This window comes from Eubalaena glacialis, chromosome X (genome assembly GCF_028564815.1).
Source record: "Eubalaena glacialis isolate mEubGla1 chromosome X, mEubGla1.1.hap2.+ XY, whole genome shotgun sequence".
NCBI classification, from domain to species: domain Eukaryota; kingdom Metazoa; phylum Chordata; class Mammalia; order Artiodactyla; family Balaenidae; genus Eubalaena; species Eubalaena glacialis.
The window spans coordinates 805,324-949,502 of NC_083736.1; the positions used below are offsets into that span (position 1 = coordinate 805,324).

The window sequence follows — 144,179 nt, forward strand, 5'->3', positions numbered from 1 at the left end:
TGGGGAGGCAAGACCATTCGAGCCACAGAGCTCTAAGTGCATGGACCGGTTTTAGAGACATCCCCGGGTTGCCTGCATTAATATCCCGCTCCTCTTGCCTGTTCCATAAACACAGGGACAGCCGCAGCACAAATTAAGGCGTCAGTAAATTCTGCTTCTACGATTTGTTGAATAAACAGGGTTGAAGCTGTTGCATAAATGAATCAACGCGAGCTCTCAAAACCACAGCTGAAGCCGCCCCATTAGTGTCGATTTGCAGAAGTGGGTAAGCCGTGGAAGACCCAGCCAGAGTCTGAGAACGCTGGAACGGAGGAAGAAACTGTGAGGACACCACCCCGCTGTGTGTTCTTCCTGTTTGGGAGCATGCTTTGGCTTTTAAAGTCGCTGTCACACCGTGGGTTGGGCCACTCGGATTCATTTTGAGCTGGGGTGGCCCAGCATGACTTAAGCGGGGGAGGGCTGAGCAAGCTGGTGACAAAGAGTTCCTCCTCGGTTTAGAAGCATATGATCCCTTCCAACCATGACCTGCAGCCTCCTTGCACCGGGGCCATTGGCTGAGCGCCAGCCATGTTCCCGGTGGCGCTGAGAGCAGAGCATCTCCCCATTTGATCTTCATTCTGGCCTCACGAGGTAGGGGGTGCCACCTCCTTTTTACAGATCAGGGCACCCAGGGCTGTGGGTGCTGCATGGAAGCTTGTCAGGATTGGGAGGGTGGCGGCTGACAAGACTGGAACCAGGTTTGGCTGATGCCGGGGACATCTGGTAGCTGCTGGCTTCGAGAGAGTGGCTGGGGAGGTCACAGGGTGTACCTGGGTTATCCACACACTACAGGGAAATAGAGGGCCACCAACCTGCCCGGAGTGAGGGGGCAGTGCAAGGGACACCACCCTGTGGACAGAGACACCTTTGTCCTTAGAGGCGGCTTCCTTTTCAAACGGAAGCATGAAAGTAACAGGCACCCAGCCCAGAACGCAGGACCCTGTAGATGATGTGTGCCTGCTGAGGGCTCTCTTTAGACAACAAAAATCTCAATTTCCTTCTGTGGGAAATAAACCTGATCTGGGTACACACAGAGGAGATGCCTATTTCAATGTTTCCGAAGGGCTGTCTTCGCCAGCCCCAGCTGGAAGGCTGCCAGGGTGTCCCATAGGGCAGCAGGGCAGGCAACGGCAGCGGGCAGCCCCGAGTGCGTGCTGGCAGGTTGACCTGCCCCAGGAGGGGGCTGCTGACAAAGGAGGGCCCTGGGAGAGTTGAGACACTTCTGAGGGTCCAGGGAAAGAGGCATGTGTGGCTGTGTGCATACGTGTGTGTGTGTGTGCCTGCGTGCATGTGCTATTTTCTCCTCCATTATGGAGAGAAGGGGGAGAGGTTAGATTAGAAAACTTCAATTAAGCCTTTAAAAAGACCATCTGCTGAACGGTGACTGGGGTTTCATGTAAACAAAATGCCTGTGCTGGTTACAAACAAATGATCTTATCTATTGTATTGTGTTACAAATTAAAATTAAATTAAGCCACCTACATGGTACCTTGGCTGCATCTTCAATTTCTGGCGGATCTGAGCTGTGCTCCGCACATATTCAAACCGGCCTGATGAGCCCTCATTATCTCTGTAGGAGCATTACTTACTGTGCACAGCATAATCAAAGCCTGGGGGTACGTATTAATTATCCTTTTGAATAGTGATGAAATTTTAAAAAGATCTCCTTTAGGCTCACATCATCAGCAGATGAAACAAAGGCGGACACAGCTTGTGTGCAGAGACTCACATGTGTTTTTACATCTGTTCGGGATATTTCAATTTGAAGCTCAACAAGCGAAGACTGGGATTAAAGAAGAAGATGGGGGGTGGGGGGGAGAGAAAGAATAAAGTATAAAAATCCTGCAATAACAAATAGACTCCTCGTTAGTTCATCAACCAGGGAGGAAAATGAGTTTCCTCCCCGGAAAATGCACCGTTGCTTTATGAAGTGTCCATAATGACTGTGATACAAATGCAAGAGTCGTGCATGCACGTGGAGGCAAGGGGGCAAGGAGTCCACCTGTTACCTCCAGACACCGGCTTAGCTCTTGAGCCTGCAAATCAGGGCAGCTCCCGACGCTTTCCGAAGGTGAGGTACCAGACTGGCAGGCTCCGTCGGCGGACTTTGTAATCTAACCTGAAGTAGCATGCAACTAGTGTACAGCAGCAGAAACGAACACAACGTTGTAAAAAAGAATGCAACTATGAGGGCGCAGAAAGAGAAGGGTCCCCCCTGCGTGAGGCAGTTTGGGTGATGAGGGCGGGGTCTTTGCAAGTTGAGAGGATATTTCACGGAGTTCTCTCCATTGGGGTAGAGGTTGGCAGAGATGCAACCAGATGCCCTGCAGACCGAACTTGACAGCGTTGGGTTGAAATGTAGGGCCTTGCATGAAACTCTTGACGCTTACAAGTACCAATTTGCTTTCCATACCCTGTTTAAAGTCGTACAGAGGGTGTCGTGAAACACCCACACCAGGAGGGTTTTTTGGAAAGATCTTCCAGAAACTGAAACGTAATCAAAAACCATTTGAGCTGTGCAACAGCTGTATGACTGAAAGCATCTTTGAAAAGGCATTTGACGCACAATGCCCCCTTACCTCCCTAGGCATGATGACAGCTTAACCCCAAAACATAGTTTAAAAAAAAATCAGTGTCATTTTTTAAAAATCTCTGTACCTGTTTTTCTGGACAATTGGAGATGAAATAGTTCCCCCATTGATAGGGTAACCATGAATTAAATTAGAATCAAAATAGTGTGAAAAGAATTTAATGAAAATAATATTGTTCGGATGTGGGATGTAAATCCTACTGATTTGGCAAAATTACATGCTCCTGTGAGCAGAATGGCCGAGTTCAGAACAGCGAGGTAAGCCCTGTTACACACCTCCACCGTGTGCTGGCTGTCCAGTGGCATTTTTGCCCGCTCTGGGTAAAATCCAACTGGGATGTCTTCATGGAGGAATCGGGGGGGACATGGCCCATGTCCATGGCTAAGTGAGGGAGAGACGGGAGGGACGCGGCCACAAGCCCAGGGACGCCTGGAGCCCCCAGAAGCTGGAAGAGGCAGGAAGGACCCTCCCCTGGAGCCTCTGGAGGGAACGTGGCCCTGGGACACCTTGACGTCAGAACAGGACCTTATTTGGACAAAAGGTCTTTGCAGACGTGATGAAGGGAAGGGTCTGAGATGAGGTTCCCCTGGATGAGGGTGGCCCTACATCCAATGACAGGGTCCTTACAAGACACAGAAAAGGAGAGGCCCAGACACAGAGGAGAAGCCCCGTGAAGACGGAGGCAGAGACGGAAGGGAGGCGGCCACGAGCCCGGGGACGCCTGGAGCCCCCAGAAGCTGGAAGAGGCGGGAAGGACCCTCCCCTGGAGCCTCTGGAGGGAGCTCAGCCCCACCAACAAATTGACTCCCAAGTGTTGGTCTCCAGAAATGGGAAAGAACACATTACTGTTGTCCTAAGACCTCCAGTTGTGGTCGCTTGTTATGGTCACCCCAGGAAACTCATGGTCTCCAAACAGACTTTGGGAGGAGCAGGGGGGATAGATCAACTCGAGGTGGTTTGACCCCTGAAAACTTTCAGCACAGGGAATGCTTTACCCACCCAAGTGCACATGTCTCCTGGCCACCCACCCCACCTGACAAATAACCAATGCAACAGGACCTTCTCAGGACCCAAGGCTACCACATGGGACTATCACCTGCCATCCACCCAGAATCAGAAGAGCAAAGATTAGGACCTGGGAGATCTGCAGAATCTTCTCTGAACCCCAGTCTGAACTTGTGGTTGGAGAACCATGGGTCAGAGTTCTTGTGCCTTCAAATCTGGGACGTTCATTTGCTTTACCTAGAGAAACACTGGTTCTAACCCGTCACTTTGTAGATGAGGAAAACCGGGAGGGAAGCATGGGGATTCAGTAGGGAGAAATGGATTCTTGGTTATCCTAGGCGTTCTCAAAACTGACCCAGGTTATAAGGCTTACGTTGTAAGTCCCCTGTGTTCTAACCAGCTTATTTTACTCTGTGCAACCCAGTAGATGGCACCAAAAAATAGAATAACATGACTCAGTGTTGGATTCCTCTGTTGAAAACACTCACATTTATTTATCTTTGGGTATGTCCCTGATTTAGAATTTTTCTGTTTGCTGGTTCACATACCAATAAGTATAGCTTTATTGTCTTTTCAAGCATCAGTACATACGATCTCTTTCTTCTCTTTTTCCTCCAAGGATCAAGACTCTGCCCCACTGGATGGTATGAATATTCTATATCATCTTCTGTTTATTTATCATTGTTTCCACCTTCACCACTCAGTGGTAGCCTCCACCAGAGCTGGGACCACGACCGAGTTTGCTTACAGATGCATCCCCGAATCGAGCAGTCAGCTGGTGAATCCATGGATGGTCCCGTCATCGTTGCATTGGGAAGACTGAGGGTAGAGAGGCAAATCTATCTTCTGCAGCACCGTTCATCTGAGATGCTCCAAGGCATCCTGAGGCTGAAGAGTCAAGATTGATTGTGGTGGGGCAGCAGGGGAGGATGGAGTTGGGAGGAAACAAGCAGATCTCGGCGAAGGACGAACCATCAGTCTAACAGTGATGGTCAATCCCTATACCTTAGGTTCAAAATAGCCCTGGACAAAATAGTCCTGAAGTAGATGTGAATTCATCTAGGGCCTAGATCCTAAGCTAAGAACGTCAAATGCATGGGGCATCAAGGTAAGGCTGCCCTACTTTACCTCATCAAGTGAATAGAGGTCTCACAGTGTTCCAGGGTGACCCCAGAACTGATCCCAGTCAGGAGCACAGAGAAGACACAACCTCACAGCTGACCCTATTGAAGTAGACCCAATGGGCACATCTCCTTGGCGGGGGTGGTCCCACAGCTGACCCCAACTATGTGGACCCACTGAGCACATCTCAGCAGGGTGGTCCCACATCTGACCCCACTCCCAACGTGTCATTAGCTGGAAAGCTTCATGGGTAGGGAATCTTGTCAAAGGAATGCCCTAAACTTGGGGTCTTCACCTGGGTCCAGAGATGCCCAGAAACATCAGGGGTATCCTGATGTTCCAGGGGAATTTTTATGTGTGTCTTTCTAAGAGGAGATCCGTACTTTCTTATGATTCTCACAAGGTCTTTATCTAAAGAAGGTTTAGATTTCCTGCCATTGGAAGTTAAGAGAATTTAGAAATGGGGCCTCCCCATGATGAAGAACGGAGGGGACATTGCTTCTAAACCCATCCTTTGGCTGATCCAGCAAGACAGCGGTCTGGCCATACTGGTGCCTCAATGGCCATGTCCACGGGCCTGCAGTCACATGGTGTTCTTACCGAATGACCCAGGAGACAGAATTCCAGACAATGGTACCCTGTTCGTTTGTACAAAATGGCAGACCCATGGGAAAACGCACCCAGGCCCCAGACTGTGTTCATCCACTCCTCCCGGTTGAAACGTCGTTGAAATTCACTCTGATGATCTCTTGAAATGACCAGATTTATTTTTTTTATACTGCCTTGATTTTTTTTAAATTGTTTCTTTTGCTTCCAGGCTGAAATTTTATGCCTTATTTCAGCCTACAGCGGATTTTAACAGCTGAGTTATAAGCCCCTAAAAATAGGGTTCTTCAGCCAAAGTGCTGACACCACTTTATCTCCTAAGGAATGAAGGTGGCACAGCTATAATTAAAAGGACCCAGAGTACTCTGTCTTTGACTAACCTAAATAGCTATCAGGTTAACTTAAAATAAAGTTTCTCTGCATTACGGAAGGCTGCAGGACATAGAAACCGTGTTCTTCCCTGCAACCAAAACGGATTACCCAATTCCGATGATAGGTGAAGAAAAGCAAGGTTGTCTGTGGGTTTCAAAATGACACTAATAAAATATTCTTTGAAAATGCACGGAGACTGGACAGCAGATGGGGAAACGGGCTCTGCAGAACCCATGCAGAGACGGCTAAGATGATTCTCTCTGCGTCATCCAAAGGCATTTGTCTTGAAAGAGCTTTCAGCCGTGCCGTTTGATGGCAAGTGTAGCTGTTAATGCTTAAATTGGATATTAGGTAATAAAAATAAACATTTCCCCTCCTGTATCGCTTTCTTTTTTTTCAAGCCCCGTGGCTATTTTTTTCTCTCTCTCCTCTGGATCCGATCTTGCGTTGATTTCTTCAGCCTGTGAGAATGAGAGCATCTGGGATGATTTTTCATGTTCATTTTTGCTTAATAATATTTTCTTCTTAAATTTCGTTGGATGCCTTGATAAAAGCCCTCCTGCATTATAACTTAGGTTTTATGACTTCCCTTCGCCATTGTTCCCACGTTCACTCTGAGTTTTTCTTTCTTTTTTCTTTCTTTCTTTTCTTTTTTCTTTCTCTCTTTCTTCCTTCCTTCCTTCCCTCCTTCCTTTCTCTCTCTCTGTCTCTCCCTCTCCCTCTCCCTCTCCCTCTCTCTCTCTCTCTCTCTCTCTCTTTCCCCTGATTTGGGCTTGCTTCTCTCTTAGCTCCTGATTTCCAATACACTGTTAGGAAAAGAGGTTTTCCGAAGCTGGTAAAATAAGACACGCCTTGTTTTTTATTTCATGTGGATAAATTGATCTCTGGGATGTTCTCTGTGGATATTTTTCTTCTGAATATGAAGGATGGGTGAGCCCTAAGATGGGGTGCTGAAAAAAAAGAAAGGGAGAAAGATGGAAATTTCATCCTTAGCCCAGAGGAAGCAGAAGTAGGAGAAACAATAAAATCAATGCGACTGTTCTTGGAGATGTAAAGGTTTCCACCCCACCAACATCATCATCATCAACATCATAATCATCATCATCATCACCATCGTCATCATCACCCTCATCACCATCATCACCACCATCACTACCGTCACCATCACCAACATCATCACCACCATCATCACCATTATCATCTTCACCATCATCACCATCACCACCAACATCACTACCATCACCATCACCAACGTCATCACCACCATCATCACCATTATCATCTTCACCATCATCACCATCACCACCAACATCATTACCATCACCATCACCAACGTCATCACCACCATCATCACCATTATCATCTTCACCATCATCACCATCACCACCAACATCATTACCATCACCATCACCAACATCATCACCACCATCATCACCATTATCATCTTCACCATCATCACCATCACCACCAACATCATTACCATCACCATCACCAACATCATCACCACCATCATCACCATTATCATCTTCACCATCATCACCATCACCACCAACATCACTACCATCACCATCACCAACGTCATCACCACCATCATCACCATCATCATCTTCACCATCATCACCATCACCACCAACATCATTACCATCACCATCACCAACGTCATCACCACCATCATCATTATCATCTTCACCATCATCACCATCACCACCAACATCATTACCATCACCATCACCAACGTCATCACCACCATCATCACCATTATCATCTTCACCATCATCACCATCACCACCAACATCATTACCATCACCATCACCAACATCATCACCACCATCATCACCATTATCATCTTCACCATCATCACCATCACCACCAACATCATTACCATCACCATCACCAACGTCATCACCACCATCATCACCATTATCATCTTCACCATCATCACCATCACCACCAACATCATTACCATCACCATCACCAACATCATCACCACCATCATCACCATTATCATCTTCACCATCATCACCATCACCACCAACATCACTACCATCACCATCACCAACATCATCACCACCATCATCACCATTATCATCTTCACCATCATCACCATCACCACCAACATCACTACCATCACCATCACCAACATCATCACCACCATCATCACCATTATCATCTTCACCATCATCACCATCACCACCAACATCATTACCATCACCATCACCAACGTCATCACCACCATCATCATTATCATCTTCACCATCATCACCATCACCACCAACATCATCACCATCATCACCACCATCACTACCATCACCATTATCATCTTCACCATCATCACCACCATCACTACCATCACCATCACCAACGTCATCACCACCATCATCACCATTATCATCTTCACCATCATCACCATCACCACCAACATCATTACCATCACCATCACCAACGTCATCACCACCATCACCATTATCATCTTCACCATCATCACCACCGTCACCATCATCACCACCGTCACCATCATCATCACCACTACAACAACAATATAATGACCATCTACATGAATTTGGAGCAGATTCTTCAGTTCCTGTGTGGCTTTCCAGGTTTCAAAGCTGAGTGTTCTGAGACCCCCCTTCTGAGAAACCCTGTAGTTCTGGATACCTCTCATCCCAATTTCTGGTGCTAGTCATCATTCAGAACTGCCCCTGGCTGCTGCCTTCTGAACCTGGGGTGGGTCCTGGTTCCGTCTTTCCTACAGGATGATGGAAATTTAACAGGCTTTGGTGGGTTTTGACTTTTTATTGTTTTTGCACACTGTGTCTCAGAATTTTGGGAAGTTGATGACCTGGCAGGTTGTGAACCTTGGAGATGGAGAAATGCCTTCATGCTTTTTATTTCAATAGAGGGTGTGGTTTTGTCCTTGAGCTCAGAGCCAGGCTCCCAGACCATGGAAGCGGTTGCATGTTCAGGCAGAGTCAGCCTCTGCAGGACGGCCAGGAAACCGGGATGTGTGTTCGTCGGATGCCCTCTGCTGGGGGAATCTGAAGCTTCTCTCTTGCTTTCACATCCCTATATCCTGGGGCCTTTGGAAGGGATGGTTGCAAAGATCCAGTTGCATTCCTTAAGAGAGGCTGGAGGAGGGGAAAAACCCAGGTGTGGATTGACCCTGAAATTCTACTTGCGGTCAGGACCCACTGAGAATGCAAAGGTAAAGTACAGGGGCTGTTGGTGGTGGTACTGGGAAATTACTTACCCTAAAGGGCACCAAGAGAGAAGGGGTCCGTGCAGGGAGAGATGGTGGTGCTCACACCTAACTCCACATACCAGCAGACCCCATACCTGCTAGCCACCGAGCCCCTCACCCCAGTCATCCCAGCCCCCATGAATAAGTGGATGGGCTTTACGTTGCTTTCCTAGGGTTGGTGCAAGAACTACTCCAGACACAGTAGCTTAAACACCACACATTTATCACCTTGCAGTTCTAGGGGTGAGAAGTCTCAAAGGGCTAAAGACAAGGTGTAGGCAGGGCTGGTTCCTTCTAGAGGCTCCAGGGGAGAACCCGTTTCCTTCCCTTTCCAGCATTCCCTGGCTCGTGGCCCATTCCTCCATCTTCAAAGGGCATCACTGCACCCTTCTTCCTATCTTCCCATCTCCTCTGACTCTGACCCTCCTGCCTCCCTCATATGAGGATGCTTGGGAGGACACTTGGTGGATCCAGGATCATCTCCCATCTCAGGGTCCTTAATGACATCCGTAAAGTTGCGTTTGCCCCATAAAGTAACACTCAGAAATTCTAGGGGATTAGGATGTGGACATCCTTGTGGACGTTACTCTGTCCACCACACAGGGACCCAGGCGTGGACGTCTCTGGGGATATTATTCTGTCCACCACACAGGGACCCGGGCGTGGACGTCTCTGGGGACATTATTCTGTCCACCACACAGGGACCCGGGCGTGGACGTCTCTGGGGACATTATTCTGTCCACCCTATGGGGGTCAGGACGTGGATGTCTTTGGGGACATTATTCTGTCCACCCTACGGGGACCAGGACGTGGATGTCTCTGGGGACATTATTCTGTCCACCCTACGGGACCAGGACGTGGATGTCTTTGGGGACATTATTCTGTCCACCACACAGGGACCTGGGTGTGGACGTCTCTGGGGACATTATTCTGTCCACCACACAGGGACCCGGGCGTGGACGTCTCTGGGGACATTATTCTGTCCACCACACAGGGACCTGGGTGTGGACGTCTCTGGGGACATTATTCTGTCCACCACACGGGACCAGGACGTGGATGTCTTTGGGGACATTATTCTGTCCACCACACAGGGACCCAGGCGTGGATGTCTTTGGGGACATTATTCTGTCCACCCTACGGGGACCAGGACGTGGATGTCTCTGGGGACATCATTCTGTCCACCACACAGGGACCCGGGCGTGGACGTCTCTGGGGACATTATTCTGTCCACCACACAGGGACCTGGGTGTGGACGTCTCTGGGGACATTATTCTGTCCACCACACGGGACCAGGACGTGGACGTCTTTGGGGACATTATTCTGTCCACCACACAGGGACCCGGGCGTGGATGTCTTTGGGGACATTATTCTGTCCACCCTATGGGGGTCAGGATGTGGATGTCTTTGGGGACATTATTCTGTCCACCACACGGGGGTCAGGACGGGGACGTCGTTGGTGGACATTATGCTGGTCACCACACACATCTCTGAACTGAATGCACCATCCTCGTTGCCAGGTTGACCCAAGGGGACTTTTCTGTCACCCAGGACTCACCATCAGGGGGCTTCGAGACATCAGACAGTGGACATCAACCCACCCAAGAAGGGGCTGAACCAAAGCGGTCAGTGTAGGAAGAGCCGGAGGGCACAGTCGAGGTGGGAACAGGGCTGAGCTGGCATGGACACCAATCTGCTCCTGGATCACTGCTCCCACCAGAGCCAGAGCCAGTGTCCGGAAGGTTCCAAGCTTTCACGTCCTTCCCTCAGCGGTTTCCCTACCGCCCCCCCGCTCCTCCAAGACCACAGCATTAACCTCCCCAGACATCACGGACGTGGGCCATCCGTGCACGCGCACACGTGTACAAATGCATGTTGAAACCAACATGGGAGCAGACCCTTACAGGAAAATCTCCGTGCCAGGCAGAGTGGCAGGTGCAACCCAAGGAGAACCAAGCCCCCTCCTGAACCAGGCACATTCATCTCTGGGAACCCACAAAACACCCCCGGATTTCGGAGAGCCCTAACAAGCAAGCAGGGGTGCTTCTGGCGGCGGGGGGGCCAGGGCCACAGTGCTCGGGGGTAGAAGCCTCCCCTCAAGCTGCAGGCCACCCGAATTCTACTGGGACAGAGGGACAGCTGAATGGCAGGGACACACCAGAATGCCACCCCGAATAACCAGCAGAGGTAATTCCACTGTGAGTGGAAAACCCTTCTCTTGGCGTATAGGGTTAGCCCTGGAAGGCTTGAGACCCTGGGAAGAAACGTCCTTGTTTCTGATTCGGATCATTTTTATGAGTTTCAGTAGAGTTAATGCTCTGGGCTGTAGGGTTAGGGTTAGGGTTTAATTTCCTTTTCTTTTGTGCATTTGTAATTAAAAATCTGGAGTTAGCAAAAAGGACAAAGGAAAGAAACCTCATACAGCCCCTGTTCACGAGGACCCTGAGGAAGGGCATTTTTCCTCTTCTGCGACGGATCAAGTTTAAGTGATATCCACACTTAACCAATAGCCCAGGGGACCCCATCTTCCCTGCAAACGCAGGGCTCTGCCCAGCCTCAGACACACATGGCGAGCACACGCCAGAGACCATCTGAAACGGAGGGCCCGGCTTCTGGGGCCCCGTTTCCCTCTGTGGTACCACACCATCGACTTAGAGTGTTTGACCACTGGCAAGAGAGGAGAAAATAAAAAACACTGTTCTGATCTCATATTATATATCACATACAGGTCTTCATGTTTTAAAAGGTAACAAAAATATCCGTAATGTCATACAGGCCAAGCTCTCCAGAGAGTTTCACCCCTCGAAATTGACAATGCTGGTGTTCTCTTGTAATAGCAGAAAACCACAGCAGTGTGGAAAATACCTGTTCTCAGATGGCAGAAGACACAGGGTCCTTTGTGGACGGGGGCATCCAAGGAGAATTTGGCCAAGCTGTTGGATGATCTGTTCACAGGTCACGGTGGACACACACAGCTAACACTGGCCAAAGAGACTTGGATGGTGGTTCTGTCATTTGGGATTTATTTAAACCTTTGGGAGTGGATGTATAGATAGAAGAAGATTGAATGGATGGATGGATGGATGGATGGATGGACAAGAGAGATGATAGATTATTGATAGATAATTGATGATAGACAGATATACATATATCTACATATACATGCATATGATAGATATGTGCATATTGTATACATTATATATCATGTATATTTTAAAGTTTAGTACATATACATACATATACATAGATACATATGCATATATACATATATATACTAAACTTTATAATGTTCAAGTTCAATATGTGTGTGTGTATATATATACAGATAGATAGAAGGATAGATAGATAGATAGGTAGATAGATGATAGACAGGTAGCTTGATAGATGTCAGATAGATAGATACATAGAGATAGAGATATATAGTATTAGTCAGGGTTCTCCAGAGAAACCGAACCAATAGGCTATATCACATATGTATAGAAAGTGATTTATTATAAGAAATTGACTCACATGATTAGAGGCTGAGAAGTCCCACCATCCACCACTGGGAAGCTGGAGACCCAGGAAAGTGGATGGTGTACGTCCCAGTCGAAGGGCAGGAGAAAACCCAATGTTCCAACTCACACAGTCCGGCAGAGAAAACAAATTCTCCCTTCCTTTACCTTTTTGTTCTATACAGGCCTTCGACTGATTAGACGGGGCCCACCTACCCTTGGGAGAGCAATCTGCTTTCCTCAGTCCATTGATTTAAAGGCTTATCTCACCCAGAGACACCATAACAAACACACCCAGAGATCATGTTTAACAAGATACCTGGGCACCCTGTGGCCCAGTCATGTTGACACACAAAATTAACCATCACCCTCCCACCCCGTGTCCCCCAGTCCATTTTCTATGTCTACCTCTTTATTCCTGCCCTGCAACTAGGTTCATCAGTACCTTTTTTTTTTAGATTGGAAAAGGTAGGGAAGCTTCTGAGGCCCCGCAGCTCTTGCCTTCCCTCTGCTGCTTGTTCTGTGGAGGTCGTCTGGGAAATAAATCTTTACTGATGCGGTGGGAAGAGAACACAGGGAAACTATCCAAATCTAATAGGAACATGGGTAGACGTTTCTTTCTTCTCCTTCAGAGGATAGGAAAATCTGGGGGACCCCATGATTCAGAGATAGAATAATGTCCCCAAATGTCCACGTCCTGATCCCTGTGTGGTGGACAGAATAATGTTCCCAAAGACATCCAGGTCCTGAACCCTGTGTGATGGACAGAATAATATCCCCAAAGATGTTTATCCTCTCCCAGTCCTGGAGGCTGGAGTCTGAGATCCAGGTGTGGGCAGGGCTGGTTCCTCCCGAGGCCTCTCTCCTGCACGTGTAGACAGCCGTCTTCTCCCTGTGTCCCCACATGGTCATCCCTCTGTGTGTGTCTGTGCCCTGATCTCCTCTTCTTATAAGGACTCCAGCCCTATGGGATCAGGACCCACCCTAGTGACCTCATTGTACCTTCATCCCCTCTTTAAAGACCCCTCCAAATACAGTCACATTCTGAGGTCCTAGGGGTCAGGACTTCAATATAGGAATTTGCGGGGGGGACACAATTCACCCGCTAACAACCAGCATCCATCGCATCTTTGTGACTTGAATCCTTTGTTTCATCAGCACCTGTGATCTCGCCAGTGCACCAGTGCGGGGTCCCCAGTGAACAATTTCTAAACTCCGCTAGAACCTTCCCTCCGCTGCTCCAAACACAACCTCACCTCCCTCACCCCTTTGTTGTCTGTCTGAAATCGTGGGCTCATGCAAACCCCCGCCTCACCTGTCCCTCTCTCCCCTTTGGCAAAACTTCAGTCACTTACATCTGACCCACTCACGCATCAGCGCAGCCAACAGCATCTGGAGAAGGGCACTCGTCCCCAGCAACCGTTCTCCCTCGGGATTTGTGACTGTGAGCCTGACGGGGTCCTCGCTGGGCATCTCTGTTCTTAACCCACCCCGCCTCTCCATCCCCCCAGTGACATCCCCCCGCTTCATTCTGGTTGATGCCCTTGCTTCCTTTGCTCTGAGAAATCTGAAGGTATCAGAGGGAAGCCCCCCTTGCGCCCACCCACGAATGAGCTTCTGGCCTCACCCACGCTCTGCACGTGGGTGGACCACCGACACTCCTGTCCACACCCGCACTCCCTGGGGCAGCAAGCTCTTCTCTCTCCCGATTTGAAGCAAGACCCTGTATTAGTCTCGGTTCTCTAGGGGAAAGAATCAATAGGCGCTAGATATATAGAGATATCAATATAGATGTCAGTAGATATAGATAGCAATAAATAGCTGTAGATAGAGATGTAGATAGATATCAACACATAGATGTAGATGTAGATGATGTAAATATACATCTAGACAGATGTAGATGACATGGAGATGTACATGCTGATGTAGATGTAAATATAGATATACATTTGGATATAGCTATAGATGCAGATGGAGACATAGATGTACATGTATCTATAGATGTAGATATAAATAGATATACAGATACATAGAGATAGAAGGAGATGGAGACATAGAAGGAGACAGATATGGATGGAGACGGAGATGTAAATAGCCATAGGTACACTATAGATAGATGTAGATGAAAAAAGATACACATATAGATATAGATAGATATACATGTAGATGTAGATGTAAATAGATATACATATACATATATAATAGATATAGATGCAGCTGAGGATATAGATGGAGATGTACATGCAGAAGTAGACGTAGATATAAATAGATATACAGATACGTATATATAGATATACATGCAGATGTAGATATAGATGGAAATAGATGTGGATGGAGATGGAGATGTAACTAGATATAAATACACTATATATGTAAACAGAAATAGATGGAGATGGAGATGAAAAAAGATACAGATATAGATATAGATAGACATACATGTAGACGTAGATGTAAATAGATATACATATACATATAGATATAGATACAGATGTAGAAGTAGATAGATATACATATAGATATAGGTAGATATAGATGTAGATGTAGAAGTAGATAGATGTAGATGTAGATGTAAATAGATATATATGTAGATTTAGATAGATATAGGTGGAGATGTACATGTAGGTGTAGTTGTAGATATAAATAGACATACAGATACATATAGATAGATATAGATGTAGATGTAGATATAGATGGAGGTAGATATGGAGGGAGATGGAGATGTAAATAAACATAGATACACTATAGATAGATGTAGATGTAGATGAAAAAAGATATAGATATAGATAGATATACATGTAGACATATATGTAAATAGACACAGATATAGATGGAGATAGATGGAGATGTAGTTGTAGAAGTAGATGGATTTAGAGATCTCCTATGTATTATAAGGATTGGTGCATGTGATTATGGAGGCTAAGTCCAAAATCTGAATTCGGCAAGCTGGAGAGCCGGTGGTGTAAATGCCAGTCCAAGGGCAGGAGAAGACAATGTTCCAGGTCAAAGACCATCAGGCACAGAGATCGAATAATTCTCCCCTCTTCTGAATTTTGTTCTAGCCAGGCCTTCAACTGATTAGATGAGGCCCACCCTGGGGAAAGGCAGTCTGCTTTTTTCAGTCCACTGATTCAAAGGCTCATCTCACCCAGAAACACCCAGAATCATGTCTGACCCGGTATCTGGGCCCCCCATGGCCCCGCCAATTTGACACCTGCAATGAACCCTCACACGCCCTCTCTGTCCGTCTCTGCTCTTGACTGCATCCTTCCCACCAGCAGAGAAACGGGCTTCTATTTTTCACTTGAAACCAAACTTCTGATCGCTTTCCCCACCAACCACTTCCCTGGGTCTTGGTTCTTCCTTCCAGCAAAGGGGGCTCCCTGTTAAGTAGCTCTCACCCCACCAGCTCCAGCTCCCCCATCCCGTTCTCTGTCACCCCCATTCCTACACACACACACACACACACACACACACACACAGAGTCTCACAGCTCTTCTCAAGACCCCTGATAATACCTTGGGACTGTGGAGAAGGATGTCGCCTGCCATATCAGTAAACAAAGGATGCTGCAGCCAACAAGCCCTCAGCCACTGCAGCTGCCCCCAGCTGTGCCCCCTGAGGGGACTCAGGATGGAGAAAAACAGGAAACTGGCCCCAGATAGCTGAGGTGCAGATCAAAGGAGTGATTTCAATGAGCCCAGACTCTTGCATCTTCCCATACATAGAAAAGCACTAAAATCATTAACTTGAGATGCCTGGTTTTCTTTCATTAACAGTCATGTTTTGATGTTCAGACCACCTGGTCTTTGTTGCAAAAACCCCTAGATATTCTGGCCCCTCCCTGACCTCTTTGGAGCCGTCCCTCAGAGCTTTCTGAGTGGCTGTCTCCAGGACTTGAGTCCTCAGAAGTTCTGCCCAATAAAACAACATTCTTCCGCGGAGCAACTAAGCCCGTGCGCCACAACTACTGAAGCCCGCGTGCCACAACTACTGAGCCCGTGTGCCACAACTACTGAGCCCGTGTGCCACAACTACTGAAGCCCGCGTGCCACAACTACTGAGCCTGCGCTCTAGAGCCCGCGAGCAACAACTACTGAGCCCGTGTGCCACAACTACGGAAGCCCGCGTGCCACAACTACTGAGCCTGCGCTCTAGAGCCCGCGAGCAACAACTACTGAGCCCGTGTGCCACAACTACGGAAGCCCGCGTGCCACAACTACTGAGCCTGCGCTCTAGAGCCCGCGAGCAACAACTACTGAGCCCGTGCGCCACAACTACTGAAGCCCGCGTGCCACAACTACTGAGCCCGTGTGCCACAACTACTGAAGCCCGCGTGCCACAACTACTGAGCCCGTGTGCCACAACTACTGAAGCCCGCGTGCCACAACTACTGAGCCCGTGCGCCACAACTACTGAAGCCCGCGTGCCACAACTACTGAGCCCGTGTGCCACAACTACTGAAGCCCGCGTGCCACAACTACTGAGCCTGCGCTCTAGAGCCCGCGAGCAACAACTACTGAGCCCGTGTGCCACAACTACGGAAGCCCGCGTGCCACAACTACTGAGCCTGCGCTCTAGAGCCTGCGAGCAACAACTACTGAGCCCGTGTGCCACAACTACTGAAGCCCGTGTGCCACAACTACTGAAGCCCGCGAGCAACAACTACTGAGCCCGCGAGCAACAACTACTGAGCCCGTGTGCCACAACTACTGAAGCCCGTGTGCCACAACTACTGAAGCCCGCGAGCAACAACTACTGAGCCCGCGTGCCACAACTACTGAGCCCGTGTGCCACAACTACTGAAGCCCGTGTGCCACAACTACTGAAGCCCGCGTGCCACAACTACTGAGCCCGTGTGCCACAACTACTGAGCCCGTGTGCCACAACTACTGAAGCCCGCGTGCCACAACTACTGAGCCTGCGCTCTAGAGCCCGCGAGCAACAACTACTGAGCCCGTGTGCCACAACTACGGAAGCCCGCGTGCCACAACTACTGAGCCTGCGCTCTAGAGCCCGCGAGCAACAACTACTGAGCCCGTGCGCCACAACTACTGAAGCCCGCGTGCCACAACTACTGAGCCCGTGTGCCACAACTACTGAAGCCCGCGTGCCACAACTACTGAGCCCGTGTGCCACAACTACTGAAGCCCGCGTGCCACAACTACTGAGCCCGTGCGCCACAACTACTGAAGCCCGCGTGCCACAACTACTGAGCCCGTGTGCCACAACTACTGAAGCCCGCGTGCCACAACTACTGAGCCTGCGCTCTAGAGCCCGCGAGCAACAACTACTGAGCCCGTGTGCCACAACTACGGAAGCCCGCGTGCCACAACTACTGAGCCTGCGCTCTAGAGCCTGCGAGCAACAACTACTGAGCCCGTGTGCCACAACTACTGAAGCCCGTGTGCCACAACTACTGAAGCCCGCGAGCAACAACTACTGAGCCCGCGAGCAACAACTACTGAGCCCGTGTGCCACAACTACTGAAGCCCGTGTGCCACAACTACTGAAGCCCGCGAGCAACAACTACTGAGCCCGCGTGCCACAACTACTGAGCCCGTGTGCCACAACTACTGAAGCCCGCGTGCCACAACTACTGAGCCTGCGCTCTAGAGCCCGCGAGCCACAACTACTGAGCCCGTGTGCCACAACTACGGAAGCCCGCGTGCCACAACTACTGAGCCTGCGCTCTAGAGCCCGCGAGCAACAACTACTGAGCCCGTGTGCCACAACTACTGAGCCTGCGCTCTAGAGCCCGCGAGCAACAACTACTGAGCCCGTGTGCCACAACTACTGAAGCCCGCGTGCCACAACTACTGAGCCCGTGTGCCACAACTACTGAAGCCCGCGTGCCACAACTACTGAGCCCGTGTGCCACAACTACTGAAGCCCGCGCGCCTAGAGCCTGTGCTCCGCAGCAAGAGAAGCCACCGCAAGGAGAAGCCCGCGCACCGCAACGAAGAGTAGCCCCCGCTCGCCGCAACTAGAGAAAAAGCCCGCGCAGCAACAAAGACCCAACACGGCCAAAAATAAATAAATAAAATAAGTAAGTTTAAATAAAAGTAAAAATTTTTAAAAAATTCTTAACTTCTAGGTTGTGCTTTTTTTTCAGTCGCCAGGACCATTCCTTCCTGGACCCAGCAGCAAAGTGGACCCTTGGCTTCCAGAAATCTCCCACCCAACTCTGTTTACGTCTTCCTCCTATCCCTCTGCCTGCACCTGCTCTCTCTTCCGGAATATTCTTCCCCAGGAATCCAGGCACTTTCCAACTCACCCCTTTTCCCAGAGGCCCCCCTATTTCACGAGCAAACAGCTTACACACACCCACCCCCCATCCTTCCAAACCGTATTTCCATAGCCTTTACACCGGTTTTAACACACCATATAATTTCCTTATTTATTATAGAGGGTGCTTATCCCCCCTACAACGGTATCAGTTTCACGAGGAGAGTCTTTGTTCTGTTGACTCCAAGCCGCCGGGCCCACGATGAGGACCCAACGCCCGCGGACGGAGCGGAGTGAGTGGGGAAGCGAGTGAGTGGGTCCTTCCACGCTGCGGGGCACCCTCTTTTGAGCCCTTCGGAGCTGACGACCTCAACCGTGTTTGGTGGGGCATGGCCAGCCTCCCGCTCTAAACCTGCTGTCCCAGACCGCCTTTGCTTTCGATGAAGGTGATATATTAGCCCGGTCCTATGCTTTGCCTCTTTCAACCTATTCAACTGCATTTGTTCCTAATGGGAGACAGAGAGGTCCGCGGACGACCCGGCCCTCTGCGCGCTTGTTAGCATCTGTTGGCAGATCGAGGCCTGATGAAGTGCTAATCGGATACAGTGCAGGCAGAAGGGGCCTCCGACATTTCTGGGTCACGTCTGTGTAATGTACGGCCCTGATCTGCGGGGCTTTCATGTGGCGCTCTGCAGGAATGCGTGTCACCCCGCCGGCCTCTGCCCCGACCCTGGCCGGACCCTTGGAACGTCTGAGGCTGATTTCCTCAATACGGAGCACCTTGGGGCTGCCCACGCTCCCTGCCCGGAGAGGAAAGCCGCTGGGCTGTGGGTGCATTTGAAGTGCTTCATCGTCTGCCTTCCTGATTGTCTTGCCCTTTCTCCCAGGTTTGCACAGAAAGAGAAGCTACAGGAAGTTTCTGGGAAGCTCGGGTGCCCGCGTGTGCCTACATCCAGGCCAGGCATCCCACCCATCCCTCGTGGGGAGGGGACCAGAAACCGTGCTCTTTGCAGGATGGTGGTGCCACCTGCTTCTTCCAGATTATCCCGGAAATGGGAAGGGAAGAAGGGTTGGGCTCAAGATCTGAAGGCCGGGCTCCCTGTCCGCATCACGTTTGTTCACGCGTGAGCTCCTGTGGGGCTTCCCCTGTGTCCCTGAGAAGTTAACGGTCGTGGAAGCCGAGGGGCAGGACAGATTGCAACGGCCCCCTTGGAAACCGATTTTACTCCCCCAAGGTTGTCAAACCCTCTGTGCATGAAATATCAGGCTGCTCAAGGGTGAAATGGGTGTAGGAGTATCCAACCTGCTCCTGCAGTAGGTGCGTTCTGGGATGTTTAATTTTAATAAAATTGGTTTTTTTCAAGTGCACTTCTTTTTGTAAAATCGTGGTAAGATATTTATAGCATCGATTTTACCATCTTTGCTATGTTTAAGTGCACAGCTCAGTGGCATTAAGTACATTCACCTGGTTGTACAACCGTCCAAATCATCCAGCCCTATAACTCTTTCATCTTCCCAAACTGAGACTCTGTCCCCATGAAACACTCACTCCCCGTCCCCCTCCCCAGCCCCTGGCCCCCGTCTTCTACTTTCTGTCTTTATGAATCTGACTATTCCAGGGACTTCCTACAAGTGGAATTATAGTGTTTCTCCTTCTGTGTCAGGCTTCCCTCACTGAGCATCGTGTGTTCAAGGTCCGTCCACATTGTAGCCTGTGTCAGAGCTTCACTCCTTTTCATGGCTGAGTCATATTCCACTGTATGGGTGGACCCCATGCTGTTCATCCATCCATCCATCCATCCATCCACCCATCCATCCATCCATCCATCCACGCATCCATCCATCCATCCATCCACCCACCCATCCACCCATCCACCCATCCATCCATCCACCCACCCACCCATCCACCCATCCACCCATCCATCCATCCACCCATCCACCCATCCATCCATCCATCCATCCACCCACCCACCCATCCATCCACCCACCCATCCATCCATCCATCCATCCATCCACCCATCCATCCATCCATCCATCCATCCACCCATCCATCCATCCATCCATCCATCCATCCATCCACCCACCCACCCATCCATCCATCCATCCACCCACCCACCCATCCACCCACCCATCCATCCACCACCCATCCATCCATCCACCCACCCATCCATCCATCCATCCATCCATTCATCCATCCACCCATGGACACTTGGGTTGCTTCCTCATTTTAGCTATTGTGAATAACATTGCTATAGACACAGGTGTACAGATATCTGCTTCAAAGTGTGTTTCGGATTCTTTTGAATATAAAAAAAGAGGAAGTGGTGAAGCATAGGGTCATTCTGTTTAATTCTTTTGCAGGAATTACCATACTCTTTTCCACAGCACTTTCTGGCCTGACTGTGTTTTATTAGATTTCTTCCTTGGCACCCCTAAGATCAAACACTTGGATGAAACAAAGAGGAGACAGCAGGGGGTCGGGGCACGACAAATACTACATGACATTCTCACATTTACGAAACAGAAAACCAAAGGCAGGGACTCCGCCAAAGTGGATTATGGTTATTTGTTTAAAGATCAAAAGGGGAAGAAAGACAAGTAGAAGAGTTCAGTCTGAGGAGAAGAATTCAGGCGGTCCAGTGCTTTCACTGCCGAGGGCGCGGGTTTGATCCCTGGTCGGGGAACTAAGATCCCACAAGCCACGAGGTGTGGCCAAAAAAAAAAAAAAAAAAACCCACACACACACACACAAGAATTCAGTCTGAGAATAAAATTGCATATCCATCCCTGCGTGGTTATCTTTTGAGAAGAAAGGGTTTCAAATGTGGCATTTTTACATAACTCCATCATTCAGGGATAGACAGAGTTCTGGGGAAGGCAGGGCTATGCGACTTAGTACCTGAGTGAAGTTCCTTTCTTTGAGGCAACAAGGAGTCAGGGAATTGACCACCCAATTCAAGCCATTCTCCTGCTGTCCTCATGCACTGGGGGCCTGCCCATGAGAGCGAGATGGACCCCAAGGAGAAAGTAACATTCTCTAATAAACGTTTACCATCTCTGGGCACCAAGGAGAATCAGTGTTTGCAGAAAAGCTCTGACACTTTAGCCAGGAACACAGGCGGCAGTGATGTTTGTCAGCTGGTTAGTGGCCTATACTGTTTTCAAGGGGGTCCTTGGCCAAATTCCATGCTGCGTCTGAATTGGTAGAATCAGTCTCTGAGGAACGGCCCGTGGCTGCAGCTTCCTGGGGCGGCCATGACAAACGGCCACAAACTGGGGCTTCAATCCAAAGACGTCCATCCTCCCCCATCCTGGAGACCAGACGTCTGAGGTCAAGGTGTCCCAGGGCTGAGTTCCCTCTGGAGGCTCCAGGGGAGGGTCCTTCCCGCCTCTTCCAGCTTCTGGGGGCTCCAGGCGTCCCTGGGCTTGGGGCCACCTCCCTCCCGTCTCTGCCTCTGTCTTCCCGGGGCTTCTCCTCTGTGTCTGGGTCTCTCTTCTTCTGTCTCTTAGAAGGACCCTGTCGTTGGATGTAGGGCCACCCTCATCCAGGAGGACCTCATCTCAGACCCTTCACTGCATCACATCTGCAGAGACCCTGTTTCCAAATAAAGTCCCGTTCCCAGGTTCTGCGGGGTCATACCTCTCCCCAGGGCAGTGGAGGGGTGCTGGGGGGCATTGTTCCACCCGCAGCACATGCCTTGCTCTTAAATGATGGAAGTAGCTACCACCTGGTCCTTGAAAAGGTTCTCATCTCTTGAGCACAGATGGCTCAGACCAGGGTGGGGTAACCGCTTTATGTGACCAATGGGGACACTCCTGGCCCCAGCCAGAGATCCTTGCAGACCTCCAGGCCGTGTGTCCTTGTGACAGCGAGGGTGCCCACTGCCTTCCTGGAGGAAGAAGCTCCCTGGAAACCCACAACTGGAAGGCATTTGAGAAACAGGGGTTAGAGCGATGAACAGGTGTGGAAGAGATTTTCATTCAAACCACAGGAACTTCCCCAGTTTTGAAGTACCATAAACATATGCAAGACACAGGAAATTCGTCTTTGGGGGCCCTTCAGGTCCACGGCAACGCAGATAGCTGAGATAGTAATAATCGAAATACAGGATCACAGCACCGAGTTACCATCTTCCCGGAAGTGGGTTATGCCTGCTCGAACACCTATTTATAGCCTGGCGCTCTCTCTATAATAAATGGTTCATAATTGACAAAATGTATAAAGGCAGTTCATGGAAGATTTCAGCCACGCAACTCTTCCCAAGAGAACCCCAAAGGAGGGACCCCTATGAAGTCATTAATAAAATTAAGATGGAAATCTTAATAGAGGGTCCAAATGAAATTATTTCAAAACGGAAGTAGAGTCACAGATGTAGAAAACAAACTTATGGTTACCAGGGGGAAAGGAGGGAGGGAGGGATAAACTAGGAGATTGGGGTTGAAATATATACACTACTATATATAAAATAGATAACTAATAAGGACCTACTGTACAGCACAGGGAACTCTACTCAGTGCTCTGTAATGGCCTATATGGGAAAAGAATCTAAAAAAGAGTGAATATATGTATAGGTACAACTGACTCACTGTGCTATACACCTGAAACTAACACAACGTTGTAAATCAACTATACTCCGAGAAAAATTTTTTTAATAAAATTAAGACAGAAGAGGGAAGCTCACATTCATTCTGACAAGTGAAGAGGGTGGGAATTGGCCCAGAGTTCAATTACTTGACACAACTGTGTGTTGCCTGGTCTGGTGACCCCTGCATGTGCTGGAGAGATGGGCCCACAGGTGGATGGGCCCCACGATGGTCTCTCTTTAAGGCGTGTCCCCACTTGGTCACATAGAACAGTTATCCCCACCTTGGTCTGAGCCCCAGGTCCCATCTGTCCTCAAGGGATGTGGACTTTTTCAAGGACCAGGTGGCAGCCACATCCATCTTTTAAGAGCAAGGCCACTGCTGTGCATGAAACAATGTCCCCCCCCCGCCCCCCCTCCCCCAGCAAGAAAGATATGTCCACCCAGAACCTGGGAACGGGACTTTATTTGGAAATAAAGTCTTTGCAGATGTGATGAAGTGAAGGGTCTGAGATGAGGTCCTCCTGGATGAGGGTGGCCCTACATCCAATGACAGGGTCCTTCTAAGAGACAGAAGAGGAGAGACCCAGACACAGAGAGGAAGCCACGTGAAGACGGAGGCAGAGATGGGAGGGATGGGGCCACAGCCCAGGGACGCCTGGAGCCCCCAGAAGCTGGAAGAGGCAGGAGGGACCCTCCTCTGGAGCCTCTAGAGGGAACTCAGCCCTGGGACACCTTGACCTCAGAACAGGACCTCATTTGGAAGTAGGGTCTTTGCAGATGTGATGAAGTGAAGGGTCTGAGATGAGGTCCTCCTGGATGAGGGTGGCCCTAGATCCAATGACAGGGTCCTTCTAAGACAAGACAAGCAGGGCTTGTCTGGGACAAGTGTGGGCTGGTTGTGAACGAGGTGCCCACACCTGGCACTGTAGTACCTTTCTTCTTCATAAGCAAAGTGTGGGGCTGTTCTATTCTGACACAAGTGTTCACGGACGTGGGTGCACATGTTACAACCTTAGGGAGAGACTAATCAGAGGATGGAAATTCTGTCATCAATGCCCTTGGCTGGGACCAATGTCGCCTGTGAAAGCCATCACCTCTCCAGAGCACTCAGGAGCGATCTGACCACAACCAATAAGCAAAGGCTCACGTCCAGGCCACCAGCTCCCTTGGGAAAATGTTGACAGTTGGGCCCAATGTTTGGATCAATCCCAGTTTGGGGCTCACACTCAGGTTGACTTGGACTGAGCAAATTTTTCAAGGATGCCTGGCGTCTCATGGGCCACCATCACGACAGAAGGTTCCGGGACCAGGAAGAGGAAAGGCACATTGGCCATCAGTTGCTGCAGCAAATGTTCGTACATTCACATGGACGGATTCCTACCATTCCTGCCAAGGGACCACGTGGAATCTCCCACGTGACTTGCTCCCGAAAAGGAAGATGTGCTTCCAAGCGGCAGAGCAGGGAAAGCCTTCAGAAGGTACGTCCCAGTATCCCACAGCTGGACCCCGTATCCAAGTGGCCAGAAAGTATGATGTTCCCGTGAGAGTTGAATGCGCTCCCGTTGCTTCGACGATGCCAAAGCTCCAGGTGCCTGGTGAGTCACGTCCACTTTTGTGTTCCTCCAATTTCCACTAGGAAGCTTTGCCAAATGTACAGTCGGTGTGCCTTCTGAACTTCTGAGAGCATGAGGTGATACCCAATGCCCCTGCTCGGAAGCCCACAGGTCCAGAGCCTTCCATACCTTCCAGATACCTTATCTATGCACCTTCTCCTAATTTCTCTACATTTTTGAGGACATTCCTCCATCTGTTTCGTTTATACTTCACTGATGTGAAAGTCTTGAGATTTGGAGAAGATGCGATGCAGAAGAGGTGGGGTCGGGCTGCTGTGAATGAACACAGCATATTTTCCTCCCTTAAGAAAACGGGGGGCTTCCCTGGTGGCACAGTGGTTGAGAATCTGCCTGCCAATGCAGGGGACACGGGTTCGAGCCCTGGTCTGGGAGGATCCCACATGCCGCGGAGCAACTAGGCCCGTGAGCCACAATTACTGAGCCTGCGCGTCTGGAGCCTGTGCTCCGCAACAAGAGAGGCCGCGATAGTGAGAGGCCCGCGCACCGCGATGAAGAGTGGCCCCCACTTGCTGCAACTAGAGAAAGCCCTTGCACAGAAACAAAGACCCAACACAGCCAAAAATAAATTAATTAATTAATTTAAAAAAAAAAAAGAAAACGGGGTTTATGGGGGCTTCCCTGGTGGGGCAGTGGTTAAGAATCCACCTGCCAATGCAGGGGACACGGGTTCGAGCCCTGGTCCGGGAAGATCCCACATGCCGCGGAGCAGCTAAGCCCCTGCACCACTACTACTGAGCCTGTGCTCTAGAGCCCACGAGCCACAACTACTGAAACCTGCGTGCCACAACTACAGAAAGCCGTGCGCCTAGAGCCCATGCTCTGCAACAAGAGAAGCCACTGCAATGAGAAGCCTGTGCACCGCAAGGAAGAGTAGCCCCTGCTCGCCGCAACTAGAGAAGGTCTGCACGCAGCAACGAAGACACAACACAGCCAAAAATAAATAAATTAAATAAATAAATTATTTTTAAAAGCAGGGTTTATGTTCTTCCCTGATGCCATACAAATGGCAACTGTTTTCCAAACTCGTGAGGGGGAGTGAGTGATTTCTTTCACTTTTAACCTACTCACACTTTTTCTCCGTTCATCTGCCCCTACTGCTGTCTGTGAAGGATTTATTTCATGGGAGGTGAATGGAAAGGCCAGTGCAGTGGGATATTTTACTGGGGTCCACGTGGCCATGGGAATAATTGATTCCATATAGAATCCACGTGTGACAATTGTGGAGAGCTGAGGAAAGTGGACCTTGATTCTAACACTAGTAGAGAGGCTTCTATTCTAAAGCAAAAGTCTCTAAAGACTGGGTGCATGGCTGACTACACAGAGACAGACCCCCCTTCACACAGGACTGATTATTACTCAGACACACTCAAGCCAAATACACTGGACCAGGGTGTGTCCACCTCAGTACTACTGACACTTGGGGCTAGATGGTGCTCTGATGTGGGGCGTCCTGGGCCCTGTGGGGTGTGGACAGCATCCCTGGTCTCCACCCACCACATGGCAGCCAGATCCCCTTCCAGTTGGGGCAGGAAAAATATCCCCAGACATTGCCCAATGGGGGTAGAGTCTTTCCCAACTGCAAACCACTGGATAGATAGATAGATAGATAGATAGACAAATGGATGGATGGATGGTTAGATGGATAGATAGATAAATAGATAGAGGATTGTTAGAGATAAATACATAAATAATACATAGATGATAGATGAGATAGATAGATAGAAAAATGGATGGATGGATGGCTAGATAAATAGACAGATGATTGTTACAGATATATACATAAATAGATACTAGATAGATAGACAAATGGATGGATGGCTAGATAGATAGATAAATAGACAGATGATTGTTACAGATATATACATAAATAGATAATAGATAGATAGATAGATAGAGTAGATAGGTAGATAGAAATAGTAAGAGAGAGAATCTCTTGTGAATTGGCCAAAGGTTCTCAGCCTCACACTACTGACATCTGGGGCTGCGCTGTGAGGCGTCCCGGGCCCTGCGGGGTGTGGAGCAGCTCCCCTGGTCTCCACCCACCACGTGCCAGGAGCACCCCCTCCACCAGCCATGACAACTGAAAATGTCTTCAGACTTTGCTAGGTTTCCCCAGGAGGTGAGTGTTTCCCCATTCGAGAACCCCTGTTGTAGAGAATTGTCTGTTGTGGGTGTGTGGAAGGCACTCCACCCCTGGTGCCTCCTCGGTGCCGTAAAATGCTTGACCAGTGGGTCACAATTGCAGCCCCGAATACCCTGTAGCATTTAGAGCCCAAGAAAGGGAAGGGCTCAGCTCTTTCTCCCTGCTTCTGGGTCCAAAATTAAATTTTTGCACCGAGAAAACACGACATGGTGGTTGGCCTCTTAACCACAGTGAGACTCAGTCCATCTTTGCCTCCCGATGTCCATCTGGGAAATAATTCTTCTCTCCCCAACACGATCCACATGCCCAGGGCGAATTTCCCACTTAACAGATCACCATCTATCAGGATTTGTAGAAAAGTCAAGTCTGACCAAAGCCTCGTGAAAGAAAGCTTCCCTTTCACTAATAGCCTCCAACTTTGGCTTTTTTTTAAGGGGGGAAAAAAAGCTAACCATAGAACACTTCCTTTATTTATTTTCTCCCCCAAACAATAAACTATTTAGCCAATGCCGTCCCTGGCTTCTTACCTTGGTGGTCAACTCGTTAATTATGAAGCCTGGCTGGCTGCTATAAGTCTCTGCTGGCCACTCCTGCTGGGGATGCAGAGAGCGGTAACAGTGGCGGTTTGTCTGGCCTGGGGGAGGGCAGGGGGGCCCTAAAAGGGCTACTGTGGCTGCAAGGAGAGGGAGGGAAGACAGGCAGCCGGCCATGCATGACTGTGTTCTCTTTCTGCGCCGCTGCAGGAGGGAGGTGGTGGGGCTCAAGGAGGGCATGGATTTTCTGCAAACTCACGCTGAATTGAATCAGTGCCCCACCGTGACTTTTCACCGGTACAGGACTTGGAGCTTCACGGTCTGGAGCAGGAGGGTCGTGCCTTGCGGAGTGACCCCTGCCTCTAGCTCTTCCCCATCAGAGCCAGCCAATGAATACACAACGGAAATCAGCGAATAGGAATTGCAGCCCCACAGGCAACTTGGCCTCCCTCCCATCCATCGGCATGTTTTGAATCTCTCTGGGTGATTCTCACCTACAGCCTGGATTCAGAGCCCCCTCCAGCTGAGGTGTCAAGGTTTCTTCTTTCTCCCCCATCTCTGTTCCCTCCCCCCTGCTCCCCCCCCACCAGGACCTTCCATCCTGCAAAATGGAAGTGAACCCTGGTCACACTCCACTCCTAGGAGTTGACCATGGGCAAGCACACTACATGCCCCTCCTGGTCCACAACATGGGATGCCACGCAGCTCCCTGCAGAAAGAGGGGGCACTACATTTCTTGGGGGGATCAGCTCACGCTCAATGGCTCAGCGATGCCTTTGGTCCTAAGGAACAAGGTACACAGGTTCCAAGAGGCACATGAAATAGCATCACCGTCGTCCTGGGTGAGCCTCAGCAGACACGCCAGGTACGTGACAAAACATGGCAGGAGGCCGTTCTTCACGGTGAAGTTAAGATTCTGAGTCACTGGCCAGTTTGTAGGCTGTGAACTTTTTTCATCTCTGCCCCCTCCCACAGTTAAGTGTCCATCTTGACTTCCACGACTTACAAGTCACATATCACCTTCAGCCACTCCCACACCTACCCAAGCATTTGCTGTTTTCATCTTGACATCATGTATGACTGAGTCTCTACCCATGAGAATCTAAAAGCCCCTTTAGCTGCTTTATAGAGATGATTTATAGTATCCAAGGGAATAAAATGTGAGTGTTTTTATTAGAAAGCTAAATAGAAAGCCAATTCTATTGACCTGAGTTTATTCTTCATAGTGAGGTATTTAATTCATTGAAAGCTCTAATCTCACCCTGAATGCTTCTTACCCATGAAGGCTGCATTCCTCCAAGAATCTTTCATGACAATATGTTGGACATATTTTAAACTCCACCAGCCACTAAGATCTCATGGAAATTTTTCCTTCCTGGATACAGTTCTTCATGATTTAAAAAAAAAAAAAAAAAAAAGATTAAAAAACTGTTAATGGGGACAGAGTTTCAGTTTGGGATGATGAAAATGTTCTAGAGATGATTGTGGTGATGGTTGCACAGCAAAGTAAAGGTCCTTAATGCCACAGAACTGTGCACTTAACAGTGATTAAGATGGTAAATTTTATGCTATATATATTTTATCACAACAAAAGAAGACTGTTACATTCAAAAATTCATTTGAGGGCTTCCCTGGTGGCGCAGTGGTTAAGAATCCGCCTGCCAATGCCTGGGACACAGGTTTGAGCCCTGGTCCGGGAGGATCCCACATGCCACAGAGCAACTAAGCCCGTGCACCACAACTACTGAGCCCATGCGCCACAACTACTGAGCCCACGCGCCACAACTACTGAAGCCCGTGCGCCTAGAGCCCGTGCTCTGCAACAAGAGAAGCCACCGCAATGAGAAGCCTGCGCACCGCAACGAAGAACAGCCCCCGCTCGCCGCAACTAGAGAAAGCCCGTGCGCAGCAACAAAGACCCAACGCAGCCAATAATAAATAAATAAATAAACAAATTATTTTTTTTTAAATATTCACTTGATTCTTTTATTTTTCATTGACTTTCATTGTATATCCTTGGCTATAAAATGAACAAACACTTAAATACGTGTTGCCCTCAGGATGTAATAAAATCCCACTTAAGAATAATATAAACCATCCTTTTTCCTGTGAGAATTAGGCCTTGTGAAGAATTTAGGCTGGAGTCGTCAACTCAAGCATTGTTTAGATTGAAAACCTTGACGTCTGTAGCTAATCTTTAGGAATTCAGCTTGTTCTGTTTTGAGTTTTCACAAAGCCCTATTATCTAGAGAAAAAAAAAGTCCTGACTCCAGCCCTGGCATCACCCCGACCCAAGCACTCACCCAGATCCTGCCACGGCCCCAAGCACTCACCCAGATCCTGCCACGGCATCACACCTGCTCCGCACGTCCCCTCTGTATGTCCTGGCAATGTCTGGCTGGCTCAGATGCCGCTTCTTCCTATGCTAAGAAAATAGGACATTTTCAGAAACAAACGGGCTGAAAGGGAAACTTGTAGACATTAGAAATGTAATCACATCATTTTCACCAGACCCATCAACTCAAAAATACCAGGAGAAAATCTGCAGCATTTTAACTGGAAATAGTTTGGGCGTTAAGAAATTATATAATCATAAATCCCACCTATAGAGTTTGACCATTAATGAGTTTCACCTGCATTGGGTAAATCACACCACACCCCGAATTTCAGAACTTGGGCAATGAAATCTAAAACTCACCCTTGACTGTTGGGTTACATGACACGTAATTGTGCATTGCGTTTTTTGAAACAGAAAAAAAAAAAAATCGAGAAGACTTTGAATTATTTAAGTATACAGAAAAGATGACATTTCATTTTACGTGGTTTTTAATAATATTTTTTAAGAGGCTTAATCCAGTTGCAAATGTTCTCCTTCTTGGAAAATTCTTCACAAGGACCATTTTGCTTGGATTATCGAAAGCCCAAACGTGCAGAGTCAGCATAGGGACAGACCCTGCTGGAGCATCTCACCTGTGGCCTCCTACGGGCTCCGGATCCAGTGTGTAAGGACAGCCGTCAATTCTGGGTTTTGCTTCAGCCTGGAAGAAAAACATCGGGGATGGCCCCTGAGGGTCAGGGACCTGGACAAACACCCTGGTGAAGGTTCTGGACTCTTGGTGGCTTTTTTCGCCCCTGAGCTGACCGTGGTCCCAAACAAAGGTGCCCAGTTTGAATCAAGCTAACAAAACCGTTTACACCCTAATGCATGCCTGGGGCCAGCTAGACACACTGACCTGTAAAATCAAACCTCTCCTAATTGCAGCGCCCGCCTGCCCATCAGAGGTGGTGGTGCCTTTGCCCCAGAAGCTCTCCTGGCCAAGGGCACTTGGAAGGGAGGGGGGAGAGGTCACCAGGGCACAGGTCAGAATTAGAAAGTGTCCACCTGCCCAGGTGCACATGGCTGCCCTCCACGCTCTGGAGCTCTCTGCAGATTTGGGATCCTTCCACACTCTGGGGCTGCCTGCTGGATAGGGACCTCTCCATGCCCTGGGTCTGTCTGTAAGATTGGGGGACCCTCCATGCCCTGGATCTGTCTGCAGGATTGGGGACCCTCCAGGCCCTGGGTCTGTCTGCAGGATTGGGAGACCCTCCAGGCCCTGGGTATGTCTGCAGGATTGGGGGACCCTCCATGCCCTGGATCTGTCTGCAGGATTGGGGGACCCTCCATGCCCTGGATCTGTCTGCAGGATTGGGGACCTTCCAGGCCCTGGGTCTGTCTACAGGATTGGGGACCCTACATGTCCTGGGGCTGTCTGCAGGACTGGGGACCCTACATGTCCTGGGGCTGTCTGCAGGATTGGGGACCCTACTGTCCTGGGTCTGTCTGCAGGATTGGGGACCCTACATGTCCTGGGTCTGTCTGCAGGATTGGGGACCCTACATGTCCTGGGGCTGTCTGCAGGATTGGGGGACCTTCCATGCCCTGGATCTGTCTGCAGGATTGGGGACCTTCCAGGCCCTGGGTCTGTCTACAGGATTGGGGACCCTACATGTCCTGGGGCTGTCTGCAGGACTGGGGACCCTACATGTCCTGGGGCTGTCTGCAGGACTGGGGACCCTACTGTCCTGGGTCTGTCTGCAGGACAGGGGGACCCTCCATGCTCCGGGGCTGCCTGGGGCTCGGGAGACAAAATAACATGCCTCCACCTCTTCAAACTTCATCTTCCTGAAAACAAGCTAACTCCAATGCTGTACCCGTTGAGACCTGGATAATCCATCACTCGAGCAAACCCGGGGGGGTGAACAGCAAACGCTCTCCCAACTGTGAAGGGTCCCCAACCCCCGTCCCTTTTTCTTCTCCAGATGCAGCCCCTCCTTAGCCCCACAATGATTTCTAAACTACTTATTTAGACAGAAACAGGAAGGTCCCTGGCTCTCTGCTTCTCTTCAATCCCACTTTTAACCCGACGCTGCGGCGTTCCAAGTGCTCCAGGACATCTTTTGAGCCGATTGCCAAATGCCAGCTACCTGAGAGCCACGGACAAACCACCGTTTTCCCTTCGATGACATTGAGCTGAACCAGGAACGCCCAATTTGGACATCTTTGCCCCGGTCCGGTGTCCCTGGGCTGTCGACTGCTACAACGGTCCCATCCTAACGGGGTCGATTTTGAGAAAGAGATTGGGTTCGTTTGGGATGACTTGATTACCCATGGTGGGGGGAGGGTCCATCTTTCACACCCGCCTTGAAGTTTGGGGGCGTGAGATGTGTACAGTGGGCTCTCAGCAGACCTTGCACTTTTCTTAGATCTTTTTACCCACGTAAGGCTGTTTTGAGAAGCCGCGGACATCTGCTGCCCCCCAGTGGCACTTGGGGAGTGTGGTCCAAGGATTCGGTCTGAGAAGAAACACCTCCCACCTCCATCTTGCCTGTGGAGTCGACCCTGAAACTCAAGGAAAAACGGGAGGTATTTCTAGAGGGGTCCAGGTGGGTATTCCAGACAAATGCAAGGAAACTCCCAGAGTTTCTGCATTTTTGCATATTCTCCCCTTGTCTTGGTCTCCGGCAGAGGGCTGAGCATCTTTTGTAGACCCTTAGTTTGCAGCTTTCTCTGTCAGAGATGAAAAGGAAATGATTCATTCATCTCCCCAGCCCAGCTTTCGGGGATAAAGAGGCTCGGCAATAGGAAGTTGAATTTCCCTGACATCCTGAGGAAGAGTTGCTCGTCTGCAGGGACAGAACTGTGTTGATGGCCACCCATGAGTGTCCCTCTTCGTGAGAAGGCAAAGGGGGCTTCGTGCCCCTCAGAGGGGATGCTTATAAATACTGGTCCCCAGTGACCCGTCCCCCGTGGGCTCATCACTGCCTTCGGAGATGCAGTCACCTCAACCCTCATCCTTCATAACTTGGATCAAATCTGTAAGCAGCCCTCACCTGCCCAGACCGTAGGGTGGTAAATGCACCAGGACGCATTCATGTCTGTGATAAGGCCATGTGGGAAACTGAGGCCACAAGCTGGATTTCTTTTTTCTTTTCTTTTTTTTTTTACATATACATGTATCTAAGTGTTTTCCATGTATTAACTTACTTTTTTTAATTTTTATTTTATATTGGAGTATACTTGATTTACAATGTTGTGTTACTTTCAGGTGTACAGCAAGGTGATTCAGTTATACATATACATGTATCTGTTCTTTTTCAAATTCTTTTCCCATTTAGGTTGTTACAGAATATTGAGTAGAGTTCCCTGTGCTATCCAGTAGGTCCTTATTGGTTATCCATTTTAAATATAACAGTGTGTACCTGTCAATCCCAAACTCCTAATTTATCCCTCCCACCCACCTCCCCCCCACCCCATAACCATAAGTTCAAGTTCTCTAAGTCTGTGAGTCTGTTTCTGTTTTGTAAGTAAGTTCATTTGTATCCGTTTTTTTTTTAGATTCCACATATAAATGATATCACATGATGTTTGTCTTTCTCTGTCTGACTTACTTCACGTAGTATGACCATCTCTAGGTCCATCCATGTTGCTGCAAATGGCATTATTTCATTCTTTTTCATGGCTGAGTAATATTCCATTGTATATATGTACCACATTTCCTTTATCCATTCATCTGTCCTTGGACACTTAGGTGGCTTCCATGTCTTGGCTATTGTGAATACTGCTGCTGTGAACATAGGGGTATATGTATCCCTCTCATTCTTTAGATTCCACATATAAGTGATATCATATGATATTTGTCTTTCTCTGTCTGACTTGCTTCACTTAGTATAATCATTTCCAGGTCCTGGAAAAACCGGACTCTCTCTTAGCATCCCTCCTTTTCCAGGAAGGAGGTGGGGAAATGAATTATCCTGTAAAGGTAGCCAGCACCTAGCTCTGCCTCCGCCACAAGCAGGGACTCCCTCCAAGGCTGCCGGTGAGAGTGGAAAATGATGGGTACCGAGCGCGTGGAAGCAACTCAGAAACGGTTTCCGTTTTTCACCGGATCTTAAGTTTGACACCACCACCTGAGCATCCTGCATTTTACCCACCGCTGGATCACCACACCCCAGTTTAGAGTATCCTTCAAACTAAGTCTCTGAAGTTGTATCCACGGTTCCACGGACGTGACCCATGGTTAAAACCTCATACAAATGATTGTCCTGAGTTTATGAATCTTGGCAGGGGTGTTTTGTAAGACCTGCAATGGCCGGGCAAAGGCATGAGAAGGCACACAGTTCTTTTCATTTTTTTTCGTGCAGTTCTTCTTAGGACGCTTCCTTAATCCCACACCATCATATGTATGTGTGCTGCCCTGTGGCGAATGGTCCCAGGAAACCAGAAAACGGTCCCCTCTAGTAGAAGACTTGCTTTTGTTCTGCAACCAGACCCAGGGTGATTTAGGGCCAGAGGCGGCCATTGGCCCCCTGTCGCTTCCCAAAGAGCAGGCAGGTGGCTGCAGGAATGTCTCACACGTCCCCAGACTTAAAAGACACTCACAAATGCCACTGTAGTCCTTCAGGGTTGCCCTGGAATAGGCATCATTTCTCCAAGCCTGGGGGAGATGCCAAGTCCCAATGCATTCAACCTGTTTACTGTCTAGATGAATTTAATTACCAGTCGGGACCCTGCGCGCGCAGGGCTGGGAACACCACCAGATGAAGCCGAATCTTGAGTCCTTGTGAGAGCTCTTCCAGGCCTCGCTGTGATTCCTTTGTCCCTGTCTCTCCAGAAACGAGGGAATCCTGCCATCTGGCTCTGCTCTTGGAGCTGGACGTGCCTTAAGGCCGGTGAGAGTTCAGCTTGCTTACGAAGGGCTGGGCACAGAATTATGGGTCACGCTGCCGTGATAAGTGGAACTTCCCACACCTGCCGTTTCCCAGAAGCAGAAAAGTGCTTTTTTTTTTTTTAAGAAAAATTTATTTCAAAGACAGAGGGGACAGCTGGAATCATATCCATAAAACACTAGCAAAAAAAAATATTACTCAGCCATAAAAAAGAATGAAATAATGCAATTTGCAGCAACATGAATGGACCTAGAGATGATCATACTAAGTGAAATAAGTCAGACAGAGAAAGACAAATACCGTATGATATCACTTATATGTGGAATCTAAAAAAAATTATACAAATGAACTTACTTACAAAATAGAAACAGACTCACAGACTTAGAGAACGAACTTATGGTTACCAAAGGGGAAAAGTTGGTCAGGGGGATACACTGGGAGTTTGGGATTAGCAGATACACACTGCTATATATATAATAGATAAGGACCTACTATATAGCACAGGGAACCCTACTCAATATTCTGTGATAACCTATATGGGAAAGGAATCTGAAAAAGAATAGATCTATGTGTATATATAACTGAATCACTTTGCTGTACACCTAAAACTAACACAACATCGTAAATCAACTGTACTTCAATTAAAAAAAAAAAAATCAGTGCATGTCTGTTCTAGGAAGGGCCATAATATTTGTGAATGGGTTTGTTTTGATTTTGCATGGGGTGAAGCAGCAAATATGGTATTATTCTTGCTAGCAAAGACTGTGTCATCGAAAGGTAATGTTTTTCTATTTTGGGGACCAGTTTACCTGCTGGAGGCTGCTTTAGGAGAGCACATGCATTTCTTTGGAAAGCAGGTCTCATTAGACATAGAACTAAGTACGTGGGTGAACTCAGGACCCAGTGTAGGATCACAGAGCGGGGTTCTGCAGAGAAAGGGCTCACACTCTCCCAAGTGTGGGTCTGCAGACAGAGGGGAAGGTGAGGGCCAGTGCCCCCTTCACTATGTGATCAGAGCTCAGCCACCCAAACTGAGCTTGTGAGCATCTGTGCCTCAGGCATCGCTCTGCCACCTCAAGGCCCACGACATCAGCAAGACACATTGGTACCAGCAAGGCCTACTTCCGGGGGCTGTGCTAGCCGGGCAGAAGTGACCTGATGACAGTTTTGCACCAGACACTTCACAGCCGCCTTTTGCAGGATTACGGACATAACTGTAGAAATAGAAAGTAGCATAGGCTGTATGGAACCTTATGCATTTAGGCAGAAATAAATAGCAGAATAAACAATATCAAATTTTATGCATTTAGGCAGAAATAGATGGTAGAATAAACTATATCTAATCTTATGCATTTGGGCAGAAATAAATAGAATAAACTGTATGGAAACTTATGCATTTAGGCAGAAATAAATAGCAGAATAAATAATACCTAATTTTATGCATTTAGGCAGAAATGGATAGTAGAATAAACTATCTAACTTATGCATTTAGGTAGAAATAAATAGTAGAATAAACTCTATGTAACCTTATGCATCTAGACAGAAATAGTGTAATAAACTATATCTAATCTTGTGTATTTAGGCAAAAATGAATTGTAGAATTAAAACTATCTAATTCTATGCATTCAGGTAGCAATGAAGCGTGGACAAAATATATCTAATCTTATGGGTTTTGGGGGTGGTTTTTTTGCCTAAATAAATACCAGGTGAATGGCCCGGCTCCCAAGAGGAGGCTTTTTGTGTAAACAAATGATAATCAGAAAAACGAAGCTTTTACATCACATCTGACACCTTCCTTCTCACCCCCAGAAGCAGGCTCCCTAACAAATGAGGCTATTGGCTCTTTATAAACAGATATCTCAAACCTCGGCTGCCGTCTTTGGGTGTCCTGTCCACATTTCCCACCTCGGGAATGCTGGGAAATTCAGCATTTGAGATGCTGTGCAGGGCACCAGGGTCTGCAGGGGAGCGGGGGGGGAGCATGTGTGTTCAGATCACAAAACATCGGTTTGCAAATTCCCCTTCATCATTTTTGAAAATGGACAGAAAAATAAAAGGGGGGCGGAGTGGCGCCTGCTGCCATCAACAGCATATTTTCCATCATGAAGACACGTGATTCTCATCAAGCAGGTCAGAGGAAGCAACACGTCAGGGTGGAACTTGGGGAGATGCTGACCTTCTGGGGAGATGAGGAGGAAGTGAAGGCAGGTACATGCCAGGGCATGAAGAGCCAGGTGCATTCCTTTCAGAAAAGGAATTTATTCACACTATTTACCATGCTCATGGAACACAAAGCAGGAGCACAGAAGTCAGGGATATTCGCCCCCGGCCCTGGAAGGAACTTTGAAAGCAAAGCAGTACCCAGATGCTGCAAGGAGGGGCTGGATTTGCAGCTACATCCAAAAGCCAGCTTCCGGCGAGGAATCTGGCGGAATGGAGAAAATGAGCATTGGCAACGGTTGGGGACAGAAAAAAAAAAATGTTTTGCACATGTGGCGACCCGCCCCCGGGGACAGAGGGCTAAGGAAACAAGGGCTGTGCTCCCAGGCGCCCACAGGATCAGGGGTCACCGTGGAAGGCTGGTACCCAGAGCCACATCTGGAACCAGGATGGAGAAACGGTCCCTCCCCTCCAAGGGGAGAGGGCTGCAGGTGGGGAGCGGGGCGGGCTCCGGGTCAGGAAGCAAGGAAATGTGCCCCCCAGGAGAATAAATTAGAAGCGGTTAGGATGCACTCGGCATGGCTTCACCCAATGGACCATCACCTGTCCAGCTGGGTCACCGGAACTTGGAATCTAACACAGGTGTGATCTCATGTGCAAATTCTGCAGATTTGGTGCGCATTTGTGGTAACATGAAACGTTCCCTTTTCCCCTTCGTCCGCAGGGAAAGAGGACGTCTCTCTAACGTGGAGCTGGCTGGTGACCGTACACGCTAGTTCAGTTCTGTGCAGACGCATCTCTTCCTGGGGAGGGCAACCGTGTAGGTGAGGGTGAGAGTGTCCAAGGTGAGCTGTTAGAACCATCTTTTGAAAGCTGTGGGTTGCAGGTAAAATCGAACAATTGATGTGAATATTCATGCAATGAAAATGTATTGATTACTGCATAGTAGGGGTTACTGTGTTGATAGGGAAGGGGTCCAGGATTAGCCACTGTGGCATAAAATTATTTTGAGCCGAAAGCATTTGAGCTCCTGAAATTCTTTATCTGTCTGAAAGCAAAGCCTCTGCCAAAACCCAATTGTCATAAACCCACTCTGTGGAAGCAACTGTAATCTTGTTTCCTCGGCAATGAGGTTGGTACCATACCCAGACAGACGTTATTACACAAATATTGTATCTCCCATCTGTTCTCCTAAGGGCACATTTATCTTCCCAAAGAGTCATTTGTTTTTCCATAAGTGCCCTTTCTCTCCCCATTTCCAAGAAGCCATTTGTTCTCCCAGAAACACTCTCTTTTTCTCCTCATTCCCTATTAATATGGTATAGAAAGCCTGAAATTCTAACCACCTCCATGAGTCAGATTTCTCTGTGAACTTCTGTGCATATATGCATCATGTAATGTTTTATTCTCTTGCTAATCCGTCTTTTGTCGGTTTAATTTGCACACCCCAAGGACATAACGTAAGAGGGTAGAGGAAAAGTTTTTCCTCCCTGACAGTATTAATAGAGGGAAAGATGATACAGAGTGGCTGGATCCAACATTGCCTCACTTTCTCTCCTACCCCATACTCACCTTTGCTCTTTTTTTCTTCCTTTTTCCCCTCTTCAAATTTCTGCCTCCCCAAATACAAAGGAAAGCTAAGCTTTGAGCTTCCTTGAAATCACTACTCTTGTGACCCTGAAGTTGGCCCACAGTGAAGGGCTCCCCTTTGCATGTATCTGGGAAAGGATCCCTGGGATGTTGGTGATGGGCAGCACTGCAGGAAGGGACTCCAGGGGTGAGAATCCAGGTGGCCCTAACAGGTAAGTTGAGAAGCCATATCCAGACCCTTGAACAAGGACCTCTCAGATCCTTAAATCTTAGTGCCAAACTTCTCAGAGGACTTTGGTTATTGTTTGGGCTTCTCTGTTGCCCAGCGTCTGGAGGGTGAAGACTCTTCCATGCCAGAGGCTGAGCTACTGTCTCTGTAAACCAGTAGATGACCACAAGGGCATCTGCTTCAAGTCTGTGTGAGTTGAGCTAATGTGAGTCGGGCCTTAAGAGAACAGGCTGGCTTTGGGAATTCTGGTGAAATCAGATTTCTGAGTCTGTAAGGTTTGAGGGGGCAGTTCCACTACTGGGGTAAATCCAGCTAAGGAAACCCACCCTTTAGGTCCTGGGCTGCCATCCAGAGGACTTTTTTTTTTTGGCTGCACCACATGGCATACAGGATCTTAGTTCCCTGAGCAGGGATGGAACCTGTGCCCCCTGCAGTGGAAGCACAAAGTCCTAACCACTGCACCACCAGGAAAGTCCCCTAGAGGACTTTAGTTATAAAGACCTGGCCACCCTGCACAAGGACCTTCCACCCTTTCTGGTCTCCTGAGAAGCCCCATCCAGCAGTTGAGACATACCCACACTGCAATCAATCAGAACCACCTTTGCCATCTTGAGATCAATGAGAAACCCCGGTGTCCTGTCCTGACCTGCCGTTAAAGCAGGTTTTCCCAGGTCTGCAGCCCTGAGATTGATTTGCAGACCAGGAACTGAGGCTGTTGCCTTCATCTCTATTAAGTTCTCGCTTGTTCTCTGCCAGTGGCTTCAGGCTGGCCAGGGGCTGTCCCTGAAGCCTTTAGCTGACCCTCCCTGACCTGGCCACCTACATTCATGACCCACTGCGGCATCCAGGTCAAGACCTCCCAGGGCTGAAAACGGGGGACCTTTTGTGTTGGCCATTGTCTTAAGAACTCCCAACACCTTTAGAATGTACATTCTCTTCCAGGACACGGAAGAATGTATGATGATTGACCATGAAGGAGGTTAGGACACATGACCCAAAACTGTGTCGCTTTGGTATATTGATTATTTTGAGTGGACGTCACTAGAAAACCGGCAGATGCCGGGAGGGTCTTTCTCTGAATGTAGCTACTTAAATGTTCTTCCAAAAGGAACCCGGTTGTCATCAATCCCCTCCAGGGAGTGTCATCAATCAGGAATATTGACTCTTGTCCCGGGAAAGGAGGTTCAACTTCAGCTCCACATCCAGAGGGACATTGTCACAAATGGTCATACCTGCCATCTGTTCTTTTTTTTAAATTAATGTTTATTAGAGTATAGTTGATTTACAATGTTGTCTTAGTTTCTGCTGTACAGCAAAGTGAACCAGTTATATATATATACATATACCCACTCTTTTTTAGATTCTTTTCCCATTTAGGTCACTACAGAGTACTGAGTCGAGTTCCCTGTGCTATACAGCAGGTTCTTACTAGTTATCTATTTTACATGCAGTAGTGTATATATGTCAATCCCAATCCCCCAATTTATCCCTCCCCCCCCCTTATCCCCTGGTAACCATAAGTTTGTTTTCTACATCTGTGAGTCTGTTTTGTAAATAGGTTTATTTGCACCCTTTTATTAGGTTCCACATATAAGCGATATCATATGGTATTTGTCTTTCCCTGTCTGACTTACTTCACTTAGTATGATAATCTCTAGGTCCATCCATGTAGCTGCAAATGGCATTATTTCATTCTTTTTTATGGCTGAGTAATATTTCATTGCATACATGTACCACATCTTCTTTATCCATTCATCTGTCTATGGACATTTAGGTTGTTTCCATGTCCTGGCTATTGTAAATAGAACTGCAATGAACATTGTGGTACATGACTCTTTTTGAATTATGGTTTTCTCAGGGTATATGCCCAGTAGTGGGATGGCTGGGTCGTATGGTAGTTCTATTTTTAGTTTTTTAAGGAACCTCCATACTGTTCTCCATAGTGGCTGCACCAATTTACATTCCCACCAACAGTGCAAGAGGGTTCCCTTTTCTCCACACCCTCTCCATCATTTATTGTTTGTAGATTTTTCGATGATAGCTATTCGGACCGTCTGTTCTTTTACGGGCTGAGCCATCTTTCCTAAGAACGTTTTAGTCTGCCTGAGAGGCCCACACCGCCTCCCTTCCCCTATTAAGATGGTCTGTAACCTCTCAAATCTCACCACTTTTTTGGGTGTTCGCCTCTTCTCCTGTGAGGCCCTCGTGCATGTAATGTAATGTTAAACTTCAATAGGTTTGTGTACCTTTTCTCCCGCTAGTATGCCTGTTGTCAGTTTATTTCGTAGGCCCAGCTATCGCACTTAAGAGGGCAGAGGTAAACGCTTTTTTCTCTGACAACCCATACACCAAGTCATAAAGTGAATCTCAAGAAGGCTTAAAAAAGCTAAAACCCAATAAAGTGTATTCTCTGAAAACAAATTATACTAGAGACCAATGACAAAAAGATAACACAGGAGTTAAAAGGAAAAAACGCAGTAAAATAAATTCAAAGAAAGTATTGGAAAGAAAATTATAAAGATTTTTTAAATGGGGGGGGGGGGGGGGCTTCCCTGGTGGCGCAGTGGTTAAGAATCCGCCTGCCAATGCAGGGGACACGGGTTCGATCCCTGGTTTGGGAAGATCCCAAATGCCCCAGAGCAACCAAGCCCATGCGTCACAACTACTGAGCCTGCACTCTAGAGCCCGTGAGCCACAACTACTGAGCTCGTGTGCCACAGCTACTGAAGCCCGTGCGCCTAGAGCCCATGCTCCGCAACAAGAGTAGCCCCCGCTCGCCGCAACTAGAGAAAGCCCGTGCACAGCAACGAAGACCCAACGCAGCCAATAAATAAATAAATAATAAAATAGGGGGGAAATAACAACCAAAGCGAAAACGTGGTTTTACAACAAAACTGACAAAGTTGATAAACCCCCGGTGAGGCCAACAGAGAGAAAGAATGAACAAACAGCAGATAGCAAAAACATAACCAGGAGAAGAAATAGAAATCGTGGTGTCAGCATTAGAACAGAAGAAATAGGGACTTCCCTGGCTGTCCAGTTGCTAGGACTCTGCGCTTCCACTGCACGGGGCAAGGGTTCAATCCCTGGTTAGGGAAAAAAGATCCCACAAGTCGCAGGAGTGGCCCCCCCCCAAAAAAAGAAAGAAAGAAAGAACAGAAGAAATAAAATAATTATCTGCAGATAAATAATTATGTACCTAGAAAATTCAAAATAATCTAAAGATGAATGAATGCCTACGAGAGTTTATCTGGCAAGAGCCGAACACACAATCAATATACAAAAATCACTTGTTTCTACCTAGTAGCAAAAAAAAAATTTTTTTTAACATTAAAGAAAAGATGCCATTTAGGAGAGCATAAAATCTAGGAGTTTAGAAAAAATTCCAACCAAAGATGTAAAACACTTCTGATCGGAAAAATTTCCAAAACGTTACTGAAAATGGAATCGGGTGATAATACATCGTACTTAGGTTACCAACCGGGATTCTTGGCCCCCTCAATCAACAGAAATTGATCAGAGGGCAGACAAAAAATTCAGGCCAGGCTTTATTTTGGCCCCTGATGCAGCAGGGTGAGCGCGAGGGCGGCGAGCTGGTTCCTTATACGGGGTGAGGGTAGGGGTGGGTCCAGGGGTCGGGCTGGAGGGGAGGCTTAGGTGGTCTGCCCACCCGTTAGGTGGTGCTGAGCGCAGGGGGCATGCGCAGGACCCTGCTTTCGCTCCACGGTCTTCAAAAGTGGCAACCGGGTTTTTTGGTCTCTTTGTATCTTTTAGGCGCAGGATTTGTCCCGACTGCGCATGCACGCAGTTATTTTTGGTCCCATAGAGTTTATTTGTATTTTGTTGTGTCCAGGTGCAAGCATCGCCGCCCTGCAGCAAAGAGTACCAGGTCCCAGCAGAGGGTCCCAGGTCCCAGCCTGTCTCCCTTACAGGTTAAGATGCTCTGTATTTTCAAGAGACTGATTGTCTGCCCAGCATCATCTGGAGATCCCACCCAAGTCCAATTAGAATTTCAACAAGTTTTTTTTCCGTTGTTATTGACAAGCTGTTTATAAAGGGTGTGTGGGAATTCAAAAGGGCTCAGATTCGCCAAACAGAGGGGATTGGGGGGCGGGGCAGACGGAGAGAAAACCAAGAAACACACAGTGTACCAGACAGCCAGATGCCACGTTTATTAATAAAGCTGCAAAATTAAGTCAACCGGCCACGGGGCAGGGTCTGGAATGAACCCCGCAGACCCCAAGAGAGTCCAGGACGGGGTCCTGGGTTACAGACCTTATGTGACAGCAGGGGGAGCTGTAGACACGTCAGGACCGGCTGCCTCGGAATAGCTAAAAATGCGTCCTTCACCCCCGCCTGCCTCAGAATCTCCATCCAGGTGGATTATAAACCTCGGTGTGAATATTAAACCGTAGAGCGCTCAGAAACTCAGATAGGAGGACTGATGCAGCACCTCGGGGAAGGGGGATTTGTTTATACGAAAGTGTGAAAAGGACAAAATAAGCAGGAAAACACTCATCAATCCAGTTCTGCCAGCCCGAGGGCTCCAGGCACCCCAGGGAGGTGGGGTGAAAACATTTCCTGCTGGGATTTTCCCCAAGGCCTTTCCAGACGTCTGCATTGTGTTTCTAACGTATTTCTTGCCTATGCCGTGAATTGCACCCTCCTAGAATTCTCCAGGTGTGTGCGTGTTTATTTTTATTTTCTTGGAGCATCGTTTTATTTTTTTAAATGCTATCCTGTCATTGTAGTATTGGCAGAATTATTTTCACTGCATTTGGGGGATTATTTGGCATGGTGTCAGGACACATGCCCCTTGTGCCTGTCACAGAAATGTGCTGATTTAGAGCTTGATCCTGGGCCACACTCCCCCCCGCCCCGCCCCAGGCGCCATCGGTCAGGCGACCCTGCCTTGCTGCGCAGGAGAAAACAGGGTTCTACAGAAAGGTCCGTTGGTTTTCACATCTGTGTGGCCAGACCCATTAAGCATAAAGATACCTAAACACATATTTTGCTTAATCGTTGGCTTGAGTTTCTCGCCTCTTTTTTCTGTCCTTTCACTCCGTGGGGACTCAGAGTTGGCCTGAAAATTAGTTTAAGCTGAAGACATTTGAGATTCAACAGATGCCGGGAAGAAAAAACAACAACAACTTTTTAAAGCTTCCCTGCTCTGACCCGGAGGGGCAACTGCTAGGAAATAAGGTTCCATAAATTCCTCTTCAAGGTGGATCTACTCCCAGAATTCAGAACGCCAGAAAACCTCCCCTCCCCCCAAAAAAACTAAAAATTAAAAACCTCCCCCCAAATCCCTTCTCCAGGGGAGTTTTTGTCCCCAGAAGGAGATGGAAAAATCACTCATACCCGTACAGACAAACATCATCTCAAACTTTCTTATCTCGTGTTTGTGCTCGGAAAACCCACTTCTCTTTCCAAAAAGTTACTTGTTTTCCCCTCAGTGCTTTTCTGGCCAGCCTTCCTTTCACCTTGAAGCCCCAAAATTCTAACTATCCTTTCCAGTTACTCAGAACACGCCACCGCCAAGTATGCCGCTTTAGCCTGTGGATGATTTGGACCTAAAAGCCACACAGAACCCGTAGACTCCAGATAAGTAAGGAGATTTCCACGTATAAAGGAAATGCTCATTTGTAAAGATGTATGTCTCTCCCGTACCTGGAAAAAGAGGCTGCTTAAGAACTCTTATCAATAGAGAAGGCTCCACTTAATCTACATAACAAGCCCTGATAAATACCCTCTTCCACCATAGTTTCCTAGTCAGCTCCCCATAATTTGCCTTCTCCCCCAGAACCCTCAAATCTGTTTTCTTTTGTTTAGCTTAAAAAGGTATATATAACCACCCCTTGGAATTACTTGCCTCTGGGTACCCCCAAGTGTAACCGAGATGCTGTGCTAATAAACTTCAGTTTTTCTCCTGATAATCTGTCTATGGCCAATCTCAGTTATAAGGCCCCACCCAGAGAACCTAAAATGAGTACAGGAAAAATGTGTTTTTTCCTCTGTACACTCACCACTGAATTCTCCTCTAAGTATGCACATTGCATGCATAAATCACCTCTGGTGTTTTGTCCCTTCTTGTTAATCTGTCTTTTGTTGGTTTAATTCACAGGCCCCAGGCACTGAACCTAAAAGGGTAGGGGAAAAATGTTTTTCCCCTACAGTTCAAACCTCACTGTGGACCGATCATTACATAAAGATTCCTCTTAAGAACCACTTGGAAGCAGAGAATTCTGCAGTCGTCCAGTCCTTAGACCAGATTCTGGGGTCTTGTTCCCAACACTTCATCTGTTCTATGTGCCCAGTTGGCTTGGGGTGTGATTGACATGCTAAGAATGTACCCAAGGCAGCAGGAGGGTCCATAATGGGGACCTTGTTGGAATCAGGACAGGTTATCAAAGCCTATAAATATTCGGAGAGGGGAGCCTGGATTCCAGGGGCCCTGATGTGGCCATATTTTTGTCCCTTTATCACTCACCAGGAACCAGTGGCTGACGTGGCTGGGTGGGCCTCGTCCAATCAGTTGAAAGCCTGAATAGAACAAAAGCATGAACTCCCCTGAGCCAGAAGGAGGTGCCCAGGAAGAAATTTAACAAACGGCATACAAATCCTTTATTGAGAAAATTACCTGTTTCTACAGAAGATCTACGCAAATGGAAAGATATACCATATCCAAGGATGAGGAAGTTTATAGATTCATTGAATGAGTTTCTAGTTAAGTCCAGGTGGAGTTTCTCAGTGACTTGGAAAGATGACCCTGAAACTCATACAAAAGAAAAAAGGATTTTTTTTTTTTAATTATTATTTATTTTTGGCTGTTTTGGGTCTTCATTGCTGTGCACGGGCTTTCTCTAGTTGCAGAGAGCAGGCGCTACTCTTTGTTGTGGTGCATGGGCTTCTCATTGCGGTGGCTTCTCTTGTTGCAGAGCACGGGCTCTCGGCGCGCGGGCTTCAGTAGTGGTGGCACACGGGCTCTAGAGCACAGGCTCAGTAGTTGTGGCGCACGGGCTTAGTTGCTGGGATCTTCCTGGATCAGGGCTGAAACCCGTGTCCCCTGCATTGGCAGGCGGATTCTTAACCACTGCGCCACCAGGGAAGCCCAGAAAAAAGGATTAAGACATTTTTAAGAAGAAAAAAATGGGGAGAGATAGAGGAGTACCCTCCTGAATATCAAGATTAGGGTTATGAGTAGGCAAATAACTATGTTCTTATGTTCTTTACATAAGAACAGAAACACGTTCTTATGTAAACGGAAACTCTGTTTATGGCAGAGAGGGCCACACGGTGGAGAAAGGGTGGGTGCATCAGTAGAAGGTGGTAGACAATGGGCCATCCATAAAGAAAAAATAAATAAAATTACATCTCTGTGATAGGCGTTAATTTTGGCCCCAAGATTCTTCTCGCCCTGATGCCACACCCGTGAATATGTTCCATTGCTTGTCAGAAATCTTTGCAGAGGTAAATGAGATTCCTACTCAGTTGTGTTTAAGATAAATGACCCTGTGCTATATAATCACAAAAGCCCTTCAAAGAAGAAGAGGCAGGTAGAGCGATTCAAAGCATGAGAAGGAATAAATTCTGCCAGGATGCTGAATGACCTTGGAAGTGGATTCTTACCGAGTTGCTTCCAGAGAGAAACGCAGTCCTGCCAACACCTTGATTTCAGCTGTGGAAACAGATCCTAAGCAGAAAACCCAGCTCAGAAATGTGAGATACAACGTCTATGTTTTGGTGTCGCCATGTTTGTCATAATGTGTCATAATGTGTTATGCAGCATAGCTACCTAAGCAATCCCTAGCTCAGAATTTACATGCAAACCTATCCAGATGGACTAAACACAGACTTACAAATAGGAAATTATTACAGCTTCTGGGGGGAAATAGGAAGCTCTCTTTACGGCATCAGAATAGGAAATGACTGTTTAAACAAGACAGCAATGTGGAACCTACAAAATTGATACAGATGAATTTATTTGCAAAGCAGAAATAGAGACACAGATGTAGAGAATGGACGTATGGATACCAGGGGGGGAAATGGGGCTGGGATGAAGTGGGAGATTGGGATTCACACATATAGACTATTACACTATGTATAAAGTAGATAACTAATGAGAACAAACTGTATAGCACGGGGAACTCTACTCAATGCTCTGGGGTGACCTAAATGGGAAGGAAATCCAAAAAAGAGGGGATAGATATATATAGATATATATATATATATATACGTATAGCTGATTCACTTTGTGGTACAGCAGAAACCAACACAGCGTGGTAAAGCAACTATACTACAATAAAAATTCAGAAAAAATAAATAGATAAAAATGAACAAGACAGCAGACATTCACCCTAGAAACCAAAAGTGTTGTAAGCATCCAGGTGAGTGAGTCCATAAAAATATTCTGTTACACGTGAACCAGCAAAGGGATTTCAATGTAGGTCATCAGTCATCAGCCTTCTGATTTTATGTTTGAAGGAATCCAGAGAAGTCTGTAACCGGCCAGAATTCCTAAGACCTGGGTGAGCCCGAGATATCTAATGACCGTAGTTGTATGAGAAACACCGTCTTCCGAGGGGACGCTTATGACCCTTTTTCTCCAAGGGGTTTCAGATGCAAACTTATGGACGCCAATGATGCACAGGTTAAAACGTCCCTCACTTCTGCTGAAAGGAGCTTCCCGAATCCCACATTTCCAGCAGGATAGGTGGGGACCACCCAGATGTGAGAATCGGGAGTGGTGGGGGGGGGGAGTGGAAGAAAATCGAAACGTTCACTCTTTACCAAGTTCTGGGGCTTGTTATAAAATTTAACTATTTGCAAGAATGCCTGCGCTATGATCTGGGGGTTTTAGAACGCGAATATGTGAGCATGTGTGTCTTAAATTGATTTTGCATCGACAAACTCGGTAAAAAATGTGATTTTGACTTAAGACTGGGAGCCTCTGAATTCACGAAACGCAACACCTCTTAAATTCATGGGTTTTCTTGGCAGCGGTGCAGAGCCTGCGTGTGGAGGCAAATATGCCTCTTAGGGGATTTTTTTTAATCGAAGAAAATGTGAAAATGTAGTAAGCGGTGATGTTAACAAAACAGAGACATTTTTACGATGTATTTTTCCAAAATAACCAGAGGCCCCTTGCTAGTCCTGGCAGATGTCTGGAATTTTTTTTGTTGTTTTTCTATTAAAAACCAAATTGTTTGCCCTGTTTCACAGAAGCACCCACAGAGAGCATCTGACACTCCTGGCTTCATGGGTGATAGGATACAAGAGATTCTGCTTCCAAATGCAGACAGAACGTTTCATTAGAATGAGGACTGATTTGTCCTGTGGGATTTCTGAGCGTGTGTTTTCACGGCTAAATTCTGAACACACATAAAACAACGATAATTCAAGCATGGGGTGTGTACTTCGTGAAACTGCTTTCTGTGGATTCTGGGCTTAAGCTAATGAATGGATTTAATGAGGGTGATGGGAATCTTGTTTCTTGCTGTCGGAGAATGGATTTCACACATGGAGAGATGGGACTCGGAATGAATGCAGGCGTGTTCTCGGTGGGTGAGTCTCCTGGGGCCGCTGTAACCAAGTACCCCAAACGGGGGGCTTCAACCAGGAAGTCCATCCTCCCCCATCCTGGAGACCAGACGTCTGAGGTCAAGGTGTCCCAGGGCCAAGCTCCCTCCAGAGGCTCCAGGGGAGGGTCCTTCCTGCCTCTTCCTGCTTCTGGGGGCTCCAGGCGTCCCAGGGCTTGTGGCCGCATCCCTCCCGTCTCTGCCTCTGTCTTCCCGGGGTTTCTCCTCTGTGTCCTCATGTGGTCTTCCGTCCGTGTGTATCTATGTCCTAGTGGAAGATATGGGCCTTCTGCATGGAAAGATGCAGGTAACCACTGTGGACAAAGAATGTCACCTGCCATTTCAGTAAACAAATGACGTTTCGGCCACCAAGCCCTCAGCTACTGCAGCTGCCCCGACGGTGCCCCCTGAGGGGACTCAGGATGGAGAAAAACAGGATCCTGGCCCTAGAGAGTTAATTTTATTTATTTATTTATTTATTTATGGCTGTGTTGGGTCTTTGTTTCTGTGCGAGGGCTTCCTCTAGTTGCGGCAAGCGGGGGCCACTCTTCATCGCGGTGCGCGGGCCTCTCACTGTCGTGGCCTCTCTCGTTGCGGAGCACAGGCTCCAGACGCGCAGGCTCAGTAGTTGTGGCTCACGGGCCTAGTAGCTCCGCAGCATGTGGGATCTTCCCAGACCAGGGCTCGAACCCGTGTCCCCTGCATTGGCAGGCAGATTCTCAACCACTGCGCCACCAGGGAAGCCCCTAGAGAGTTAAGATACCTATCAGAGGAATGATTTCAATGAGCCCAGACTCTTGCATCTTCCCATACATGGAAAAGCGCTACACTCATTTACTTGAGATGTCTGGTTTTCTTTAATTAGGAGTAATCTTTTGATTACTGGGGGGTTTTTTGGTTTGTTTTTTTGTAAAACGCCTATATATCCAGGCTCCTCCCTGACCTCTTTGAAACAGTCCCTCAGAGCCATCTGGAAAGCCGCATCCCAGGCTTGAGTCCTCAGGAATGCCCCGACTAAAACATAACTCTCAACTTCTAGGTTGTGTTTTTTTCCCATGGACAGAATCATTCACAACTTCTTCCCATGAGTTTAGGGATTTGTGTCCCTGAGGCTCGTCATCACCACTGGTGGGCTGGCGTCAGCTGGCACCTTTGGGGGAGCTGAGAGGAGGGACGTTTGCCAGGGTTCTTGGCTGTGACCTCAGGGAGCCCACAATCCTGAGATGCCCAACCCCTCTGTGGGGTGCAGGTGGCCAGTGGGCAGACAGAGCCCAGAGCAGCCTCCGCGGGTGGCCCAGAAGCACCGGGGAAAGTAAACACTGTCCCTTCATCCCACAGGGGGGCGCAGACCCCAGCCGGGGGATATGGATGCCCAGCGCGTAATGCAGGGCGGGGCTCCCGCAGCACCAGCAGTGCCCCACGGCCACAGACAGGACTGCCGCACAGCCACGGCCGCAGGTGTCCCCGTGGAAGGGCAGCCACAGCCAGGACCAGGTGCAACCATGGACAGGCCCACGGATGCCAGTGTGGAAACCCACAGGAGACCACACTCCTCTCTGCCGGACCAGGAGGCCCAGAAACCCCAGCCAGGAAGCTTTGTCACCTGCTCTGTGCAAAGGAGCAAGAAAGGAACACCCGTGGGATCTTCCCCAATGAACCCCCAAAACTGTACCTACTCAGAACTGAATAGGACACACTATTTTTTTAAATTGAACTATAGCTGATTTACAATGTGTTAGGTTCAGGGGTACAGCATAGTGATTCAGTGACATTGTTTCCAGATTCTTTTCCATTATAGGTTGTTACAAGATACTGAGTATATTTCGCTGTGCTATACAGTAGGACCTTGTTGTGTGTCTATTTTATATATAGTAGTATCTATCTGTTATTCCCAAACTCCTAATTTATCCCTTCTCCCCTTCCCCCTTTGGTAAGCCTAAATTTGTTTTCTATGTCTGTGGGTGGGTCTATTTCTGTTCTTTAAAAAAATGATACAAAATGATGCACTATTGTATTTCTGCCCTCCTGGGAAAGGCAATGCATGAGATACATTTGTGCTGCGGAGAAGGAAACTCTCACACTTTGCTCAGAGTGTGGGCGGAGGTTTCCCCATCCCCTGTAAGTGGAGGATGGAGGTGCCATTCTCTGAGCCTCCCCCAGAGAAAACACTTGTTTCTGTGCTCACAACGCTTCTCACACCAGGGTGGTGTGGCTTCCACACGGAGAGTTTCTCCGATTCATTGTGGACAGCAGGTGGTGTCCCAGCATCCTTGGTGACCCTGAGTTCCCCGGGGTTAGCGCAGACCCCTCAGGGTCAGGGATCAGCCCCACAAGACTGGCCACACTTCAGCCAAATGTTAGGGACGCACGGGGTAAGTTATGGGGTAAAGGGCTCCCCTGCCCTCTCCAAGGGCACATCTCCCTCCCAGCACCTCCGTGAGTTCACCAGCCGGAAGCTCTCCAAACCCCATCGTTGAGGGTTTTACGGAGGGTCCACGGTGGATTAAATCACTGAGCAGGGCTGATTAATTCAATCTCCAGCCCCTGTCCCCTCCCCGGAGGTCAGAGGGTGGGGCTGAAATTCCAACCCTCTAACGGCAGGGTTGGTTCCCCTGGCAACCAGCACCCATCCTGAAGGCATCCAGGGGCCCCTGTTGGGTTGAAAAGGACTTATTATGAATATCAAAAGAAGTGCTTCTCCCCCCACCCATCCCCCCCATCCCTCAGGACATCCCGAGGGTTTTAGGAGCTCTGTGACAGGAACCAGGGCAGAGAACATATATTTCTTTTCTTTTCTTTTTCCTCCAGGCATTTCACACACCTCTCACCCCCTGCTTCTGGCAATCATCAATCTGTTCTCTGTATCTGTGAATTTGTTGGGGTTTTTTGTTTGTTTTAGGTTACACATATAAGTGATAACATACAGTATTTGTCTCTCTGTCTGACTTAATTCACTGAGCATCATGCTTTCCAAGTCCATCCATGTTGCTGCAAATGGCATTATTTCATTCTTTTTGTGGCTGAGTAATATTCCATTATATATATATATATATGGAGAGAGAGAGAGATGATAGAGATAGATAGATACAGATGATAAATGATAGGTAGACGGATGATAGATAGGTAGGTAGATAGATGATAGACGATAGATAGATGATATAGATAGATACAGATGATAAAAGGTAGATAGGTAGGTAGATAGATGATAGATATAGATGATAAATAAATGATAGGTAGATAGACAGATGGATAGATAGATGGATAGATAGATATCACATTCTCTTTACCCCTTCCTCTGTCGATGGACACTTAGGCTGTTTATGTATCTCGGCTATTGTAAATAGAGCTGCTATAAACATGGAGAGGCAGACGTCTCCTCGAGATCCTGACTATTTATTCTTTACATAAAAGCCCAGAAGAGTGGGATTGCTGGACCGTCCAGTATATTTCATATTTTATCACCACGTAACATCATTTTCTAGATTCTTTCCATCATGACTGCCGAAGCCCCGCTTATCCCACCTCGACTGTTAAAGCCACACTGTCATCCAGTGGAAACTGGTGTTCTTTCATCCAAATCCAAGGCTATTTTCCAATCACCAAAATGAAGAGGGGAAAATGTCATTAAGACATGTCGACAGGGATAGCAGAACATTCGAAGACAAGAGAAAAGAAGTTTTTTAAAAAATACCCACCACCTCGAGTGCACATATAATACGTTGATTTTGGTACGAGCCATTCCAGCTCCCAAGCCTGTGCTGGAGAATCCCAGGGCCTTTCTGTAAAAGGGATTCCTGACACCTCTGTGCATTTTTTCCTCCGGGTGACTGGACAGATAAGACTTCTTGAATCTGGAGACAAGAGAAGTGGGGTTTTCTTCTGGTTTTCCAGTGGTTGCAATGAAATCCCACCCAGACCTTGGTGCTGAGCCTATGGTCCCCTCTTAGGAGACCAGGCAGTGTCTAGCCTGGAGGGCCTGGCAGTCTGTCCCTCCCAAGGCTCCACTGCTCGCCCAGAGGGAGGAGTGAAGAATACTGGCCTGAATTCTTGCCACATCAGGTAGACAGAGAGGGTTTCCTGGGCCAGTGGGGTCAGGCCAAGGATGAGGAGGGGGAGGTGGACCCACAGGCTGACCTTGTTAGATGGTTACAGCCTGAACTGTGTCTCCCCCCAGATTCCTATGTTGAAGCCCTGACTCCCAGGACCTCAGAATGGGGCTGTATTCAGAGATAAAGTCTTCAAAGAAGTGACGAAGGAAGGTACAATGAGGTCACTAGGGTGGGTCCTGATCCCATAGCACTGGTGTCCTTGTAAGAAGAGGAGATCAGGACACAGACACGCACAGAGGGACGACCCTGTGAGGACACAGGGAGGAGATGGCCATCTACACGCCCAGGAGAGAGGCCTCGGGAGGAACCAGCCCTGCTGACACCTGGATCTCACATTCCAGCCTCCAGGACTGGGAGACATAAATGTCTGTTGTTTAAGCCCGACCCCACTGCCCCAGTCTGGGTTACTTGTTACAGCAGCCCTAGCTGACGAATACAACATCTGTCCACCTCAGTGATGATTCTGGAGCCAACTTGTTTCCTGAATCACAACTAAAATCCACATGGAGGCAACTCTCAGGAAAATCTAATGCTTACCCCGTTGATGGGACTAGATTCTGGAAATCTCCACGCACTTCCCCCAGAAAAGCCTGGTCTGAAGCACAGGGCATTGTGCCCGCCTGGGACATACAGGCAGGGGATTCCAGATGACCACACATCTCAGCTCTGTGACTCCAGGGGAGGATCATCTGCAGCCTCAGGTCCCCGGGAGACAGAGGGCTGCTTCCCTGGTCAGTGCCGGCCCCTTGCTCCCAAGAAGGGGGTTAAGCGTCCAAGCAGCACAGACTAGCCCTCCTCTGTGTTCCAGGATTCAGCGGGCATCTTGCTGTACCCCCTCCTTCTCAGAGTGTAGTGCACACACCGGCCACGTCCGCTCCCCTCCAGCCACCCCGGGGGGGCTTGTAGAAATGCAGCTGCTCGGACCCCAGAGACACCTGCTGAATCAGAACCTCTGGGCAGGGGGACACAAGCCTTCCCGGGGGGCTCCAGTGTGTGAGACCCCCTCTTTTCACCCCAATGAGTGAGGAGAAGAGAAACACTGCATGATTCCCAACTCGAGGACTCTGGAGAAAGGAAACATGGACCAGGACACGAGGGGTTCAACGGTGGAGACACAATTAAAACTTCCAGGGTGGGGCTTCCCTGGTGGCACAGTGGTTGAGAATCCACCTGCCAATGCAGGGGACACGGGTTCGAGCTCTGGTCCGGGAAGATCCCACATGCCGCGGAGCAACTAAGCCCGTGCGCCACAACTACTGAGCCTGCGCTCTAGAGCCCGCGAGCCACAGCTACTGAGCCCGCGCGCCACAGCGCGCCACAACTACTGAAGCCCACGCACCTAGAGCCCGTGCTCCGCAACAAGAGAAGCCACCGCGATGAGAAGCCCGCGCATCGCAATGAAGAGTAGCCCCCGCTCGCCGCGACTAGAGAAAGCCTGCACACAGCAGCAAAGACCCAACACAGCCAAACATAAATTAATTAATTACTTAAAATAAATAAATAAATAAAAGCCTCTCGCAGCCCAGAAACAAGGTCCCAGGTCCAGGCGTGCAGCCCACCCTGAAATCTTCCTCGGGGAAAGGTGACTTCTGGGGTTCCTGCTCTCCCACTTCCAACCCCGCACCGCAGCTCTGACCCAGGAATGACCTTCCCAGACGGGAACAATCACATAACGCCCACCTCCCGGCTTCCAGGGAAGAGAGTGGCCTTACCGCAGCTGGAAACCTGGCCCCAAATTGCAACACCTACATCCTACAGAGAGGAGACAATTAGCAATGTTGTCTTGAGCATGCAGGGGGAACGGGTTGCTGAGCTCAAAAACAGGGTGAGTGTCCTTCTGTGTTTGCAAACCCTTAGCGGGCTGCCTGCGTGCGATGTGTGTTGCATTCTGGCTTGGTGTTTGTTCACTAATAAAAGTGTTTTCTTTCCATTTCTATCTTTGTGGAGGAATTTTCTGGGGTGGGGAGAGATTTTGTTAAATTATAAATCCCCAACACCACACACACACACACACACACACACACACACACATGGACTCCAGGTATATCTGATCAAGTTTATTTACTGCACCCTGCAGGAAGAGACAAGATAAACTCAGTGCCGGCCTGAAAAACAAAAAAGAAAAAAACAACTAGATCTCAATAATCTAGAAATCTAGACACATCCTGTACGTGAAGCTTGAGGGCATCAAACTAACATTGTCCAGTTTCTCCACAAATATCAGCAAGCTGTTTACATCTCACCGTAGTTCTCATGCCAACACTTTTTTTTCTTTTTATTTCAATATAAAAAATAATAATGCACACTCAGCGGGGAATGTTCCAAATGTTCACGCAGGGCTTTTACATTCAAATGTCTCTTAGGAGTGATGTCCTGAGTGTGGACTCAGGAATCAAAACAGAGTCTGCTTAATAAAAAAATGTTCACGCGGGGCTTTTACCTTCAAATGTCTCTTAGGAGTGATGTCCCGAGTGTGGACTCAGGAATCAAAACAGAGTCTGCTTAATAAAAAAATGTTCACGCGGGGCTTTTACCTTCAAATGTCTCTTAGGAGTGATGTCCTGAGTGTGGACTCAGGAATCAAAACAGAGTCTGCTTAATAAAAAAATGTTCACGCGGGGCTTTTACCTTCAAATGTCTCTTAGGAGTGATGTCCTGAGTGTGGACTCAGGAATCAAAACAGAGTCTGTTTAATAAAATGCCTCAATGGTGGCAAAGAGGGTTTTTCCCTTTTGGAGCAAGAGCCGGGTGGCTGGTTGGTGTTGGTAACGCAGAATCCCTTTTGTACCTGGGGGTGCCGTGCCTCACCTGCTGGGTACGTGTGCCGCATAGCAAAAGATCTGAGGAACCACTCAGGTGCGAGTAGTAATGGCGAAAGGGCAGGACTGGGTGGGCACATGCGAAGGAAGGTGGTCTCAGGCCGCTGGCTGTCCTTCCTTACGATTTAAGTGAACCATGACAACGTGCCAGGTGAGAGCAAGAACAAGCCCAACCAACGGTCTGCCACCTATAGGGAATCCGCCTTCAAGCCCTTGCATATCGACATGGATGGGATGCATTGGTTGGATGGTTGGGGTGTCGGGTGACCCCAGACACCAGCATCCTCGGTTCTGGGGAGTTCCCTTCACAGTGGTTTTTAGTCCCTGAGATGTTGTCCTGGGTCCTACAATGTCAACGTAGATGTTGATGTTGGCTTTTGAGTTTGCACCCCCTCAGAACATTACGTATGAGTTGTCACTCATCACAAACGTAAAATCCCCGAGAGAGACCACCTCGCCGTCCTGGGGGGGCTGGCGAGGGAGCTGGCCGGGCTCCCCGGTGGCCTCTTCCTCCTCTGTCTGCCGGTACACAGGGCTCGTCACTGCTGTCATGGGCATCTCTGCCAGCTGGACCACCGCGGCCTCTTCCAGGATGAACTCCTGCTCCCCGTCTTCCATCTTATTCAAGTGAGCCACGTTCTGCGTGTCCTTGATCCACTCCTGCCAGGATGAAACATTGTGACTCAGGCTCCATGCAGCAAACCCCTCCCCTCGGGGCCCGTGCATCCCCGGAACCCTGGCAGCCTCCCTCCGGAGGGGATGCCACTCCCAGCAGAACAAAAAAGCTCTCATGTTTAGCATCTTGGCATAGAGCTTGTGGTTTCAGACCTGCCTTTTGTCATCAGCCTCAAAGCGCTGGCCTGTGGTCACTCCTCACACATGAGGACTGCCTGAAGGGCTTTTCTAGAACCCAAAACAGGAAACACAGATTCCTCTCCCCCCCGCCCCCGACCCCGCAGGTATGTTCTCTGAGATGGGGGTGACTTTTCAGAAGGAGGATCATCACTCAGCAGGTCCAGGGGGCCCAGATGCTGAATTCTAACAAGTGCCCTGGGGTTTCCTGATGCTGGCCGGGAGCACATCTGGAATAGGGTGTTCCACGGGACTGTCTTCCACGGGTGACTCCTCTGTCCCCTATAACATCTCCCTTCCCCGGCCCAGCCTCCCCCATCTCCTTCTTCCAGCCCCAAGTATTGAAAAACTTCCGATTTCCTGTCCTAAACTCTGCTGTAACCCCCTCTCTTCTCCCTTGAAAGGAACTGGGACACCCCCAAATATGCCGCTTTGGCACAAGGATTATTTTCAGCTAAAGGCAATGGAGAATGAACCGCTGCAGAGAGGATTCTCTGCCCTCCGTTTATCCTCCCTAGAAGCAGGGCATAAATGTCCCTTTTGGAAAGGAAATGTACATTTGTAAACGGTCACCCTGACCCTTCCAACTCCAGAGACAACACTTATCACCTGGGAGAACTTGAGTCTGCATAAAATCTTACTAAAGAACCCTTATTTTTCATGCATTTCCTAGTCACCGTCTCATATCTTGCCTGCCACCCACAAGTCCCCAACCCCTTTTCTTTTACTTGGTCTCTCCTCCACACTCTATCACCCTTTGTTAAAATGGCACATCACTCTCCAGGTCTGTAACTACTTCTTGGGGGTTTTCACTTGTTTTCATGTGCATACAAAATAAACCTTTTCTCTTCTTAATCTTTTTCTTTTTTCTTTTTTTTTTTTGTCCATTTAATTTGCAGGCATCAGGGACAAAACTTAACAGGATAGAGGAATGTTTTTGTGGGTTTTCTTTCCATTTTTTTCCCCTCTCCTACACCTAAGTAGTTTTAAAATTCACCTTGCTCCTGTGGAAGGTTAAATAGTGCAGCCCTTCCAAAATAAAGATATGCCCAAGTGCTAACCCTCAGAACCTGGGAATGGGACCTTATTTGGAAATAGGGTCGTTGCAGATGTGATGAAGTGAAGGGTCTGAGACAAGGTCCTCCTGGATGAGGGTGGCCCTACATCCAATGACAGGGTCCTTATAAGACACAGAAAAGGAGAGACACAGACACAGAGGAGAAGCCCCGTGAAGACGGAGGCAGAGACGGGAGGGATGCGGCCACAAACCCAGGGACGCCTGGAGCCCCCAGAAGCTGGAAGAGGCAGGAAGGACCCTCCCCTGGAACCTCTGGAGGGAGCGTGGCCCTGGGACCCCTTGATCTCAGATGTCTGGTCCCCAGGACTGGGCGAGGATTAATGTGTGGTGTTTTGAACCCCGCAGTTTGTGGCAGCTGCAGGGAACTGGCATAACTCTGATCCCAGGGTCCTATAAAATCTACGCCCGGGGGTCCACTGCCTGGCAATCTCCTGGGGACAGGGGTGCTGATCCCCTCTCTCTCATTCCTCCCAACTCCTCCTCAGCCCCCCTTTAAGCATTTATCACATGAATGAAATAACAACCATAAAGTTTGAAAAAGGAAGTGTAGGTTTTGTTGTCAGCCCTGCAGAGGGAACAGATTAAGAACACAACTTCCTGATGAGATCAGAAAGCGATTAGGCTGGAAAATCCCGTAGGGGGGCGGCCACTGATCTCTGGGGCTGATTTCAAGAGAAGCCACCCTCGGAGGCCCTTGGATCTACTCTCTCTGACCAAAAGAGAAAAGAACATGCTGCTGCTTTCAAATGCAAAAAGGCTCACAGGCATTTAAAGAGGCCGCTGGAATAGAAGCGGGTTTTTAAATGGTGCATAGGGGAGATATTAGGACAGCGCAAAGCAAGCCTGTTTTTTATGCCCAAGGAGATGGCACTTACCTGGAAGTTACCTTGGTGAGACTCAAAGAGCCCAGAGAAGGTGAATCTCGGATCCGGCACACTGGGCATGAGAACCTTCTTAACCCTGAAATGGACATGGGGAGTCTGGTCAGACAGGCTGGCGCCCCTGAGCAGGGCTGTGGATGTCCAGGCGGACAGACCCCCGGCCCCCGCCCCGCCATGAGGGGCCCAGGATGGCTGCAGATTTTGACCCCAGAGGCTGCACACCTTGGCGGAACTGCGTACCCAATTTCAAAACATGTGCCCCACTCCTACGCCCCCCAGGTACCCTGCTCCCAGCATCCACGTGAAGCCCTCACCAGGAATGTGATGTTAGGGGCATGGAGCCCATCTCTGCAAAAGAGCAATTCTTATTACCTAGGAATCACTATTTCTATTGACATTATGGACTGAATTGTGTCCCCACCTCCCCAAATTCATAGCTTGAAACCCTAACCTCTCAATCTGACCGTATCTGGAGGTTGTACTTCTTAGGAGGTGATTAAGGTGAAAGGAGGTCATAGACATGGGGTATGAAGGTGCTCAGGATACACCACCCCAAAATATGCCACTTGGGGATATTGTGTATTTGGAGGTGAAGGCACTTGAGAAACAGCAGAGACAGGAGAAGCCCTCTGCCCTCCCCCGTCCACCTAAAAGCAGAGCACAAATTTCCCTATTTACAAAAAAAAAAAAAAAAAAAATTCCATTTGTAAAGGTGCCCCCCCCCTCCTTTACTGGGAAATGGGCAATGAGTCACATCACTGAGATGGCACCAAGATGCTTCCACATATAGACAACCTTTATCTGCCTGTAGTTTCCCCCACACATTTCTTAGTCACCTTCCCACAATTTACCCACATCCAAACTCCCTTTTCCTTTGTCTAGTGACTTCTCCACAAATTATTACCTTTTGTTAAAATGGTATAGAAGCCTCCGAAATAACTGCCTTGTTAGGTGTTCACTTCCTTTCTACGAATCTCCATACGCTTAAAAATATTACATCAGTAAAGAAACATGCATTTACTTATGTTACTCTGTCTTTGGTCAGTTTAATTTGCAGGCCCCCAGAAAAAGAACCTAAGAGGTTCTCATCTAATAAGATGCTAACCCTATGTGACTGGTGTCCTTAAAAGAAGAGGAGATTAGTACACAGATGCATAGAGAGGGACGACCATGTGAGGACACAGGGAGGAGAGGGCCGTCTACACACCCAGGAGAGAAGCCTCAGGAGGAACCAGCCCTGCCCATACCTGGACCTCAGATTCAAGCCTCCAGTACTGGGAGAAACAAATGTCTGTTGTTTGAGCCCCCCCAGTCTGGGGTGCTTTGTTATGGCAGCCCCAGGAAAATAATACAGTTGATTTCACCACTCGTCGTGAACAAGGACTTCCTTGAAGACAGGACAAGTGTTAGTGTTTTCCAAGAAGTGTACTCCTCAGATTCCCTCAGGGGTGATTTCAGTTTTGTATTAAAAACATCAGACATGTCACCTGTCAACACGCTTATCTGATTGCTTCATCCACTCCCTTGCAGAGAACCATATTGCAGGCATCTGTTTGAGCTGGTCAAAGAGAGAGCAGACTGAAGAAAAAATGGGGCGATTTGCAAGAATTAAGGGAAGCTGCTCCATGCTGTATCCAACCATGATGGGATGTCCTTGAAATTGTCTAACTTAGCCTAGCTCAGACCCAGCCTGAGTGGTCCAGAATAGCGGTCCATGTCTCTCTATGCATCACTCCAGTCGTTGCTATGGAAACCTCATCCTAAGAAACAAAGATGGCACCCACGGCCCTGGGCATCAGTGCCTTCAAACATCATCAAGAAGTAGAAGGCCCGGGCGCAAGTACGTTTAAAGAAAGATGGAAAAAGCGGTTGTTAAATTATTGCATGGAAGGTTAATGGGGAGAAATATTTAATATCATATTTTTTAAATGCTTTCTATGGTCTCAAAGAATATTGTTTTGCTGTATCTGTAAATGGATTTACAAACCAGACAAGCTTTCTTCTTGTCCAGTTCTTCTCACGTCACTCACCAAATTGTCTCATTTAATAAATCTCAATAAAAATTAAAAGGTGTTTTAAGTACCTGCCATTGTACCATGACAGGAGGACACAGCTCAATGGGGCATGTGTTTGAAGCAAGGTAACGCTCTGATAGGAATGAGCATTCTTATATCCTACTGTCTCCACGAGAATATTTGTCAATGAATTCTGCAGATATCTCTGCACCTTTGGCATTATTTCCCTCTCAATTTTCTTGTCATATACCACTGGCAAAGTGTGTATTATAGAGAAAGTGATATTCAGCTAAATAATCATATCAGACAATTCTTTTTTTCCCCCCAATTCATGGACATATTGGAACCAAAGCCCATGTGTCTGAGGATTCTGGCAGGGTCATCCTTACCTCCGTAGTTTCCATAAAGGCAGAAGGAGAAGGGAGGCTATCAGGAAGGTGACCATGCCAGCAACTAAAATAAAATTTGGGAAAAGACTGTTTTCCTGGCACAAATCTAAATCAAAACAGAATGAGGGCTGTAAGTTATCAAGATAATTTCAACATAATACTAGATCACACTCCAAACCCTGCCACCCCCATTTTTTTTTTTTCCTTTATAAATGTCAGGGTCAGCAAATCTTGATTTTGGTGTGAAATATCCTGGAAAGAGAGATGGTGACACTGGACAGGCAAACATCAGGAAGGAGGGAGTGTAGATTTAACTCACTGCCAGGGGTATTTGAGGATATCAGGGCTTGCTTTGGTCTATCCATATCTATCATCTATCTATCTATCATCTATCTATCTATCTATCATCTATCTATTTACCTACCTACCTATCTACTTATCTATCTACGATATATATCTGTCTACTTACCTATCCATCTATCTAGCTAACTATCTATCACCTATCATCCATCTATGTCTATCCATCTATCTATATCTGTCATCTATCTATCATCTATCTATCTATCAATTTACCTACCTACCTATCTACTTATCTATCTACGATATATATCTGTCTACTTACCTATCCATCTAGCTAGCTAACTATCTATCACCTATCATCCATCTATGTCTATCCATCTATCTATACCTGTCATCTATCTATCATCTATTTATATGTCATCTATCTATCACCATCTATCATCTATCAATCTATCCATCTATCACCTATTTATCTATAGATCTCTCTATGCATCTATACCTATATCCATGGAACCACATTCATAAATGACACATTATTCTTGCTATGTTCATCGAAATAAAAATGAAAATTAGTCCAATAATGATGGAAACCAGAAGAGGAATTGCTTCCACCGTGACCTCTGGAGCAGGACTTGGGGTCATCCGTGTTTCCAGGTGCCCCATTCCACCCTCCCCCCAACGTAGGGTGTTGGACCATGTTGTACAGTGATGCTGCGTGACATTACCTGTTAGCTTGCCCCTCTGCTGGTGTATCACCTCTGACCAGTCGCTTGGGTATGTGTCAGAGCCGTAGCTGGACTCCAGCGCTTTCACTCTGGCCCGAAAGAAATAACACTTCTCAGCGTCCAAACTGTCGAGCGTGACGTTGCAGGTTTTTGCCTCCTTGGACTAGAGGGAAAAGGAGACACGATGACCCATGATTGACCCAGACTTTTTCATCTTCTACCAGGGATTCACACAAGATTCCTCCTTGCAGGATTTCCCTCTCTTGTTTCACTTCCTCTCTCTGCCCAGATCTTTATCCTCCAAACAACAGCAAAAACAAATGTGGCAGCACCTCTACACCTTCCTCCAAAAAGGAAAAAAAATTCGTCATGACAAACATGATGACAGACGCTTTTGAAGAATTACTAAGTTCTTTCTTTCAAAAAAAAGTAACTTTTAAAAATAGAAGTATAGTTGCTGTGCAGTATTATATGTTACGGGTGTATAATATAGTGGTTCACAATTTTTAAGGGTTATACTTCATTTACAGTTATTATAAAATATTGGCTATATTCCCCAAGTAACTTTTTTTATGAATATAAAAGTAATGCAAGCTACGGCTTCCCTGGTGGTGCAGTGGTTAAGAATCTGCCTGCCAATGCAGGGGACATGGGTTCGAGCCCTGGTCTGGGAAGATCCCACGTGCCACGGAGCAACTAAGCCCGTGCGCCACAGCTACTGAGCCTGCGCTCTAGAGCCCGCGAGCCACAACTACTGAGCCCGCGTGCCACAACTACTGAAGCCCGTGCGCCTAGAGCCCGTGCTCCGCAACAAGAGACGCCACTGCAATGAGAAGCCCGCGCACCGCAACAAAGAGTAGCCTCCGCTTGCTGCAACTAGAGAAAAGCCCACATGCAGCAACAAAGACCCAACACAGCCAAAAAATGAATTAATTAATTAAAAAAGAAAAAAAAGTAATGCATGCTTACATTTGAGACTTCAGAAAACACACACAAAACCACACACACACACACACACACACACACACACACACACACACACAAAGGTAAAATAAGACACTTAAAACCTGTCTTTATTCTGGCTCCAAAATACAATCACCATTAACAAATTGATATCATTTCTCTCCTTCCGGGGGTATGGTATTCATTGAACACAATATTTAATGTACGCATTGCTTCTTATCACTAAATATTCTTTAAAATACCTTTTGATGGCTCTTACATCTTTTATTATAAATGTACCATAATTTGTTTGACTATTTTCCTGCTGTATGCCACACAGGTGGTCCCTGAGTCCATGTATTTATTTTAGATAATGCTTCGATAGACATCTTTGTGCATACAGCCTCATCCACATTTTGAATTATTCCCCGAGGATTGATTTCTGCAAAGGGAATCAATTGATGAGAACGAGGGCCATGACGGAGGTCTTAAAGTTTCCTGATGTTCAACATCATTAAAAATGATCACATTTTATCATCAGCTATTTAGGAGAACTCCAGTATCCCTCTATTTTTTTTTAAACTTTTATTTATTTATATTATTTATTTTTGGCTGCGTTGGGTCTTCGTTGCTGCGCACGGGCTTTCTCTAGTTGCGGTGAGCGGGGGCTACTCTTTGTTGCGGCGTGTGGGCTTCTCATTGTTGCGGAGCACGGGCTCTAGGCACACGGGCTTCAGTAGTTGTAGTTGCGGCACGTGGGCTCAGTAGTTGTGGCTCCCGGGCTTAGTTGCTCTGCGGCATGTGGGATCTTCCCTGACCAAGACTCGATCCCGTGTCCCCTGCATTGGCAGGCAGATTCTTAACCGCTGTGCCACCAGGGAAGCCCAGTATCCCTCTACTTTAATGTGTATTTCTTTGATGAGCAGTGATTCTAGTCTACTGATTCCAGCCATTTGTCCGTCTTTTCCCTTTTTGGATGAGTCCCCCCTGCTTCTGTCACATACACCAGGCTCCACAATCACATGACCAAGTCCTTAAAATAAATCTCAATATCTTTGTCTCTGTGTCTCTCCATCTTTCTCCATCGTTCGCATCTTGGGGATACTTACGCACACCTGGCCTGGGAAGACGTCCCTGCCCTCACCTGCCACTCGGTGTCAAAGGTGCTCTTGTGCTGGATTTCATACACGAGACCTTTGTACCACAGGTCAGAGCAAGTCACTGTCACTGCTCCCTGATGCCACTGGAAGCTCAGGTCACTCAGGGATCTGGGTTTCACTAAGAAGGAGAAATAGCACATCTAATTGTGACTAACACCTCTACAAAGATAAACATTGCACATCTCTAACATTACAGTGGTGACTGGGCTTGGGTTCACTGTCCTCTGACAGTTCCAATCCCTCCTCTAATATCTTATGAGATTTGGGGTTTCCGTGTCTTTAGTACATTGACAATAGAACTTTTAGCCAGCTCTCCAAGGACCCGTAGGTGTCTCGTGGAAAGAGCTCTCTGAAATTGCTTGAAAAACTTTTCTGTCTCTGTTATGGGATAAACTGTGTCCCACCAGAAAAAGACACTTTGAAGTCCTGGACCCTAGCACCTCAGAATCTTTGGAAAGAGGATCATTACCGGTGTAATTAATTGTTTAAGATAAGATGAGGTCGTCCTGGAGTAGCGTGAGCCCTAATCCAATATGGGATGTCCTTATAAGAAGAGAAGAGACACAGACACACAGAGGAGAAGCCACATGAAGGCGGATGCAGAGACGGGAGGGATGTGGCCAGAAGCCCAGGGATGCCCAGGATTACCAGCAGCTCCCAGGAATTGAGGGAGAGGCTTGGAGCAGATCCTCCCTCAGAACTTCAGAAGGAACCAACCCTACCCACATCTCAACTTGGGAACTTCTGGTGTCCAGAACTGGGAGACAATGTTTATTTCAAGCTACCTAATTTCTGATCATTTTTTATGGCACGAGGAGACTTATACAATGTCTATGAGGGATTTTTTTCAGTAGGAGGTCCATAGCTCTCATGGGATTCTGAGATGGACCTGTGACATCCCATCCCTCAAAAAAGGGGGGGAAAAAAAGAAACACTGCCTCGCAGAAATCCAGACCAAAACATGAATCTTTGGAGAGAGGGCTTCACTACCCTCGTACGATGTACCCTAATCCAAACCGGACAGTCACCCCTCAAGGTACCAAAGCACGTACGGTAGTTGCTGATCCACAGTCTCTTGCTGAGAAGAGGCTGAGTTCCATTCCTGATGGAAAAATGTAGAACTGCATCTTTTTCTACTTCCAAGAGGCACCCGGCCGTGTAACCTTGTTGAAGGGTATACTTGGAGCATGGTCTGTACGCCTCATTGCCGCTTAACCTGTGATTTAAAAAGAGAAAAATTCAGCTATGTAGCATCTTTTTTTTATATATATATAATTTTTTTTCTTTATTTATTTTTGGCTGCATTGGGTCTTCATTGTTGGGCACGGGCTTTCTTTAGTTGCGGCGAGCGGGGGCTACTCTTCGTTGCGGTGCGCGGGCTTCTCATTGCGGTGGCTTCTCTTGTTGCGGAGCTCGGGCTGTAGGCGCGCAGGCTTCCGTAGTTGTGGCACGTGGGCTCAGTAGTTGTGGCTTGCGAGCTCTAGAGCGCAGGCTCAGTAGTTGTGGTGCACAGGCTTAGCTGCTCTGAGGCATGTGGGATCTTCCCAGGCCAGGGCTTGAACCCGTGTCCCTTGCATTGGCAGGCAGACTCTTAACCACTGCGCCACCAGGGAAGCCCTGTAGCATCTTAAAATAACATCTTAAGGGCCGTTCCTTTGCTCCATGACTCTGTCACTGACTCAGATTAGGTACCACGTCATTCGCTTCAATGACCCCCTTCCCCTTACAACTACAGCAAGACCTGTGGAAACAGAAAAGTACCCCTCTCTCAAAATGTTTACACGCCTTGAATGGATCTTGTAGGGCTTGAATTGTGGCCCTCCAAATGGCATGCCTACGTATCAATACTAACCCCGGAACCTGGGAACAGGACCTCATTAGGAAATAGGATCTTTGCAGATGTGATGCAGTGAAGGGTCTGAGATGAGGTCCTCCTGGATGAGGGTGGCCCTACACCCAATCACAGCGTCCTTCTAAGACACAGAAGAGGAGAGACACAGACACAGAGGAGAAGCCCCGGGAAGATGGAGGCAGAGACGGGAGGGATGCGGCCACAAGCCCAGGGACGCCTGGAGCCCCCAGAAGCTGGAAGAGGCGGGAAGGACCCTCCCCTGGAGCCTCTGGAGGGAGCGCAGCCCTGGAACACCTTGACCTCAGACATCTGGTCTCCAGGATGGGGGAGGATGAATTTTCCTTGTTTTAAGCTGCCCAGTTTTTGGTACTTTGTTGTGGCCGCCCTAGGAAAGTAAGTGACCTGCAGAGTAACCCAGCCCTTGACTCAAGGAGGCATTTTTATTTTATATCGGAGTAGAGCTGATTAACAATGTTGTGATAGTTTCCGGTGCACAGCAAAGTGAGTCAGCCATACATATACACGTATCCAGTCTCCCCTCCCATCCAGGCTGCCACTTAACATTAAGCAGAGTTCCCTGTGCTATACAGTAGCTCTTTGTTGGTTATTCTTTTTTTGTTTTTTTTAAATAAAATTTATTTACTTAGTTTTGGCTGCATTGGGTCTTTGTTGCTGTGCGCGGGCTTTCTCTAGTTGCGGCGAGCGGGGGCTACTCTTTGTTGCAGTGCGCGGGCTTCTCGTTGCAGGGGCTTCTCTTGTTGTGGAGCACGGGCTCTAGGCGCGTGGGCTTCAGTAGCTGCGGCTCACGAGCTCAGTAATTGTGGCTCGCGGGCTCTAGAGCACAGGCTCAGTAGTTGTGGCGCACGGGCTTAGCTGTTCTGTGGCATGTGGGATCTTCCCAGACCAGGGCTCGAACCCGTGTCCCCTGCATTGGCAGGCGGATTCTTAACCACTGCGCCACCAGGGAAGTCCCTGGTTATCCTTTTTAAATGTACCAGTGTGTACATGTCAATCCCAAACTCCCTAACTATCCCTTCCAGGAGACACTTTTAATAGGGATGTCCCAAGATTGGGTATATCTTTGAGGCTTCCCTGCAATATTAAGAAGAAGCCTATAGGACCCAGCGTGAGACCAGCTTATACTCCATCCTTAAGATCTCAAACCCAAGCAGTGACGAGACCAAGAATTATCTCCTTTATGACTAAAGAAACGGATGCGGCACTTCCCTCGTGGTTAAGAATCCGCCTGCCAATGCAGGGGACACGGGTTCGAGCCCTGGTCCGGGAAGATCCCACATGCCCCGGAGCAACTAAGGCCGTGCGCCACAACTACTGAGCCTGTGTTCTAGAGCCCGCGAGTCACAACTACTGAAGCCCACACGCCTGGAGCCCGTGCTCCGCAACAAGAGAAGCCACCGTAATGAGAAGCCCCCGCACCGCAACAAAGAGTAGCCCCCGCTCGCCACAACTAGAGAAAGCCCGTGCGCAGCAAGGAAGACCCAACGCAGCCAAAAATAAATAAAGTAAGAAATTAACTAAAAAAAAGAAAAAAGATATAATCAAATATCTATTTAAAAAAAAAAAGAATCTAGGTGGTTTCGAGCGTGAGTCAGTCATCACTCCGTTAGAAGGTCTGGGAGCTGCGGCTGCAGCTGTGGTGAGGCCTGAGGGCTAAGGAGGGCACACACATTCACACTTGCACTTTCTCATTCTTCACACGTTCACTTCCTGGGCCTCCCAGTTGCTGACATCTTAGAAGAGGAAATATTTTAGCCATAAGCATGGTTTTCCCTTCCTCAGGGCACTTACTTTAGGAGGAATGTCAAATTAGTCCCAGAGTATTCACTTGCATTCCACGTAACCTTCACAGTTTCGAAATTAAAGTTGATGATTTGAAACTGCAATGCTTCTCCTGGGTAAAAAGAGACAAATAAAGTAGACTTTGAGGCAATGCTGGAAAGAGTGAAATTTGTAAAATGATGTCAGCACTCATGTTATAAGAATGATATAGTGCTTTTTAAAAAAAATTTGATGATATATTTTATTTAACCCTATATATCCAGAATATTATCATTTCAACATGATATCTATCTATATCTATCTATCTATCTCTATTATCTATCTATGTATCTCTATTATGTATCTATCATCTTCATCATCATCATCATCTAGCTATTACCTATCTACTATCTATTTATGTATCTATCAATCATCTATCATCTATATCATCTATCTACCTATCATCTAACTTATCATCATCTATCTGTTATCTATGTCATCTATCTGTAATTATCAACAAGATATTTTATATTCTTACTATGTGTCTGGAGTCTGCTATGTGTTTCATACTTATAATACAAGAATGATAGAGTGCTTTAAAGGGACAGAGAAAACCAAGATTCTCACAAACAAACCGGTCATGACTTATGTCAGTAAGAACTGCAGGATCTATGAAGGTCGGTGAGAAAACTCAGTCACTTTGAGAGACAGTGCAAGATTACAGCTGACTTTCTTCTCACGTTGGCAAGAAGTAATGATCATCGGTTAGTGTGAAGAGTAAAGAGTGAGTGCCGACTGTGTGTCCAGCGGCACCATGTTTTGTGGGCACACACAGAGGAACTGGACACTGTCCCCCGTCCACCAAAGTCACTGTCTTACTCAGAACACCACACATGACGAGTCGAGGAAAAGCTCAAGGTCAAGTGAGTCCTTCAATGTTTGCTTTAGACGTTACTTAGGCTCCACACCTGTCAGAATGGCCATCATCAAAAAGACCACAAATAATAAATGTTGGCGAGGGTGTGGAGAAAAGGGAACCCTCGTGCACTGTTGGTGGGGATGTAAATTGGTGCAGCCGCTGTGGAAAACACTATGGCAGTTTCTCTAAAAGATAAAAATAGAGCTCCATAGAATCCAGCAATTCCACTCCTGGGCATTTATCGCGAAAAACGAAAACTCTAATTTGAAAAGATACATGCACCCCAATGTTCATAGCAGTACTACTTGCAATAGCCAAGACATGGAAGCAACCTAAACGTCCATCAACAAAGGAATGGATAAAGAAGACTTGGTACATATATACAATGGAATATTACTCAGCCATAAAAAAGAATGAAATAATGCCATTTGCAGCAACATGGATGGACCTAGAGATGATCATACTAAGTGAAGTCAGTCAGAGAAAGACAAATATCACATGATATCACTTACATGTGGAATCTAAAATATGACACAAACTAGTGAATGTAACAAAACAGAAGCAGACTCACAGATACAGAGAACAAACTAGTGGTTACAAGTGGGGAGAGGGAAGGGGGGAGGGGCAAGATAGAGGTAGAGGATTAAGAGGTACAAACTATTACGTATAAAATAAATAAGCTACAAGGATATATTGTATAACACAGGGGATATAGCCAATATTTCATAATAACTATAAATGGAGTGTAATCTTTAAAAAATTGTGAATCCCTATGTTGTATACCTGAAACATATATAATATTATAGATCAACTATATCTCAATTTTATAACTCATATATTTTTTATAAATTTATTTATTTATTTGTTTATTTCTTTATTGGCTGTGTTGGGTCTTTGTTGCTGCACGCGGGCTTTCTCTAGTTGCGGTGAGCGGGGGCTACTCTTCATTGTGGTGCGTGGGCTTCTCATTGCGGTGGCTTCTCTTGTTGCGGAGCACAGGCTCTAGGCACGCGGGCTTCAGTAGTTGTGGCACACGGGCTCAGTAGTTGTGGCTCGCGGGCTCTAGAGCGCAGGCTCAGTAGTTGTGGCGCACGGGCTTAGTTGCTCTGCGGCATGTGGGATCTTCCCGGACCAGGGCTCGAACCCGTGTCCCCCGCATTGGCAGGTGGGTTCCTAACCACTGCGCCACCAGCGAAGTCCCAAAACTCATAATATATTTAAACAAAAAGAAAATGTGTAAGTTTTTTCTTCATCCCTTTGAAATATATGTAGAGATTTTAGAAGTTAGTGAGCTTTTGCCAGAGTTGGGACCTAGGCATATCTCTCTCAAGGGAGCCAGCTCTTTGAAAAGCAAACATAAACGGTGTGGTGCCCCATTTCTGTGAGGGGCTAAGAGTCTGGCTCCAAGTCGTAAAAGCACCTTCAGTTATAAAGACAGAAGTTAATTTTTCCTTTGGATAAAGCCAATGATCTGACCCAGGTGGTCCCTCCCACTGGAAGGTGAGCTTAGGAAGAATTATGGTTACAGATGGTGCTGGGACGTCCTCCCGTTTGAGAACGTGGGTGCAGTGGCTGGTGTCCACCTTGCTCTAGAAAAGGGTTCGTGTCTTGCCGATCTCTTTCCCAAAAGGCATGTGCATCAGAGCGCAGTCTTGTTCAATGCTTATTCAGTCATGAAATCGTGTCTCTCTTATCTCTACCTTTGTGGAGAAGAATTCTGGGTTGGCGAGAGATGCCAGTTTTGATTCTATTTCTGCAGTACCATCAGAAACACCTCCATCTCTCCAGAAATTACCTGCCAACCTGGGCCATCGGTGGTTAACAATCCTGGCGGCACCATTGCCACTGAGAGATACCGTCTCATTCCTGTGATTTCACTGTTCCCTCCTGAATGTTGGCTCCTGAACGGAAAGAACTCAGGGCCACCAGGACCCACTGTTGCTTAGAAAGTATGTGCTGATTTTATGGAATATTATGAACTTACTCGGAAATTTTAAGAGATGAAGGTGTAAATAGCAAAGTGTACCAGGACAGCCCTGGTGACAAAGGTTGTCTGTACCAAGGCAAGGGTGGGGGGGGGGTTTCTTCGGGTGTCGATTTCCAACCTCCCTCAAAGCCTCCCTGAAAACCCTCTGAAGATCATCGTGGGACCACACAGGACACAGCAAAGCCAGAGCAGATTCCATAAAGAGGTGCTCAAGTGTTCTGGGGTGTCTGCAAGAAATGACCACAGACTGAGGGGTAAAACAGCAGGAATTTATCCTCTCTCAATCCTGGAGACCAGACGTCTGAGGTCAAGGTGTCCCAGGGCCACGCTCCCTCCAGAGGCTCCAGGGAGGGTCCTTCCTGCCTCTTCCAGCTCCTGGGGGCTCCAGGCGTCCCTGGACTTGTGGTAGCATCGCTCCCATCTCTGCCTCTGTCTTCATGGGGCTTCTCCTCTGTGTCTGTGTCTCTCCTCTTCTGTCTCTTAGAAGGACCCTGCCATTGGATGTAGGGCCACCCTCATCCAGGAGGACCTCATCTCAGACCCTTCACTGCATCGCATCTGCAAAGACCTTATTCCCACATAAGGTCCCATTCTGAGGTTCCAGGGGTCAGGGCTTGAAAATATCTTTTGGGGGGACACAATTCAATCTTCAACAGGAGGATACCCGACACACAAAGGTATTTGGACAAGCATCCTAGGCAGGTCTGCGCCTGGGACCGTTCTACCTACTCTCTGCTGTGAAAAGGCGGCTGATGTCAGCAGCATTGTTGCGTGTGCTGAGTCCCTCCGTGTGCACGGGGATACACTTGCCCCGGGGGTCCCCGTAAGGTGCATCTGATACCAGCGACATGGCAGAAAAGGTGAAATGCGGCATGGCCACGTCTCCTTGGAGCAGTGACAGCCCAAAGGAAGCAGCCACACACAGGGGGCTCGCCCAGCACCTGCAGGGAACACGCTGGTGTCTGACCACTGCCTCACATGCAAGTGGCCGCCTCACTGTTCCCCACCCACAGGCTGGTCCCACGTCCCGGAAAAGAGCACCGTCCCGACTACCCCATCTCCCAGATCACACACAAGGAGTGTGAAATAAAATTCATGCTTTATAGCAAGACAAGAAAAACTTAAACATAAAAAATGTTCTCTGGGGCTTCCCTGGTGGCGCAGTGGTTGAGAGTCTGCCTGCCAATGCAGGGGACGCGGGTTTGAGCCCTGGTCTGGGAGGATCCCGCATGCCGCGGAGCAACTGGGCCCGTGAGTCACAACTACTGAGCCTGCGCGTCTGGAGCCTGTGCTCCGCAACAAGAGAGGCCGCGATAGTGAGAGGCCCACGCACCGCGATGAAGAGTGGCCCCCGCTCGCCGCAACTGGAGAAAGCCCTCGCACGGAAACGAAGACCCAACACAGCCAAAAATAAAAATAAATAAATAAAAATTTTAAAAAAATGTTCTCTGCCCTTTGCCCTCCTGTCTCCCCTCGCTTTGCATCGTGTGTCTGCATTAGGCATCGGCCAGACCTCCCCCGTCGGCGGAAATACCTGCTCAGCCATGAAGAGTAACATTTCGCCTGGCACCACCCAGACACTTCCTTAAAGGTAACGTTCCCTGTTGACCTCGTAAGCGGCCAGGATGATGCTTAGATCTGGAGTGCGTAAACGGTCACTAATAGGTCACTTGATGCACAGCCCTGTGTCTCAAAAACCTTTGGGCGGAACAATTCTCAGAGCTTCCTGAGATGCTCTTCCCATTATCATCCTCAAATTTGGCTTGAATAAAATTTTCCATTTCTTTCTCAGATCGCCTGATTAATTTTTCATCGACAGCGTCTTCCCCCTTAAGAACACTTTTTAGGGCCACCAGGAGCTGTCAGGTCACTTTCGTCCACCGCCTCCCTCCACGCTTCCCGCCCAAACCCAAGCCTGAATCCCTGCTGCGTTTGGGGTAAGCAAGTGGGCTTGGGAGGCAAACATCTCCCGAGTTATTCCGGGGCGTCAGGACGTGTATGGTGTGCCCGCCATTATCCTTCTTCCATTCCAAGCTCTCCCTTCCCCTTCAACTGCCTCCATCCCCGACTTTCCTGGTCTCCCCGATTCTGCCCGACCCCCCCTCCTTATCTGCCCCCGATGTGATAAACACGATTCCAGCCCACACGGCTGCTGGTCAGTGAAACAACCTGGGGATTGTCTGAAGACTGAGGGTGTCTCATTCTGTATGGCTGGCGGGGACAGGCTCTCCCCTCACGCCTGAGCCTTTAATGAGCCCCCCGTCCGATCACTCCCACTCACCGCCCCTCGTGCTTCTTTTGACACCAGTTCACAAGGGTTCACGAGGGTTAGGCGTGTTCGGGGCAAATGTGCATTCTCACCAGCCCCATCAGAAACACACAAGAGCCTCAGATGGAAATACGATCTGAAAGCCCAATGCAGTCGTGACGTCTGAATCTGTTGGTTCAAAATGGATCGACGGGGTGGAAACGGCCCCGGAGGGACCTCCCTGCGCAGCTCCGGGACCTCGGGTGGGATGGGGGCAGGCTTTCCTAAGACTGTGCCCAGTGGGACCGCAGGTGTTCACACACCTGTGATGACCTCGGGTAAAAGAAAAGCAGGCAAACCACAAAGGCCTTTCGTAAAGCAAGTTCAGCATTTTCCAGGAAGTTCCTACAAAGGTTCTGAGTGAGCCCGGCTTCACAGAGGGATGAGAACCGCCTCGGGTGGGACCCTCTGTCCATTCATGACCTTAACCCCTACTTCTGCCCACGGATGTGCATCAAGTGGGTCAGAATCCAGAACTGGTCTGAAGGGCTCTTTCTTCACTCAAACGCCACGTGCGCAGTGGCGGCGGGTACAGGGGGGCTGTCAGGAGGAAGCTATGGATCTCAAGGAGTCTGCGGCCATGGGGAGCTCCAGTCACAGCTTCACAGGGGAGCACAGAAGTCACAGGGGAGCTTCTGTCGCTGGCAGATGGAGTCCTGGATTCGGCCACGTGAAAACAGAGCACTGGGCATTGCACAGAGCTAGGGAATTATGTGGCTGCCAGCCCTGGGGACACCCCACATCCAGGCTCTCTCACCCTCCTCACCGTGTCCACTTGATACCCAGTTTGCAACCCCAGGGCTGCAGCAAAGAGGGCCCCTAGGGACTCTTCCAAACCAGGTAGGCGAGAGGCCAGCTCGGAAGTGGACGGTCAAGCATGGGGTGATGCCTGGGGACAGTTCAGAAGCTAAATGTCACAAACGTGCCATCACCAGCTCCCATCCGGGCCTCCCTTGAGCTGGAAAGCAAATCAAAGCTGTCTAGTGCAAGACGGGACCATATCTCTCCTGTCCGCCCCCTCCTGTTGCTGCCTTTTGACAAAGCTTGTAAGGTGATCATGCAGCCTGGAAACAATTCTCTGGAAAAGCCCCGGGAACCAGGCTGTGAGGACAGAGAACAAGGTGACACTGATAATCATTCTCAGAAGGCCCGGCCAGCCATGGGATTCACGGATGACCCCGCGGACCGACGGGTGACTGGGGAAGCCCTTGTCTTTCTCGGGGGCACTGTGGCCGCATGATCTCACCACGGGAAGGTAAGTATTAATTTAAACAAAAGCCTTTCACCTCTTTGGAGGCAGACAGAACAACAAAGCAGCCCAGATTCTCAGTTCTGCAGACAAGGGCTCTTCTATTGATTTTTTCCCATTCAAACCTAATCCTGAACTCAATCAAGAGTGGGTCCTTTGCAACAGGCAAACGGGGCTTTGCCGGAGACTCAGAAACCTGCATAAGCCCTTGTCACTTTCACAAAGAAAACAGTGCATTTGCAAAAGACACCATAAAAAGAAAAAAGCAGAGATGTTCAAAGAAAGGGCATTTCAGGCAGACAAATGGCTACATTTGCCAGCTGTTGACTTACCCAGCTCCTTTTCTGCTGAAGCCATCACATGTCCCAGCAGGAAGAGAGCTGAGGCTGCCCAGGGCAGAAAGATACGCCTCATGCTTGAAGGAGGAGAAGTCAGTGAGCATAAGGTCAGCGCCTCAGTTCATCGTACAGAGTCACCCCGTCTTTAAAATGTGGAAAAGAAACTAGGGAAATGACTACAGGAAACAGTCATGCTTTATTTTAAAAGATGACTCTTGTCAAAAAAAAAAAAGTGCAGGATCATTTTTTCAGCCCCGCGGAGCACTTTTGCAGCCCCGCCGGATACATCTCACTTGAAACATCAGATATGATCTACACCCAGGATTCTCACCCTCTGGTGGGTCGTGAGAATCCCGTGTTTGGAGGTCGAGGTCCAAGCGCGGTCCTGCAGCCCTCATCTTGCTGAGGTTTCCTGGCCGCTCACCCAGAAGCAGGGAGACTTGGTCCCCCTCCCAATGGCCTCAAGCCAAGCGGGGGACAGCATGGTATCCATAAAGGACAAAGTTTGGGGACTTGTAGAATCCCAAGGAGAATCATTTCCCAGATGTTACCAGGGAGATTTGTAGGTGGGCTTTTTCCCACAGAAGGAAGCCTGGATTGACCCTCAGCGGCCAGTTTATGGACCCCATGTCTGCCTCCAAATGTGCCCCTGGGAGCGGGTGACTCTAACGAAACATAACACCCACCGTGATAACTGGGCTTGTAAAATCATGTCAGAACTACAAAGCCCTTTCACAGGTGCCCACTGACACAATCTGTGAGCAGCGGGAGATGGGCAGAGTAAACACGAATTGCTCCATTGCAGAGTTAAAAGCGCAGTTTCCCAGAAGCAGACAGTGGCCGATTGACTTCCAGTTGCGTATTGCAGGGCAGGCTGAGACTCGGGTCTTCCTGGCCCCAGATCAGGGGTGCTTCCACCGTGGGCATTCTTCTGGAGGTCAGAGGTCCAACACTGCTGTCCCTGGGCTGAAATCCAGGTGTGAGCAGGGCTGGCTCCTTCCGGAGGCTCCAGGGGAGAATCTGTCTTCTTGCCTTTCCAGCTTCTAGAGGCGCCCACGTTCCTCAGTTCATGTCCCCACGTGACAACAACCTCTGCTTCTCTGACTCTGAACCTCCAGCTTCCTTCTTACAAGTAAGGGCCTTTGTGCCCACCTGGATAACTCAAGACACTCTTTCCATTTCCAGATTCTTTTTTTTGGCCATGCTGCGGCGGCTTGCGGGATCTTAGTTCCCTGACCAGGGATTGAACCCAGGCCCCCTGCAGTGAAAGCGTGGAGCCTTAACCACCGGACCGCCAGGGAAGTCCCCATCTCCAGATTCTTAATCACATCTGCAAAAGGTCTTTTGTCCTGTAAGGTAACATACTTGCAGTTGCCAGGGATTAGGACGTGGGCATCTTTGGGGACATTAGTCTGTCTACTACCCAGGGATTACGAAGTCGACACGTTAGTGTGATAGATGATAGATTGAGAGACACAGACATGCATATATACTCATGCACATTGATGACAGATTGACGACAGATAAGTAGATAGATGATAGTGAGATAGATAGATGGTAGGTAGGTAGATAGATGATAGATAATTGATAGAAAGTCTCTCATGCTCGGTCAGGGCTTCTCAGCCTCAGCACGACTGACCTCTGGGGCTGGAGGACTCCCTGATGTGAGGCGTCCCGGGCCCTGTGGGGTGCGGAGCAGCTTCCCTGGTCTCCACCCGCCAGGTGCCAGGAGCTCCCCTCCCCCCATCCCCCCGCCCCCCGCCAGGACAGCCAAAGGGCTCCAGGCATCCCCAAGCTTCCCTTTGGAGGGGGGACCCTTATCCCTTCATCTCCCCCCACTGCTCCCTCCTTCCCACCATCCAGGGCAGCTAGAGCTCCTAGCTCTTTTCCAGAGCGGACCCTGCCCAGCAGGAACTGCTCATTTCAGAACTTTTACCTAAAAAAGGAAATACTCAGGCAGACAACACGGGGAGAAAAGGCCTGGGAGGCCACTCTGAGGTCGGAGAAGAAAGCCAAGCCTCACCGTGGCGCTCCTGCAGCAGGGACGGGGCTCCTGTGAGATTAGGATTTTATGGGAACAGAGACGGGTGGTCCCCGAAGATGGGTTCTCACAGCTCCCCGGGTCAACGACGTGAAAGAGCGTTTGCCCTTTGGGAGGACCAAAGAGGCACAGAGAGAGGTCAGGAATCCGCGGTGCTCCCCCGCACTTCCTGGAAAACTGTGACAGGCTGTCCCCCCATGTTTTGATGGCTCCGAGACGCTGGACCGCTCTGGGAAGGGTGACCCGGTGGGAGAAGCATGATGGCCGGCGTTGTGCTACCTCGGTGAACTGCGCGGGAAGGTTTTACGGTCTCTGGCCCTGCCCTTCACGGGGGCATAAACCTGGGCGGGGGGAGAAAATGGGCAGGCGAGACCTGCCCTCCCTTCTGGGTTCCAGATTGGAAACAAACTGCACGTGAATCCCGGGGGCCACGGTCATCTCTCGTGGAGACGACACATCACCCCGCATGCCGCCTCCTTCCCACCGTCCGCCCTCTGCGCTCAAAGCCACAAACGGATACTGTGCTGTGCGTTTTTCTCCGTATCGGACGTGCAGGGTGAGTCAGCAAGCGAGAAAAGCAAAGAGGAGGGAGGTTATAAAATGTGGGTGTGAATGGAGCTGAAAACGTCAGGGCTTCTGTTATTTCTTCTCTTCTGCCCACTCCCCCTGCACGTGGGAATGATTTTGGTGATCTATGGACGTGGCACAAATCACCCCGAAGCTTAGAGGCATTCATGAACAGCAGCTTGTCGTGTCTCCTGATTCAGAGGCTGGATGGGACTCAGACGCTCCATTCGGTGTTGACTCGGTCCATTGTCAACGGGAGGATGGATTGAGTGGGAATGTTCTAGAAGCTTCCCTCACACACCTGGCCTCTGGACTGAGTAGTAGCTGACAGCTTGACTGGTCCCTTCCCTGACCGGAAGACTTGACTACATGGAATGTTCCACAAGGTCCGGTCACTTCCGCTATCTTTGATTGGCCAAAGCAAGCCACGGGCCAGCCCAGACTCAAGCGACAATGAACCCCCTTGGGAGCAGCTGTAAAGAATTCACACCCATCCAGATTTCTCCACAATAGCGATCTCTGTTTGATCAGGTTCCATGTGCTTTCCAAAAAAGACAGTTCATTCTTACATGAAGTCAAGATAAGATGGGTTCGCAGCAATGATAATGAACCACAGTGTCGGTTCCACCGGCCTTAAATGTCAAGCTTGTGCCGTACCGAATTGTGTCAAAATGTGCAGCGTGACACGACCTCTCACCTCTACTCCGGCACGGGTCTGTTTCTGAACCTGCCCAGCGCTGCTGGATGTAATCTCAGAAAGGCACAGGGGGGGCAGCCGAACGCCATGAGCCGCGCGCTTTGCTATCAGATTCATCTCAGCGAAAGCGTGTCAGGGTTTACTGTGTACTGAGAACTATTACATAACGGAAGGATTTCCTCGCCCCAGCAGAGAGCGGAGGCCTGGGAGCGATGGGCATAGCACAGCGGCATTTTTACAGCACAGAACCATGTGGGAAGCTCTTGGCTATTTCATTTGTTTGAGGAGAGATTTGAAGATGGGCAGCTGTGCTGATCCAGAACCTTGGAAATGGAGGGATTGGCTTCAGAGGCAGCATGAGTGGAACTCGGGGGGCCTGCGTATCTGGATCTGGGAGAAGGATGCCTTGCCCGCATGTGGTTATGTTAACAGCTCTGAGGACGGGCCAGCAGACACCATCGGTGTAGAGCATGGACCAGTGCACAGTGCTGACTTATATCACAAGCCAAAGAAAACTCACTTCTTAGTCGCGCGGTGTGTTCCTGGCCAGAGGGTTACAACGTTGTGCACAGGGCCTGCCTCTGCTGAGTCACGTTCCCTTCATAAACAACTGAGTCTTGGAAGAGCTGACGTTTTTGTAGCCCATCCCAGCCTCCTGTCTTCCCCTGCTCCATCCCACCTACCCCCAAACCCAGCCTGGCTTCGCACAGAAATACCAGGAAGGGGTGGGGGAGGTGACCAATGACACGGGCAAAAATGGGAGAACCAGAGCAGTTCTCCTGGACTTCTCCTAGAACGAGGAAATACAATTTGGCTAAGGAAAAGATCTTTATTTGTGATGTGATAAAGTCTCATAAGTGAAATTACAAGTTCAGCACTAGCTAAGTGGAGGCCTAAATAAATGTAACGTGTTGACATAGTCGTGTAACGATGATGGGCTTAGTAGGGCTCCGTGGGTCTGTGTCTACACGTCCCGGGAGCATGGCGTCCACCCTGCTTCTGACACACAGAAAATGTATAATCCTGAAAGCTGACAGGGGGACAAATGGAGGAACATATGGGTGGATGAATGGGTGGATGGATGGATGGATGGATGGGTGAATGATGAATGGACGGATGGGTGGGTAGAATCATGGAAGAATCATCCAGTCTGGGTTCTGGAAGATCCCTGAAAGATGTTATTGTGGGTTCAATTTTCCCCTAAATACGTATTGAAGCTCTAACCCCCAGAACCTATGACTATGACCTTATTTGGAAATAGGGTCTTTGCAGATGATCGAGTTAAGATGAAATCTTTTGAGTAGGCCCTAATCCAATAGGACTTGTGTCCTGCAGAAACGGGACCTTGGACATGCCAACAAGCACACAAAGGAAGGAGCATGTAAAGACACAGGGAGAAGATGGCCATCTACAAGCCAAGAAACCCCTGAGGCTCCTAGAATTAGCAGAGAGGATGTTGAAGAGATTCACCCTCACGGCCCTCAAAAGGAACCCACCCTGCTGACACTTTGATTTTGCACTTCTGGCGTCCAGAACTGTCAGATAGTAAGCCCCCCTGCCAACCCCCCCCACCCGCTTGCCGACTGTGGAGCTTTGTTACGGTTGTACCAGGAAACTCATACAGATGTCACCCTAAGTCTGGTAGGGGCCACAAGCTGGTTACGGACAGAACATTCCGTCTTGTGTCCGAATGGCTGCAATGCACAGCAAGTCCACTAGTTCCCCCCACCTAGCCTGTCCTCTGACCACACAGAAAACCCATCTCTGTGTGAACCCCGTTCAGATAACTGAGGCTGGCCAACGCTACCTTGATTTCCAGGTTAAACGAGCCTCATTCTTTCATGAGCTCCCAGACTCTTCGGTAGCCTGATCTCCTGGCAATGAGCCCTCAGATTCAAGATGGTGGGTGACCCTCCATAGAGGTCAGTCACGTGGCTGAACAGTAATACGGGAAAGGGAATAAATCCATCACAGGGAGGGGAACAGGACAGGCAGGCACTAGCGGAGCACAGGGTTCTATAGGATTCTGGACTAAGAAAGAGGATTGACTCTTACAGGGATGGAAACATCCAAGTGGGGGAAGGTGAAACTGTAGGGAAAGGAAGAAAAAAAAAAAAAATCTTTTCCCTCTATCCTCTTAGGTTCTGGTCCTGGGCCCCTGCAAATTAAACTGACAGAGCTAGGCTAAGAAGAAAGCAGAAGTTACACATGCAGCATGCATACATGGGGGATAAACTCAATGATCAGTAACTCAAAGGGATGGTTAGAATCTGGGGTTTATATACCTAACTTAGTAGGTGATGGGGAGGTGGAGAAAGGACACTTAGGCGAAAACAAACATCTTTTGAAAAGATAAGTGGGTTTTCAGGTGAACTAATAGGAGATTTGAAAAGATAAGTGGGTTTTCAGATGAACTAACAGGAGATCAGAAAATGTGGGATAATGTTTGTTTACACAGATATGAGTGATCTTTCCACCTCCTTCATGGCCATAAAATCCCCTGGAGAAGGGGCTGGGGCGTGGATTTTATTACCTTTTCCCTTCTGGGAGTAGATCCACCCTGAAGAGGAATTTATGGAGCCCTATTTCTCAGAAACTGCTGCTTTTGTTCAGATAGGGAAGCTCCAAGAAGACTTTTTTTTTTTTTTCCCCCTGCATCGGTTGAATTTCAAATGTCTTCAGGTTAAAATAATCTTGATACCAAAGTGGCCTGTTTGGGGTGTGGCATATTCAAATCCCCTTCACAGGCCTGAGTCGAGGAGTCTCCAGGAAATTTGGGAGCCCCTTTGCCTGGAGGAGCCTGGGTAAGGCATAAGGCAGAAGCAGATGTTAGGAGAAGGATGGAGACCCAGCAAGACAGAAGAATCCACACCAGCTCCTGGACCCACCAACCCAGTGTCTTGGCCTGAAGTGGGGTTGACCAGCCAGCACAACTCACCTGGAACACCTGAAAAAGGGAATCAGCTGTTATTCTTCCCCAAAAAACCTGTATAAGCAGAATCTTTTTTTTTTTTAATAAATTTATTTTTTATTTTTATTTTTGGCTGTGTTGGGTCTTCGTTGCTGCTGCGCGGACTTTTCTCTAGTTGCAGCGAGCGGGGCCTACTCTTCGTTGCGGTGCGCAGGTTTCCCATTGCGGTGGCTTCTCTTGTTGCGGAGCACGGGCTCTAGGCGCGCGGGCTTCAGTAGTTGTGGCGCGCGGGCTCAGTAGTTGTGGCGCACGGGCTTAGTTGCTCCGTGGCATGTGGGATCTTCCCGGACCAGGGCTCGAACCCGTGTCCCCTGCATTGGCAGGCGGATTCCCAACCACTGTGCCACCAGGGAAGCCCCTGTATAGGCATAACCTTTAGAGTTCTGGGTTAGCCAGGAGAAGAACTGGCAAAGAGAAAGAGGGGCTGCAGGTGTGGAGGGGTGACTGACAAAGTCCAGGACATTTTCTCTGGGACGCTGTCTAGATTTGGGGTTCTAAGCCTTGCCTAGGATGCAGAGTAATTCTCCAGGGATAGTAACGCATCACCCCCAGTTTGCCAGAGACTGAGGGGTTAACGTCCAGGGCTCTGCAATCTGGGGTCACAATTTCCTTCTTAGTCCTTTCACCCCTCAGCCACAGGCTCAGAGACCACACTACATCTCTGACCTGTGGGCCCAAAAGGGTGTCCTGAGCACAACGGTGTCATCGGGGCCGTGCCTGGCCTCGGGAGCCCTTGAAGGCTCTTCCTAGGGCACCAAATAGCCCTGTGCTGACGCAGTCGTTCCAAGGACAGGGCAAGGCCAGCACCTAATGTCCTGGGCATCACCGACACCATGGTCCATCTCTGTAGGACCTTTCCTGTGTTCCCAGAGGAATGGACCCTTTATAGGGCGATATTGGATGAACTAAACAGTCTGAGAGGACCAGAACCCAGCCTGGGTCCTTGGAAAGGGATCTCTACCTTCTCAGGTGTGAATGCCTCTAAACAGGATAACTTGTCCGTTAAAAAGAGTGAAGCCCTGACACAGGCTACCACACGGATGGGCCTTGAACACAGGATGCTCAGTGAGAGAAGCCAGACCCAGAAGGACACACAGTGTGTGATTCCGTTGATAGGAAACGTCCAGACCAGGCAAATCCACAAAGACAAGAAAGGAGATTCATGGTGTCAGGGGCTGGGGGAGGGGGAGGAGGAGTGACTTTTCATGGGGACGGGGTCTCCTTGGGGGGATGGGAAGGTTTGACAGAGGTGATGTTTGCACAACACTGTGGAAGTCCTAAATGCTTCTGAGCTGTTTACTTTAAATGGTTAAAATGGTCAGTTTTATGTTATGTGCACTTTACACAAATAAAAACCTAAGAATATGGTGTTTTGGCTTTTTCTTTGATTTCTCCTTTCCCGGGTTCTTGGTCTAACTCTGTAACGGAACCAAACTCGGGTCCGCTCACCTGTGTGCAGTAAAGCCAATCTCCTTCACCCCTGGGGCGAAGGAACAAGCAGCTTTATTGCAGGGCCCAGCAAGGAGAACAGGGCTGGTGCTCAAAAAACCCAAACTCCCCGAAGGGCTTCGGCAAAGCATTTTTAAAGGCAAAGTGCGGTAGGCGTGTCCCAGGATGTGTGATCAGCTCCTGCACAATTCTCTGGTTGACTGACGGTGAGGTACCAGGACGGGGTCACAGGGGTTAACGTCATCAGTCCTTAGGTGCCAGTAGGTCTGGGGGCTGTGCGCTCATGATCACAGAGATTTAATTTTATTTATTTTTTCTTTATGGATGGCCCGTTGCCTACCACCTTCTACTGATGCACCCACCCTTTCCCCACCCTGTGGCCGTCTCTGCCATAAACAGAGTTTCCGTTTACATAAGAACATGTTTCTGTTCTGTTGGTGTATTTGCCTACTCATAACCCTAATCTTGATATTCAGGAGGGTACTCCTCTATCTCTCCCCATTTTTTTCTTCTTCAAAATGTCTTAATCCTTTTTTCTGGGCTTCCCTGGTGGCGCAGTGGTTAAGAATCCGCCTGCCAATGCAGGGGACACGGGTTTGAGCCCTGATCCGGGAAGATCGCAGCAACTAAGCCCATGCGCCGCAACTACTGAAGCCCGCGTGCCGCAACTACTGAAGCCTGCGCGCCTAGAGCCCGTGCTCCGCAACAAGAAAGAGAAGCCACCGCAAGGAGAAGCCCGCGTGCAGCAACAAAGACCCAACGCAGCCAAAACTAAATAAATAAATTTATAAAAAAGAAAGTAGATGGTGGGTCCAGGCTCTGGCGGAGGGGGATGGGGAGTGAGTGTTTCATGGGGACAGAGTCTCAGTTTGGGAAGATGAACAAGTTCTGGAGATGGACGGTGGGGATGGTTACACAAGGTGAATGTACTTAGTGCCCCTGAACTGTGCACCTAAAAATGGTTAAGATGGGAAATTTTATGTTGTGTGTTTTTATCACAATTAAAAATAAATTTTTACAAGTATACGTTCTCCCTCTGAAATATAAGAAGAGTTTTCTTTTAGAGGAAGGACCCAACGTTGGAAGGAAGGGCCAACAGTAGGAAAAGCCGGCAACCCTAAAGAATCCGACGTTTGTAAAACAGCAGAAAAGTGACTTTATATGTCATGCCTTAGGTACAATTGGCCCTTATTTGGCACTGAGCTTTGTGTGACATTAAGCCACATTCAGCCATGGTGTCTTTCCACTCCCACTTTTCGTGGCTCCTGCTTCCCTTTTGTGGCAAATGTCTTTTGGGACTGGCCGCAGGGAGCTGGGCGGGGATGCCTTTGGGGGTGTTTGTGGGATGTGTCGACTACTTTCCAGTCACAGCCGTGTCTAACTCTGTGGTCGCTAGCCAGCCCAGTGGTGTGTCGTCTATGAATATCCCTACCACCCACGGTCCTGACTCACCGGCCCATGATGGGAGTGGCCAGGGGTCAGTGGTAGCCACGCATCTCTGTGCCAGGGCACATGCACCAGGAGCATGTGTGAAGATGCGGAGCACCGAGCCCAAAGCCGGTCCGTGGAAAGATGCACCAGAGCCGTACCCAGCAGCCTGGCCATCAGAGCTTCAGACCTCGTTCCCAGATGCTGGGATATTTGGGAATCTGTCAGCATTTCGAAATGTGCCCCCGCTTGTGTTCCCTTGCTCTGTTCCAAATGCACATTTGCTTTCCTGTCGCATGTTCACTGCTTGGACCTGCCCCCCCGCAAGTGAGCAGTTTGATGCTCTAAAATGCATGAAAATTAATATTCCTTTCCCCAGGAAATCACATCTTTTCTTCGCTGTTGTTTTCATCATTATGTGGGTCTTTCCTTCTCCCTGACGTGGCAGCCAACGCCCATAATATTCCTCTATCAGCATTAAGCAGGTTCCCAGCGGCTACAGAGACGTCTTGGCCCTTTGCCTTCTCGCCTACTTTATTAGCATTATAAGTGGGCATGAAAAAAAAATAAAACCTGTAAGCCCGTCCTCCAAAAGATCAGGAGACACACTTCGGAATACATTTCAACTTTCGTGTATAGAAGTGATTAAAATTACAGCCCAAGATGCAAGAACTGTAAAATAAGCGTCAGCCTCCTGACACCGAAATTCTTTACCCTGAAAATGGATATTTTACCCCAAGAAACAACCCTCCAGGGAATTGCCCCCCCCCCCCCAAGGCTGACTTAGTGAAACCAGCTTTTGTAAACTTTGGAAGCACACGGAGAACTTAATCCACGGGCTCAGAGAGGGCTTTCTGGAATCCCGGGGCGGCCCTGCAAACTTTTGCTCTCCTGGTTTGGAAAAGTTGGGAGGCTGTGTCCCTACTCCCCGCCCTCCCCGCAACACACACACACAGCCCTCCCCAGCTTGGTCCTGGGACTGTTTGCAGGGCCCAGCAGCTGCAAGCTCCTTCGAGATCCTTGGAGCCGACGACCCAGGTGCACCTAAGCAGGTATGAACCAGGAAACGCCGCGGTTATTAACCAGAGTTAAGCACCTAGAAAGGCTGCAGAAATTACCTTGGGATCAAGTGATCCCTTGATTCCTTAACGCGGGATTTCTAAAACCTCCGGGGGCCGTGCAGTGATGCCCCGAGACTGGGGGAGAAAACTTGACCTTTGCATTTCCAGATTGTGCCTTAGATAGGATGGCAGGTGGAAAATGGGGGCAATTACACTGAACTTGCTGCTGATGTATTTCTGCCCCCTCACCCAAAACGCCTGCAGCCCTGGTACCCACATCCCTGTGGCTTCGGGTACTTGGGCGGCCAGCTGTCTTGCCCATTTCATTTACATGGAAGCACCCCGGGTGGAAAACGCAATTAAGGTTGTGTACATTGCTTAGCTGGGTTCATCCAAAGAACCCAGTATGTGTGTCTGGCAAAGGGAGACATGGATTTTTCTGGTTTTGCCTCCTCCGATTATTATGTTTCTTTTTTAGTGGGCAAACAAAGCAGTCCCTGACATTCTCTGTCAATGCTTTGTCTGCATCTCGGAAGCGTTTCACTGTCCCCTAGGAAGGACCTTGAAATCCCACAGAGCAGCCCTCTCGGGGAACACGGTAAGTGGTTAGTAATCCACCACCGGGGATCATGAAACAACAGAGTGCGTCTCTGCAGCCACGTCTAGGACACAGGAATCTATCCTCCACTTTGGTTTCACAGAAAGAGAAACTCTGCAAAGAAGCTGGGCAGGAAATAGAGAACTCAGGAGAGGGGAAAGCTAATTTGGGGTAAGCAGAGATTCTCAAACAGTGAGGTGCGTCTGAATCACGCGGAGGGGAGGTCTGGGGAAAGCGCAGGTTCCGAGTGGTGGACCTGGCTGGGACCTGAGGCTCTGCGTTTTGAACCTGCCCCGTGGAATGCTGGTGCTCCTGGTCCCGGGGCCCCCCCCCCATCCCCGCTCTGGTCGTCCCCTGGAAGAAGGAGGTCATAAAAGGTTTACGGGATGGAGGGAAAGAAGGACTGAGGGCAGAGGGAGTGGTGGTCTCTGAATTCCGCTTAGACCTCCGCACCTTGTGGAGAATACAGTTTTGTTTCCCACCCACGGCGGGTATCGACAGCATCCCTACCCCAGGGCCCCCGAGGCTCTAGACCGAGGAGATTTTTCAAGCAGAGACTAACGCTGAGTTGCTGACACACAGCCCTCTCCCCGTGGAAAAGCTCCATCCCTCCCATCCTGGAAGTTGTCAGCAAGCCTCAGGGACTGTGGACAAGGGATGGAAATTTGGGGTGATTCTGGGGTCTCTGGGGTGATTGATAGAAATTTGGGATGATCCTGGGGGCGGTCTCTGAGCTGAGTGATAAAAATGTGGGGTGATTTTCGGGGTCTTGAGGGATGAGGAATGGAAATGTAGGGTGAATGGGGTCTCCGGGGTGAGGGATGGGCATTTGGGGTGAATGGGGGAACCCCTGGGGTGACTGATAGAATGTGGGGTGGGCCTGAGGGTCTCTGGGGTGAGGGATGGACATTTGGAGTGAGTGAGGTAGTCTCTGGGGTGAGGGATGGACATTTGGGGTGAATGGGGAACCCCTGGGGTGACTGATAGAAATGTAGGGTGAATTGGGGTCTCCGGGGTGAGGGATGGGCATTTGGGGTGAATGGGAGAACCCCTGGGGTGACTGATAGAAATGTGGGGTGAGCCTGAGGGTCTCTGGGGTGAGGGATGGATATTTGAGGTGATGGGGGGGGTCTCTGGAGTGAGCCCGGGCATCGTCAGAAATCGGGTAACCCTAAAGCTGCCTGTGTCCAGCAGACGCAGGTGCGAAAGTGCAAGAAGGCTGAAAATTTATCTTTGCTCCTTCTCCCGAGACAAGATTCAAAAACAAGAAACACAAGAGGAAGACAACCACTAACACACATCACAGTCCAGTGATAAAACCGAGGCCGCGGGGGTGTGAGCTGGGGGCGGGGCGCAGCCGGAGGGCACAGAGCGAAGGGCCACGCGGACCCCCAAACACAGCCGCGCGCCTCTCAGAGCTTCGCACTCTTGAGGGGTGCGGGGTGCTCTCTCCACTGTGAACCCCTCCCCCGTCACCCCGCAATCTCTCGTGCATCTGACCTCTGCCCACGGGTTACTTGCTTTTCCAGGAACAGAAGCTCCGCTCAGACAACAGCCCTGGGGGCTGGGAGGGAGTTTCCGAAACTGCAGCAACAATGGAGATAAGCCCGGGAGATAAGCATGCTATTCTCCTATTTAAATTAAAAAAACAAAAAACCCAAAACTGTTACTGAGCCGGTTCTGCAGCCCCCCTGCTGGTGAGTAGTGCCTGGTGTGGAAGAAAAAATGCAAATGGAAGAAGGAGGCCTCCCCGGTTGGGCCCGGTGGCCTCTCCCGGGCTCCAAATTTGGGCGAGAGCTTCCCTCTGCGCCCTCAGGTTGTCACATACCAGCCCCTTGCGGCGTGGTGCCTGGCTGAGGTTGCAAACCCGAAAACGGAACGGCCGACGATTTCTCTCCTGGGTTGCATCACAGGGCATCCCCGGGGAGAACAGTTTCTGCATTCGAGAGAGAATCTGGTGGCTTCTGAGAAACCCAGCGGTCCAGCATGACCCCTGTGCCCAGTGGTACCTCTCCCACGAGGGAGGAGCACATCCCAATCCCGCACTGCTTACCCGGAGCCATCCACGACGGGGCACCACCCCTGCTTCGCCAAAGATGGGTTTCTGAGTCCTGTGATGAGGGAGGCCCCCTTCACTGCCCGCAGCTCGCCTGGACCGGGTTTACAGAGAGCGCTACTGACCCCTAGTGACCAAAACTTCCCAATCAAGGCACAAACCCCAGGACGGGATGCCACCCTGCTCCCTGGTGGGCAGCTTAACAACATTTACCATTTCTTGGGGCCAAGACGACCCTAAATATGGTGCCCCTCCTGAAGGTGTTGCCCAGAGCGCCTGCTCCCAAGCTTCACCCTGAACCCCTGAGCCCTCCGTCCACAGGGACCGGGGTCTACCCATGGCGGGGTGAGTATCGTCAGAAACCGACCGATTCCCAACAGAAACCCACTTCTCAGCGCTCCCGTGAAGACTTCGGGGTTGAATAATTAAGGGGTGACATGTAAGTATTTCAAAAGATGCAGCTCCTCCAAAAAAACCCTATATTTTCACTGATCCCCAAACTAGAGAGACCTTTCCAATGAGGGGAGGGCAGCAACGAGACAGTTGGGCAAGAAAGATTCAGGGGGGTCGCCCTGGGGTCTGAGCTGTACACCCTTGCATGGAGGGGTGCAGAGGGAACACCGGACGTAAGGGTCAGCAGTGTCCTTCCACTGGAATTCTGAGACGCAGCCGTACCTGAATTTGTCTCTTCTTTTAAGGACGTTGGTCCAGTCGGATGAAGGACCCACCCTAGGGACCTCATCGCAACTCATTACATCTGCAAAAACCCTATTTCCCAGTGCTGTCAAAGTCACAGGTACCAGGGAGTCAGATTTCAGTATATCTTTGGGGGGACAATTAAACCCACACCAGGGGACATTGGCCAGAGCAGCTCTGACCACCCAGCCAGCCACCAAAGCAACCAGGTGCTTCCAGCACCTTCTGACCCAGCAAATCCTGAGCTACAAGGAAGGCCTTTGCACTCGGGTGCTGCTGGGCGGAACTTGGGAGGGTCGGCCTGTGCTGAAAGCTCTCTCTACCTTGCTGGGCTAGGAGCCGGGCTGGCTAGCCTCGTGTCCTGGGGGTTGTGCTTTCACTGGGAAGTTTTGGTCACTAGGGGTCAGTAGCGCTCTCTGCAAACCCGGTGCAGGGGCGCTGGGCTCAAAAGTGAAACTGAAGCTTCAATAGGGCACCGTGGTCGGGGGTGGGAGTGGTGAGGGAGGCCGAGCTGTGAGCCTGGGGGGCACAGTCCAACACCCGGGACGCCCCAGGGTGGGGAGGGACGTCTGGAGCCCCGGAATGTCTCATGAGGGCAGCTCAGAGGGGGCCCAGGAGCGCTGCGCCCTGTCCGAGCCGTCCCCCAGGAGCAACCCCTCCAGGGGACCCAGAGTAATGGGCCAGACTAAGTCCTGCCTCTCAGGAAGCTGGAGAGAAATGTAGCTCAAAGGCAGGACCTGAAAGTAAGGAGGTCACATTTTCCATCAGGCATCCTGGAGGGTGTGGGTCCCAGTTGGTTTTGTTTCGGGATTTCTGACTGTGTGTCCAGCACGTTCTCCTAACGGGCTGGGCAGGGGATGCTGTCCTCTGGGTCCTGCCCTGTCTTTCTTCAGTCCAAACTATGCGCTACGTGATTTTGACTCTGTCTTGCCGTGTTGGTCGATGTATTTTCTTGTCCTTTTAATCTCTGCTGAGGCTTTTCAGTCCTTTATGTAAAATAGGGCAGAAGTCTGGGAGGAAGAGTCTTATGTTTTTAAGAACGGGTCTTGCTTACGTCTACCGACCTTAAACTTTATATATATATATATATTTTTTTTCAGATTATTTTCCATTATAGGTTATTGCAAGATATGAATAGTTCCCTGTGCTATATGGTAATGCCTTGTTTTTATATATTTTATATAAGATATTGAGTAGAGTTCCCCGTGCTATACAGTAGGTCCTGTTGTTTATCTATTTTATGTACAGTAGTGTGTATCTGTTAATCCCAAACTCCTAATTTATCCCTCCCCTCCCTTTCCCCTTTGGTACCCATAAGTTTGTTTTCTATGTCTGGGTGTGTGTTTCTGTTTTGTAAATAAGTTCCTTTGTATCATTTTTTTTAGATTCTGCGTGTAAGTGATATCATATGATATTTGTCTGTGTCTGACTTCACTTAGTATGATCACCTCTAGGTCCATCCATGTTGCTGCCAATGGCATAATTGCATTCTTTTTTATGGCTGAGGAATATTCCCTTGTATATACGTACCGCATCTTCTTTATCCATTTGTCTGTCGATGGACATTGAGGTTGCTTCTGAGGGTGGGTCTTTAATCCAGTATAAGTGGCGTCATTGTAAGAAGAGAAGACACAGAGACACTCAGAGGAGAAGCCATGTGACGATGGAGCAGTGATGTGCTCCCAGGACGCTCGTCAGCTGATCTTCAAGGTGCAGGAGATGCTCTGGGGGCTTGCTGGCCGCTGGGCTGAGGAGCAAGTGTAGCGGCAAAGGCCCACCATGCTCCGTGGAGTGAGGGTAGAAGGAAGGGATTCTGTGTGCTCTGTGGAATCTGACATGTTGTGTGTCTTGGGTGCATCTTCCAGGGGGAGGAAGAAGCTTCTCCTTGCTTCAGCACACCTGGGAAGAGACCAAGGTGCAGAAGAATCTTGGTTGAGAGGTAAACAGGGGCCGGAGATGCAAGTGAGGCCCCAGGGATCTGAGGCACCAGGGTTCTTCCAGTGCATTGGTCCTGGCAGAATCCTCCTTTGCCTTGCTGGTCAGGGCGGGGTGGAAGTTCCCAGAACACCTTAATCAGTGTCACCTTTGTATCCGTCATCTAGAAAGCCAAGGAGATGGTGGACACCATGCTCATTCCTTCAGGGAAAACCTCAGGGACTCACCCTACGATTTTATTTCTTCTCCGATCAAGTCTCACCTTCCAGGTAGAACCCAAGTTTACATGAGGAGACACGTAAAGTTGTCTGCCTATTCCTGAAGCCAGGTTAGTGATGGGTGCGGAGACTTCCTCTCTCTGCTCCTGGGGTGGCCCGATTTACCTCCATAAGGAAAAGCAGTTGCAAAAGTTTAAGGTACACACACACCCCAATGTTCATTGCAGCACTATTTACAATAGCCAAGACATGGAAACAACCCATCGACAGAGGAATGGATAAAGAAGATGTGGTACATATATACAATGGAATATTACTCAGCCATGAAAAAGTACAAAATAGTGCCATTTGCAGCAACATGGATGGACCTAGAGATGATCATACTAAGTGAAGTAAGTCAGAAAGAGAAAGACAAATATCATATGCTATCACGTATATGTGAAATCTAAAAAAATGATACAAATGAATTTATTTACAAAACAGAAAGACTCCCAGACATAGAAAACAAACTTATGGTTACCAAAGGGGAAAGGGGGTGGGGGAGGGATAAATCAGGAGTTTGGGATTAGCAGATACACACTACTATATATAAAATAGATAACCAACAAGGACCTACTGCATAGCACAGGGAACTATATTCAATATCTTGTAATAACCTATAATGGAAACGAATCTGAAAAAAAATACGTATGTATAACCAAATCACTTTGCTGTACACCTGAAACTCATACAATATTGGTAGTCAACTATACTTCAATTAAAAAAAAATAATAAAATAGGGGCTTCCCCGGTAGTCTAGTGGTTAGGACTCCACGCTTCCACTGCAGGGGGCACGGGTTCGATCCCTTGTCAGGGAACTAAGATCCCACATGCCGCGTGTCGAAAATCATAATAATAATAAAATAAATAAAACTAAAATAAAAACTAAAAAACACAAACCTAGGCATTTAAGAAGAGCAACGCAGCCCAGCCTTCTCGTGGCCTGAAGACGTTCCTTCCGGAAGTTGGGAGGAGGTGGAGCTATTTGGAAATGTGTCTCCAAGTACCTGCTTCCATTTCTGGGAACAGAGATGTTACAACTTGCCGGGCTACACCCTCCCCAGAACGTTCACTCACAGAGGTCCTGCTTCTGAGTAGCTGCTGCCCTCACGTCTGTTTTTCTCTGGAAGAGTGAATGACTTGCTTCTCCCACCCCCCTTCTCTGCCCAGGAGGAGAGTCTGGGGAAGGAGGAAAAGCGTGACTCTGGGGGGCGGGAGCAGGTGTCAGCAAAGGGATATACTCACCCAGCACCTGGGGTGGGCTTCTCAGCCTCACCCTACAGGCATCTGGGGCTGGATGACTCTCTGATGAGGGCGTCCTGGGCCCTGTGGGGTGCAGAGCAGCTTCCCTGGTCTCCACCCGCCAGGTGCCAGGAGGACCCCCTCCCCCATAGCTGTCACAGCCAGAATGTCTCCAGTTGTTGTCAAGTGTCCCCTGGGGGCAAAATCATCTCTGGTTTTGAACCACTGCCACAGACAGACAGAGAGGTGATAGCCTGATAGATAGACAGATAGATGCATGATTGATATACATGATAGATGAATGATGGATAGATGATGGATAGGTATGTATTAAGAGATACACAGAGGGCTTCCCTGGTGGCGCAGTGGTTGAGAATCTGCCTGCCAATGCACGGCATGTGGGTTCGAGCCCTGGTCTGGGAAGATCCCACATGCCGCGGAGCAGCTGGGCCCGTGCGCCACAACTACTGAGCCTGCGCGTCTGGAGCCTGTGCTCCGCAACAAGAGAGGCCACGATAGTGAGAGGCCTGCGCACCGCGATGAAGAGTGGCCCCCGCTCGCCGCAACTAGAGAAAGCCCTTGCACAGAAACGAAGACCCAACACAGCCATAAATAAATAAAAAACAAATAAATAAAAATTAAAAAAAAAAAAAGAGATACACAGAGATAGATGATAGATACACAGAGAGATTGACAAGAGATAGATACATAGATAGATAGGTAGATAGATAGATGATAGGGGATATAGATAGATGGATAGATAGATAGAGAGATGATAGGTGATAGATAAAGTCTCTAATGCTCTGTCAGGGGTTCTCAGCCTCAGCACTGCTGACATCTGGGGCTGGATGACTGTCTCACATGGGGCATCCTGTGCCCTGTGGGCTGTGGAGCAGCTTCCCTGGTCCCCACCCACCAGGTGCCAGAAGCTCCCCCTCCCAGTTGTGACAACCAAAAATGTCCCCAGACATCACCAGGTGTCCCCTGGGGGTAGGAAAGCAAAATCTCCCCCCCCCATTGGGAGTGTCAGCAAACCTGTCTAAAGAGCACATTGCACGGGAGGTGGGGCGTGAGGGCAGGTCTGGCGTGAAATAGCGTAAAGCAGAATTCAATCCTGCAGGAAGGCGGGTTTGACGTGGAAAAGGAAGGCGGAAGACGGGTCCTCCCCCGTCTGCTGTCACGACTGTGATCTCCGGCTCTGTGTATCAGCAACTGGGCTTTAGACGCGGGAAGCTCTTTGCAAGCTGGGGGCCCCACGAAGCTCCCCGACGTCGGCGGGGGGAAGGGGAGCGTCCACGCTGGGTGGTAAATACACCCCCAGCACCTGTCCCTGTTGAAGGCACACCGTGGGAGCCTGTTGCCAGGCGATGCGATGGACACAGGTTCCCCACGAGCGCCTGGCACATCAGTGTCCTTATGGGGGGGACGTCGGGCTTCAGTGGGTGTGGGCGTCTCACAGCCGGGGTGTGGGCAGAGTTGGCTGCAGGCCCATGAGTCATCGCCACGGCCCTGTTGATTAACCAGTGTCAGCGGAGCTGCTACAGGGAGTGACGTCAGTAAAAACCATCCCAACGTAGACACTCGGCCCCTCATCATTTCTGTCACAGCTGTGACTTTCAGACTGGCTGCCCCAAACGTGCTGTAGAAAGGCAAGGAGGATATTGCCATTTGCAGCAACATGGATGGACCTGGAGATGATCACACTAAGTGAAGTCAGTCAGACAGAGGAAGATCAATACCATATGATAGCACTTACAGGTGGAATCTAAACTATAACAGGAATGAATTTATTTACAAAACAAATAGAGCCACAGACATGGAAAACAAACTCATGGTTAGCAAAGGGGAAAGGGTGGGAGAGGGATAAATTAGGAGTTTGGGATTAACATACACACACTACTATATATAAAATAGATAACCAGCAAGGACCTCCTGTGTAGCACAGGGAACTCTACTCAATATTCTGTAATAATCTAAATGGGAAAAGAATTTGAAAAAGAATAGATACGTGTATAACAGAATCACTTTGCTGTACACCTGAAACTAACACAACTTTGTGAATCAACTAGACTCCAATAAATTAAAAACACAAGACAAGGATGTCTGTTCTTGACACTTACACCCAACATTTCTGCTGGAGGTGCTAGTCAGGCCAATTAGGCAAAAGTTTTATTAAAATTAAAAAAAATTAAAAATATAAAATGCATTAAAATTGTATTACTTTAAAAATATGTGTAAGTCTGTCCTACAGCCCCCTTCTCCCACATCCTCTGTTGTAGCTCCTCTCTGAAGTACCTAGATGATAGTATTTGATGCACGTTCCCTGAGTTCTTTTGCAGATGTGAAAACCCCCCTGCGAAATGGTGGATGTTAAGTACTTGATGACCATGAGCACAGAGCCCCAGGCCTCCTGGAGCCTAAGGACTGATAACGTTGACCCCTGTGACAGCACCCTGTTCCCTCACCATCAGCCGGTCAGACAACTGCGCCCAAGCTGATCACAGACCCTGCGACACCCCTCCCCCACCTGGCTTTTAAAAGTGCTTTGCCAGAACCCTTCGGGGAGCTCAAGGCTTTTCAAGGCATGAGCCACCTCGTCTCCTTGTGTGAACTTGTTTGGCCTCTGTGCGTCAGGCACATGAACTTGCCTTAACATATGCAATAACCAACAAGGACCTACTGTATGGCACAGGGAACTATACTCAAAATTTTGTAGTAGCCGGTAAGGGAAAGGAATCTGAAAAAGAATATATATATATACATAATATATATATATAATAACTGAACCACTTTGCTGTACACCCAAAACTAACACACCATTGTAAACCAACTATACTTCAATAAAAAAAAATATTTTTAAAACATGCAGATCAGAAAAGAGAAGTAAAACTATATGTATTTGCAGATGGCTATTATATATAGACCATCATAAGGAATCCACTAAAAAATTCTTCGGACTAATAAACAGATTCGGCTTGGCTGCGGGATACGAGATACATACGTAAACACACATGTGCAATGGGCCATCCAAAAATGAAATTAAGAAAACAAGCCCGTTTACAATAGCATCCAAAGGAACAAAATCCATCCATTTTTACTGATGAGTAATTTTACCCATAAATAAATAAATAACATCAGTTTAACCAAAGAGTGCAAGATTTATACACTGAAAGCTACAAAGCTTTGCTGAAAGGGATGAGAAGACCCAAATAAACAGAAAGACATCCTGTGTTCGATCAGAAGCCTTAATCTTCTTAAGACACCGACACGTCTGAAATCTTCCGCGTGGTCTTCAGATTCAATGCAATCCCTTCAAAAAGCCCAGTTGCCTTTTTTTGCAGAAATTGACAAGCTGATCCTAAAATTCACACAGAAATGCAAGGGATCCAGAAGAGCCAAAATATTCTCGACAAAAAAGAAGAAGGAGTGAGGGCTCACGCTTCCTTGGAGCGAGTGATGGCTGCTGAGTCCCCAGCCTTGGTGGCCTGCCCCTGGGCCCTGGGGTGTTTCCAACCCACCCATCCTGATGCCCTGGATCGGAGGGCTGGAGCTGTTGGGAACAGTTTAACCTTTCCTCCTCCTTTGTGAGTCCCTAGAAGGCTGGAGTGTGCCCATCCAGGTCCACATTCAGTTCTCAGAATGTGACCTATGACAAAGGTTACACTTACCCTTTAATAAAGGGTAAAATGTATTGTGTCGGAAAAAAAACAAAACACCCAAGCCCCAAATAGAGAAAGTGAAAATGAAAACACACAGTGCATTGTGCTAAAGTGACAGTCTAATGGTGAGAAGCCCTGTGAAGTTGGTGGTCACTAGAGAGGACTCTGGCGCCCATGCCCCCACCCCACCCTGCATGCTCTCCCCAGGCTGTCCCAGAAGGACCCTTACAAGACACCCAAGACCAGGCAGCATCTCCTTTACTCTCCTTCCCCTTGTCCACACCCTGGTGGGAACTCTGAGCGAATCTGAAAAAGCCAGGGAAAAGCACAGAAGATGAAAACCAGACTGGGAGAGTGTCATACAGAGTGAACTAAGTCAGAAAGAGAAACGCAGATACATAGAGTCTAGAAAGATGATACAGATGAATTTACTGGCAAAGCAGAAATAGAGACACAGACGTAGAGAACAGATGTATGCATACCCAGGGGGAAAGGTGGGTGGTGGGATGAATTGGGAGATTGGGATGGACATCCATACACTACTATGTATAAAATAGATCACTAATGAGAACCTACTGTAGAGAACAGGGAACTCTACTCAGTGCTCTGTGGTGACCTAAATGGGAAGGAAATCCAGAAAAGAGGGGATAGATGTATACATACAGCTGATTCACTTTGCTGTACAGTACAAACTAACGCAACAGTGTAAAGCAACTATACTCCACTAAAAATTAATTAAAAAAAAAAAAGAACACCAGGGGGTCCCGAGAAACATCACGCTGTCGCTTGTCCAGACCTTTAGTTATTCACCTTCTCTTGTGTGTGTCATGCTTGACAGACATAGCGGCCTGCACGATGGTAAACAGGTAGCGTGTCGGGGTCCCTGAGACCACCCTCAGGTTCTACGATTCACTAGAAGGACCTGCGGAAATCAGCAAGACCGTTATATTCACAGTTCTGGTTTCATACGGCAAAGGGATACAGACTGAAGTCATCAAAGGCAAAAGATGCAGGGAGCAGGGTCCAGGAGAGACTAGGCTTCTCAGTGTCGTCTCCCTGTGGGGTTGTCTGGACAGGCCTTACTTCTCCCAGCAAGGATGCCTGATGACATGCATGGGGTATTGTCAACGGGAAAGTTGAGCCAGCCTTGGTGTCCAGGCTTTTTATTGGGGTCAGTCAGGTAGCACGGAGCGTCCACATGGCTGACCTGAGTTACTCAGTCACCAGCCCCTCCCGAGGTCCGGATGTGGCATGAGCCACAATCCCATCATAACTCACATTGGAGCACAGACCACTGGGCGTGACCCAAGGCTCTAGGCAAACAAGGCAGGATGTTCCAAGGGTTCATAGGCGACCTCCCAGGAGCTGGTCAACGGTCAGACCTTTCTTTGCAGTGGGCAGGGTGTGGACCACCCAGGGCCGCTGAGGTAACTCTTTACTACCCAAGTATGTTCATTCTGCAGCCACTCAAATCCTGTGAGAATCAGGAACAGGAGTCCCGCCCGGAAGGGAGCTCAGGAGAAGGTCCCCTGCTCAGATTTTCAGATCTCTCCCTTGAGGCCGACCCCTACATCCGACTCCCTGATGGACGCCTCCCCTTCATGGCTCGTCAGGGAAGCCAGTTAAACATGGCAGGACTGAGCCTGCCCCCAGCTCCATCCCCTTTGCCTGTATCTCCTCTTTCCCTAACTCTGATCCGGTACCAGCATTCCTGCATCTCTGAAGCCCGAAGCCCCAGTTAGCTTGGGAGACATCATCTCTCCCTCACACCCAGGATGTGGTCCCGATGGAACCCCACACCCACTCTTGTCCACCACCTCATGTCACGGACCCTCCTTGGGGACATCCAGTGCTGCGTTTGTGTCCCCAGCCCCCATGACCCTTCTGTTCAGCCTGGTCCCATCATGAGCGGGAAAGCCACTTCCTACCCACTCTGGCTGGTCTTACATCCCTGGGATACTGAGGAAAGTTCTGATGGATTGAACAGAACTGGGCTGGTTCTGAATGTGAGCAAGGGGGTATTCTCCACCGAAGACATGAAGACCCACCATGGTGTCCACTCCGAGAAGAATGGCCTTCTCCACGTCAATGATGAAGACGGGCAGTGAGACGAGAGACCTACCTGGTAGCCGGTCTGAGCCACCTCCTGAGCCACCTGGTTGAACTTTAAGGAAGGTGACCTTCTCTGTATCTATGGGGAAGGGGGGCAACTCCACCATGAAGGTTTCCCAATTCCTTATAATGAGAAACACCACAGACGGGGGAGGAAATCAAGGAGGAAAAAAAAAAGGAAGATATTGAGCCGAAATGTTCTTGTCACGCAATCAGACAAGGAAGAGACTTAGTTGTCAGATCGGCCAGATGTGGGAGCGTCAGGCAGCAGCATGGAGGAACGCAGGTTGGCAGGGGCGAGCGTGGTACGGTGGGGCAGTCCGGTCCCCTTGACCCTGGGGTCCTCCAGAGTGTCCAGTCACTAGGGGACCTTTTGTTGCTGCTCTGGGCAGCTGGCACTCCGGGCGGGTGAGAACTTGAGGGTGGGCACTAAAAACTGCTGGGTGGAGGGCACCGAGGTGAAGATGGTGATCGGTGATGGGTACATCTTGTAGCACGTGAAGCTGCGTTTTAAGGTCTGAATGAGTCCCGGGGAGTCAGCCAGCTTGCAGTGGGTGTTTGTGGAGTGTCCTGTGCCTGGAACGTGGCTTGGATTTAGTCCAAAGGCTCGGGTGGGACGCCTTCGTGGAGCTGTGTGTCCTGCAGAGCAGGTGGCCTGCCCGGGTTACAGGTGCTGTTGAAGAGGGTGGCGTTGCATTCTGTGTCTGTGTGTTGCCCGGTCACAGTGATGTGTGGCACCCCCCAGGACCACAGCGAGATCAAAATGCCAGCTTGTGCAAGGGTCACCCATGGACCCATACCCCCTCAAGGTGTGTCCTGTGTGCCTCAAATTTGAGAGATGTTGTTCTGAGACATGGTCTCAGCGCCTTCTTTCCAGCTGACATCTGTGTAAAGCTGAAATCTTGAAAAGAGGAAAGAAAACCCAGCCTGGTGAAAACCAAAAGAAGAGGGAAAGTGGGTACAAAAGGCAAAATATGGCATGATTCCATTTATAGGAAACAACCAGAACGGGCAAATCCACAGAGACAGAAAGTGGGTTCATGGTGTCTGGGGGCTGGGGGGAGGGGGATGGGGAGTGACAGCTCAGGGGACGGGGTCTCCTTTTGGAGGAATGAGAAGGTTCTGGAACCAGACAGAGGTGGTGGATACACGTTATGAATGTGCTAAGTGCTGCTGAGCTGTACGCTTTAAAAGGGCGAATTTTATACCGTGCGAATTTTGCCTCGACTTTAAAAAAAATCAAGGCAACAAATAAAGTAAAAGAATGAGATTTCACTGGACTTTGGTCTTCTGGCCGCTTCTGCGAGGGTACCAGGAGCTGCCTCATTGGACGGGGGTGAGAATTAAACCAGGTTATGTCTGAACATGATACATCATAGCAGTAATTATCTCATGCTCTGCGTGAATTGCCCTCTGGAGGTTTTCTCACCGTCCTCGACCAAGAGCCGGGGGCTGCGGTGAACTGATGATTTAAAGCAGCAACCTTTGTGTGGATTTCTGTGTCCCTTTGTGGTGTGTGAGAACTTGGTTGGTTTTTTTTTAAGTCAAGTTTACAGAAGTTTCTGGTTTTGCCCCATCACAATGAGCAAGAAGCCAAGGGGGGTTCAGTTCAGAGGAAGCTGAATGGGGAACCGGGCTGTAGGGTGTCGATCAGTCTAAGATAGTGTGTATCCTTGGGTACCCGCTGTGTGTCCACCCCCCTCCCCGAGGCAGGTACGATGCGAGGCACTAAGGAGGAGAAAAGTGCGCCCAGGAAGCTGACGGGACAGAGGGCCAGGGGATGAACGCAGGTGCTGTAACCAGAGGACTAAGAAGCTTCAGACTGTGGCCCTTCCACGCCCCGCCCACGGCCCATCCCCCGTCCTGTTCAGTGAAGCTCAGCTCAAACCGCAAGGGCATTGCACAAATTGCGGATGTGAAAATCAAGGCAAGGCAAGAGTCGCTGTGGGTGTGCACTGACCCAGGAAGGTCCTCTCCTAGAGCCTCTGGGGTGCAGCCAGAGGGTGCCCCGGCCCCAGCACAGAGGATCGGGGACAAGACCCAGAGGAAAGCTGGGTGGTCCAGGGTCCCGTTCGCAGGTGGAGGAAGCTGGGTGCTTTCCCATCGTGGGAGGAAGGCAGGAGATGTCAGTCAGGTGGGGAAGTTGGAACAGGTCTGGTCTGTGGCTTTTATTTCCTCTCCGATAGCAAGTGAGGTCCCAGGGGGCGGGGGGGGGGGAGTTGGGGGCAGGAATCTGAGGCTGGGTGCTTGTCTCCAGGTGTGCGGTGGTCCAGGTGTGCACACCTGAAACAGGGAGTGGGTGGGGTCCTCCATCGTTGGGATCCAGCCAGGAGGAGATGGTGAAGGTTCAGGGAATGTATTTCCTTTCTCCCTCTTTCCCTCCCTTCCTTCCCTCCTCCCTCCTTCCTTCCCTCGTCCCTCCCTTCCTTCCTTCCTTCCTTCCTTCCTTCCTGGCTCCAATAGATGAGCCAGTCCAGCCTTCAACAGAGGAGGTGGGAAAGGAGGCGCGTTCATGGAAACAGCGAATTAAACGTCGGAGGTGCTGGCGCTTCTTAGCAGAGGCAGCTGGGGTGTGAGGAGAGGGTGTCTGGTGCTTGTGGAGCACAGCAGGCTTGGGGCCGTCATGAACAGGTCTCCGAGAGGGGGTGTCCAGGTGACACCGGGCCGGGGGACTGGGCATGTGAAGGCAGCTGGGGTGAAGGGGAGGGCCTTTGCTGGTGGAGATGGCTCACGGAAGTCGGGAGATCCCCCTTGTACAATAGATGCCAAAGTCACCCGGGGTGACACAGGCAAAGAGTGGAATGGCGCGGAGGAGTTGGGCCAGCGGTCTGCTGATGGCGGGTCCTGTAGGTCGTCCGAGAGCCTTGGCGGAAAGGGGAGGAGCCCCCTTGGTGCGGCTGGAGCCCAGGAGGGAGACATGAGAATGAGGAGATGGAGGTCCAAGGGGTAGGCGTGCTGGGCATAGTGGGAGGGGCCTCCAAAAAGCAGAGGCAGGACAGGGTTGGACAGAGAAGGAATGAATTAGGGACATGCCGGGAGGAAGGAAGGAAGGAAGGAAGGAGGGAGGGAAGGAGGAAGGGGGGAAGGAAGGAAGGGTGGGAGGGAGGAAGGAAGGGTAGGAGGGAGGAAGGAGGGAAGGAAGGAGGGAGGGAGGAAGGGATGGAGGAACAAAGGAAGGAACAAAGGAAGGAAGGAAGGAAGGGTGGGAGGGAGGGAGGGAGGAAAGAGGGAGAAAGGAAAGAAAACTTGTGGTCATTTCTTAGGGCAGCCCCCAGGAAACTAAAACAGCAAGAGACAGAGGCTGCATTTAGACCAATAGACTCCATAAATCCAAGGAAATTACAGAAAATGTGATCATGCACCATAAAATGCAGAGAGAGAGGGCCCTCAGAGAAAAGATGAAGTGTTACAAGGATGGGATTCCTGGCAGCACGAAGAGGTGAGGTGTGGCCTGGCAGAACTTAGCGCAAGAGAAGGAAAGAGGTAAGGCCACATTCCAAGTCCCAGCAACACCAAAAAATGCATCACCGCAACCAAAAATACTGCTGGGGAAACGATGAGCAGAGTGGCAGATGCCACCCCAAACCCAGCCGGAAGACCAGGTGTTTTCTGTGGAGCGTGGCTTTATCGGAACAGAGCATGGTGCTTTTGTAGTACTCTTTTTTTGTAATGTTAATTGACTTTGTGTAAGGCAGGTGTAGGTTTACAGAAACATTAGGTGGAAAGTACAGGGGATTCCTACGTACCCACTTCCCCTACAGATAGTTCCCCTGTGATGGACACCATTCACCAGTGTGGTACATCTCTTACAATTGATGGAGCAAGTTGGACACATGATTCTTGACTCAAGTTCATAATTTGCATTAGGGGTCAGTCTTGGTGTTGCACATTTTATGGGTGTGGACAAATGTACGATGACCTGTATCCATCATTATATACAGCGTCCTGCAGAGCAGTTTCATTGCCCTGAAAATCCCCTGTGCTCCACTTCTTCATCCCTCTTCCTCTCTTAACCCCTGGCAACCACGGATCCTTTTACTGTCTGCACAGTTTTGCTTTTTCCAGAATGTCATAGAGCTGGAATCATGCACTACGTGCCCTTTTCAGATTGGTTCTTTTACTTAGTCATATGCACTGAAAGTTCCTCCGTGTCTCTCTGTGTACTTACTGCTTCTATTTTTCTGTTTTGTTCCTAATGACTCTTTTTAATGGTTGCAAAACTCAAGTTTTAAAAAATATTCTAAGATCTCAAAAAATGTGTTAATATCATAAAGGAAACCTGAACCCACATTTCTTGTTCCACTCTCCCCAAATCCAGTCTGATTAGTAAGAGAAAGTCAGAGCAATAAGACACTAAGCAAAGGGGCTGTAATTTTCCCCAAAGCATCTTTTTTTTAAAAAATAAATAAATAAATTTATTTATTTATTTATTTATTTATTTTTGGCTGCATTGGGTCTTCGTTGCTGTGCACGGGCTTTCTCTAATTGTCGCGAGCGGGGACTACTCTTCGTTGCGGTGCGCGGGCTTCTCATTGAGGTGGCTTCTCTTGTTGCGGAGCACAGTCTCTAGGCACGCGGGCTTCAGTAGTTGTGGCACATGGGCACAGTAGTTGTGGCTCCCGGGCTTAGTTGCTCCGCGGCATGTGGGATCTTCCCGGACCAGGGCTCGAACCCGTGTCCCCTGCATTGGCAGGTGGATTCTTAACCACTGCGCCACCAGGGAAGCCCCCCAAAGCATCTTGTAATCACAGTGATGTGGCAGCCGTGGCTTCATGGGTCACCTGAGTCACGCATTCCACGTCCTGATCCCCGTATGATCGACAGAAAACGTCCCCCAAAGAGGTCCACGTCTGATCCCCCTGTGGTCGACAGAATAACGTCCCCCAAAACACCCACGTCCTAATCCCTAGAAACTTTGGATATGTTACCTTACGTGACAGACAGGACTAAGTGAAAAGTACTGAGATGGGGGATTATTCTGGATTATCTGGTTGAGCTCAGTGTCATCCCAAGTGTCCTTATAAGAGAGAGGCAGTGCTGTGATGATGAAGAAGAGGTTGGACTAATGCACTTTGAAGATGGAGGGGGGACCATGCACCCAGGAAGGAGGTGGCTTCCGGAAGCTGGAAAAGGCAGAGAAATACATTCCCCTGTAGAGTTTTCACAGGGAACCAGCTCTGCCAATTCCTTGATTTTACCCCAAAGGGACCCTGTCAGACTTCTGATCTCCAGCACTGCAAGAGATTAAGTTTGTAGTTTTTAAAATGCCAAGTCTGGGGCTTCCCTGGTGGCGCAGTGGTTAAGAATCCGCCTGCCAATGCAGGGGACGCGGGTTCAAGCCCTGGTCCGGGAAGATCCCACATGCCACGGAGCAACTAAGCCGCCTGTGTGCCACAACTATTGAGCCTGCGCTCTAGAGCCCGCGAGCCACAACTACTGAGCCCGCGTGCCACAACTCCTGAAGCCCGCGCGCCTAGAGCCCATGCTCTGCAACAAGAGAAGCCACCGCAGTTAGAAGGCCACGCACTGCAATGAAGAGTAGCCCCCGCTCGCCGCAACTAGAGAAAGCCCACATGCAGCAACGAAGACCCAACGCAGCCCAAAATAAATAATATAAATAAAAATAAATTTATAAAAAAATTAAAAAATAAAATGCCAAGTTTGTGGGAATTTGTTACAGGAGCACAAGGAAAGTAACACAGGCCACAGTTTTCTTCGGGGGCAGGAAAAGCTCCCCAGTTTCCACGCTCTGTGGGGAACTGTACATCCATGTCAGGCTCAGCCCCTACAAACTCATGACGTCTGTCTGATTTTGTGTCTGTCTTTCTGCTCATTTATCAACACTTCCCTCATCGGGTGTGAATAATGAAGGGATCAAAGTGTGAAGCAAGCTTGTGAGAGAGAGAGTCTCCTAGCATAACGATAATATAAATAAGTGACAAAATGTCCTTATGTATCAATATTATTTATAAAATTGTTCATATTCATACAAACATGAATTATTTCTATATAATTCCCATTATATATACAATTTTATACGAAGATATATATTATAAATGAAGAGATAGATTTTGTAAATAATACATAGGGGAATTATATAATAACGTATATATGTATATAAATGGCTTATATTTTCTTTACATAGACCATCCCTGCTATTCTGTTCCCACCTTCAGCAGCTGTTCCAGGGGCTACACCTGCTTTTAGCACAGTCTGCTCTGGAGAAATAATCCACTCAATTTGTAAAATGCGTATCCAGCGCCCTGATACCCATATGCTGGGGATGCATTTCTGGGGATAGAGAAACAGCTATGGCTGGGGGCTTACAGTCTCTTAGGGCAGAGAGAAAGACACTGCACGGAGGGATTCCCATCCACAGACTCTGATAACCATGTTGGAGACTCAGGGTTTGGGTTTCCCCAAATGCACTACATGGAGGGACCCTCATCCTCAGGCTCTGGAGAAAGGATGCTGAAGGGTCAGGTGGAGGGTCTCCCACTGCATGAAGGAACCCCACCCTCGGGCGCGGTACATGGCCTTTCATTGCCTTTGACTTGGGAGTTATCCCCCCACCCCCCGACCCCTGCCACCAGGTTACAGACCAGGCGGGTGGGCAACTTGCCCAAAGTGATTCAGAGGGTAGCAGGGAAGACCGGACCTGGTGTTCAGGCTTGAGGACAGGCTCTCGGTTCTGGGGCCATCTCTGAGGCTTACTGAAGCCTGAGGACCCTCTGTGGGCAGCAGTGATCCAGGCTGGCCAGGTCACCATGCTGACCATCCCCCTGGACAGAGTCCTGTGTTTTTCCCCTGGACATCCCCCCAGGGAAACGTCACTGGTCTCCATGTCAAGACCCCCATGAAAGCTGATTTTCTCTTCCCCCAGCACTTGCACGTCCTTCGGGCAGCTCCATGTGTGCCCTGGCGATGGCCGCTCTGCTCTCCATGCTGCTGGCGCCCTCATTCCTCCTGAGCCAGGAGCACCGGAATAAACGTACGAATGTGCTTGACCTCGTCCTGCTGCCCCCATTCCCGTGACCCTGGGTTCTGGGGGACACATCCCAGTGCCTGCATCTAATTTCATTTTATCCTCGTATGCAACGGTCAACCAGCATCACACCTCCTGCTGTGCTCACCCTGCTGGTGATGTGAATGCTCCCCCACCCGTTCTGCAGACACAGGTGATGGAGGCCGGCTCCCTCCACTATGGCAGGATCTGAATAAGTAGCCTTTGCTCCCTCCTGCTTGGTTGGTCTTGGTTTATTTCCACAGTGGACATCTCCCCTTGCAGAAAGGGCAGGAAGGAGAGGTGGGAAAGGGGTAGGGGGTGGTGAGGATGTGAGAGGGGTGGGGGGACAGTGAATCCCAGCCCTGATCTCTGCTCACAAGACGTGAGACGCATTGGTTAAGGGAGAATGGAGACGGGAGGAGTAGTTTCTGACTCCTGAGGCTGTATGTTTCAGATCTTCCAACCGTGGAACAGAACTCCAGCCTAAACGTGAAGTTTGACCCAAAGACGACAAAATTAACTTGGGACTGCCAGGAAAACGCTACCTACGGGGAATGTGTGTTGATTCACAAGGAGAAGGGACAGATTAAAAAAAAGGTAAGATGGATTGGATGTGCTCAATCACTGTTCTTTGTAGAGCTCTCGTCAAGCAGGACAAATAAAAAACATACGCGTGACATTGGGACACATCACAGACTCATGGTTCGAAGTGCACCAGCAAAGTGCTGCTTGTGTCCAAGATGTGTCCACTGGGCTGATTCCCTGAGGGAACCCCATTCCTCCCTCAGGCATCCCTATTCCAATTAGCCTGGGGGCTCCTGGCTGCCTGCAATGGCAGCCTTTTGCTCAGTTGGTCCACCTGCAAGACTTAATCCTGAGAAAGAAATAGTATTAGCTCTGCCTGTTCAATGGAAATAAAGTAAACAGACTGACTTGGATACAATGTAAACGTGACACCTGTGAGAGAATGGTGGGTATGAGATAGGACAAGAAAAGTCAATCCCATAAAAGAGGGTGTGAAGTTCCCATACGGTTTAAAGGGATGAGGGCTCTCACATTAAAAGCTGAGCTCTGGGACTTCCATGGTGGCACAGTGGTTAAGAATCCGCCTGCCAATGCAGGGGACACGGGTTTGATCCCTGGTCCAGGAAGATCCCACATGCCGCAGAGCAACTAAGCCCATGCACCACAACTACTGAGCCTGCACTCTAGAGCCTGCGCGCCACAACTACTGAGCCTGCATGCCACAACTGCTGAAGCCCTCGTGCCTAGGGCCTGTGCTCCGCAAGAGAAGCCACCGCCATGAGAAGCCCGCACATCGCAATGAAGAGTAGCCCCCGCTCGCCACAACTAGAGAAAGCCCGCACGCAGCAACGAAGACCCAACGCGGCCAAACATAAATAAATAAAATAAATTAATTAAAAAAAAAAAAAAAAAAAGGTGAGCTCTATTCTGACCTTCTGAATGCTGCTAGTTGGCGTCTTCCCAAAGAAGGTACCTGGGGGAGATGTCACAGAGGGAGGTAGATGTCATCACAGGGTCAGGGTAGGAGCAAACGACATCGGGATGAAACAAAAGAAGGCTGGTTCTTAATTCACTGACTGATGACATCTTTTCAGGTCAAAGACAAGGAATGTCAGTGCACTTTTCAGGACTGTTCTCTCCATGGGGGAGTCACGCTCACTGTCGAAGTAAATATCAACCAAAGACGAATTTCAGAAACACTGGTCTACCCGAACCCAGGTAGGGAAAACATGGTGGGGATCCTCCCCCTCCCCATGAGCATCAGGGCACATTCCCCCACTTTTCTCTGCTCTATGGAGATAGAATTGACACATAGGAATTGCATATATTTAAGATGTCCATTTGGTGGGTTTGTTTTTTTTTTTATCTTTTTGGCCATGCTGCACAGCTTGTGGGATCTTAGTTCCCAAACCAGGGATTGAACCTGGGCCCTCAGCAGTGAGAGCACTGAGTCCTAACCACTGGACCCTCAGGGAATTCCCACATTTGGTGTTTTGATGTACGTATACTTCGTGAAATGATTACCACAACTGAGCTATTAACGTATCCATCCTGTCACGTAGTTTTTTTTGTTTTTGTTTTTGTTTTTGTGGTGAGAACCCTGGAGATCTACTCTCTTAGTGAATTTCAAGTGAACAATCCAGTATTTTAACTATAGTCACTATGTTGTGCGTTAGATCCCTGGAACTTACTCATCTTATAGCTGGATATTTGTATCTTTTGATGAACATCTCCCCATTTCCCCCACCCTCCCCAGCCCCTGGAACCCCCATTCTATTCTGTGTTTCTATGAGTTTTCTTTAGATTCCACATATAAGTGAATCATATAGTATTTGTCTCTCTCTGTCTGACTTATTTCACTTAGCATAATACCCCCCAGGTCCTTCCATGTTGTTGCAAATGGCAGAATTTCCTCCCTTTCATGGCTGAATAATATTCCTCTGTGTGTGTGTGTGTGTGTGTGTGTGTGTGTGTGTGTCACATCTTCTTTATTCATTCATCTGTTCACAAAAACACTTAGTTTATTTCCATATCTTGGCTTCTGTGAATAATTCTGCAGTGAACATAGGGATGCAGATATCTCTTTGAGATCCAGATTTTATTTCCATGGAATATACACTCATAAAAAGGATCGCTGGATCAAATGGTAGTTCCATTTTTAATTTTGGGGGGAATCGCCACACTGTTTCCCATAGCGGCTGCACCAATTTACATCCCCACCAACAGTGCACAAGGTTTCCCTTTTCTCCACATCCTTGCCAACACTTGTTATTTCTTGTCTTTTTTTTTTTTAATTTTTATTTATTTATTTATTTATTTATTTATTTATTTATGGCTGTGTTGGGTCTTCGTTTCTGTGCGAGGGCTTTCTCTAGTTGTGGCAAGTGGGGGCCACTCTTCATCGCAGTGCGCGGGCCTCTCACTATCGTGGCCTCTCTTGTTGCGGAGCACAGGCTCCAGACGCGCAGGCTCAGCAATTGTGGCTCACGGGCCTAGTCGCTCCGCGGCATGTGGGATCTTCCCAGACAAGGGCTCGAACCCGTGTCCCCTGCATTGGCAGGCAGATTCTCAACCACTGCGCCACCAGGGAAGCCCCTATTTCTTGTCTTTTTGATGAAAGCCATTCTGGCAGGTGTGAGGTGATACCTCATTGTGGTTTTAATTTGCATTTCCCGGACAATTAGTGATGTTGAGCATCTTTTTAGGTACCTGTTGGACATTTGGATGTCTTCTTTGGAAAAACATCTATTCAGATCCTTTGACTGTTTTTTAAACAGATTATTTGTTTTTTAAAAATTTGTTTTTCGCTATTGGGTTGCTTGAACTCTTTATATATTTTGGTTATTAACTCCTTATCAGATACATATGGTTTGCAAACATTTTCTCCCATTCCATAGGTTGGCTTTTCGCTGTGTTGATTGTTTCCTTTGCTGTGCAGAAGTGTTTAGTTTGATCCAATTCTAGTTTTCTACTTTTGTTTTTGTTGCCTGTGCTTTTGGTGTTAAATCCAAAATATCATTGCCGAGACCAATGTCAAGATGTTCTTTCCCTATGTTTTCTTCTAGGAGTTTTACAGTTTCAGGTCTTATATTTAAGTCTTTAATCCATTTTGACTTGATTTCTGTATGTGGTGTGGGATAAGGACCCAATTTCATTCTTCTGCATGTGGATATGCAATTGTCCCATCATCATTTAGTAAAGACACTAATCCTTTCTCCCTAGTGTGTTCTTGGCAGGTTTATCAAATATCAGTACACCGTAAGTGTGGGGATTTATTTCTGGGCTCTCTAATCTGTTTCAGTTATCTCTATGTCTACTTTTATGCCATCATAGTACAGTTTTAATTACTGTAGCTTTGTAATATATCTTGGGATCAGGCAACATGAGGCTTCCAGCTTTGTTCTTCTTGCTCAAGATAGTTTCTGCTATTTGGAGTCCTGTGGTTCCATACGAATTTTAGGACTGTTTTTTCTTTTTCTTTAAAGAATGTCATTGGGATTTTGATAGGGATCACATTGATCTATAGATCACTTTGGGTAGTATGGACATTTTAACACTATTAATTCTTTCAGTCCATTAACACAGGGTGTCTTTCCATTTATCTGTGTCTTTTTTCATTCATTTCCTTCATCGATGTCTTATAACATTGAACTTACAAGCCTTTCACCTCCTTGGTTAAGTGTATTCCTAGGTACTTTATTCTTTTTGTTGCTCTTGTAAATGAGATTTTTTTTTCTTAATTTCTGTTTCAGCTATGTCATTGTTACTGTGTGGAAATGCCACTGATTTGTGTATGTTGATTTTGTATCCTGCAACTTTACTAAATGTATTAGTTTCAATATTTTTTTTTTTGTTTAGTCTTTAGGGTTTTCTACATATATGATCATATCATCTGCAAACAGAGATCATCTTACTTCTTTCTTTCTGATTTGAATAACTTTATTTCTTTTTCTTGTCTAATTGCTCTGGCTAGGACTTCAGGTACTATGTTGAATAGGAGTGGTGAGAGTGGGCATCCTTGTTTTGCACAGGATCTTAGAGGAAACGCTTTCAGTTTTTCTCAATTGAGTATGACATTAGCTTTGGGATTTTCATATTTGGCCTTCATTGTGCTGAAGTAAATCCTTTTTATACCTATTTTGTTGAGAGTTTTTATCCTGAATGGATGTTGAATTTTGTCAAACACTTTTTCTGCATCCATTGAGATGATTATGTGGTTTATCTCTTTCTCTCTGTTAATGTGGTGCATCACGTTGATTGATTTGCGTATGTAAAATCATTCTTACATCCAAGGGATAAATTTGACTTTTAACGTGCTGTTGGATATGGTTTGCTAACATTTTGTTGGGGATTTTTACATCTATGCTTATTAGGGATATTGGCCTGTAATTTTCTTTTCTTGTGTCTCTGTCTGGCTTTGGTATCAGAGTGATGAGTGATGCTGACCTCATAAAATGAGTTAAGAAGTGTTCCCTCTTCTTCTCTTTTTGGGAAGAGTTTGAGAAGAATTGGTATTGATTCTTCTTTGAACCATGAAGCCGTCCGGTCCATCCCCCTTTAAACTCCATGTACAAATTATTTTGTTTCTGTCTCTTCCCAGGTGGGGAAGGCACAGCTGCCCAAAACTTCTCCTGTCTTATCTACAATGCGGATTTCATGAACTGCACCTGGGCCAAGGGCCAAGCAGCGCCCAATGACGTTCAATATTTTTTGTATATAAGAGACTCAAAGTAAGTGTTGACCTCATGTAGACAACCCTGAGAAATACAGTGAAGAAAGAAATATGCCCTGATTGTTCTCTGAACACTTTGGAATCCTACAGGAAAAAAATCGAAAGAGAATGTCCTCGTTACCTAAAAGACTCGGGAACCCACGTGGGATGTCACCTCCAAGACCTCTCGGGATTAACTTCGTACAGTTACTTCCTGGTTAATGGTACCAGCCAAGAAACAGGAATCCAGTTCTTCGATTCGGTTTTGTTGTTAAAAGAAATAGGTGAGAGCAACCACCTGTGATTTAACCACTGCCTAGTAGGTCCGACAGAATTTGCGTTGAAATCTGCGTAAGTTTCCTGGAGATGCTGTAACAAATGATCACAAACTGGGAGGCTTAAAACAATGGAAATGTATTGTCTTGCAGTTCTGGAGGCCAGAAATCCAAAATCAAGGCATTGGCAGGGTTGGTTCCTTCTGGACTGTCTGAAAGAACTTCTGCTCCCATGCCTCTTTCCTAGCTTCTGGTGATGGCCAGGAGTCCTTGGCTTATGGATGCATCATTTCAATCTCTGTCCACATGTCCATCTTCCTGGTATATCACAAATCTCCCTTCCTTCCTTTTATACAGACACCAGTCATTGGATTTAGGGCTCATCTTATCCAGAATGACCTCATCTCAAGATCCTTAATTACTCAATCAAACATGTCCACAAATTAGAGAGACAGCCACCCGAGAAGAGCAGGCATGGTAGCTCCACACCCTTTGCCTATGCCTTGCCCAATGCATCTCTTCTGTCTGGCTGCTCCTGAGTTATGTCCTTTTATCGTAAAACAGTGATCTAGTAAGTAAAATGTTTCCTGAGTTATGTGAGCTTCTCTTGCAAATTAATCAAACCCACGGAGGAGGTCAGGGGAATCTTTGATCTATAGCAGGTCAGTTGGAAGCACAGGTGATGACCTGGACTTGGGATTGACATCTGAAGTGGGAGGACTGAGCCCTTCACCTGTGGAATCTGACGCTATCTCCAGGTAGATAGTGTCAGAATTGAGTTGAATTGTAGGACACCCAGCTGGTGTCAGAGAATTGCTTGGTGGTGTTGGGGGTCGGAGAGAAGTCCCACACATCAGAACAGGGTGCAGAATCCTAAGTCCGGATCACAACGATGGGCCAGAGGAGTTATATCCCTTACTTTGTTCTAAGCTGGAAAATCCAGTGTAAGTATCCTAGGGATAGAGCATCTCATCTCGAAAGTTAAAGATGATCAGATCTACTCGATGTGGACGTGGAGTCCATGAGATTCACAATCACAAGAGAAGCTTCACACAGCCAAGCTGTCCAAACAGACCTTCAAAAGTTCCAACAACAGAATTGAGTCTCAGCTTTTAGAATGGAACAGACGCCTGTCAAAATGCAGTCAGATACAGAACTCCCATCCTGTTGATTGCTGGCATGCACCGTCTTGGGGTCACTGTTTGGATATCTGTTCAACGATGAAGGACACTGAAGTTCCTTGACCTTTTCAGACATGCATCAACTCCCCCAGTTGGAAAACATGACTTTGCTAGCTCCATGTGGACCCGATTCCTCCCAGCCCCCATCTTTCCCTCCTTCCCTCCCTTTGGGTAACCTGCTACAAGGACAAGTGTACACCCAGTTGAATCTACCCAGATGCCACCTCCTCTTTCTCTCCTTAGAATCTGACAGTCCAAGCCCCTCCACCCACCCTGGACCGCTGTGAATTCACTTCTTCTGCTTTTTTTTGCCAGCTCTTTCTCTTCTTTCTAGTGCTCTGCTCCAGGCTGGTCTCTTGAAGATACTCCCGTATGCCAAACAATGTCTTCTCTTGAACGCCAGCCCCCTCCTTCTACCTGCAGGCTCCCTGATCCCATAGGATAGTCCAGGCCTCTTAAGGCTAAAGACATCTCAAATCAGCCTCTCTCCTGCCCTCCAAACCCATCACCACCTACCTCCCCAGGTCTTCTTTTTTTAAAAGTTTATTTATTTTTGGCTACGTTGGGTCTTCGTTGCTGTGCGCGGGCTTTCTCTAGTTGCGGGGGCTACTCTTTGTTATGGTGCCCGGGCTTCTCATTGCGGTGGCTTCTCTTGTTGCGGAGCACAGGCTGTAGAGTGCAGGCTCAGTAGTTGTGGCACGTGGGCTCAGTAGTTGTGGCTCGTGGGCTCTAGAGCACAGGCTCAGTAACTGTGGCTCACGGGCTTAGTTGCTCTGCGGCATGTGGGATCTTCCCAGACCAGGGCTCGAACCCGTGTCCCCTGCATCAGCAGGTGGATTCTTAACCACCGCACCACCAGGGAAGTCTCCCCAGGTCTTCTTGAACCCAAACTTCCTCCCTTCTGCACATGGTGGCCTCATGATTGATCATCTTCCCCAAGAGCCAACACTCAGACCCACCCCTGCCTCCCGGTGACCTTGGGGAGCTACCATCAATGTTGGGAAGGCAGAACTGGGTCTCCTCTCTGTGGTCCAGGGGAAGCATTCTGGATTAGAGGTGTCTGCTGGGTTCTCATTACAGAGCAATACAACCCACCCAACAATATCACTGCGCACTGCAACGAATCACACTGCTTCATCCAGTGGGAAAAGCCCAGGACCCGGAAAACACTGTCCATCAGGGAGTTCCAGTACCAGCTGGATATCCAGAGACAGGTGAGTGGACACTGCTCCAAGCAGGGCACCACGCCTCAAGAAGCTTGGCAGCCACCCCCATGACCCACTGTGAGGACCTGGGGCACATGAGGTGGGCTCGGAATGGGTGAACATCTGGGAAAATTCAGGGTCTGCTGCAAGCCCACCTGGACCCAGTGTAGACAAGGAGGAACCCTCTCCCTATGTCCACCTGGACCCAGTGCAGACAAGGAGGAGCCTTTGCTCCAAGCCCACCTGAATTCTTATTAGGATCCATTTCCAGCTGAGGTTCTAGAAGGAGCCATGAACAGGGGCACCCTTCCTCCTGTGGACACGTTCCGTCCTTCTGTGTGGGGTCCACTGCAGGTTAGGGGGGACAGAAGGAGCTCAATCCTTTGTTGGGCCCTGACTGTTTCGGTTTTTCCTGACTGCACTCAAAGGGGGAGATTGGATGAGACCTATGAAAAACTTTCAAAATGGAGAGAAATAAACATTCTATTTTGGTTTGGGTTTTTTTTTTTCTAGAGTAATACCGGAAGCAGTAGAAATCAACTGGTGAGTTACAACTCTGACCCAAAATATCACCCTTGTAGCTTAAGCGTACAGTGTTGGGCAATGGACACATGCCAACTGCAAACTTGGTCCAGCGGTGGCCAGGATGGGGACGGGGTGAAAACCAGAGGATGGAGGTTCCCTAGAGTACCGTCCAGTCAGTGATATAGGGGCACCATCGAGTAGCCCCCTGGATGGGGTCTCCCTCTTCTATCCATGTTGGTCAAGGAAATATTCCTTGGAGTGTCAAGGAAATGATGTCTTCTTCCAAAATTCCTCTCGAGGTTGATCATCAAAGTACTTTTTGTTGATCTTTTCTAAGTTTCACCACCACTCTGACCTCAGTATCCTCCTCTGTCCGATGAGGAAGTTGAACTTGGTCCTCTTAACATCCTTTACAGGGGCATTATCCATCCATGGGTCGGTTCATACCCACTGTAGCTCTTGAATCATTTCTGCATCTATACTTACGATCCTAGCAACCCAGGAGTGGTTACTCGGAAAATGGCAGAATCACTCATTGTCATTATTCCCTTAAGCATTCCTCCCAAGTCCTCAGGACGTAAAGTACCACATTCATGCCCAGATTGGGAGAGTGTGGCTTTGAATCTTTCACTTCAGTTGGGCAACTGAAAAGACACCCGCACTCTGTTTCTCAACACAGGCAACAACTCTGTCTAACTTTCTGTTTTCTCCGAAGATTGTGGTGTCTGGTGACTCGGGGAATAAATACAGCTTTCCGAGACTGGGGTTCAGAGCCAAACATACTGTGAAGATCAGGACGGCAGATGCCCGGAAAGCCCACTGGGGTGCCTGGAGCCAGCCAGCTGAGTTTGGTACGTGTCCCAAGATCATCACTGGACAGATCCTGGCATCCTGAATTCACCTCTGAGCCATTCTGGGAGGGGTTCCTGCCCACTGGCCCCTGCAACACTGTTCCCCTGGCAACAGCAACGGCTAGTGAGAGGGACCCTTTAAGAATAACTAAGAGCCTTCCTAAGCCTCCGCCCCACCAGGAAATGACCCATCCCTCCTGGTCACGCCAAACAGCCATCAAGGTCCACCTCTGGTCAGGATACAGCTCACATCCAAACTGGCTCTGTTTCTTTCTAATCGGGGGAGGGCTAGCCTGACAGATTTTACTGCCTTCCTCCTTCTAACTTTGATTAGTTGGCAACCCTAAAGCCAATCTGATACTTAAGAGTCTACCTTCCCTTACATCCAGTCTCAAACACCTTCAGTGTTTTAGCAAGCATAGTACGCATACGTTTTTGTTTTTTTTTTCTGATCCAAGATCAATGCCTTTGATGCCTGCCGGTGTAGAATTTATGAAATGAAATAAGGATTCAGCAATATTTCATAAGCTGGAAGGGACAGCTGAGTACAATAAGGAATCGATTTGCCATCTTGCATTTGTCAGTGGGTTCTTAGCCGTGACACCAAAAGCAGGAATGATAAAAGAAAAAAATAGGTAAACCGGACTTCATCAAAAATGAAAACTCTTGTGCATCAAAGGACACGCTCAAGACAGTGAAAAGACAACCCATGAAAGGGGAGAAAATATTTCAAATCGTTTGATAAGGGCCAAGCCTCCGAAGCATATAAAGTATTCTGAGAAGCCAAGAACAAAGACACTGACAACCCACTTCAAAAATGGGTTTAAAATATGGCCCCCCCACCACCACCAAAAAAATAAGAACAGACAAAAAGAATAGACTTTTCCCGGAATAGAGTTCCAAACAGACTTGGCTGACTTCCATGTGACTTTTTGGTTTCACTTCCCCTCTGGAATATGCACTTTTGACAATTAACATGTTGCTTTAAAACACAACAACAACAGCTTTGTGTAATAGGTCACATTTCATCTGTTCATATCGAAAAATCTCACAATGGCGGCCCTTCCATCAGGTTATGAGGATCCTGATAGAATTGGGGTTTCTCACTGGATTTTTAAATATTCACAGACCAAATGTGCCCTGTTAGAAAAATAATGTACTGTAAAGAGTACTTATTCTAAATGGCACACGAAATTAAAGCTTAAGAATAGATGGGACGCGATTTTGTTTAAAACCGTATGCCTGGAAATGTGTATTCATCTTTTTTTGGTCCGTTTTTAAATTGAATTCTCCGTCTTTGGGTTGCTGTGTCTTAAAATCGCTTTATGTGTTTTGGACGTGACCCCGGGGTCGTGTTGTCTCACGAACATCTTTTTGTGAAAGTTGCAGGACTGGGTCCTTTCTCTAGATGTCCGTCCTGCTCTGGGCGTGTTTCCCCCTCCGCGAGCTAGTGAGGACAGCAGCTGGCTGAGTGGTGACACCTCATACCCCGGCCCCCGGCGTACTTGGCGTGTTCCCCTCTCTCTCCCCAGGCTCTGCAGAACCAGAATCCAGCCTGGTGCATGTCTACCTGCTGGTGGTCCTGGGGACCCTCGTCTGTGGCCTGACCGTCAGCTGCCTTTTCAAAAGGTAAGCCCAGGTCGTCCTAGGTGGGCATCCCCGTGGTCAGCGGAGCGGGCCGGTGTTTACTCCAAAGGCAGTCCCAATCGGCTGGCAAAAAAGAGAGGGCAGCCTGCAAACACCCCAGGCAGTCCCAGCAGCCAATTGGCGTGTGGGTTTTCTGGAGGAAAACTTGTCTGGAAGAAGGGAAGGAAGTTGGAGAGATGGAAAAACACCCAGGAGAGAAACAGCTCTGATGCTGCATCCGTCAGTGGCAGGCGAGCTGGCAACCAACACGGGTCTCATCCTGCCCCCAGACTCCTGCCGGACACTCCTCACAGCTCTGCCTGCCTTCAGCCCCTTGGAGCTTCTGGAATTCTCAGAATGTCTCTCCTCCTCTGACTTTCATTTCCCCCAGCACAAGTTATTCAGCCCCGGCTCCCAGACCACTGCAATCAGCCTGTCCGTGGGCACCTCTGCAGTCATCTTTCCTGTTGTGTGACCCTGGCATCACGCAGGGTCTGTGGCCGCCGGGCAAATGCTTTGCAAGGAAGCATGAACATGCAGACTAAAGTTGCATGTGTACGATATGACACACTCTGCAAAGCATGGGGAGATTTTGCACCTGGAGACCCTCCTGCAGGATGTGGGGATGCTGTGGGCATCCACCTGCGGCCCCTGTCCTGATGCCCCTGTCCTGGTTGGGCGTCCCGTGCTAAATGTCCCCCAGGACCAGGCAAGACACTGGTCTGCCCTGTGAAAGCAACTGCGAAGCACCCCTGTTCCCAGGGACACTGGACCTGGGAGCAAAGAGGCGTTTGGGCAGCCCGGCCACTGGCTGTGGTGACAGGGACAGATCTCATGCCTTACACGGAAGACTTATCTTAAAGAAAAGCTGTGTGAGTTTCCTGTAGCTGCCGGCACCAGTGACCACAAGCCAGAGGCTTCAAACAACAGGAATCCATCCTCCCCCATCCTGGAGACCAGATGTCTGAGGTCAAGGTGTTCCAGGGCTGCGCTCCCTCCAGAGGCTCCAGGGGAGGGTCCTTCCCGCCTCTTCCAGCTTCTGGGGGCTCCAGGCGTCCCTGGGCTTGTGGCCGCATCCCTCCCGTCTCTGCCTCCATCTTCCCGGGGCTTCTCCTCTGTGTCTGTGTCTCTCCTCTTCTGTGTCTTAGAAGGACCCTGTGATTGGGTGTAGGGCCACCCTCATCCAGGAGGACCTCATCTCAGACCCTTCACTACATCACATCTGCAAAAACCCCGTTTCCAAATAAACTCCCGTTCCCAGGTTTCAGGGGTCAGGAGTTGAATATACAGGAGTTGAATATATTTGGAGGCTACCTTTCAGCTCAGTACAACCTCTCCTGATGATGTCACAGGATTGGAGGTACCATTCATGTGGTGAGAAAGGAAATAAACGCCCCTGTGAACATGCAGCAGGATTGGGTTGCTGTGGGACCATGGAATATGCTGGTTAAAAGATAGCATTGAAAATACGTGACATCAACAGAAGACGGCCCAATCTGGAACCGTGGGCTTCAAGGTTGGATAAGCCTCCTGGTCTTTAAACACCAGAGACCCCAGATTCCTCCAAGCTGCCGGAGACTGGACATGTCCCCCACTCCCATCCCTGTGCCCAAGGGAGTGAGTGAAGGTTCTAGAAAGACCCTCACAGAGTCTGTCATTTTCTCCACGGTCTAAGCCTGGAGTTGGTCCTTCTGTGATTCTTAAAGGAAATTGTTCTGAAGAAATGAGCCTGGATGGCGTGTTTGCACGTGACATGACAACATGCCCCCTTTGGGTGCAAGAAGGAAATTGGGCGTCTAGGTCTTTTCTTCACACATTTCTTGTCTCACCAGGTTCCTAGGGACACACAGGTTATTCCCGCCAATTCCACGGATCAAAGATAAATTGAACGATAACCATCAAATCGACCACCAGGTACATATGGGGTGGGGGGCAAACCAGGATGGAGAAGAGGGAACAGGGACCCCAGAATCTCAACTGTGTCCACCCAAAGGGGTCCACAGGACGTGGCTGCCATCCCGTGTCCTGCTCACTGGCCTTCTTCAGGGGTCAGGGACTGGGGTTTTACCTGCGAGCTGTGTCTGCGGAAACTGGGTGGGGGGAGAAGGAGGAGAAGGAGAGAAGGAAGATGGGGAGGGAGAAAGAGAGAGGTAGAGACAGACTGAAAGGGGTCTGACCAGATCTCCGGGAGGGGACAGCTCCCAGAGAGGATGAAAAAAGGACAAGGGACAAGGGAGACCCCCATACGTGAGACCCCCCCCTTGGGTGCACCCATCACATCTGCCTCTCCATGGGGAGGGGGCTACATCTACCTACTCCGCTGTCTGGCATCATATCCCCCAGCTCTCAGCTTGCTCACCCCCATTCTTGAGCTGGGCATCTCTCCTCTCAGGAGCACCGACCCACACCCTCTCCAGTTCCCTGGGACCTCCAGGGTCCTGCGCACCACAGGGGGCCAGGACGAGCCATCTCCCACTCCCCTTGAGCTCCGGGTGGCCCTAGCGTGCATGGTACCCTAGGCTCAGATGTCCCTCCCACAAGCTCATCTGCCAGCTGCAAGGTCTGACGCAGAGACCCGTCTCTGATTTCTAGCTAAACCCCCCCATGGCCACTGCTTACGGGGCTCCTGACACCCCCATCCTTCTCCCCATCAGATCCTCTGGGAGAAATTTACACATGATGTGGGAAAAGGTGACAAGGAAGAGGTCTTAGCCGTGGAAGAAGTCACAGAAGCCCCAGCGAACGCGTGAATTCCAGATGTCTGCATCCCCGGGACTTTCTGGAAGTTGTTGGTTTTTTTACAATTTCTTTTCATGTTTTTTCAATGTTTTGCTTACTTTTTTTGAATGTAGCTTTTTAAAATTGTTTTGAGCATTTTTCTAGCTTTCTGTTTTGTTTTGGTTTTTTTACTCTAAAAAATAATGTGATGTTTTGCAAAGATGCTTTTGTAGTTGGAGGGATGGTTCGAGGCCCATCGATCCTGACCACGTAATGCGCCTTCCAGCTCCTCCAGGGAAACACCATCCCTTCCTCACAGGGAGGGGTCCAAGCCGCTGCTGGCCGCTGGGGATGGGATGAGGGTCTGTGCCACCGCCCGCTTCCACTGGCAGAAGATTCTCATCCTCTTTTTTTCTCTACTGGCTGCAGTGTAGAAAGGAATGGCTTTCCAGTGGCTGCTCTAACAGGACCACAATTCCTGAGTCGACACGGTGGGAGCCTATAGCTTGTAAGCCCTCCCGCCCGCTTCTTACAGGGATGCTTGTGGACTATGTCACACCCACCTGGCTAATCCAGGACCAAGTGCCCATCTCGAGAGCCGGGACTTAATCACATCTGTAAAGTCCCTTTTGTCAGAAGGCAACATTTTTATAGGGTCCAGGTATTAGGATGTGGACCTCTTTGGGGACATTATTTTGTCCACCACACGGAGATCAGAACCTGGAGGTCCTTGGGGACATTACTCTGTCCCCCACACGGAGCCCAAGGAGGGGAGCTTGGTCGAGCGGCCGTGATGGGCGAGCTCAGAGCCGCCCTCACTCCTCCGAATTCGCACCTGACCCACTGGGCTCTGTGCCCCCTCCCCATACCTGCCCTGTGCATTCCTCCCGTCTGACTTGGATCCTAAGTCAAAACCAGCTGAGTGGGCTTCCTCAGTGGCGCAGTGGTTAAGAATCCGCCTGCCAATGCAGGGGACACGGGTTCGAGCACTGGTCCGGGAAGATCCCACATGCCGCGGAGCAACTAAGCCCGTGTGCCACAACTACTGAGCCTGCGCTCTAGAGCCCGCGAGCCACAACTACTGAGCCCGCATGCCACAACTACTGAAGCCCGCGCGCCTAGAGCCTGTGCTCCGCAACAAAAGAAGCCACCGCAATGAGAAGCCCGCGCACCGCAACGAAGAGTAGCCCCCGCCCGCCGCAGCTAGAGAAAGCCCACACGCAGCAACAAAGACCCAGTGCAGCCAAAAATACATAAATAAAATAAATAAATTAAAAAAAAAAAAAAGAAAAGAAATAAGAAAAAAAACCCAAAAACCCCAGCTGAGTTACATGCTTTATCATAAACCAGCAAAGTCTTTGTTTTCAATTCCAGTCTTTGCCTGAGTCCTGTGAGCAGTTTTAGCAAATTATCAACCCTGCGGAGGCGGGTCATGGGAAGCCCTGATTTACAGCCAGTCGGTCAGAAGTCCGGGCTGCCCGGGACTCCCAACTGGGGGTCTGAAGGGAGTGGGGTCTGGAGTCTTGGGGAGCCAGTTGTAGGTGTTGGAAAATGGCCCAGAAGACCGCGCACACCCACATGAAAAACACAGCAGCTGAGCGTTTCACTGCACGGAAGTCACATCTCAAGAGAAATGAGTTATTTATGTCTGTGAGTCTGTTTCTGCTTTGTATGTAAATTCATTTATTTTTTAGATTCCAAAGTGATGATAACAAAAGGAGAAAGGAAGCGGGGGAGGGGATAAATTAGGAGTTAGGGATTAAGAGATACAAACTACTATACATAAAATCGATAAGCAACAATGATTTACTTTGTAACACAGGGAACAACATTCAATATCTTGTAATAACTTAGTGTGGAAAATAATCTGAAAAAATATATATATATATAACTGAATCACTTTGTCGTACACCTGAAACCAACACAACATTGTAAACCAAGTAGACTCCCATATAAAATAAAAATTAAAAAAGAAACTAAGGTCATTCTAATGGAAAAAACCGAATTCTTGGACTGATGCCCCAGGCACTCAGCACCTAATGCCCCTGTGTCGTTCTGTGGCCCCGGCGGCGATCGGCTGCAGCGTCCCACCCCATCCTCTCCCCCGGAAGGGCCCCTGCAGGCGCCTGCCCGTCTCTGCCACCCGGGAGGCCCGGCGTGGACCCTCCTGGTGGCTGGGTGGTTTGCACAATGGTGCCCCTGTACTCACACGAGGGGTCAGCGGCTGCAGAGACAGGCTTTCAGGAACCTGCAGGCCACAGCATTGCCCAACAGGATGTGTGAGGCTGGCACAGCTGGGGTGGTGGGATTGGTCCCAGCGACACAGCCATCTCCCCGGCATCCTCTCCCCGTGGGAGGGCAGAAGGCGAGCATGTGCTTCCTGGGGACCCCTCTCGGGGCAGCTGTGCAGCTGCCTAAGTCGCATCCGTAAATAGACAGTTGAGGCACTCGGTCAGCAGAGACTGACCGGGCACAGATTCACGCACCGGGCTCTGTCCTAGGATCACGGGGTACCACAGGGGCACTGGGAGGGGGAGACAGGAGAAAACTCCCGCCCCGATGGAGCTCTCCTCCTGCTGAGGCAGCCGACCATTGGACAGCAGAGAAGGACGTGGACGGCGTGTGAGTGACACGTTCCGGGGGCAGAGGGGAGACGGGGCCGTGTGTGGCTTTGGAGGGGCTGCCAGGGAAGGATCCTGGGAAATGTGGTATCCGAGGAGAGCCATGGACTGATGGGGAACTCCGAAGCATGTCCCAGGGATGATCTCACTTTGGCATGAACCCTGCCACGGGGTTCTAAGAGAAGGACTTCAGGGTCACCACACGCCTGCCTCTCTCACGCATGGTTCGGCTGTCATCCCTGATTCCGTAATGCCTTCACACAAATTCCTCAGCTCTGTCTTCACAAAATCCCGGGCGTTGCCGATGCATCTTTTTACAATTAGTCTTTTTGCCCCAGGGACCAAAGGTCCACACGTGGCCCATGGATGCGTTTGGTTCACGCATCTCAAAGCTCTTGGATCTGTAATGGTTTTCACTTTCCACCCTGGAAGTTGTCTTCTTATGCCATGCATTTGAGCAGGCAACCGGGTCACTGGTCCAGGATGTGGCGGATTGCTTGAGCTTGTTCTGTAACTGTGGCATTTATCCTGAGAACTCTGATTTGCGGAAGAAGCTGGTTTCCCTAGAGTTGGATGGTTGGCTATTTCCAAGCTACGTCTACTGGTGGCGATTCTCCTTGTTCCCTGAGCATTTATGTGTCGGGGAGCAGTCAGGGGTCTGCAGACCCGCTGTGGGGTTATGTTTTCTCTCCTACCTCTTGTGTACTTTGCCTGTATCCTCCATAGGGCTGGATGCATGATGCCCAGAGCAGCTCCCAACCAGTGAAGTCTCATCTACAGCCTTGCTGGTAGGTCAGCTCTGCTCAGAGTGACTTTGAAACTGTAGCAGTCAGTGTTCTACAGAGAAACAAGACCAATAGGATGAAGATTTATATTAGATAGATGATAGATAGATATCATAGACAGATAGATATCATAGACAGATAGGATAGAAAGATAGAAAGACAGACAGATATCATAAATAGATATGATAGAAAGATAGATATAGAAAGATAGATGATAGATATGATAGAAAGATAGATGATAGATAGATGTGATTGATATGATTTGTAGATAGATAATAAATAGATTGATTGATAGATATTGAGATGATTGGTACATAGATAGAGATAAGATATAGGCTATAGATATAGACATACACATAAACATAGATATGGAGCTCTATTTGGATACACAGAGGGAGAGAGATATTCATATATATGTGTGTATACATATAGATAGATAGAGAGAGAGAGAGAGAGAGAGAGAGGAGTAGTTTATACAGCTGGCCCTCTGTATCCACAGATGCAGAACCCAAGGATATGGACGGCCAACAGTATACGTATGGAGATATATATATGAGTATATATCTATATATAGAAAGAGATATGAATATGCATATCTATATGGAGATATATATTTGGAGAAAGATAAATATATATATATGGCGATAGATATATATATAAATGCAAAGAGATTGATTTCAAGGAATTGGCTCACATGCTTATGGGGCTGGTGACTCTGAAATCTGCAGGGCAGGGGGCTGAGCTGGAATTTCAGACAGGAGCTGATGCTGCCATCATGAGTCAGAATTCCTTCTTCTCTAGGAAACCTCGGTGTTTGCTGTTAAGACCGTCACCTGATTAGACGAGGCCCACCGCCATATGGAGCATCTTCTCTTTACTCCAAGTCAGCTGGTTGTGGACTTGAGTCACACCTAGCAAACACCTTCCCAGCCACCCCCAGGTAAGTGTTTGAATGAGTGGGGCTGTCACCTGGACATCCGGACACATGAACTGATCACCACAGGAACATTTATGGCGGGTGGACACTGCGACATGTCCTCACCTGGGGCCGTCCAGGCTCTGGTGGGTCACTGTGCTCTTCCTGGGGACTGCCCGCCAGGAAGATGGACACCTGCCCCCAACGACTGTACCCCCAGCACCTGTCTAATACATCACCACCTCACTCCCAGTGCCCCAGATCCCGTGGGGCAATCCCTATGGGCCATTCCTTCAGGTCAAGACCTGTCATCAGAAAGGAAGTGCCGCCCAGAAGCCTGAGAGACTAGACTGCCCTCCCCAATGATCAGACGTCCGTCTGCCCATCCGAGGGCGAGGGTAGAGGAGGGGACATCTGTGCAGTGGTGGTGTAGCAACAGCATCAGGGCACACACAGGGTTGAGAGGGGACAAAGGAACTCGAAATTTCCTTCCGCTTTGAAATTTTGCCCTAGAGTGGTCCAGATGGGGAAAAAAAATTCTACGAACAGAAAAAAAAAAATTTCTGGTAACAGCTATCCAACAGCAAACAGTGGGTACAGGGCCGTGCAGAGAACACGGTGAACTAGAGACATTTTATTTTTAGGATTCTCACTTTCTATTCCACTTTTCTTCTCCATTCTTTCTTAACATCTTGACTTCCTGCATTTATGAGCAGATCCGATATCAGTCATGACCACTTTAGTATGAATTTGCAAAACGCCTCCCAGACAGGCGCATTTTATTCTAAGGCATAAGTATTGACAGTTTTCCTTCCCCGCTAAAAGAATTTAAATTCAGGGGGAGGAGGGGCTGGACATATTTTTGTTGTTGTTCAGGAGATGTTTTCAGTGGCCCCGAAATAACACCATGAGAAAGACTTGGTGAAGTCGTCATCTGGAAGATCAGGAACCCTCACATACTTCTCTCTCTCTGATTGATTGGTCTCTGCAAAGCCCCCTCTCCGGGTCATTCACATGAAGCCCCCTGATTGTCAAGGGCTCCTGGGAGACTGGTCCAGCTCTGCCCTCTTATGGGGACTTCAAGCCAGAAATCATTTTCACCAAAGCCACACAAACTTAGTCAAGGTGAAGATGCTGGGGCCATGTGAGCTGTGTGCTGCTGTGAGCACCCAGATTTCAACTTATTTAAAACAGAGAATACCTGACCATACAGGCAAACAGGCAGACCTTGGAGATGCTGTGGATTTGGTTCCAGACCATCGCAATAAATCGAGTAGCTCCATAAAGTCACATGAACCTTTTGGTTTCCCAGTATTCCCCTGTGTGTACACACCACATCTTCTTAAACCAATCATCTGGTGATGATGCCGCATTTTATTTTATTTTATTTTTTAAATTTTATTGGCCATACTGCATGGCGTGTGGGATCTTCCCCAACCAGAGATCAAACCCATGCCCCCTGCACTGGACTGTCAGGGAAGTCTTTTTTTTTTTTTTTTGGCAATGATGCTGTATTTTAATCACAGGGCAGCCTTCCCTGTGGGCTGCAATGCCCAAGGCCCACTTCCCCTCTCTCCATCCTGACCCTCCTCCTGCTTCACCCGGGCTGGGGGCCACGGCAGGGGCCGTGGGATGTGCCACTGGGGATGGCGGGGACTGGGCCCCAGTCATGGTTGCCATGGTTGTCTTTGCAGCCCATGCTCCTCGGGGCTTCTTTACCTTGACAACGGGGGCCCTACCCCCACCTGCTTCTGGGGAGAAGCATCCATCACACACCTGGGCTGAGATGTCCATCAGCATCCAGCTCACACACCCACGTGCCTCGTGTGCACTCACGTGGTCCACAAAGTCGTGTGAAGGTGTAACAAGGAAGAGCCAATTCTGACTCCACGTTGGGTCTGTTTCTTTCACTTTAACCTTTGCTTCCTGGCTGCTTTTGTTCAGGAAAAGGATACTGTCTATACACAATGGCCTGCCTCGGGGGACCCTGCCCCTCTGCCTGAATGTTAAACCAAAGTGTCTTTGTTCAGGGAAGCATCCGGACCCCGCCCACCTGCGGAGGGCTGCAAGAAAGAAGAAATTAACACATCCCCTCCCCGAGGCTGGCCATTCCAGGGGGTATTTGCAAAACTTATGGCCTTTTTACTTTACTTCCTCATCTTCTGCCCCTCTCTGTGCAATAAAAGAAACTGGCATCCAAAGCCCCCAAAAGATGGTTTTTCAGAGACACTCGTCTGCCGTCTTCTCCAAAGCCGAATGAATAAGTCGTATCCCTTGCCTCAGCACCTCGTTTTCAGGCAGAGCGGGCTTGGACTCGGTAAGACCTCGTAGTTGAGGGTGAGCTCTCAGCCCCGCTGGGGGGAAGGGGTTCTCCCAGGAAGAACTAAAGCTGAGCAAGTGCTGGGGCTCGTGGAGGCCGGAGAGAGGATTCCGGGTGTCTTCACGTGCACGGGCAGGGCGAGGGGTCTCCAGACTCTGCCAGGGAGCGGGGAGCAGGGGGAATGATGGCTGGGTGGGGGGGAAATGGGGACCTTTGGAAGAGAATCTGAGTCTGGATGTACAGGCAGGAGGGCCGGGGCTGGCGGGAAGCATGGACAGTGTCCTGCGGTGGCAGCAGCAAATGACCGCAGACCGGGGGGCTGAAAACCACGGGCATCCATCCTCCCCCATCCTGGGGACCAGACGTCTGAGGTCAAGGTGTCCCAGGGCCGCGCTCCCTCCAGAGGCTCCAGGGGAGGGTCCTTCCCGCCTCTTCCAGCTCCTGGGGGCTCCAGGGGGTCCCTGGGCTCGTGGCTGCCTCCCTCCCGTCTCTGCCTTCATCTTCCCAGGGCTTCTCCTCTGTGTCTGTGTCTCTCCTCTTCTGTCTCTTAGAAGGACCCTGTGATTGGATGTAGGGCCACCCTCCTCCAGGAGGACCTCATCTCAGACCCTTCCCTTCATCACCTCTGCAGAGTCCTTGTTTCCAAATTAAGTCACATTCTGAGGTTCTGGGGGGTCAGGAGGTGGACATACCGCTTTGGGAGGAACACAGTTCCACCCACACGCCCCTCTAAAGAGGCTCCTTCCCGACTGTGTGCACCCCTTACGCCCAGCCCTGCCCTGAAGTGCCCCCAACCTGCACCCACAGCCCCACCTCCATCCACTTCCCCCAACTGTCCGCAAACGTTCGCTACTGTGAAAACCAGACGCTTAAGGCTCCGCAGGCCACGTGCATCTGTCAACCAGATCCGGTCTCTTTTTTTTTTTTTTTTTTTTTTTTTTAACAACCCTTTAAAAATGTAACAATTTATTCTTAGCTCACAGGCCCTCCAAACACAGGTGGCGTTTGGCGGGGTAACCCCAGTGCATGCCCTCTGAGGTGAAGGCCAGGTAAATGAGATTTGTAAGGACAGACACAAACTAAAATTAAGGAAAATAATTTTATTTATTTTTGAAACTAATTTTTATTGGAGTAGAGTTGCTTTACATTGTTGTGTGAGTTTCTGCTGTACAGCCAAGTGTATCAGTTATACGTATACACCTATCCCCTCTTTTTTGGATGTCCTTCCCGTTTGGGTCACCGCTGAGCACTGAGTAGAGTTCCCCGTGCCGTACAGCAGGTTCTCCTTAGTCACCTACTTTATACATAGTAGTGTGTACCTGTCCGTCCCACCCACCCGCCCCCCCTCGGTAAACATACGTTTGTTCTCTACATCTTGTGACTCTGTTTTTACTTTGCAAATAAGTTCATCTGTACCACTTTTCTCGATTCCACGTAGAAGTGATATTATATGATATTTGTTTTTCTTTATTTAGAGAGAGACACACACCACAGACAGTGTGGGCCATCTCAGAAGGTGAGAGGCCAAGAAAGATAATTTAAACTCTCTCTTCTGCCACATTAGGGCAAGTACCACCTCGCTCCAACTTCCAAACGAACCTGCTGGAACAAAGCTGGGAGCCGTGTGTTGTTTTCTCCGGAGAGAGGCAACTGGTTAACGGAGATGGGGCCCCGATAAACCGGGGAGTTTAGGACAAACTCTGCGCAGCCCACGGGGCTGTCAAGACCTGTTGGTTCAGGAAATAGTGATTGTTTATCCCGAGAACGAGGCTGGGGCTGGTCGTCCCCTCCGGGCTGTGCGAGAGGGTGGGACTCTTCCCGTCCCTGCCAGGTCTCAGCCTGTGATGGGCGTCCCTTCCTGGTTTTGGGCTCCTTCAGTGATAAAACGTGTTCTTACCCTCCTGTCATTGTGGGAAGGTGTTCTGGGTTCGCAGGAGACTTGGGGTTAATTATATTTCCCCAACAGCGTGAGGCTGAGAATCTGCTCACCATGGCATCACATTACGTGGATCCCCCGATGTCATAAATGACCTCCACCCCGTTCTGGGGACCCCTCTGCACATCCCCACAGGCACTGAGTGACTGGGCCATACCCGCCCTGCAGGGTCTTTGGGTGTCTGCCGTACCTGCTCAGAGAGCAATGCTTTCTTTCTTGCGCTGAGTGCAGGCTCGGAACTCCGGGCAACAGTCCGCAGGTGCGCACGGGGGATATGCCGGCATGGCTGTGTGACTTTGGGCAGCCTGCTTGCCCTCTGTGCCGCATCTGTGAAATGGGATTGAGGACAGTGCTTGCTCCACTGGGCTGTGGGAATTCCAGGGAGCCCCACAAAGTCCCTGAACAGACCCCCGAGGCTTGGGGAGGGGAGGGGCGGAAGGGGAGGAGATTGTGCAGAGAGTTTTGTCTGTACTGGGTCTGGAGGGCCCAGGATGGGGTGGGTAGGGAAGAGCCCGGAATAAAACCAGGATTTTCCTGCCTTTCTCAGAGACCTGAGGATGCACTTTCCTGCCTCACCCCAGCACACTGATTCCTCCTCAGGGCTGCACCGGGGACCCCAGTGCTCTGGGGGCTGATGCCTCCCTGGGATGGAGAAGCTGGGGTGCTGCAGGAAGACCACCCACAGGAGGAGGGGCACAGGAGTCTCCGGGACCAGATATCACCACCACCCCCCCACAGGGACGCAGGGGTCCAGCCCTACAAGACAAGACCTGCCGGGGCATCTCACATGGGGGGAAGGTGTCCAGGACCAGGGACCCGTGACCACCCACCTGGACTCAGGGAGCAAATCCAGAAGCCCCTTCCCCACCCTGCCAGCTCAAATCCTCAAGTCCAGCCCGGCCGCCCAGACCAGACAGATGGACCCTCCTCTGTCACCAGCACAGTCACTGCCCACAAACCACAAAACACCAGATGGTTGTAAAACCCCCTAAGGAAGGAACACGGCTGAGTTCATTAATAAAGGGCCCCGTTTCTTGCTGAAACAGAAAAAGAAATGCGTAGGTGGGTTGGGGGTGCAGGAAGGAGAACAAAGAAAGTGGGGATGAGGGTAGTCCGGAGCCCAACCCTCCCCATGGCAACTGCAACTTCTCTGTTTTATATGCGGGGGGAAAAAAAAATCGAAAAGTGTGTTCTGGGGCTTTGGAAGCCCTGGTTCAGACAGGGAACCGGTTCTGTGTGGCTACACTACATCCTGGCTAATAACAATGTATCAGTATCAACATATCCATGGTAACAGATGCACCACCCAACGCAGGATATTCCATAATAGGAGGATAACAGGAAACTGGGAGAGGGTGGGAGAGAGGTCCACGGGAACTCCGTGCCTTCCGCTGAGCGTCTCTGAAAAGCGAAAACTGCTGAAAAAATTGTCCGTTAGTAATGATGATAATAATAATATTAAAGTCCCAGGAGGGAGAGGCTAGGGGAACAGCAGAAAAATAAAATATCTCCAGAGCGTATTAGGGTCTTTGGAAGGGAAACCGTGTCTCGGCAGACTCTCTCTTTTAGGTGATGAAACACAGAAGGAACACAGAATAGTGACAGTTGAGGAAATGTCATTTGCAGAGGGACCGCAGTACAAATTGAGTCACTGCCAACTTGCACCATTTCCGGCGGTGTCTGTCTCTTTCTCAGTGGAGTCCCCAGCGGGCAGTGGCTGACCTGCAGGACCTGAGGGTCCCGGGGAGGCCCCCCCCCTCATTGAGACACAGGGGACAGCCCCTCGGCCATGGGTGAAGCCTGCTGCCTCTGGGGTCCACGCCAGGGACCCCGGTCCATCGTGGGCGGCCAGGTCAGAGGGGGAAACGGGACGTGGACTTGTTGACTCACTCACTGACCCACACACCATCCTGCAGGGGGAGGGCCTGTCTCACCCCCAGGGTGCCCTCGAGGCGTCCCACCCCTGAGCTTTCAGGGCGATGCAGCCCTCAGGGTCCCTGAGACCAGCCAGCCCATGGGGTTAGTTCTCTGCGTGGTGACACTGCGCACGGGGTCTTTCCCACCCCGCATCACCCTGTGCGGTCCTAAAAGTTCAGGGCAGCCGGGGACCCCATTGCTGAGGGCGGCAGAAACATCTACCAGGTCTGCGATCTCCTTCTCTAATCCCGGGGGGCGGGGGTGAGTGAGGAGGGGGCAGTCACATCCCTCCTAATTCAACATCTCCTAGGTAACAACTCTAAGGTCTTCTGGAAAAAGCTGCCGGATGGAGGGATGATTTGAACATCCTTCGTGCAGCCTCGTGAGGTTTAGCAAGTGGACAAACCCGTGTCACAAGCACGATGTGGAACGCTTCCCTCTGGATTCCCTGTCCCTCCCTCAGCCAGGGGACACCCCAGCCCCTGTAGATGAGATGCACCATCTCCCAAGTTTCCTAGAGAGGGAAGCCAACGGTATGAATTCTGCTGTCTGGCTTTCTTTTAGCTCAGCGTGTTTTTGAGGTTGGTCCACGTCCTTGAGTATACGGGTAGCTCGGTGCTTTTCATGCATGAGTCTCTCTCCACCCCAGCGCGTGGCTATGTCACAGTTGCTAGGTGCATTTTCCCACTGATGGGCGTTTTGGTCATTCCCAGTTTGGGGCGACAAAAAAATCAAGCTGCTGTATGACATTCGGGTACAAGTCTTTCTGTGGAAGGAAATCTTCCTTTATTTGGGGTAAATACCTGAGAGTGAAATTCCCAAGCCGCATAGGAATTGTATGTCTGACTTTATAAGGTCTAAGAACTGCCTGCTTTTTGCTGTGTCCTCCCCAAAATTTATATGCTGAAGCTCTGACCCCCAATGGGATGGTGTTAGGAGGTGAGGCTTTTGGGAGGTGGTTAATTAGGGTTAGATGAGGTCATGAGGGTGGGGCCCCCATGATGAGATTAGTGTCCTTAAAAGAGAAGAAGATGCACCAGAGCCCCTCTCTCCATCACGTGAGGTCACAGTGAGAAGGTGGCTGTCCGAAGGACAAGAAGAGGGTTTTCCCCAGAAAACCAGCCATGCCAGCATCCTGATCTTAGACATTCAGCCCCAGAACTGTGGGAAATAAGTGTCTGTGGTTTAAACCACTTGACTAATGGTATTTGCTATGGCAGCTCGAACAGATTAATGCCAGACTGTTCTCCAAGGCAGCTGCACTATTTTAGATCCCCACAAACAGTGCTTGAGGGTTCTGGGTTGTCAGCATCCTTACCAGCTCTTGTTATGATCTTTTTCATAACCTTCCCGCTGCTTGTTTCTATATATTTATGAGCTTTGATAGAATGCCTACCCTTAGATGTCAAAACGTCTGCGTGCCTAAAATAGTGATTCCAAAAAGTAGCTTTATTTATTTATTTATTTATTTATTTAGGCCGCACCACATGGCTTGCAGGATCTTAGTTCCCCGACCAGGGATGGAACCTGTGCCCCCTGCAGTGGAAGCACAGAGTCCTAACCACTGGACCACCAGGGAAGTCCCTGTCAGTAGCTCTTAGCTGAAAAGAAAGAATGATTTCTCTGCTCAGTGATACCGTCTTATGGGCTCTTCCCTCCCTGGGAATTTGGTTACAACTTTGCTGGTTTAATTTATAACAATAACATTTTTGAATCCTATACCATACCTGTGTGTGAAGTTAAATTTTCATAACACCCTAAACATCCCCTACCCCGCAAAATCATCTTGCCGTATATTCAGCGTGTTCATCAAGTGTGTCTAAAACCTGTAGCCGATGGTACCCCGTAACGAACGTCGTTCAAGCTCTCTGATGAAGGTGCAGATTTGACAAGAGTTCTTGTGACCCCCAAAGAGGTTTTGTTTTCTTATCTTGTCACTGAGGATGAATAGACATACAGTGAATTACACATGATTATAATGTGAAATGCGGTCAGTTTTGACTTAGGTAGACACCTGTGAAACCATCACCACAGCCCCTATGGTGAACATCTGCATCACCGCATCAATTTCTGGGTGCCCCTTTGTAGCCCACACACACTTCCCTACCGTCTCCTCCATCCCCAGGCCACCTGAGCATTGTTAAAGTAGCAGTTCATCGATCAAAAATTATAGGTTCCACATCTATCCTTGTCAGAAAAAAAACTTTTTTTTTTCTGGCAGTTATTTGAGTCATTTTCTCTTGTGTCACAAGCTGTGTAATTAATCATGAAGATAGTGAGGGTTTCTGTCTTCAGAATGACTGGAAAATCTGCTGACCACATGGTCCCCGCCTCAGCAGGACTGTCTCAGAGCATCCTTATGTGGCCATCACCACGAAGCCCCGTTCCTACTTACCCCACCTCGTTCCTGCCTTATTTGTCTTGGTTAAGCATCACCACCTTACGTGACAATTTTCTCCATTTTTATCATCCTTCACGTGCGAATGTAAACTCAATAAGAACAAGACCTTTGTCCTCCTGTTCTTCTTTCCCTTATCCCCAACGCCTTGGACAATACCAGCTATGATACAGATCTGCAATCCATATCTGTGGAATTTATAAATTAAAACGCTGACCGATGCATCCCTTCCTGCCCAGCCTGGTTCCTGACAGCTGATGGAGCTTGGTCACCATCTGCATGGAGGTCTTATTCCCTAACTCCCAGGGGTCTGGAGGGAGAGGTTGCCATATTGAATCCAGGTCAAAGCAAAAGAGAGACCCCTTAGCACTTCCTAGAAAATCGGGGGCCCTGGAAACCTCCCATTTAGTTCTGGGTGTGGAGAAAAGGGAACCCTCCTACACTGTTGGTGGGAATGTAAATTGGTGCAGCCACTATGGAGAACAGGATGGAGGTTCCTTACAAAACTAAAAATAGAACCACTACGTGATCCAGCAATCCCACTCCTGGGCTTAGATCTGGAGAAAACCAGAATTCAAAAAGATACATGCACCCCTATGTTCATAGCAGCACTATTTACAATAGCCAGGTCATGGAAACAACTTAAATGTCCACTGACAGATGAATGGATAAAAAAGATGTGGTACATGTATACAATGGAATATTTCTCAGCCATAAAATGGAATGAAATAATGCCATTTGCAGCAACATGGATGGACCTAGAGATTATCATACTCAGTGAAGTAAGTCAGATAGAGAAAGACAAATACCGTATGATATCACTTATATGTGGAATCTAATTTTAAAAAAGAATACAAATGAACTTATTTACAAAATAGAAATAGACTCACAGATTTCGAAAACAAACTTATTAGGAGCTTGGGATTAACATATACACACTACTGTATATAAAATAGATAAGCAACAGGTCAACTATACTCCAATAAAAATTACCTTTAAAAATAGGGGAAAAATAGGTAAACAACAAGGACCTACTGTACAGCACAGGGAACTCTACTCAATATTCTGTAATCGGGACTTCCCTGGTGGTGCAGTGGTTAAGAATCTGCCTGCCGGCGCTTCCCTGGTGGCAGCAGTGGTTAAGAACCTGCCTGCCAATGCAGGGGACACAGGTTCGAGCCCTGGCCGGGAAGATCCCACATGCCGTGGAGTAGCTAAGCCCGTGCGCCACAACTACTAAGCCTGCGCTCTAGAGCCCACGAGCCACAACTACTGAGCCCACGTGCCACAACTACTGAAGCCCGCGCACTTAGAGCCCGTGCTCCGCAACAAGAGAAGCCACCACAATGAGAAGCCCAATGCACCACAACAAAGGGTAGCGCCCGCTTGCTGCAACTAGAGAAAGCCCGCACGCAGCAACGAAGACCCAACGCAGCCAAAAATAAATAAATAAATTTATTTTAAAAAAAAAGAAAAAACACAAACAAAAACACACACACAAAAAGCATAGCAATCCACCCCTGATGTTTCCCTTCAACTATAACTATGGTGTCAACTGGGGGGAGGGGAGAATTGGGACTCCTTAACTGTCCTTTTTTTGGTTTTGTTTTTAATTACAGCACAGGAGAAGGAATCTCCTATTATAAATGTGAAGCTCGATTCAAGGGAAAAAAATATTAAGCTGGAATTCCAGGAGAAACGTGACTCAGCAGGAATGTACAACAGCCGCCCCGCCCGACCCTCTCATCAGCCAAGACCCACAGGTGGGTGCTCACGGCTCAAGCCCTGTGGCTTTGCTCCTTGTAAATCTTGAATGTCCCTGGAAAATGTCTCTTGAGGTTCCCACTTTTACTGTTATTGTCGGGGAGGAAAACACATTTCCCCCATCTTCTTAGGTTCAGTGACAGGGGTCCACAAATGAAATGGACAAGAGCCAGATTAACAGGAGAAAAGGCACCCAGTTTTGTTCACATTCTTAAAGTTTACGTATGCCAAGCTTCACAGAAGTGAAAACTTAAAGAAGGGGTCAGACGTAGGAGTTTATCTACCATTCCAACAAACGGCAATAAATTGTGAAGAAGTGAGAAAGCGAAGGAAAGGGGATTGGGGCCTCTGGGGCTGAAAAATTGTGGGGAAATGACTAGGAAATATGTGTGGAAACTAATGGAAGATAAAGGTTGTTTTAGGGAGTTCCCTGGTGGCCTAGTGTTTAGGATTCCAGGCTTTCACGGCTGGCCCTGGTTTCAATCCCTGGTCAGGGAACTGAAATCCTGCAAGCTGCGTGGCGCAGCTGAAAAAAGAAAAAAAAGAAAAAAGTTATTTTATACGGTCATCTTGGGGCCAGCTCTCCGTCTCAGTGATAAAGGTCACCCTCCTCAAGCTGATACAGAGGAGGGGGGGTGTTTATGCCACCTTCACAAAGGGAAATCCATGCCTGCTTTTACGCAGATAAGGGGAGGGCAGAGAACTCTTTCTGCATTCATTGATTCTCAACTGCCTTCAACTCTAAATAATCCGTATGCCTAAGTGGCATGTTTTCGGGTCCCATATCCAAGCATGGGATGGTCCCCTTCACTCTGCTTCTGTAGAGCAGGGGTAAAATTTACTCACTGAATCTCATGTATGAGAACAAATACCATGGCTGTCATTTCTGCACCTGCCTTTATTTTGATTTCTCTCCTTCTAGGGGGGAGGAGGGGGAGGGATGTGAACCTGCTGATTAAATGGACTTCCCCCTCCTTCCCTTAAAAACAGTCCCCTGGATTCCACTGGTGTCTTTGGACTACTTTCATTCACTCATCACATAGTTCATACACTTCTGCTTCCTTTGTTTGGTTTTGAGGAAGTCAGGGAAGAAAGAGTTGTCCTCTACACTCTTAGGATCTGCCTCTGGAGGCCTGTGAATTAAACTGACCAAAGACAGATTTGCTGGAGAAAAAAGTGTATTCTTATGCATATGGGAGCTTACAAAAGAAGTAGCTTGATACATGGTTAAAGTTAGGGGCTTCTATTCAGTATATCTAACTAGCAGGGAAAAGGAAGGAGGGAGAATAGATCTCTATGGGAAGAAAATGGGTTTATAAAAGAACAGCTGGGAGATAAGAAAGTTTGAGATAATGCTTGTTCATGGAGATGTGAGTGGACTTTCAAGCTTCTTCATGGCCATCAAACTCCCCCAGAGAGGGGATTTATGGTAGGTTGACCCTCAGTCTCCTTCCTGGGTGTAAAAGCCACCCCAAACAGAAGACGTATGGCCGTCTCATTTCCTGGAAGTTTCTGCTTTTTGGCAGATCAGAGAAGGTCCGAGAATGCTTCTTTCTGCATCTGTTGAATTCAAATATCTTCAGCTTAAGATAATCTTGATACGAATTCTGGGGCTCCCAGTGGGTCCCCAGAGGAGGTGGGTGGTGCCCTGGACAGGGGGCTACAGGGGATACATCTGTACCTAGTGAATAACGCAAGTAGGAATCCTGCCCCCTCCCCCCGCGGGGGCCCCTTCAGTCCCGCAGATCTCATTCCCCTGCGGGAAGAAGGACTTTGACAGACCCCTTGGAGGTGATCTGTTTTGACAGACCCCTTGGGGGTGATCTGTAAAACCGGTATATGCTGAAATGTGAAGATTCAAACCTCCTTAGAAAAAGTCATAGGGCAGGATTAAAATGTGGGTTCTGTTCACGGATCCCTAGCAACGCATTTTTCTGATTTTCCTCGCTTCACGAAACCAGCTCGGGCCAACAAGCATCTGTAGGGGAGGGAGAAGTCCTTGTTCCCTACCCAGCTTGGGTTTTCTGGCTGGAGCCCTGCAAATTCACAAAAGACAGAGTAATAAGAGAGAAAGCAAAACCATGTCAAAAAACCAGAATTAGCTCCTCCCTACTTATGTCTTGGGGAAAGAAGATCAGAAGCAAATAATGTAGATAAACGGGACCCTGGTTGGGGTTTTCTGTGAGGCTGAATTCGAGCTGAGCATTGGCAGAGGCTGGGGGGGCTGGTGACCACTTACAGGAGAGACAGGACGTGCCTCGGCTTGCGGCCGTTGAATGATGTTCCTCAAAGTTGTATTTCTTTTTTAAATTTTATTGGAGTAGAGTTGATGTACAATGTAGTGTTAGTTTCAGGTGTACAACAAAGTGATTCACTTATACATATGCATATATCCACTCTTTTTCAGATTCTTTTCTCATATAGGTTAGTACAGAGTATTGAGTAGAGTTCCCTGTGCTATACAGTAGGTCCTTGTTGGTTATCTATTTTATATATCGCAGTGTGTATTAGCCAATCCCAAACTCCTAATTTATCCCTCTCCCCTCCCCACCCTTTCCCCTTTGGTAACCCTAAGTTTGTTTTCTATGTCTGTGAGTCTGTTTCTATTTTGTAAGTATGTTTGTTTGTGTCATATTTTAGATTCCACACATAAGTGATATCATAGGGTATTTGTCTTTCTCTGGCTTACTTCACTTAGTATGATCATCACTAGGTCCATCCATGTTGCTGCAAATGGCAATATTTCATTCTTTTTTTTTTTTATGGCTGAGTAGTATCCCATTGTATATATGTACCACATCTTCTTTATCCATTCCTCTGTTGATGGACACTTAGGTTGCTTCCATGTCTTGGCTATTGTAAACAGTGATGCTATGAACATAGGGGTGCATGTGTCTTTTCTAATTATGGTTTTCTCCATATATATGCCCAGGAGTGGGATTTTATATCCAGAGAAAACCATAATCAAAGTTGTGTTTTTAACTCACTGGTCCCAGCGCCTCCGGAGAAGCAGCTGGGGGTGAGGATGGAACATCCCAGGTCCCTCTTTCCAGCCGGTTGACCTGTTGCTGTCGGGGAACTGGAGTCGCCCCGTCCTCTCCGGGAACTAGACTGTCCAGGCTCCCATCTGCCACAACACGGCTCCAGGGATATCTGGGAGCTTTTTACGAGTAGGTGAATGCATCCATTTCTGTTATTGGTGCCACCGGCCTGTCTCCCCAGTCCTCTGCTGTCCCTGGTGCTGTTTTCACCAATTAAAGAATTCCAGGCACACTTTCTTATCTGCCACAGAAATCACTCCCTCTGCTTGGGGTTTGTTGCGTTTTTGTTTTTGTTTTTTTTCCTCTGTTGGTTTGGCACATACACCAGCACATATTTTAATGCCACTCTGACTTTCCTTCGTTTTTAACGCTCAGAAATCTGAAGAGACATCATGCCTTGAATTCTCAGACTCCCGTCTGACCTGCCACGAGAGGGTTTGGAGCCTGTATTCACTCCCCACCCACGTGGAGGCCCTTGGCCCCCATGATCTGAGATTTCAGAAACAGGATCGTGCACTGATTTTTTTTCACCTATGTTTTTCCTTTCAGTGGTTTTTAAACTTCTGCCGTCCGTCGTGTTCCCATGTTTACGATCAGCGTTTGGCGCTTGGTGTTGGGTTTATGGCTGTCGGTGTTACTCAGATTCCCGCCAGACTGCCCTGTTCTGTTTCCTCCTTTGGTCCCAGCCCAAGGAAGCATTTTCAGAAGAGATGCTATTGGGGAAATAGACTTAAAAATAAAAGCCCTCCTTCAAGGAAGCACACACACAGGCTACCACGTGGATGGACCTTGAACTCACGATGCTCAGTGAGAGAAGCCACACCCAGAAGGACACACAGTGTGTGATTCCATTGATAGGAAACGTCCAGAACAGGCCAAGTCCACAGAGACAGAAAGTGGGTTCGTGGTTACCAGGGGCTGGGGGAGGGGGATGGGGAGTGACTGCTCATGGGGATGGGGTTTCCTTTTGGGGGATAAGAAAGTTCTGGAACTAGAGATCCTAGTGATACAACCCTTATGTGCTCAATGCCACTGACTGTCTACTTTAAAAAAGGGAAAATGGTACATCTTTACGTTATGTATATTGGACCACCATAAAAAATTAAAATTAAACACATTAAAAAAAAAAAAGCTAAAGCACAGAGCAAAATATAAATGAATTCATAAATAACTGCGTAAGACAAAATTTCCTGCCCACCCAGAGAACAGTTTTATCATTGAATAAGCAGAAAACTAGGGTGACCTGCATCCACAGCCACCTGCTATGACATTTCAGAGATTGTAAGAGGATTTAGGGCTGGGAAGACGGAGCCCATCACACACATGTTAGTTGTCTTTTTTTTTTTTTTTAATATTTATTTATTTATTTGGCTGCGCCGGGACTTAGTTGTGGCATGAGGATCTTAGCTCCCTGACCAGGGATCGAACCCGAGCGCCCTGCATTCGGAGCACGGAGTCTTAACCACTGGACCACCAGGGAAGTCCCACGTTAGCTGTCTTTACCCAAAGGAAAAATACAAGTTCAGGCATCTTGTCGACAAGCAGGGACTCACATCCTGGAGCCAAACTCCCCCACGGTGAGGCAGGACCCCCTTCCCGATGTTCGCTTTGCAGAGAGGCTCCAGGGCCCCCAGACAGACATTCCTGGGATGCACACAGCCTGGGGGTCCTTCAGCTTGCTCTACGTTGCAAGGTTTCTAAAGGGAAAGCTAATGAGAAGGAGGAGGGGTTTCTTTCTTATTTTGGAACGAGGCAAATTTTAATTTTTTTTTAAAGATTTGTATTCACCCTTTCAATGTACAATTGAGGTCTTTCTGTGAGTCCTTGATTACCTAAAAAGGTCCATTTGTCTTCATCTTGGTCACAAACACGCCCAACTCTGACTGTATTTAAACTTCTTTTGAAGCATTTCCCCCTCCTAAAAAAATCTGCATGGATTTCCCCGAGGGTGGCTCCCCATGGGTGTTTTAAATCCATCCATCGGCCTGATTTTTATGTAAGTCACGGATTTTCCTGCCTGGATTTTTAAAGAAGTCTTTGTTATCAGTATAACTCAAAGTTTTCCTCTTAACAAAAAGAGCTGCTGGCCAGCCAGCTCTGTCTACTTGTTTGCAGCATCCTTGTTTCAAAACTTAAGTTTCCTTTCATTTTAGGATTTCCAAGCAGCTGTTCGTGCATTTGTTTTTCTGGAGCAAATCCTTTTCACAAGAATGTTCCTATAGAAATGGAAATAGAATGTGATCTCTTTCTATCCCTAGGGGGGGAAGAATCCCCATATTCATTTCTGCAATAAGACTAGACTCCCAGTGTTTACCTGTTTACTTATTTTTGAATGAGGGGACCCACCCCAGGCCTGGCATGTGCCAGGGATAGTGTGGGAATCTGGGATTTCCCTTTTGTCAACTGGCTGCTTCCAGAATCCCCTTCCAAAAGTGAAGCTAGAGGGCAGATTCCTGAGAACAGGCCTGGCTGGACACCCCAAATCTTTTCTCTGCCACGGTCCACATCCCATAATAACCTCCTGTATTGTTGGGGAAATAGAATTAAAACCGAAATCTCCTACCAACCGATAAGACCCCTCCACAAAGCTGCAGGAGATAGGAAGCTGTTTTATTACCAAGTGAGCATTAAACCTGTGGAAATAAACAAAGACCACCCCAATGAGGACAAACAGAGGCCGTTTAATGAGAGCTTGCTCTGAGAAGGGGGTCGGCCACCATCACTTGTGTTTGTCTGAGCCTCAAAGGCAGGCAGAGGTGTGGGAAAGCTTCTTAGTGCTGGAGGGGAGGTAAAACACTTTCCCTCAACACTCTTAGGTGCGGTCCCTGGAGCCCTGCAAATTAGACTGGCAAATGCCAGATTAACTGGAGAAAAGGCATACAAATTGTATATGGTGTTATACGTGGCATGGGGTGGCGGCACTTCATAGAGAGAAGAGAGCACCCCCAAAGAAGCAGTTAGGTCTGAGAGTTTATATACCATTTTAAACAAAGAGCAATACATTGTGGCAAGGCGACTAGGCAAAGAAAAGGGAGGTTTAGTTTTCCAAGGGTGGCAAATTGTGGGAAGGTAAACACGTGAGGGAAACTCATGGAAGACGAGTATTTTTGTGGAGGTCCATCGTGGTGCCGACTTTCTGTCTTCTTCACGGTCATAAAATTTCCCCAGAGAGGGGATTCATGGAAGTCCTAATTTCTCGGATTTTCTGCTTTTAGTCAGCTAAGGGGAGCTCCAGGAAAGCGTCTTTCTGCATCTGTTGATTCTCAATTGCTTCCAGCTCAGAATAACCCTTATGCCAAGTTGGAAGGTGGGACAGGTTTAGAGAAGTTATGGTGGGTAATTAAGTCCTGGCCTTTATGGGCTGATTGTTACAGGAGTTATTGTTACAGCATTCTGGGTCATCATAGCAACCTGGATTCCTGCACGTCTGTAAGGCAGGCTGGCCTTCTGGGCTGGTTATTGTCAGCAAGGGGTTGGTTTCCTGGGCTGGGAGATGCAGGGTGTGTGGGTTTCCTCTGATTGGTTAGTGGTGAGGTAAGAGGACGACATTTGGGGAATCTTGTGCTCAGCCTGAAGTTACCATCCTCCACCTGGGTGGGGGCCTTAGTTCCTGCAGAAGAACTCAAAGATATTGCTATGCATATCCCTTGAGGAGGAACCAGGACCCTGCCCCAAGGCTGCACTCTTGTGTCTTGACTGCTCCTACCTTGTCTCTGCATCCCCTCCCTTCCCTAATTAGCAACTGCATCTGCCCTCTGGAATGCTGGGAAGGTCATGGAGGCTGAAGCCTTTTGCCTACAAACAAGAAAGGGGGACACAGAAAGGGTTTGTCCCCAGGAGGGCCCCACAAGGCCCTGCTCCATTTCAACACGATGTGCATCCCAGGCCTTCCTGGACAATAGCGAAGACCCAAAGAAGGAGCTAGAGTTTCTTTGGGTGCTTAGATGCCACTCTTTGGGAGCTTTTATAGCATTTTAAACAAAGAACAGGGCTTCCCTGGTGGCGCAGTGGTTGAGAATCTGCCTGCCGATGCAGGGGACACGGGTTCGAGCCCTGGTCTGGGAAGATCCCACATGCCACGGAGTAACTAGGCCCGTGAGCCACAACTACTGAGCCTGCGCGTCTGGAGCCTTTGCTCCGCAACAAGAGAGGCCGCGATAGTGAGAGGCCCGCGCACCGCGATGAAGAGTGGCCCCCGCTCGCCGCAACTAGAGAAAGCCCTCGCACAGAAACGAAGACCCAACACAGCCAATAAATAAATAAATAAACAAAGTTAAAAAAAAAAAAAAGAACAATTTCTAGAGAGGGGAGAAGACAAAGGAAGAGGGGTTTCGGCTTTTAGGAGCTGCCAACTGTGGGGAGGTAAATATTGGGGAAATTTACGGAAGATGAGGGTTGTTTTAGTGAGGTTTGTTCCTTAGATTCGTGCCTCTCTGGGGTGGTAAGAGTGTGGCACCAGCTCATCCTGCCTTTCCTGGTACGAGAGCTTCAAAGAGGGGACACTTTCCCTAAGAGAAATTTATGCCCTGTTTTTAGGCAAAGGGTGGGAGGCCAGAGAGGGTTTGTTTTGGTTTCGTTGTTGTTGTTGTTTGTTTGTTTTGTTTTGTTTCGATCTGCCCTTTCTCGGTTGCCTGCAGCTCCAAATAATCCTTATGCCAAAGTGGCCTCTTTCAGGTGATGTTTTCTGATCCCCTACAGAATCAAGGGTTCTCAGTAATCTGATTTAACAGGGTGCTTTGCCCAGACCGGGCTCCGCAGGCCGAGGACGAGAGCTAGTCCCAAAGAGGGCAAGGTGAGGCCTGAGCAAAGTTTGATCAAGGAAGGGGGTCCTTTGCAAACATTTCCTCCCATTCCCTAGGTTATCTTTTGGTTTTGTCGACGGTTTCCTTTGCTGTGGCAAAGCTTTTAAGTTTAGGTAAGTCCCATTTGTTTATTTTTGCTTTTGTTTCACAGTGACAGTGGCTGTTTGGAGATGGGGAATGTTCCTCAAAAAACTAAAACTAGAACTACCACGTGACCCAGCAATCCCACTCCTGGGCATATTTCTGGAGAAAACCATAATTGGAAAAGATACATGCACCCTTATTTTCATAGTATCGCTATTCACAATAGCCAAGACATGGAAGCCACCTAAGTGTCCATAGACAGAGGAATGGATAAAGAAGATGTGGTACATAATATACAATGGGATATTACTCAGCCATAAAAAAGAACAAAATAATGCCATTTGTAGCAACGTGGGTGGGCCCAGTGATGATTATACTAAGTGAAATAAGTCAGACAAAGACAAATACCATACGATATCACTTATATGTGGGATCTAAAAAATAAAACAAACTAGTGAATATAACAAAAAAGAAGCAGACTCACAAATACAGAGAACAAACTAGTGGTTTCCAGGGGGGGCAAGATAGGGGTAGGGGATTAAGAGGTACAAACTATATGTATAAAATAAGCTACAAGGATATATTGTACAGCACAGGGAATGGAGCCAATATTTTATAATCACTATAAATGCACTATGACCTTTAAAATTGTGAGTCATGATGTTGTACACCTGAAACATACAATATTGTACATCAACTGTACCTCAATAAAAAGGAGGGGGGTACTGGTCAGGGACCCTCACCTCCTGAAACTGTCGCGGGATTGACTTGGGTCCCCAGGAGCCCGCAGCCCAGGTTGTGCGCTTATTCCCGGTTGTACGTCTTGCAGGTCACAGAAGATGACACTTACTTCTGCACATTACACAACATTACACAACGCCGGGCTGCACGGGGGCGCCGCGCTGACTGTGAACGCCGCCTCTGACGGACAGGTGTTCCAGAAGTCCTGCCCTTTCATAACCCAGGTGACGTCGCCCCCTGCCGACCCCTGACATTTCCTATGGTGACACACATCCGTGTCGCCGGCGGGGCGCTGGGGCCAGTGGGGACGCCCGTGAGGACTGGGGTGTCTGTCTTCCCAGGCAAGGAAGGTTCCAGAGCCGAGAACTTCTCCTGTGTCATCTACAACGTCCGTTTCACGAACCGCAGCTGGACGCCGGGCCCGGCCGCCCCTGCAGACGTGCGCTGTCACCTCTACAGGGGGGCCTCCCCGGAAGCGGCGCGCCTGGGGGCCCGAGGCCTCTCTGGAGTCGTCACGTTAAATGCTGTCCCATAGTCCAGAAATGTTTCCTCAAGGACCCGGGGTGGGGGGGGGCACCGGTCTAAAATGCCCAAACATCCAGGAAGAAAACACCTGTCTCCTTCACATGGCTAGTGGCTCTAGGTTCTAAAATCCTCCTCTGGTCTGAAAGTGTCAGGAAATTAGCAATTTTATCTTTTTTTTTTTTTTTACTTTGGAGTAGAGTTGATTTACAACGTTGTGTTAGTTTCAGGTGTACAGCAAAGTGATTGAGTTATACATACACACATATATATATCCTTTTCAGATTCTTTTCCATTATGGGTTCTTATAGGATATTGAGTAGAGTTCCCTGTGCTATACAGTAGGTCCTTGTTTATCTATTGTATATGTAGAAGTGTGTATCTGTTAATCCCAAACTCCTAATTTATCCCTCCTCCCTTTCCCCTTTGGTAACCCTAAGTCTGTTTTCTATGTCTGTGAGTCTGTTTCTGCTTTGTAAATAAGTTCATTTGTATTATTTTTTCAATTCCACATGTAAGTGATATCATATACTGTTTATCTTTCTCTGACTTACTTCACTTAGTATGACCATCTCTAGATCCATCCTTGTGGCTGCAAATGGCATTATTTCATTCTTTTTTATGGCTGAGTAATATTCCATTGTATATGCACCACAACTTCTTTATCCACTCCTCTGTCAAAGGACATTTAGGTTGTTTCCTGGTCTTGGCTGTTGTGAATAGTGCTACAGTGAACATTGGGGTGTAAGTATCTTTTCCAATTAGTGTTTTTGTTTTTTTCAGATAAATACCAGAGTGGGATTGCTGGATCATACGGTAGCTCTATGTTTAGTATTTTTGAGAAACTTCCATCCTGTTCTCCATAGATGCTGCACCAATTCACATTCCCACCAACAGTGCAGGAGGGTTCCCTTTTCTCCACACCCTCTCCGGCGTCTATTATGTATAGACTTTTTGATGATGGAGCAGTTTTATCCTCAGACTGTGAATGGGATGGGTTTTAGCCACTTTGCTCTATTAAAGGGTGACATTCCTCCCCATCTTTGCAATCTCTTTGGTTGCCTTCTGGTTTCACACTGAGTCAATGATAAAATTGTCTCCTTTTCAGAAGGGTTTTCTGGGTTGGAGGGATATTTTGTTTTTTTTGTTTTTTTTAAATTTTATTTTGGTATATTTTACTATACAGAATTTTTAATTAATTTATTTATTTAGGGCTGCATTGGGTCTTTGTTGCTGCCCGCAGTCTTTCTCTAGTTGCGACGAGCGGGGGCTACTCTTCGTTGCGGTGCGTGGGCTTCTCATTGCGGTGGCTTCTCTTGTTGCGGAACACGGGCTCTAGGCGCACGGGCTTCAGTAGTTGTGGCATGTGGGCTCAGTAGTTGTGGCGCACGGGCTTCGTTGCTCCGCGGCACGTGGGATCTTCCCGGACCAGGACTCAAACCCGTGTCCCCTGAATTGGCAGGTGGGTTCTTAACCACTGTGCCACCAGGGAAGCCCAAGATTTGGGGTTTGATGCGCCCTCCCCAAGAGGATGCACGCTCCTCCCACTGTTCCTTGATGCCCTTTTGGAAATTACAGGCATGGAAACATGTCCGAGTGTGGCTGGTACATCCTTGACTCGGCGGGGACACGTGTGGGATGCCACTTTGATGAGCTAGGCAAACCCCAGAGAACAGACAGTTACTTCTTCCTGGTGAATGGAACCAGCAATGACACGGACATCCAGTTTTTGGACTTTCCTCCCTTTAAAGCCCCTGAAATGGGTAAGACAATTGCTTCCCTTGTATTCTTCTGCCCCTCTGTGAGCCGTCTGATGGACTGAATTTTCGTCTGAACCAAGGCTCTGTAGGACCAGGTAATGGGTCCCCGACTGGCCTCAGCAAGATGCAGGATGTAGATTCGGGGTCTGGGAAATATGCAGAGAGGAAGGCAGGGTGTTATGACTCTCCCTTGGGGTGCAATGCGTATGCTTGTGTCACGCATGAAATATGTCAAATAACAATGGATTCTCATTATTTGTGGTAATGATGTTCTGGAAATTCCCCCTGCAAACCCAGAATTAGCAAGTACTGATTCATCGCTCCAATGGGAAATACAGGGTTAGCCTCTGGTCACAGCATTTTCATCAGCTTATCTAATGCATGTATTTTCTCCATAAGGTACATCAAAGTCTTCCTGTGCTTAGGAATGCAAGGGAAGGAAAATCCTCTTCCTCTAACCTCTTAGGTTCTGCGACAGGGGCTTGCCAATTAAATTGGCAAATGATAACCATAAGAAAAAGATACAAATTTAATTTTAGGTTTTACACGCACAGTGTGTGTGTGGGGGTCTATAGAAAAGAAATGACTGCCCTGTGTGAGAAGTGATTAGACTTAGGGACATATATACCATTTTAATAGAGAGTAATAAATTGTGCACACATGACTAAACAAAGGAAAGGGGTTTTGAACGTCTAGAGGGGGTAAATATATGTGGAAACTCATGGATGATAAGATTATTTTAGTAAGGTTTGTGCAGATTCATCTTGGGGCTGATTTTCCATCGTTTTCATGGCCATAAAACTTCCCCATGGAACTTCTCATTTCTCAGAAGTTTCTGCTTTTTTTCCAGTTAAGGGAAGCCATGGAATGAGTTCTTTCTGCATCTGTTGATTCTCACTTGCCTTCAGGTCTAAATAACCCCCCTGCCAAAGTGTCCTATTTTGGGGTGTCATTGTGATCCCTTTCCGGAACACCAGCCAGCACTTGAGTGCTACACTTGGGGGCAATTTTCGACAGTGACAGGAGGAATGCTAAGCAAAACAGTGCAAAATACACAGCCCTTGACAGACCCCAAAAAGGGCACCTGTTTGCAATGCTGCACCTCAGCTGAGAACACACACGTCCGG

The 144,179-nt window shown here is 48.6% G+C and overlaps 2 protein-coding genes across 2 annotated transcripts; one reads left to right on the top strand and one right to left on the bottom strand.

The window, feature by feature from the left end:
* Positions 1–1,087: 1,087 nt before the first annotated feature.
* LOC133082656 (cytokine receptor-like factor 2) lies at positions 1,088–86,967 on the bottom strand. The gene is made up of 10 exons (XM_061179323.1): positions 86,919–86,967; positions 67,283–67,385; positions 64,674–64,837; positions 63,606–63,739; positions 61,520–61,682; positions 60,495–60,600; positions 58,085–58,169; positions 55,685–55,939; positions 49,688–49,907; positions 1,088–1,206 (listed from the first exon to the last, which is right to left on the bottom strand). Exons 1-10 carry the CDS (start codon positions 86,926–86,928, stop codon positions 1,088–1,090), a joined length of 1,359 nt encoding a protein of 452 aa, XP_061035306.1. The 5' UTR covers positions 86,929–86,967.
* A 10,096-nt stretch (positions 86,968–97,063) lies between these two features.
* LOC133081677 (granulocyte-macrophage colony-stimulating factor receptor subunit alpha-like) lies at positions 97,064–118,760 on the top strand. Its single transcript, XM_061178024.1, has 12 exons — positions 97,064–97,108; positions 103,706–103,813; positions 104,283–104,425; positions 105,448–105,571; positions 108,954–109,083; positions 109,176–109,348; positions 111,601–111,734; positions 112,239–112,268; positions 112,966–113,101; positions 114,634–114,730; positions 116,560–116,641; positions 117,382–118,760. Exons 1-12 carry the CDS (start codon positions 97,072–97,074, stop codon positions 117,475–117,477), a joined length of 1,290 nt encoding a protein of 429 aa, XP_061034007.1. The 5' UTR covers positions 97,064–97,071; the 3' UTR covers positions 117,478–118,760.
* Positions 118,761–144,179: the final 25,419 nt, after the last annotated feature.

Coding starts and splice junctions, on each gene's coding strand:
- LOC133082656 (XM_061179323.1), bottom strand. Junction 64,838..67,282: donor AATTTGACATTCCTCCTAAA/GTAAGTGCCCTG, acceptor TTTAAATCACAG/GTTAAGCGGCAATGAGGCGT. Junction 49,908..55,684: donor TGATGAGTGACAACTCATAC/GTAATGTTCTGA, acceptor CTGGTCCGGCAG/AGAGGAGTGTGGTCTCCTGT.
- LOC133081677 (XM_061178024.1), top strand. CDS start 97,072: ATGTGGGAGCGTCAGGCAGCAGCATGGAGGAACGCAG. Junction 104,426..105,447: donor AGGGACAGATTAAAAAAAAG/GTAAGATGGATT, acceptor ACATCTTTTCAG/GTCAAAGACAAGGAATGTCA. Junction 111,735..112,238: donor AGCTGGATATCCAGAGACAG/GTGAGTGGACAC, acceptor TTTTTTTTCTAG/AGTAATACCGGAAGCAGTAG.